General features: G+C 51.5%; 8 protein-coding genes and 1 non-coding gene across 10 annotated transcripts; 7 read left to right on the forward strand and 2 right to left on the reverse strand.

Moving 5' to 3' along the window:
* Positions 1 to 38,501: 38,501 nt before the first annotated feature.
* LOC131216549 (uncharacterized) lies at positions 38,502 to 83,404 on the forward strand. The gene is made up of 9 exons (XM_058211065.1): positions 38,502 to 38,647; positions 69,126 to 69,283; positions 76,894 to 76,966; positions 79,012 to 79,179; positions 79,248 to 79,446; positions 82,144 to 82,469; positions 82,534 to 82,618; positions 82,685 to 82,984; positions 83,295 to 83,404. Exons 1-9 carry the CDS (start codon positions 38,531 to 38,533, stop codon positions 83,402 to 83,404), a joined length of 1,536 nt encoding a protein of 511 aa, XP_058067048.1. The 5' UTR covers positions 38,502 to 38,530.
* Positions 83,405 to 86,126: 2,722 nt separating this feature from the next.
* On the forward strand, positions 86,127 to 90,172 carry LOC131215716 (E3 ubiquitin-protein ligase SHPRH). The gene is made up of 3 exons (XM_058210109.1): positions 86,127 to 88,872; positions 88,946 to 89,483; positions 89,564 to 90,172. The coding sequence occupies exons 1-3, from the start codon at positions 86,127 to 86,129 to the stop codon at positions 90,132 to 90,134; spliced, it is 3,855 nt and encodes a 1,284-aa protein (XP_058066092.1). The 3' UTR covers positions 90,135 to 90,172.
* A 1-nt stretch (position 90,173) lies between these two features.
* Positions 90,174 to 91,166, reverse strand: LOC131213435 (proteasome inhibitor PI31 subunit). The gene is made up of 3 exons (XM_058207477.1): positions 91,000 to 91,166; positions 90,420 to 90,937; positions 90,174 to 90,357 (listed from the first exon to the last, which is right to left on the reverse strand). The coding sequence occupies exons 1-3, from the start codon at positions 91,141 to 91,143 to the stop codon at positions 90,240 to 90,242; spliced, it is 780 nt and encodes a 259-aa protein (XP_058063460.1). The 5' UTR covers positions 91,144 to 91,166; the 3' UTR covers positions 90,174 to 90,239.
* Positions 91,167 to 91,316: 150 nt separating this feature from the next.
* LOC131216315 (protein mono-ADP-ribosyltransferase PARP16-like) lies at positions 91,317 to 93,121 on the forward strand. The gene is made up of 3 exons (XM_058210767.1): positions 91,317 to 91,820; positions 91,906 to 92,422; positions 92,484 to 93,121. The coding sequence occupies exons 1-3, from the start codon at positions 91,635 to 91,637 to the stop codon at positions 92,918 to 92,920; spliced, it is 1,140 nt and encodes a 379-aa protein (XP_058066750.1). The 5' UTR covers positions 91,317 to 91,634; the 3' UTR covers positions 92,921 to 93,121.
* Positions 93,122 to 93,409: 288 nt separating this feature from the next.
* LOC131206653 (peptidylglycine alpha-hydroxylating monooxygenase) lies at positions 93,410 to 106,858 on the forward strand. Of its 2 annotated transcripts, none has more exons than XM_058199310.1 (7): positions 93,410 to 93,491; positions 94,268 to 94,618; positions 101,225 to 101,282; positions 101,366 to 101,453; positions 101,550 to 101,752; positions 104,125 to 104,515; positions 104,589 to 106,858. In XM_058199310.1, exons 2-7 carry the CDS (start codon positions 94,352 to 94,354, stop codon positions 104,755 to 104,757), a joined length of 1,176 nt encoding a protein of 391 aa, XP_058055293.1. In that variant the 5' UTR covers positions 93,410 to 93,491; positions 94,268 to 94,351; the 3' UTR covers positions 104,758 to 106,858. The 2 variants fall into 2 exon arrangements, with proteins under 2 accessions (XP_058055293.1, XP_058055294.1); XM_058199311.1 differs by having other exon boundaries at positions 93,416 to 93,444.
* A 302-nt stretch (positions 106,859 to 107,160) lies between these two features.
* Positions 107,161 to 114,284, forward strand: LOC131206427 (mitochondrial enolase superfamily member 1-like). Its single transcript, XM_058198978.1, has 7 exons — positions 107,161 to 107,321; positions 107,424 to 107,645; positions 107,733 to 107,855; positions 113,151 to 113,301; positions 113,368 to 113,525; positions 113,593 to 113,735; positions 113,801 to 114,284. Exons 1-7 carry the CDS (start codon positions 107,229 to 107,231, stop codon positions 114,264 to 114,266), a joined length of 1,356 nt encoding a protein of 451 aa, XP_058054961.1. The 5' UTR covers positions 107,161 to 107,228; the 3' UTR covers positions 114,267 to 114,284.
* On the reverse strand, positions 108,981 to 112,152 carry LOC131206418 (uncharacterized). The gene is made up of 2 exons (XM_058198967.1): positions 111,480 to 112,152; positions 108,981 to 111,415 (listed from the first exon to the last, which is right to left on the reverse strand). Exons 1-2 carry the CDS (start codon positions 112,099 to 112,101, stop codon positions 108,999 to 109,001), a joined length of 3,039 nt encoding a protein of 1,012 aa, XP_058054950.1. The 5' UTR covers positions 112,102 to 112,152; the 3' UTR covers positions 108,981 to 108,998.
* Positions 114,285 to 115,090: 806 nt separating the features above from the next.
* On the forward strand, positions 115,091 to 119,068 carry LOC131215718 (WD repeat and HMG-box DNA-binding protein 1). Its single transcript, XM_058210110.1, has 9 exons — positions 115,091 to 115,167; positions 115,250 to 115,487; positions 115,554 to 115,794; positions 115,854 to 116,327; positions 116,389 to 117,311; positions 117,388 to 117,648; positions 117,724 to 117,882; positions 118,287 to 118,403; positions 118,538 to 119,068. Exons 1-9 carry the CDS (start codon positions 115,091 to 115,093, stop codon positions 119,066 to 119,068), a joined length of 3,021 nt encoding a protein of 1,006 aa, XP_058066093.1.
* Trnay-gua (transfer RNA tyrosine (anticodon GUA)) lies at positions 117,998 to 118,090 on the forward strand. Its single transcript has 2 exons — positions 117,998 to 118,034; positions 118,055 to 118,090. It is a non-coding gene; the product is annotated as a tRNA-Tyr (tRNA).
* Positions 119,069 to 121,896: the final 2,828 nt, after the last annotated feature.

The following is a 121,896-nucleotide window of genomic DNA, read 5'->3' on the forward strand; positions in this document are numbered from 1 at the left end:
TGGGTCAACCACTTTTTTCTCGCTGTCACTATTACGCGATCCCCACGAGGTGGTGGTGGCCAAAATGGTGTACGAAAGATATTTGGCCAAAGCAAGAAAGCAGTGCCGAATGCAGATGTAGGTAGCGTCACACGGGCGGCCACCGTCCACGGGCCGAAGGTCAAAAGTTAAAGCCTGTCTGCCATTTCGAACCTGTTTGAGGGTAGCTTGGTGGCCCGAAACCGGTGTGTGTCGGCCTCGTGTTTTTGGCGTGTCCAGATGAAATCATCACCTGAGGGTGGAGAGGCCGCCGAGGAGCGAGTGAGCTCGGATGTTATCAAATGTTTCGCCCAGACTGGTTCGTAAGACATCCGGTCCGGGCTGCCGATGAACCGCAAAACCAGATTTACATATGCACTTCGCGTTTCGGTCAAGGTGAACGTGACCCGTGAGATGGGAAGAGTGTCATTTTGGGAGCGCGTAAGATTATTCCATTTATTAGTTGTCACACATTTGGGGTGACTAATTTTGCCAAGAAGACCTCGGTTTTTATGTGGATAATCGCTTTAAAATGAATAGTTTTGAAAGTTCACAAAGCCCAACAGGAGGCTTTGGCGGCACTTGTGGACGTTGAAGATCGTAGTTGCCATGACTTTTCGCCCAAACGACCGTTCGGTGTGGGTTGTCTCTTTAGTCTGAAGTTGATAGAGATCTGCTTGCCTTGAACCGACTTCTTGGTGTTTGGAAAGTTTTTGCCACTCATTTTGGCATCATCACAAAACGCGGGGTCTTACGCAATCCGGGCGCTAAAGCTTATTGCATTTCTTCTGCATAAAAAGGTCAATTTATGATGCTTCGCGGGGTCGATAAGTAAAGTGAAAGCGTCGCTGCTGAGCCGCTGAGAAGATGACTAATAATGAGCGACTTGTAAAAGACGGGAAATCGCGTCACAATGCGTCAATATTAAACGCAAATTCAACCGACGGGGGTAGAGTAAGTTATCGGCTATCGTTTCGAGCGAGGTTTCGAATAAATCACACCATTATTTAGCTGCAACCACAAAAGTAACAGGTTAATGAAAAGAAGCAGTACAAGACGCATCGCCTGCGACAAGCGTCGAGGCGTAATTTATAATGTTGCTACGCCCTAGCCACTCTTGGGCTAGGGCTCGGACGGTGTGCGAGCAATTAAGTTTACAAATGTAAGCAACTTAGCGGCGGTGCCGCGGCGATCGATACGCAGCAGATCGGAAGAGATCGCGCGAGATCTGCGGATAAATAATTAGTGGAGCCAAGTAGGAATCGGAAAAGTCGGAGCTACCTCAGCCCGGGGTAATCCATCGATCCGCCGCCGCCGACTGCGCGAAATTCGATCCGCGATAAAATCGACGAGCTCCTCTAGGATCTATCGCACCGACCCGATCAGTTACCGCAGCACAGTGCACAGCGTCCGGCCCGGCAATAATGTAAATTGTTTAATTGTACTTAATTAAATTGTTCGCTCCCCGGTGTGAAGGACTCCTGTGACTACATCGGCCCGCTCGCTCCTTCGGTCGTGCAGGAATTCCGCGAGGACCGCCAGGACTATGTTACCGTCGGATTGAGCGGGGTTGATTTTTCAACCACCACCAATTTGTGCCCGGCCGCTGTGTAATCTCCGATCTCCGAGCTCGAAAGGCCGATGGCCGCCAGGGCGCCACATGTCCCGTCGAAGTATACGTGCCGATAAATTAGTGGCCCTTCCTTTTCGCGACATAATAAAAACATACCTCACGCGGGAGGGGCGCCAGTCGACACCGGGCCGACTGCCGGGTGTTATCGTTCGGTTACAAAAATATCCCTAATGGTGTCCGGGGCCCGGGAGTGTTGTTAATGATTTTTCAACATTTATCAGCGACTTTTCCACCCGCCAGCCTGGTGCGATCGGCGATGCGAGGCTAATCCACTGCACCAGTCCATTGTTTGCCGATTGTTTCACGGGCTTTCTGTTCGCGTGCGGGAGGGCTGGCAACCAATCGATTGGCAAGAACCCAAGAACCAGCGCAGGACCACCACATGCCGTGGGGGGGCTGGCTGACGGGACACAAAGATCACTTGATCGGTCTGCCCGGCAACACTCTCGCTCGGCTCGGCAGCCAGACCGACCTTGCCGGGTTGGGTTTTATCGATGGTCCATCGATCGATGGCCCGTGGAGGGCGGGGGCATCCACCGGGCCCTCTGATTGATCTGAATCCCGCGCGAATCCCAAGGGGATGTGTGCGCAGTTTCTGAAAGTGAGTGCAACCGGAATGCCGGAGACAGCAGCCGGCTCACCCGGCAGCCGGCTGAGAGGGTGGCGAATAATGGAAGTTCATTAAGAGGACTTTATTCTACCACCCCGCAGCCCCCGCCCGATACGGCTCCTACGGGTGATGGATGAAAGGACATTTGCAGTTCTTCTTGTTGTCGGTACGAAAGGGCGGACCTATCGATGAGTCTTCAGCGGATCAACTTGGGGCTGAAAGGTGCTACAAAAAAGGCATCCTCCAGACCGAACGGTCTGCACCACTGATCGGGACAAATTACCATCGAGAAAAAGATCTTCATCCCGCGTAATGGTGGGAGACTCGGTAAGGGTTTTTATGTGGCCCCGGGGTGTTGATTAATCATGCTCTGCACTGGACACAATTGATTCCTGGCCCTCCAACAGAGACCCCGAAGAAGCGATCGGGTTGTTGATGGTCTATCGGGAACGTTGGGTCCTGGCGATGCATCACGATGCCCACCGTTTGACGAACAGTTGTCAATGGATGGTAATTTCGTTCGCATTTACGAGGAGTCGCCCGCTCTTTTTACACCTGCAGGCGATGATTGCAGGCGATCGAAGGGTCTATTTTTATGCCCCGGCGATCGGTACGGAATTACTTTTGGCCCGGGCGAGCCTTGGGGGCCTCACATCACAATGTGGCGAAATTAAGTATTCCGACGACACTAGACGAGGATCGCGCCTCGCGAGTTGGGAATTTAATTTTCTTCAGTGTCGGAGTCGGAGCATTAATCGACTCTTAAGTGACCCTTTATGGGGCCCAGCTTTGTCCCCGGCTTTGCTGTTCTTAGCGTCCCGAGGCGGACCGACCTTCGTTTCTTGGAACGAGGAGGCCATCGTCGATTTGTAGCTACTATTTGTAGTCAGCGCAACTGCCATGCCATGTCCGGCACACGCAAGGACCCGGGGGGGTCGGGTCACTTCCGCGGTGGAAAGGGCAGCGTAGGTCCCCGTATCACGCCCCGTCATCACCTGAGTTATCCTTTTCGGCTCGGAATTCCTTTATGTGGGGCTGGGTGGGTCCACCATTGAGGTCCCTTTTTGGGCGGTTCGCTTTCACCAGCGCCAAGCGGGTGACGCAATAGAGCACGCTCCCGTTGTTTAACGTGTGTTGTCGATGCAGTTGGTCCGATACGGTGCACTTTATGCTTTTATGTTTCGTCCCCACGGGTGGTGTGGCTACCGGTGGCGTTTTGAATGCAAATACTGCTGTCCGGTTGGTTCCCGCTGTGCCAAAGGTTGGTTTGTTTCTATTTTGGCCGTCCCAGCGGGGGTTCGGGCTTGACTACTGGTCCCTGAACCCTTGGGTCACGAAAGAATAGCACCGGAGCTTAGTTCTCCTAATGCTCGCGGCAGAAAACCCCGTGTTCCGTTTCATTCCGGTTGCGATGAAAAAGACTTGGATGAGAAGGAACGTTGTAAAACAAATGAATGAAAGATAGAATTAAAAAGCGAATCGGGCGCGCCGTCAAAGTGGGAAGCACTTTCAATTAAAGGCGTTTTCGCAAGGGCCGCCGCCCGAGGCTACGGCGCTGGCGCTTTGCGCGCTTACGATAAGTGTCAGAAAGCCGCCATGGCGCGCTCGTTCGTCATTCGGGATTATATTTCGAGTGCGCCACGCGAAGCTTATGCTCCACCGTCGGTGACCCGGATCAACCCGGCGGGGGTTGTTAATCGTAACGAGTTGGCCGGCGAAAGTGATTAATCATGCAATCTGTGGCCAGGCCGGCAGCCCAGGCCAGATCACAAAGGAGTCGAACCGAACTCGACTCCCGGTCCCAGGCGGCCCCAGTGACAATGGTCCCGAAAGGCGGGAGAAAACGTTTATAAATAAACACATAAATTGCGCCAGTAAAAATAGCGCACCGTGGCATGGTGTTTAATTAATTCCTGGTTGCCCGGGGGTCCGTAAGGACAACAGAGGGCTCAGTGATTCCGAGTGCCAGAAGGAAAATGGGACGGTGAAAAAGTGCTTCATACAGGCGATTAATGTCTATCGTCTGAGCGGGCGCCGTCTGACACTAAAACAATCCGTCCCGTGATCTCCAAAGGCCAAAGGCGTCCTGTTTTTGTGGATTGGCTAGCGCCAGTTCGCGAGTGAGCATTAAACTAGACTTAACAAGGCCCGTTGGCACGCACTAAGCGAGGATGTTGCGTTTGCACCGATCATAAATTAAGTCACTCAAAGCCCCCTTTGACCCGGCCGGGACCTTGACTGCCCAGCGTTCGGTGCTCCGGAACGCACTTCTCCGAGACACATTCGGTTATCGGTGGAATCGATCGATTGGAATGTCCTCCTCTAGGGCTCTGCTCCTCTAGGCCCACACGAGAGCGATTGCGTTCGGTTGTTCTGCTGCCCGACCTCGTCGGGCCACACTTCGGTGAGGGGTCAGAAATAATGACCATTTCGCCGGGTGGCGTTGACAAAATCGGAGTCGGTAAGCGGAGAACACCGGCACCGGGCGTGCGAAGCCCGGGCCGTGTCGGACCGTCCGAATGAAACATAAATTATGAACCGCAGCATAACTCACCCTGGCGCGCTGAGGTGAGTGAATAATTCAATACGTGCACTCGCTCCCTGCCCGGATATCGATGAGAGCCGAGTCCGTGGGGACTTCCTAGCAGTCGGACCGGCGCATACACGACACGACCTTTGGTCGGTCTGGAGCTGGGTTGCATATCTATTCTTGCGCCCTCCGTGTCCCGGTCAATGGACTGGAGCGGACCAGTGTAACCAGTGAGGCGCCTGGCGGGTCCGATGAAGTTGCAATGGGCGAATTTAATAGTGTTCGGCTGCTAAACAAATCCTTCGATCACCACCGTGGCCCATGGACGTCGATCGTCGGAACCTGGGCCCTCAGGACACCCGTTTGGCTAAAAATAACAGGACGACCAGCACCAGTTTGTTGATGGTTTAATTGCTGATTGTCGAGATGCAGATGAGGCCCACAGGACGTTTGGGCTAGAACGAACCCGGCGCTTTCTTATCGGCTATTGTTTTCCTTACATTCTCCGGGGTGGGTCCATAACTTGAGGCATTCGGACCATTCGAAGTCCGGTGCGTATCTAGCCCTCCTTGGCCGTGACGCATGCACCCACCGATCGGTCGTGAGCTGTCAGGGGCCTGTCGATCTGCTTGTGTTAGAATAAATCGGCCCGTAAAAATCCATAACCCGTCAGCCACCCTGGACACCCTCGGGGCTGCTGCTGACGGAAATCTGATGAAAAGTGCGCCATTCCGTGCCTCGATGGCCGTCATGGTCTAATGCTAATCGTGCACGATCGCCCGTCGCTGGTTGTTTTCCATTTTTAGTCACGGACCCCGTCAGCGCGCAGGAGCATCAAGATATCCTGGCCACGGGCGGCTCACGCCCCCCACGCTCGTTGCTGAATCACGGGAAGCTAGCATACCGTTCTTGAGCCAGGACAACGGTGTCGGTGCTGCGTGTGACGCACATCTCACCCGGTCGCCCGAGGCTTGATCTGCGTCAGTCGACGGTATGTTTTCGGGTGGCCGACCGAGCAATTAGGCTCGGTTCGAGAAATACAGCACGACGGCCGGCCGGATCGGATTCATGATATTCGTGATGGGTGGTGGCCGTGCCTTTCGATGTCAACACCTTGGGCACCCAGCCAGGCGGATCACCATGGCACACGGCGTTGGATGGTTCTTATTTTAGGTTATAAAAATGGGGCCTCCTTCCTGTTGCGGAATGGCGACTGCAGTCCTTAGGTTTAATTTAAAACTATTTAAAGACCTACCTTTACAGACTCCGTGAAGCCCGGTTGTGGCTTTGCTCTGGACGCTATCGCTGTACTTTATAGTGGCGCAGCATCATAATTCCTGCTACTCCCGTATGCGCCCGCAATCTAATCGAACCTCACGGTTTCGCCAATTTATTGTCTCGGGCGTCGCCGGACACTCAGGCCCAAGAGATTTGTCCCAACTCTCCCGGGGGCTGGGCATCGAGTGCATGTTGGCGTACATTTAAATTCAATCAAACGGGGCTTCTGTACCATACCGTGGAATCAGAACACAGAGAGAGAGAGAGAAGGACCCTGAGAGTCACAGTGCCACGGGGCACTATTTATTTATATGTCTAATTCTTGCCCAAACGGAGTCCGAGGCCGAGCGGTAAGACACTCGATGGCGCGACATGGCCAGGGTTTAGTGCTGACGCATGAATCATAAATTGTGCCTTCAGCGGCCCGAAGGGTCAATGAGCGGCTCGGCCGTAATCTATCCCGGGGAGTCCCGGGCGGCATGTGACCAGCATGACCACAGTTGACGACTTTGTGTATAAGTCACGACGACGACGGCGGTGGGCCACACGGCCGCACTGTGAGTGACGTTGACCATTTTCACTTCCGCCATTCCGCCGGGTTCCGGGTTTTCGCGACAAACTGTTCTATTCTGCGAACTGGCCCGGTCAGAATAATGGCAGCACGATAAGCGATTGAACATTGTTTATGCAACTCGCCGGAGGTTCTAAAGGAGCAGAACATGATCCGCCGGATCCGCTGCCGAATGACGAGCAGAATTTCCGATCGGGAAAGAGGAGAGGCGGTGGGTTCCCGATTTCACGGCAGGCCGGCAGGAGAATGGTTCCTGAAATAATTGACCTCTCCGGCATCTTCCCCCAGCTCGATCGAGCATCGGCCGACGGTATAGGATCGTACTCAATAATGCCCAAGAGAATGCCCCATCGAGGCTGTGGATCGTTGCGCTGCATCATCCAGGGGTCCCTAGGTTCGCCCGATGCTCACCTATGCTCAGGGCAGACAGTAGTTTAGGTCCCTGAACGGGTGCTAATGGTAAAATGATAGTCATAAAAATTGGTTCTAATGACGGTAATTGCGGACACGCGGCTCCACTGGCCGGCTGGAGTGCACCGTGTACTGATCAACCGTTTAATGCGGGATCGATAGCAAATTGACCCTTGACGTCCTCGGGTACTTTCCTCGCACACGTGTGTACATTGTGGCACACTGTAGCCGCGATCGGAACGCGGTTTATTGATTTATGATTCACTCTTTAAGTACCCTCCCGTCGATGGTGTGTGAAAAGTGTTGAGGTTGAGACCACAAAGCGCCGATCTGGTACGGCACTCAGCGCAGCATTGCTGGACGCCGAGTCCTAAAATTTATTTAAAAAGGATGTGTTGTTTCTTCACGCAAGCCATCAGTGGTAAGGCCGCCACAAAATGCAGGTTCTTTTCGTAAAATAATTACTCCCGCTTGAGGGTTTCCAATTAGCAAATGGATGATTCGACAGTGGTCAGCATGCCGGCGGTATCGTCAGGTGATTTAGCAGCTCTCAATCTGGCCAATTAGAGCAAAGGCCGGTACCTGGAACCAGGCAGGAGGACGTCTGATAAACGAGGCAAGACTTTTGTGACGTTTAATCGCTTCCTGAACTCCAGGAGCCATGTGTCCCTTTTTTCGGATCGCTCCTTAGAACAGGGCCCCGGATTGCTCCTGTAGCCACACGAGCGTAAAGTAAGTTAAAATTCAATTTTTCAAACCCAGCACGTCTCACATCGGCGGATCGTGGGTCCTGGTGCAGCATAAATTAGCGGTGCCAATCGGTTGAACTTCTGTTGCGGTCTGTAGGTTCATGGCACGTCGCGTGTGCGAACCCTTAATCCTTTTTGGGGCCAATAAATTCTGGGCGCTACGCGCTTCGTGGTGATTAAAACTGGATCGGCAGGGGATCCGGATGCCCTGTCGCCGCTCGGTTTTTTGGGAGCAATTTAATCCGATTGGGGCCGGCAAAAACCGAAAGTCCGATTGATATCGTATTTTACGTCAAATTAAGATACCTTGCAAGGAACACCGGTCGGGGTGATAAATAAAATAAATTGCATATGCGGCGCGGGGTCCTTGCTTTTGTTGAGTGCTCAAACTGTTTTGGCAGCTCGGTTCACCCGGGAGCCGTAATCTCGGGGGCAACTTATTGACCTTCCGCACGAAAGTAAGCCACAAATTGTGGAATGAAAATTCCGAAACGGGAAAGAGGGTCTTCTTTCACGTTCTTTCGCAAATTCTTTGGCGTACTTTATGAGTTCGCACTGTAATGGAAGATTATTTACATTTGTGTTGTTATCTGAAATTTATGAAGAATTAGTTGCGCTCAGTTGGGACCGTAATTTGGCCGTAAATCGGGTGTGTCTACTTAGCGTCGCTTCGAGCGGTGGTGCTCGACGGGTAGCATAACTTCGGGCGTAAAGTGCAGTCGATCGTCGGCGCCTCACTCAGTTCACTAGTGAGTGAAGTCGTGAGCGAGCTTTTAGTAGCGAGCGAGCTGCCTTCACGGCGCAGAAACAATTGGCCTGCGGTGGCCATGTTTAAAAATAGCCCACCAGCAGCACAATAGACGTGTCCGGTGGTGTAGTGTCCCGCGGGCCCATCATGACTAAGTATATCGTATCATTATTTAACGAGCCCGGGCTACCTTTCGCGGTGTCGCGCGTTGTTCACTTGGTAGTGAGTTTAATCAGCATGATTTTCGCCACGGGACACATCGCCCGGCGGTGGCCTTGGGAAACAGGAGAGAGAGAGCCACCACGGTCGGTGTGCGCGCCCCATTGTCGTTCTTGCGCGGAATGTGCGAAATCATCGAGTCAACGATCCATCCATACGGCGGCTGGCATGGATTCCGTAGGCAGTCACCGGGAGTGACCACCGGGGGGGGGGGATGCGACCCTTGCGATATCGAGATGGTCGTAATTTATTAATTTCTAATTAAAATGTTGTTTTGATTACTGCTGTGCGGAAGCGTGTACGTGTCAGCCATCGGTGCGGACGCTCATAAAGAAGCGATCGGTCGCGATCGCGAACCCACGGGTGCCCGAGGCCACAAAAGCTCCAGTTTTCTGTTCTGCCCTGCTGGACAGAACATGAACCATGCTGGCTTCCGAATCTTTTTTTTCCATTAAATGACCAAATCGAACGAAGCGTAACGAAAACTGTGTGCCGATAGATGTGGTTTCAAATGTGTCTGCAAAAGTTGAAATATGATACGATCGAGGATCGAAGCAGGGGAAATGCCAACTGTTCGTTGGTTGGAATTCAGACCCTAAAGCGGACAAAACGGTGGTGGCATGCCGAATGCGTTGCGTTTACAATTTATCCACCGAAAAACCCGGTACGATGGTTTATTGAAATGCACGGCGGACATCACGTGGATGCGTCCTGTGGGTGTTGTGAGGTTCTTCGTTGCCACCTCGGGCTTTTTATTGAGTTATTTTGATCAGTTCACGACGGTGGTCTGCAGTAAAATTTCAATTGAACAGTTTATCATGCGCGTGGACGGAACCCTTCCCGTGGTCCGTCCGACAGTTGAATTTGTAGAACTTCCGAGCTCACGCACGCGCACGCAAGTTTGTGCTGTGCTGTCTATAAATATTACCATATCGATAATGGTAGCCTACCAATTAGCAGTACCATCAAAGTGGTTGACTTCCGAACGAGACGGAGAGACGGAGAAAAAGGGGCGTCCTGCAGGCCGCCGCAGCACGGAAAGGACGACACCGAGAACGCACCGCAACTGGAATAATCTATGAGTATGAATAAAGATTAGCTTTTCCTTTTCGTTGCACCGCACAAGGTCCTCGGTTACAACGGAGCCAACGGTTCGTCGTGGTGGCAACGAAGACCGCTCAGCTTGCAAACAAAAAATGTCGGGCGAAAAAAGGGCTCTGAACAAAATTTTCCTTCTCCGTCGAACTTCGGAAGCCCCGAGATTTCGAACGGCACAGATCGCGCTCTCGCTGCTTGAGCCTCTCGCAGCCACCGAGCGGCAGACGAGTGCAGGATTTACAGCTTCATTGTGAATGCACGGGAAATTGTAACAGCCGGGGCCGCGGGTGAAGATCGATTTTTTTGTGTTTGTTTTTGCTAACGGAGCAAGGCCAGAGAGGTCCCGGCCGATTGAAGAGTCGTGTTTTGCATTTTTCGCCCCGACCGCCCCGATCGGATCGGATCGTGCGAGAAAAGCGATCGTGCGCCCGCGTCTTAATCAATGCATTCAAATTGGTGCACTTTATGTGATTCTTCGCGCAAAAGAGTTATTAACATTCTTGCCGTGTTCTTGCCGTGTTTTCTGTCCCTTTTCCGATCGGGTCCGGGTCCGGGTCCAAGGTTCCGATGCGTAAGTCCGCATCTCGGCTGTTCCGATGTGTGTCTATGATGTTTTAGGTATTGTATTACAACATAAATAACATCCGATACGATTGAGAGGTTCTGCAACTGCGGCGACACTCGGTGCGGCTCGCGACTCGCACGCGGACCATCAATATTTATGAACACGCCGGCCAGCCGGGAGGATGCGCGTCGTATAATTGTCGTCGTAGTCCGCACGCCGAGGCGTAGGACAATGTCCGGTCTGGCGGCTGCCCTGCTGCCCAACATGCAGCCGGTGGGATGTGTGGCCATCGCCTTGCACTGGATGCTTGTAAGGCGTCGCCGTGGAGCGGGAAAACAGAGTCGAATGGAAAATATATTCTTTTCCCGCCACGCAAAGGCATTAGAAATACGCAAAAATCAATTAAAGATGTATATTTATTGAGTACTTTATTTATTTGGTGCACTATAAATTGAGATCGGGGAGCACTGGGAAGAAAGGAAGGCGTCTCGATTTCAACTCAGGTTTGCTAGCAACCAGAAGCGTGGGTTATCGATGCTTTCTTCGGTTCCGTGCCAGTATGCTGTTAGTAAGCCCGTAATGGTAAACTGTAAATTCAAAACAACTTTAAAGTATGTGACACATTATCTTATGCCTGAGCTAATTATAATTCCTATGTTGATTAAGTAAAAGCACTACAAGATGTCTACTGGTCAGAAGAGAGCCCTTTTGAAGGTCGATCTTCATTCTGGCTTTGATTTGGTGCTGACATCGAAACGGACCGCACCGTCCAATCCTGACCTCGGCAAACAAGTTCGTGGTACTCCCGAATACACTCGAAGCATCCACTCGGGATCTCCGTCTGGGAACTTTAATGCGTCTGGCCAAGCGAACCGTGACTGCAAGAAAAACGCAAGACTCACCCGAGCGAATAGACGACGAACCCTTCGACGTGCTGACGGCGCGCCGGTTTGGCCAATTTTCAACGGCAACGTGCGCACTTGCAATTTCCAAGTCCAAGCGCAAGACACGTGAAGGTAACTGCGCGAATCAAAGCAGAAAAGAAAGGGAAAAGCTAAAGAATGGCCCCACCAATGGCGCTGCAATCAACAGACGCAAATTTTAAGTAAAAACGAAACTGAAAAAGAGTGAACCGAGGGAAAGGGAAAAGAAGTGGCTTTGATATTACCGTCACCGTTGTTGCCATAGAAACTGACCTACAATAAAACATACTCGATTGCCATGGATGAGCCGATTCAGATGTGACTGCGAATAGTCACCACCGTCGAGCACCGAGTTTCTCCTTCAACAGTGACGTCACTGACACGGTGAGAGACTGTGAGAGGAGAGCTTGCGGTCACCCATTTGATCGCGGTGTGAGTGAGCAGATTTTGGGTGAGCTTTTTCGAAAGCTTTAAGCTGAAGGAAACGCAGTTTTGGGTTCTCTTTTTTTTATTGTACTTGATTCAAGAAATACCACTTTTACCTTCAAATAATTGCGTAAACTTTTTCGGGCATTAATAGCATTAAAAAATAAGCTCATCGTTTCATGAAAGTGAAATGGAAGCAAACCATCCACCATCCGTTTCTTACATCAAATACGAAAAAAATTGGTTCCATTTTAAAAGTTTTTTTTATTTATGATGTTTGGCTTCCTGAATGTTTTACTGCCATGTTACGATACTCGCCTCCAACGTCCACAATGCGGCAAACAATATAAAACAGCTCAAAAAAAAAAAAAAAACAAACAAACGTAACGAGTGAGCAAATTAACAGTGTCGGTCGGCAACACGGCGGCGGAGGGAATGAAGCGAAACCGACCACCTCGCCCGCAGTAGAAAAGCACAAAAATACCGAACGACCTTTAGGACCGAATTCCAGCTGCACAGCCATGCCTGAAACAATTCACTGTACCCCCGGCCCCGGGGGGTACGTTCTTTAAAGGGTGGCAAATGGTTGCAACAGAGTCGTCGCGTTATGGCGCACACGCGATGTGCTGCTGAGGTTGATTGAATTACTTGAGACATTACCGTCGCCGAACCCGCCGAAAGGATGTGTTTGTTTTTCCAGCCCACCCCAATTTCGATTCGATTGTTACCGTGCTCGGGGTGCGTTATGCTCGGCCTCACCGTCTTAACCATAAATCGACACGGTTTTGCGGGCCCTCACCTTTTACAAGCATATTTCACAGTCCAAAAAAAAAACTCCAGCTCTCCACTTCACCGACAAGTGTTTGTAATGGGTTATGTCCACACACAGAATGAGAGCTCGTCGTCGGCCAATCAAGCGTGTTAAGCGTACCGGTGGCGGTTCTTTTCCGAAACAAAAAATGGCAACCTGGCAGAGGCAGCTTCCTCGATAAGTATTATAATTAATCTTCAACCACCGGTTCAGCGCTCAGAATGTCACAGGGTCTTTGGACCGTACCGATTTCGGGTGCGGTGCTAATTGAGTTAACCACGCTCTTTGGTCCCTCTTGGCCCCTCTTTGGCAATGCACGACACGTAACGCCCCCCGTTGATCGTAAAAGAAGAGGATCAACACAGAAAAAACAAGCGCAAAGAGCGTGTAGAAAGGTAGCCGTTGTTGGTATGTTGCCATTTTCTAAATATTATTGTGTTTCGTTGGGCCCCTTCGAGTCGAGCATCACGCGACCTCCTGGTCGAGGAGATCTACGATCCCAGTTTTTCACGGCACAGAAACCGAAAAAAGGCCGGCGTAAGCCACACGCTACATGCCGTGTGCGCGCACGGGGACAAGCTAATTTTCTTCATGCTCATGCTGGCGTGCTTTCAATTAGCGTTCGGGGCACGTGCCTGCCGAGGGAGTGCTCAATGGCGAAGGACTCTAAATCAGGGCAACGGCGACGAACGGTTAGGAAACGTTAGGATCCGCCTGCAACAAAGGCAACTCGAGCTGGAGCACCTATGGGGCAGCACCAAGGTGAAAACTCGACACGCTCTCGACTGCGGAGTGGCATGTGGTACAAACACCTCTAGTGTTGAGGTTCGTCGCTTAAGAGTCCGATAAGGAGTTACGATAGGATTGAGCCTTGAGCCTTTCACACTCTTTTACCTTTGGTGACCTTTAAAAACCATTACTTTCATGGTAGTCCTTTATTGGCTCGGATCCGTGACTCGATGGCGAATTTTAGTTCACCTTCCGGGCCACTAAGTGTTTCGCCAAAATTCGCCAAAGAACTGCACCGGTGCCGAAGACGGGAGCGAAACGATCGAAAAAAGCGGAACAAAACGATCATAACTTTAGTGTCCCCACCGTAAACCTTGACTGGCGAATGGCGTCGACATCGCCGTCTTTTGCGGTCTCCGGAGAGCATTGATTTTGGAGGTTAATTTCAATCCGCGCACCAATCCGCGCGAGGCATCTATTTTTGAATTCCGCCGCCACCGGTGACGACCCTGAAGAATGGCCAACTTTGGTCAGCAGGCCGCATGGATCAGGTGCGCAGGCGCCATTGACGACGGTGCGGGTGATTTACATTCCTTTTTCCCGGCCTCCCACCCCGGGACAACGGGCTTCTTTTGGTTGCGTAATTGGCTATCAGTCTTTCTGGTGGCCAGGTGCATGGTGCTTCATTGTACATGATCGGCAGAGGCCAGAGTGAGCGTTCGTGCCAAGCATCACGATGCACCGTTCTTCGGTTGAGAAGAAATTGTGAGCCATGAAATTATTTCATCATACCCGGTGTCGCACCGTTTTTAGTCACTCGAATCGAAGGACGACACCTAGACGGGAGGGGATCGTCCCCATGTGGTCCCCAGCTAATGGTGGGTTTTGACGCGTGATGTGTAACGTTTTCCCCTCTATCCATTTCGTTTCAGGTACGTGTGGTACATCCTATTCGGGTCCTAGTGTTGGCGAGGCCACGTGACCGTCCTTGAAACCGGCACTCCATCAGATATCAGAGCATGATTCAGATCCGCGGCAAGTAGGGGATTTAGTCGCCCGCTGGCCGTTAGTAGTTGGGAAAATCCCAATGCGCTTCGCGCCAATGTCACAAGGTTGGGGTCAACGCATTTTGGTGGCCCACTTTAGCGCGGATCGAGTTGCTGAGTTATGGATGGATGAGTAACTATTCGCTGATGATGGCTCTGGCTCGCTTTGTGGGAATAGCACCGGCATTCTTGATGACGATTCTTCTGCTGCAACTCCGGAGGCATGATTCCGACCGGATGTTCCGCACTTTTTCCGAAGGTCCCTGGGCTTTGTTCGAGGGTTTTCACTTAATTAAGCGTTTCTTCAACTGAAATGTGTTATTCATGCACACAGGCTGACTGACCAGGATGTGACGTTAGCCCGGGTCCAGTGGAGGATATCGTTATCGGTGGTTTCATTTTGTCAAACAAGGGCATGGTGGTGTAGAATGTTGCATTAAAACAAAACAAATAACAATGGTTGAAGCAGAGCAGAACAATGAGATTAACACCACGAAACACTTGAATGGTTGAATTAAAAATTCTGCATTACTTCGGTGCATGTAGATGGCCAGCTTAAAGGCCGTTTCTTGGATAGCTGATGCTTACTCATCTCACGCTCCGCTTGTGAGCTCCATCATCTCATCGAAAGCTTTCCGGGATCTCACAGCGTGCGCTGTGTGAGCTCCAAGCTCATTTGACGTCATCGAAACGAAACGAGAAGCTGCGAATGGAAGAAAGGATGGAAAAGAGCGAGAGAGAGAGAGAGCGCGAACCTTTTGCAGTCTGCAAAAACGGGAAACGAAGAAACTTGGCGCTCCAAAAAGCTCGATGTGGAGCTCGATGTGGAGCTCGATTCGAGCTCTTAGCGGGTCCGCCGAGATGTTGTCCATCCCCTTTTGTTCGCCGCCTGCCGTTCTCGCTCGCTCTGTCTCGCTTGCACCGCCATCGTCTGCTCGATTGTCTTCGGGCGCACGTCTTGGTCGCCGGGTCTTGGTGGGTCTGTCGGTTGCGCAGCGCACCGATTGCGCCAGTAGTTGGCTCGCGAAAGCTATCGAAGGCGCACGCACGCTCAGCCGGTGCCCAGACGCAGCAGCAGCAGCAGCAGCAGCAGGTTCCGAAACCGCACAGATCCGCACGCACGCACGCAGGCCGTTGGTGAAGTGTGTACCCGGTGGGTGTGTATGTGTTTGTGTGCGCCGGTTGCGTCCGTGTGCTGTTGGCCCAACGACAGCGAATGCCCTTTCGTCGGGGGCTTGCCCTGCTTGCCACTGTTTCATCGCCGGAGTCGGAGCCGGAGTGTCCTTTCGTGCGCCGAATGTGTATCTGTGTGTGAACCGGGGTTCCCGCAGGACCCGCTGTGTCACGCACGCTCTGTGAAAGTGGATTTTGTGAAGAGTGAGCTTCTGCTGTCAGTGAGCCGTGCGATGAGAGTGAGCGAAGGTCGGTGAAAGAAATTGTGGCAAAAAATTGAGCAACTCCCGGAGACACCCGGAATTGAAAGCCGAAGTGATCGAAGTTTGTTGCTACTGTCCCAAAGGCGAGAAAACACGATCATAGAAAGCAAAGCCTGTGTGGCCGACGGTGGGCGTGTGAGGCGTCGCGAATCGATTGGTGTGGCGAGCGAACGAAATCCGAAAACTCGGCCATCTTTCGAGGGATCAGCAGCTCGGGCAACGGTACGGCGAGCGATCGATCAATTTAGAAGCGCACCGGGGGCGAATTAGTGTGTCCATTTTCAACAGCAACACTACAGGTGAGCAGCGCTCAGCGCCAGTTGGGCAGGAATTTCTGTGCCACCAAAAAGGACATCCTTTCAGAGTGGGTGTTGAGAATCGAAGGCAGCGTAAAAAGTAAACTGGCCCCACGCAGCCAGTTTCCGGTTCGCTACGGGTGAGGCCGGTGTCTGTTGGTGAAGAAAGCGACAAACGGCATTATCGGTGTGTGAAACTAGACAAACACGCACACACGCGTGCGTACGAAAGATGGAAAGAAAGTCTCAGCGTGAGCGGTGAAAAAGCGTGGTGGGGAAAATGACGGTCAGATGCCTGGCTGCGGCGGCTGGCCACTCCATCTGTCCGATCCGAGGTGGAAAAAGGAGAAATGCGAGGCCCGCGCGTCGACTGCGAAGGGTTCGCGTTGGGGGTCTCAATCGCAGGGTTTCGAGATTTCCGTTCCGCGGATTTTTTGCTGATGCGGCCGTTGTGGCAATCCATTTCCGTAGCGCTGGTTCCGTCGTTTCCGTCGAAATTACATTTACGACTCGGTTGATGGTTCTGATTTGCGTCATTATTTCGCAGGTTTTTGGAAGGCGAATTTATCCTCCAAAAATAAGGCACTTTTCGGCCACTTTTTACGTGAAATATAATTTTCCTTTTTTCCCCCGACATTTTGGGAAAATTCGGGACGATCGGTCACTGGGCGTCAGTGGGCGCCAGCTTTCTAAAATCGATCACCCTCGCGGGTGTGTGGTGATAAGAAAACCCCCCACAATTTCACCCACACCCTTGGCCCACCTTGCTGCGTGTGTGATTCGGGGTGGCTAAGCTTTTCGGAGCGTTGCTGATTGATTTCGCCGTATTTTCGCGCACACGCAACGCGCTTTTTCTTTTTCGGTGCCCAAACCCAGCGCCGATCGGTGCTGGTTATTTTCCCCCCCTCTCACGCCGTGGCGTGGTGACGACCTTCGCGAGGTGTTTGGCCATTTTCGCGCTGGGGCTTCGCCTCTCAGTCTGCAACTTCGGGCGCCTTCATGTGCGAAGGCGGTGGCCGCGGAAAGTTGGCAAACGAGAAAATCGGGCGCGTGTGCCCGTGCAACCCGTGCATCCGTGATCCGTGGGCCGGTGGTGAAAAGCGTGAGCGCCTTTTTACGTAAGCAGCAGTAGTAGTAGCAGTGAGTCCCTTTTCGTCCGGCTGGATCCGGCTTTCTCTGACGCGGCCCGTTTAAGGGGCGATTCGTTACGGGCGAACGAAATTCAATTAAATTAAGCCCCGTAATGGTGGCCCGGTGCCAAACTCGCGCGTGGCGTGCGTTCGTGATCACGAAACCAGTGAGAAGTGTCACCGGCACGTGCGCTGTGTTATCATTTTACCAGTTCGTTCGATGATTTAATCAAGCGTTGCAGAAACACTCCGGCAGTGGCAGCGGCACATTAAACACATAATTTAGCGACCTTAGCTTGGGAATGGGACCGCGGTGCGTCCAAAACAAATGACCATAGCCCAGATTGTCAACACAACTCGAACCATCCCGTCTGAGGGGGTTTGGTGAGGGCGATCGTCTTGGGAGCATCGCTGGGGGATTGGTTCGCGATGGTGAACGAAAGTGTTACGACAGGGACTGACGGGGGCCACCAAGGTCTGCGAATTCTCGAACGGCACGCCGTTTTATGGGGAGTCTTTACGAGCACAACAGAAAGCACAACGAGTCACATAATACCGTTCGGTGGAGCCAAAGTTCGCAAAGCTCGGTGTATGCAAAACGGGCACGAACGGGGGGCTCTTTATTAATGTTGCATCATTCCGTGCCACGGATGAGGCCGGCATCTTGAGGGAGGTCATGGTTCGCTAGGTGATGGTGGTGCTTTAGTACTTGAAATATAAAAAAAAGGTATGGTTCCTTTTTGGACTTTCTTTATCGCAATACTGAGAGTTTTATCACTCTCGACCCCAAAACAGTGCCCCAAATTGATACAGCGCGGATTGCTATCTCGACAGCGGACTTCCTGAAGTCAACCAAAAAAGTTATGCTGTTTCAAAAAAACAGCCGTCGGTGTCTCATTTGCTATGCGTAGAGCCGACCCCGGTAGTTTCATAATCTCATCTTCGTCCCGGCTCGTATGAAACCAGATTTTCTACCACGTTTCACACATAATGATACGCGGTCGAAGTCGATATCGCAATCCCGTCAAAGTCTCCACCGAACTGTTCAGGTACGCTCGCAACAGGTTTGGCAAGTTACGATTTTCGAAGTGCACCTTCGAAAGGTTTGGATAACGAAAACGGGCGTCACTTTACTCCGAGTCTGTGCCTGTGGAATGCTTACTTCCAAGAACCAGTGGCCAGCGGCCGGTCTTCGTTTGGTCGGTGAAACAAAGCGAAAATATTATTAGTAGTACCCGAAGCGGGCTCCGTTCCGAAAGGCGTCCACAACGGCCAAGGAGCGCACACAACCGGCGGTTCACACTGTTCAAGGATAGCAAGGTTTATGAATTTTTAGAGGCTATCGGCCCCGGGCAGGGTGTTGCTGGGGCAGGGTGGCATACATTAATCGGATGGACACAAACACACGGTGGACCGGGTGACGACTAGTAAGTCAGGTCCACAAAACCCACCGTCAAACCTCGACGAAACCTTTTCCCAAGTCTCGTTCGCCGGGCCCCCGGAGAGACAGGTATTAAAGCGGATCGGCGCGTATGAAATTAAAACCACACACAAAAAAGCGACCTTCTTTCGGTGGGCACAAAAATTCGCTCACACACCACTGGACCGGGACACTGGCATTGGTCGTGCCCGATACGGTAGGATCCACTTCCACGTCCATCCCCGCTGCTGATAAAAGATTTCATCCTTCAGCCCGCGAGGTGTTTTTGGGCCGCTTTTGGGCCGGTCTGTTGTCAAGCTAAATGTCAAACGAACGGGGGTCGATTAATCCGATCATCGTCGGCGCAGGTTCGGTCGTTGTTTTTCGTCGGTCCGCTGCACTTTGGAGGTTAGAATAACTAACGAGCTGGAATAAGGATGGCAAAAAGATGGCGGAAAGATGACCGGGTGGTCTGCACTGCGCTGCTGATTTGCATAATCAGATGGCAGGCAGGTAATTTATTGTGTTCAATATTTGCACCACTTTTACTTTAGTGCCATTCCGGACAATACGTTCTAGTAAAGCGATGACGCTAGTCGCTCCACGATAGGGCGGATCGAAACGATTAGAAAAGCTCGAATTGTTATGTGTGCCATTCGGTGTCGGTGCGAGGCCGAGGTTGGATGTCTCAATCCGGGCTGGGCATAATGGCCCCGGTCTGGAAATGGATTATCATCGTCGGGTGATCATAATTGTGCCCTGCCTTTTGTTTGTCACCTGAGCACCGGGAGAGGACACCAGGCTAGCGCAAGCACCATTGCGACAATTGTCACAGCACCCTGTCTCGCTTCGGCTTCTCGGCGGGACCGCGGGGGACTTTCGCAATTTTCCCGAGCAACTTGCGCCTGTCCTCGGTCTGTCAACTTTCGATTTCAATTGCATCGCGGCCAACGGCGGTTCCAGCCGTTCCATTTGGATGCCTTTCTGCCGGCAAACCGGTCGTTCCCTTTCGTATGGCGAGAAATAAAATCGAAAGACATCAACGAGCGTCTTCGCGATGGCAAGCGACGAACCCGCTTCCTGTCGTCGAGCTAAAATCCCCGGTTGAGAACGGAGACACGGGCAAAGGAAGACGGATGATGATACCTGTTCTGGACCCGGCCACAGACCAACACCTAGACCGCCTAGAGAGCGCCCCCGGGACCGTGTGGCCCGATTATCACACTTTTCTCCTTCACTGCAGTGTGAAATTTGCATCACCCAGCGGGAGTTTGACGTAGGAAAATACACAGTTATTGGCCAACCGTGGTCACCCTGAAATGTCGTTGGCATTGGACCGAATGCCATGGAACCGTTGTGCAATCGATTAAAGGTTTGTAAATTGATTTTTTGTGAAAAAAAAAACAAACACTCGGAAAGAGTCACAAATTAGCACACCGGACCACACGATCGGGTGAAGCGCTTCCGGGCAAGGTGATAATCAAGCGCTGTGGTATCGCTTCGACTACGTCACCGCCAGGAATGGGCGCCCCAAAACTGGTCAGCCTCTCGTTGGTGTTGGTGCACTCTGAAGGGTCCCGCGAAAGTCGACCTATCAATGGGAACCACGGAATGGTTCTGTCACGTTTCCACAACCCACTGCCAAACGACGGCGGTGGCCGCGCGTGTGGCAATTTACCTTAACACAAGGACGCAGCGCTAGTCTCATTAAAACTAGTCTTTGTGTCCTTCAACCGAGACCGAGTCACCCAAGCGTATCGTCGGTTCACTTTCACCTGCGCTCGCTGCGCGCTTGGCCGTTGGTTGCCTCGGTGGGTGCTTTCTTTTCACTACCGTTTTCTGTGGCGGAACAAACCATTTCTTCTTTCGCCTTCCCCTCCACCCTCCCCCGCGGGGCCGATATTCAAACTAACTGTCACTGTGATTGTGGCGGGCGTCACTGAAGAAGATGGTTCGTCGGTGCGAAGAGCAACGAAACGAAACGAGGAAATTGTTCCGATCGTTCGCGAAGGGAATTAGTTGCATTCCTCGCGTAACGCGATCGCGGTGCGATGCAGAGCTCCTCTTCCCGGCGCATCATCGTCATCATCATCATCATCAGCACACTCGGCCGGCGGCGGGATGTGTGAAATAAAACACAGTAATAAAGACGTTAATAATCCGTGGAATAGCCGACCGAGAAAAAAGAGAATACCTTGCCTAATGATTCAATGTGGCGTCGCTTAAAACGGACCCCTTGTCCGTAGCGAAAAGAATGTCGCGACGTGCCATCAAAAGACCCACCGCACAACAGCAGGAAAAGGACAATTTTCCCGCGTCTAACGCCCGGGCGGGATGGATTTTATCGTGTGACTCCCATCACGACTCCATTTCCTTCACGGCTCTATCGAATTCCGGTTTACGCGCCGTTTCGGGACGTCCTGAATGATGCAGCGCGCGACCCTGCAAATGAGTGATGTGGACGCTAAATTGGGTTCAGTTTGATTTATGAGCTCACCGTTCGGGGCACTCCGATGCTGGCTGATCCCTTGGCTGATCGCCCTCTGTCTCCGCGCTTAACACGCGCGTGTGTGCTTTAAGGATGCCCGGTGCATGTTGCTGGAACGAAAAAAAAAGGGTTGCGAATGATTTATTTCAAAGCTTTTTCGGAACACTCGAGGCGCGGGTTGTTTCGTGGTATCCACACAAAAATTACACCTACTTTGCGCATTTGCCAAAGTAAATCGTCTGCCCCGGGAACGAACATTCGTGATGCACCGCCATCTTCTGCCCGGCCACGAAATGACGTTTATTGCCCAAAATGTTACCCGGGACAAAGCTTGCTTGGTTGAAGCCAAGCAAGTACATGGGCGGTTTCAGTTGTTTTACCCAACGCTCGGCTCGGGCTAATGAGCCGCGTTCGTCGTCGTTGCTGTTGGTGCAACCCGCGCGCAACAGACCAATTTAACGCAATTTGTTTTCGGGTCGTTAAAATTAAGGCTTCAAACAGGGAGGGAGCACAGGAAATCTGGACCACACAAAAAAGGGGAGCATTTTGCATGTTTAAATTATCCCGAAAGTAGCATGCTTTTCAGCTCGTCGCGATCCAAGCAACACTGCTGCTGCTAATGAGTGCGGTGTCAACACTGCAAACGCCTCGGGCCTTCCGTTAACCTTTAGAAATCCTACCATACCACCAGCTCGATCGGACCTTCGAGCTCATATTTACAACCATTCTGACCCTGCTGCTTCGAAAATCGAATCACGTGAGTTGACGGTTCTATTTCACACCTCACACTAATCACCGGCGATCGGCTTTAGAGCGTGTGCCTTGCTGGATGCTGGATCGTAAACCCATCGAATGTAGCGCCTTAGATCAAGGGGCCAGAGCCGTACCATCGAAATGTAGTGTGGCAGCCGTGAAAGAGATTAATTTAAACGGTTCACGAGCCCTTCACATTTGGGCGACATTTTAAGCCGCTCAAAACCAGGCTTAGGCGGAGCATTAGAAGGCCACTGTCCCATCTCCGACAGGATGAGTTGCCAGCCCACTTCCAGGTTCCTGGCAGTCGCATCGAATCGTCGTCGGTTGGGCTGATCACTATCAAACGATCGCGTCTGTTCCAGGAGCCCCAGGACAAATTGCTCGGAGCACGCCTGGGCCCAAACTCAGCGTAGGTGTTTTCGGGCGAGTTTCGAGACCTTTGCGATTTAAGTCTAAATGGCAGAAAGGTGGCTTTCGTCTTCGGTTGCCGTAATGGACGGGCAACAAAGAAAACTCATTTAATGGCCGCGGGAACACGGGAATAACATTTAAATGTGACTACCGCGCTTGTGTGGTTGTTGATTTGTTGGCCACAACTTCGACTCCGATGGCCACTGGGTGTGGGTGCCTGGGGAGATGATTTATCATCCGGCCGAGATTTCGCTACGAATCTCGTTCTGCCATTTTGTTGGGATCAAGGTTCTTGGGGACCAACACCGACGACGGTTATTAATCGCCAAAGCTCCAAAAACTGTCCGCAACGCTACGGCTGTTAACTTTTACTGCATCCACGCTCCCCAGAACTGCGGTTGGGTGAAGATCTCCGGCTTTACCGGCGTGGGAGTGCGTGTAAATGACCTTGCCGAATGTGGTTTGGCCACTTGGGGCCACGCACATTGTTTTGCACGGAGCGGAGCGCGGATATCCTCGGACCAGATGTGGTACGCGCGGAGTTCGAGCCGGATCTAGGTTGGGCGGGAGAACCAGTTTGGTGTCCCCAAACATGGCCACCCTCCGGGTGGGATTGGGTTGTCGCAAGCCAGGACCCCGATCGTGGGTTGATCGATTCTTGTGCTAGGTACGATTTCCAAAGTTCGCGGGTTTGGGTTGGATGTACCTAACGGGACCTGGGAACAAACGTCACGTCGTTTTGGGCGGTCCCGGGTCCTGTGACACCCTATATGGTTTGATCGGCAATAATTAGCGTGCTGCGGGCGGATCACTTTGCGGACGTGAATCACCGCGGCGAAGGCTGTCTTTTGCAAACGATTTGTTTAGCGATGGGCGATGGGCTTAAAGAGCTCCGTGGGATGATGGCCATTCTTTCGTGCTTCTTTTCAACAGATTTAAGGAGCTACTTTAGAGGAAGGAAGAACCCGCGCGGACACCGTAACGATCGATCGACATCGGATCATAACGAGATCAGCGTTCATCGCGACCTCCGATTTCATGGCTGGGTTTAGCTCCCATATTTTTACCGTGCTCTTCTACTTCACGTTCCTATTTTCACGGGTCGCCCGTATGCAAATGTGTGGCCCGTGTGTTGTAGGCGTCCGTCCTGGGTCCTCTCTCTCTCTGTAGAGCGCGGAGGACGTCTCTAGCTGTGTGGGGGTCCCCAACGGCTGACCGTTGCGCCTGTTGCCTTCTTTCCTCGATTCGTCTCGATTATTACCGAATTTTATTTGCATACGGTGCGGAGATCTCTGCTGCGGGGCCGCGAAGGAAACTTGATCACGTTCAGCGCTCCGAGAACTGGCCTCGGAGCCTGGGAGTCGCGGATGCAGACACCAACCGACAGACAGAGAGAGAGAGAGAGAGAGAGCCAATTTGTATTCACATAACGCGACGACTTCGGGTGGGCATTCGGGTTTGGGGCGCCTGGTTTTTTGCCTATTCGCGAGTACGCGAGTGTGTTACATATACCCGAAGCGCGGGCTCTCGGACGAGCGCAGGTTCAGTTACAGCGCTGGCCCCTGCCCAGTTACGGCGCACGGAGACGGAGAAAGCATACGCAAGAAGGTGGCCCGCCGACACCGGCTTACGTCGACGTCCTCGTTGCCAATTTCGCACACAAACAGAGACACGAAAAAACGGCGGATTGAGGAAACCAATCCAAAACGGCTCAGCCGGCAGCTAACTGGGCAGATTTCGAAGGCTGCGGAGAGAACGCTAGCCGAATGCAGATTTCACGTAAGCCAATCTGCCGAGAGTTCACCGAAAAATAGGTTGGCGAATTCGCGCGCCCATTAACAGCTATCTTATGCTCGATCGATCTTGATCAAGAAGTGCAACACAAGCCCGTGCATTCGACGTCAAGATCCAGCTTGCGAAGCCGAAAACTGACCTCGGAACAGATGAAAGTGCGCGATGAAAGTGAAATGCACATTTCTGCGTCCGCGCAGCATAAACAATCATGGCCGCCAGCTTGCAGCCAGCTCTCTCACGAGCACCACGAGACTCGGGGCCGACCGATGGAGAGGGAAACCGGGCGGCCAACTATCAGTCTCCACGATCCCGCTCCCCGCGATCGGCCATCGGCCATCGTGGTGTCCCCGAAAGTGGTCCGGAGCGTGTTGGACCAGTTTTTCTTGGACTACCTTGTTTTTTTTTTTTTTTTCTTTTGGTGGGGCAACCGGTATCCCTAGCTGGGGCCGTGCCATGCCGTGTGGTAGCCCCCGCCCGGACAACAACAGGAAGAAACAACAACAACAGTAATGGTAGTAGTAGCAGTAGCAGCAGTAGTTGAAAACAAGTTTCGTCGTTTCTTGGCTGGCGAAACGGCGAAAAACGCATCAGCCTTCCATGCAGAAGGTTTAGCGTCTCCGAATGGGGCTTGTTGGGGCGGCCAGCTCGCGTAGACCACCTCGCGTTGGCCGCGTAAGGAATCCATTTCCGTGACCGTTTCGAGACTCAGGTACGCGCGTATGACAGCCGTCATAAGCGACGACGACGATGGCGTAACGGCCACCGAACATTCTTTTTCCGATTCGGGCAAGCCTCCCACTTGCTGTCGCAACTCGCCAATCCTTGCGATCAGTTCCGATCTAGTGATCTAGTTCAAAGACGTGCCACACCTGACCAAGACTGGCCACGTGGTCGCAGGTGCCTCGCCAATGCTGATAAGAAGGTGGTTAGCAAACGAGCTGCCATTCAAATTTCGTAAACCTGTCGGGGGTGCGTAATTATTATGCGGTGTCTAGGACACGCTCCATACCGCGTGCGAGACCTAATTATCGAAAATTGCCCATCTAGTTGGTTCTAGTTGGACCGGTTTTTTCTGCGCTCTCTGGCTCTAGATGGAAGACTTTCAAGAAATCTTTACCGAAGAATTGATCAATCGGTGATGGTGAGAAGATTTGTTTCATCAAAGTACACCGCCCAGCTAGAGATGTCCCTGTTGCTATGGAGATACCAACAATCGGAACCAATCCTCATTGACTTTGTTCCACCTCATTTTGTGGACCTTCTCAATACTATACTGTTCTTCCTTGACCATGGGTATTATTTTCTAGATGATCTAGATCATGCTTAAACCTCACTCATTGGGTCTCTCTACGGTCTGACGAACTGTTTCATTCTTGGCCTCAAGCCTTCGAAACCGTCACCTGCTAGTGCGAACGCCAGCAGTCCTCAACTGTCCCCGTCTGATTGACAGGTCGGTAGGCCCCCAAAACGGTGTCCTTAAGGCTGGGTCAGCGTCACTGTGAGTCAGTGTTATCGTCGGCGAACTTGTCAAACGCTCGTTCGCCTCCGGACAGCTAACATACACTCTCGAGTGTTCGCAACAGCGGCGCGACTAGTAAATCTAGAACGCCCAATTAAGTACTCTTGAGACACTCGAGAGAGGCCAACCCACCTCCGCCACCAGCCAGTGCCGCCACCGCCCGTGGGTAAACCAACAGACCAACTGGCTGATGGCTGATTGGTTATTGTTTTGCTTTAGTTCCTTCAGTGTACAGCATTTTTTGTTGTTGTTGCTGGTTTGTGTGTCCCGCTCGAGGGCCGAACCGTTCGACATTAGAGCGCGCACGTGAGTGGGGGGCGCACACGTTGGGCGTTCGAAAGGGTGGTTTAATTGTGCCCGGTTGGTACAAGGTACTCTCGAAGGAGTCACCAGCAAAAGGGCACCCTTTGCGCGTTGCCTAGCCAAACCCGTTCACTTACTTTCGAGACTTCGGAACCTCGGAGTCTCTCGGTGTTGGTGTGGCTACCACACGCTTCGCCAGCTTTGCACAGGGCCGTGTGCGCACATATCAGCACACATACACAGCAGCACGCCGGCCACTAGTTGGTTGTTGAAACAGCTGCGAAGAAGCAGAAAAAAAAACTTGGGCAACGCTCGAGCAACGAAAAGTGAAAGGGAATGCGCCGCCGAACGACGACGACGGACCTCTTCGTCAGTCGACGGCCTTCCTGGGCCTCCCCCCGCTTGGGGGTAGTGGGGGATTCAGGGTTCGCCATTCTCGCCTCGCCAGTTTCATCTAGATCTCGCGCGGTGTCGCTCTGGGTGTCTGGGTTTGACCTGAAACGTCGAAACGGCTTTTAATCGGTGCGCTTCGAGCGCGTCGCGGAAAGGGTCACCCGGGTGGGCAGGCAGGCGGGAGGCAAGGGCACGTGCCCCCGCCGGCTAATGGAACGGCTCAAAATAGAAAGAGCACCGACGGGGCGCCAGGAGCTCTCCATCGTGCACCTGTCGCGAGGATATTCTCGCGATTTGCATCGTTGTCGGAGCTCCCGTCAGAGGTCACGGAGTCGAATAGAGGTCACCGCCGATCAGTAATCGATGGCAGTCAAATTTCGTCCACGCTCGGAGCGGAAATATAGTAACCCTTCCGTGGCAGAAGTTGGCGTCCAGCGCATGATTATGCTGGGAGCTGGTTTTGGAACGCTGCAGCACCTGGAGAACTGGTTGTGGCCCAGGACTGTAGGCCACGAAAGCGAAAGCTCCCGAAACCCGAGTCCCGTGTCCCGAGTCCCGAGTGGATGAAGCAAACTTAATCGAATTCAGCCGCGCAGCCGCAAGAACCGTAGCATAATTCGGCTCGGTTGGTGACATAAAGCGAAACATTTTGCGGCTACGTAATTATTGCTATTTATAGTATTTTGGCCGCCGTTGGCCGCGTACTCCGGAGGCCTCCGAGTTCGGTGACGTCTTTTTGCTGCGCCTTATCGTTACGCCAGCGGCGTGGCGGCTCTACTGCTTCGGCTTGCCTCGTCGGAGGCTACCGTCGCGGTTGTTGCGATGGCATAATGCAGGTGGGAAAATTTATAATTTCCTCCCATTCAGCACCGCTCCGGTTGATTATGTAGCTATTGTTTTTTTTTTTTTTTGGTTTGGTTGTGTTGTGGCCACGCTCACTTGCATCGTGGCCTCGCATCTCGCGGATGATTGGGGCTTTTGGAATGGAGTGGACCCATTAAGGAGGAATTGCGATCGAATGCTACTTTATGGTGTAAAATGGTATTGGGGATGAAACTTGGAGAGCGACTTGGTGGCAATCTTAGTACGAAGGATCCGAGCGCTGAAAGTTCTTTTCCTTTGAAGGCCAGCTCTAGGTGTGAACCAAAGCAAACTCGGGAATTGATGGAGCAATCCATTTGATGGCTTACAACTTAACCATCGATTAATTCTATAATTTTGAAATTTTAAAGTATTTTAAGTTCAAAAACTTTGGAGGGGAGCTATTCGGTTTTGGGTCAATTCCAATTCCAGTTTTTAAATGTAGGTTCTTTTTAATTTACTTAAATGGGTCAGCAATGTATTGCACAATAAAATTTTGGTCATTCTTTCAATTACGTTCATGACAACCAGCGCCATTAAAACCCTCTTCCAGTTTGATCATGCTTAGCCCCACAGACTTGGCAGTTCGTGCAACGTTTTCACGCCATAAAGGGGGTTCGTACACCGACCTTGCCAGTGTTTACACGTGCCGAAGGGTCACTACTGTTACGAGAGAGGCCCCAATAAAAACCGAAGAAAAACAAACCGTTCGCGGGCAGCGAATTTCCTCATTTCCGTGAATCCCCGAAACGCCCCGCGGTCGGAACGCCCTTGCTCGGACATTAGCCGATGGCCGGCCTTCGGCCTTCCACGCTATGCTACGGGGGTTACAGCTCGTTTTGGCTGCAGTTCGCTGTCCGACTCTCACGACTGTGCCTGCCCTCTGCCAGCTGCGAAACATATCGCCGCCCTGCGATCGCAAGGAATCCACGCCCTTTAATTGTGTTGTGTAGCAGCTGCCAGGGTGGTTTGCTCGATTTTCTTGCCCCGATCGGGTCGGGTATGCATTTTTCACCGGGCTGCACCGCGGATTGCGGAAGCAGATTGCGTTGCGTTGCGCTGAAGGCCGACAGCCGAAAAACAATAGTCGTCGGCGGAACTGGTGCACACCGTGCAAGGCCCCGCCGCCACCACGGCCTAGCCGTTCACATCCGGCGCGGACCGGGTTTTGTGTCGCCCGCCCGTCCTCCCCGTGTTATGCGTGTGTTTACGATGCCTTTTGTTTCGGAACCACCCAGCAGCTCAGCGGTTTTGTTCCGTGCGCTTCCCGGGCCCGGGCTTTTGCCGGAAGGAAAATGGTTTCCCCGAAAGATTTTCCGGCACCGGCGCGACGGGTGGGAAAACCGAGCAATAGGGTGGCGTAATGTGGCCACCGTGCGGGTGTGGAAAGCGCGAAACAATAACGCCACCCTGGGGCCATTAGCGAAACCCGAAGAAAGCGGTTTCATTAGGTGTTAAACGTACGTGCTGATGGGGAAACTTTCCACGGCGATTTGCTAATTTTGCTGTATCGGCCGAGGTGGGGGCCGATTCAGGATTCAGGACTTGGGTTCGATTTTTGCACCCAGCGCTGTTGGGCTTTGGGGGGACCCTGACTCTGACGGATGGCCGACGGAGAAGTGTTTACATTTATTGTTTCAACAAATTTGCTACCAACGCAAACGGCGTGTGCATTAAGCAGATGCGTATGTAAACCTCCTCCACGGAGGTGCAACAAACTCATTTCCTGTTTGTTCCACTGTTGCTGGTTGCACACAGGATCGCAACACACGGCTCGTTAGCTTGGGCTCTAAAAGTTAAAGATAAACATAAATTAAACAAAAAACAAGCAACAACAACGAGTCGTTAATGAGTCGTGACCGATGAGGGTGTCTGCGAGAGGGTATTGTGTCTGCTGATGATTATGAAAGCAACGCGATGGACGCGGCCCGACGTTGGGCCTCGATCACATAATTCACAGCTTGGCCAAGCGATTTGAAATCGACACCCGCGCGCCATTCTAATAAAGTCGTCGCGCGTAGAACGTAATCGATCCCATCGATTTCGCTCGATCCCAGAACTTGATCGCCGGTCACGATCCGACAGACCCTGCTACACATTTGCCATCGGCCATCGGGTAATTACTAGTGCCGGGGCCACCGGACCTCGGCCCAGGAAGCTTAGCCCGTTGGCGCGGTCGGTTAACCTTTCGCCAGTCGCCAGTTGGGCCGGGGCTGGTCTATAAATCACTTGCCTTCCCGGGAGAGACCCATGGCATCTCAATTACTGGTGCGCGCTGACAAGTCTGGCCAGCCTGACGTGATCCGCTGGATTGACCCCTCCAGGGGGTGGGCTTGAATATATGAAATGCTACGGAACCGAGACCGATTTGTGGTCAGCAGCTGGCGCGCTTAGGAAGCGAGGAAAAGCTCGTGGATCAATCATAGATCACCCGGCCGGATCGGGCCCGGAAAAACCACCAAATTGGCCCCGAAAGTGCAGGCATGCCTCGCGAACTGATTGCGGCCGGCTCTGAGTGGTGCGAAGAAGTGAAAACTGATTTCACCTCCCGAGAGAGAAGATCACGATCACCTGTGGCCAACGCCTCACGCAGTTTGCGGTTCGTGCGCACGTAGGCGCCCTAATCGACCGTGTGGCGTGGCGGATGCCGGTGCGTGCTGCGAGCAACGCCCCCTGTGATGAGAAGCATAATTCCGAAAATTAGCACCACATTCAGGTACCGCTCTTGAGCATCATAAATTGGTAGCCTCATTGCCCAACGGAACCGAAGGAAACACGGCGGGCGCTTTAAAGCCGATCCGTGGCAGGCATTCTCGGTGCCAACAACACAATGCCCCCGCAGCCATACTAATTCATTAGCCCATTATGCAATTCGATAAACGCACAGCGAGGTCACTCCGGCCGATGGGACGGACCTCTTGGCTCGAGAACGCTTCCGTCCGACCGGCAAAGCAGCTCCGAAACAAAAGTGGCTTTCGTACAATGAAACACTTCCGAATGCGCACCGAACGCATGCCCCGGAAACGCGCTTAGTCGCCGAGGTCTTCCTTTTGCGACCAGGACGGTGACCGGTGGGGCACCGGTGTGGTCACTTCCGGTGTGATGCGGAAGCCGGCACATTAAATAAATAAATAATTCAAACCCCCCCCCGAAATCGACAACAAAGTTTGGCAGCCGGCTCTAGTGGCCCGCGTTTAGAGTGGCGCGGGTTGAGTTGAGTTGAAGTTTGTTTTGGTGCGGCTCGCGGTTTGTGCAGTGCGTGAAGATGGATTTCAATTTTGGTTTCAATTACCGCTAATCAATCAACGCCCGGGGGCCGGTTTCGGATGCGGACGGCAAGATGGCAGATCTAGGCAGACCATGGCCATTCGCGATGGGGCTGCTGCACCGTGAAGAGGGTGAGCGAATGAGAGAGAAGTACCTCGAATTTGAATACAATGCACACTGGGCACCACTTTAGGCTTCAAAACAAACCCGTCACACTGGACGGACTGGATGGACGGAGGACGGACGCGTTTCTGGTGGTGGCCCTGTTTACCGTTGACGGGCGCCGCGAACAATGGGCCAACTTCGATCGCCAAGCGACGAACCCTCCACGAGTGAGCGATCGAACTGCCACGGGACGATTGCCCCATCGCGATCGCGCTGAAGGCGTCAATTTGGAGGTCTCCGGTCTTCCGGTAACGGAAGATTACGAAGTCAGCCCCGCCGGGTTCGTGCCGCAGCCCTGCCAGGCGGCAGATGGCCACATTAATCTCGTCACTCGGGCCCCCCGGTGCAGTGTTTCTTCACTGACACCTCCACTCCACACAGGGGCAGCAAATGACAACCGATGATGATGATGATGACACCCATGACGCGCTTTGTTAGGCGCGCCTGATCATCTTCTTGGTCTGCGGACTCCGTTACGCAATTACGCGGCGATGGGGATTTCTCGTTGGCGCGCGATATGCTGATTCGGCCGATCCGATGGGGCAACGTCTTCACGCCGGCGCTTTGTTGTTCGAGAGAAAAGAACGTTTAAGGTACCGTTGGTTTAACAACTAATTTAAAAAAACTGGGAAATTATAAATATCTGACCCAATCACCTATCGGGCGATCCGGGTGACCGGACTCGATCTCGATAACCTTTTCATCCGTCACATCCACAGCCAGCTCGCCTCTCGGCTCGTCCTTCTCCGTAGAGGTAGAGGTCCACCACACATTTGCTAGCCCCCCCATCGGGTGCGCCATCGGTTTCGTAACAAAGTTGGACGCGAAGGAATGTTGGTCGTATAGACATGAAACCGATAACCTGTCGAATAGAGTGAGGCCCTGCGGTGTAACCTTCAACCTGTTTCGAGACAACCGGCACCGGGTCAGGCCTGGCCGGGTGCTAATTTGCTACGATCTGACACAGAGGACAGTGGCCAACAGAAACTCTTTCTCTCGCGCGCGCCATCGAGATGAGGGATGTCGCAACTTTTGCTGGAGGTCGTTAAATTAATCGTTGGCCCAAAATCACTGGCCATCGTTCTTGCGGTGGGCTCTCGGGCCACTGAACCACACACGCTGAGATAGGAACACTGCATTTTTTTCTCCCACCCGGCGGGCGACCTGGCCAAGTTTGAGTGGGGTGAAGTGCGTCCACCCATGCGCTAATTGCGGCCCACGAGATGCGCGAAGCGCCAACGCAAAGGTCGAAGAAAGTCACCAGCAAGATTGTTGACCAGCAGGACCGGTTTCTGACGTGTTGTCACGGTTCCGGCGGTCGTTGTTCTGGAAGGCGTCCGGGAGAAACAACATTCGCAAATGGAATCTCCCATCGGTCCGTTTTTTTTTTGGTTGGGGACGATCATTAACTTACACCTCGAACTGTCCTCCTCGCCGGTACCATTAGCATAAAACGTGACGGCGCCATTTGAGGAAGTGGCGTTATTTGGCAGTCTTTACAGTTTGGGACTTCGAATTTCGGTCGCATTATGCCATCCACTAGCGAGTGTGGCGTTCGTCATCATTCGTATTCCCGTTCATTACATCATCAGCTGCGTGTATCGAACGATCGGAAGCAGTCATCATCAGAACCCACGTCCCGATTCGTCATAGTCGAAAAATGTGTCTTGAATCTCGGATTGGGGTCACCAGGATCATTACTCAGCAAGAACGGCTTCCGGGCTTCTGGAATTGGTGGCCTCACGGATCATGCGATCCCTAGCGATCGTTTTTTGCATGTGTCAAGCAGTCGCTGACATCAGACAAAGTGTTAACTCATCGCACCGGTGCGCTAGAACAGTGTCTTCGACCCTTACAGTGCCCTGCCTCACATACACGGTGACTTCCCGCGATCTTGCTTTTATTTCTTTCACATCCAGGACACAGGCCGGTCACACTTACCTGAGACTCGGCATCGTAAACAAATTTGTCTCTAGAGTCTGCCTTGTTTACTGCTCCGTTGTCGCTCAACAACCGTTAGGTCGCGCGCACCCTTTATGCACTTGGCCGGGGCCGAGACACACAGGCCACGCATGCGTCCCGGCCCGGTAGAGATGATTAATGGATCCTGCAGGCCGCGTTTGCCGGTGCTGGAGATTCTTGAGAACGGAACCTGCAGCTTCGCCCACTTTCACGCCCGGGCGCTACCAGAATAATTGAGAAATAGGGCAACGGAGTGGCACTCGGGCAATCAGTGGATGCGTTTAGTGGTTGTGCCTTCAACGAAATGGCCCTTGACCTGCTTCGTTCGTGAGGTGTATCAAAACCTTAGGTTTCCTTGGCAACGTCGACAAGCCAGTATCGCTGCTGCTACAGTGTCAATCCGACACAAAGCTACTTCGATGAGACGAGAAAGACCGAGCGACCGAGACTGAGTTGGTCACAAAGTCAACAGAAGATTTCCAGGCAACATTCTCCACAATGGAGTTGACTTTTCCCCCCGGCGGCGTAGAGTAAATGGTGCGAGTCCTGATGCTCAGGATGCGAGAAATTCTAAGTACACAACGGTCGCAAGTCGGAACGGTATTTCCTGTGGAGAGTTTGCAGTTCCTATTTGCGATTCAATTTCTGGGCAAACATTCTGGGCCGAGGCAGAATACTTGAACTTTCCGAGACTGTTTGTCAATGTTCTGTTGAACTTGGTGCCCTGTCCGGAGCCGGGCCTTGCACCGGATCGGATCGGATTCGGAGCGTCGCAGCAGGTGACTCAGCTTGGCAGTGGTTCTCCCGGATTTTGACTGGAGTTCATCTGTCTCGCTAGTTTCTATTACGCCATGAGGGTGTCTTTATCAAACGCACGCCACCAGGTGTTGATGCGAATACTTAGGGGGCTCAGAGGGCGCATACTGTACGACTTGCAATTAATGTTACCTCGAGCAGGCGTGTAGTGGGCGATCGGCGCCGATGACACCATCTGTGCGGTCCGGGCCGTTTGGAATTAAGTGATCTTCCCGTCTTTTCGCCATACTCGCGCGCTGTGACAGCACAATGCGTGTGGGCACGCGAATAATCGCGCAACTTGTGTAATAGATGGGCAGCTTATTAATGGTACCACTTAGCGGGAGTTGAAATGAACATCTCTAACGAGTTGTCATATCGCTCGATTACTCGGAGCATCCCAGACCCATTTAATGTGAGACACGCGACCCAACCGATGGAAGTTTCACGTGGGATTGAACTAGTTGTTGGTCTGGACCCATATCTTGATGGAGTCTGAAGTGAAACACTTTGGGGAACACTCCTCGGAGAGTGCCATAAGCGGGCCCTCCGCAATCGCTGATGACGAAAATCGGTTCTAACTTCTTCTGATGCAAAACTTCACTCGCAACTGTTTGTTTTTAATGTCCGCCCGCGTAGGTGTGCCGTGCAAAGGTTACGATGTTTAATGTTTCGCGGGTGCCCGCACCCGCGAGAAAAAACCTTCACGCTTCACGTCTCATGGTGGGTCCGCGTTGCTGAGCGCTTCCCTCCTCAATAGAACGCGACCTTTAAGGCGCGCGAATTGAGGCTGTGTGGCTAAAGAAGGCAAAAAGAAACTCCGGCCGCCGCCGCTGGCGTCGTTGTTGTTGTCGAATGTCATTTGGTTGCAAACGATCGACGGAATTCTCATGGCATCAAACGCCCGGGCTCGGTTCTAGCGACGATCAAGATCAACCCGCTCGCTCGTGTACCAGGGACACCCGACCGACCGACCGACCGAAGCCACTATGCAGATGTTGAGCAGCGTCTCCGGCTGCCACGTTCTTGACATTCAGCTAGTCATCCGCATCGACAGCGCCGCACTCGTTGCAACGCCGATGCTTGGGTGTTTTGGGTGTGGGCCCAAAAGATGTGCGCCGTCCCGTCAAGTTGGAATAATGCCACGGTGCGCCCTCTCTCGAGCGAGCCAAGGTTGTCCCCGTTAGCGGACCTTAGGGGGCCACCTATTCTCACAATTCTTCTGGGCTGGGCCCATCGGCCAACCAAGAACTCGTCAAATCCGGCAGCTTTTGGGACGCCCGGCCAGCCGCGTGTGGCCGCACTAATTATGCATTCACGCGGTGACCTAGCGATCCACGCAAGCGCGGGACATCACGGAATGGTCGGCGCAGAACTTGTCGGAATGCTCGATTGCCCAGAACCGACCGACGTGCAGATAGAAATCTTTCACTAGCCGCCCGAGACGTGCCTTGGTTTGTTGAGTGTGGCCGGATTGGCCGCAGTGCACCTGCATACGAACAGAACGGGCCAGGTTGTATGCAAATCAGCGGTGGCCGTTGGCCCCGATCGGGTGTCTCGGTTCAACCTGGGTCCACGGGTAACTAGCGTGCGGGTTCCGGTCATCGGACCCCTCAAACGGGAGGCCTCATCGAATCGGAGTACAGACTTCCGGCCGTTCGGGTGATTCGGGTCGTGATTTATGACACGCCACTACGCACTTTCCATCGCCACGCTACGAGACAGAGAGAAAGAGAGAGAAAGAGAGAGAAAGAGAGAGGCGTGTCCCAAAATCAGCGGCCCAAGACGATGAGAGGAGGAGGCCTACCGATCGTCACCGATCGGTTGCTAATTTATGCCTCAATCTGAAACAAGTAGGGAAAAGCCCCTTAGCTTGTTTCAACAATAGCCGAACCGATGGGCCAATTGCGTAACGGCCGTCCGAAGGTCTGGCCATGCTTTCGGTGAGAGAACGGGACGAGCCGGACGAGCCCTACCGAAACTCCGAAAAAAAAACAGCGAAACACAATGGCTGATCGATCGATCAGGTCCAACGACGATCACCTTGGCTCACGCGGGGCACAATATTTGCAACGGGCGCCCACCAAGCCGATCCGAGAATCGTGCCGGATGTGTCTCTCGGCTTGGGTCCGACGATGACACCGGAACCAACCGATCACGCCGGCACTCGCCACTACGGCCGCCAGCCTTCGGCCATTCAATGGACAATCGATTTCGATAGACAGAGAGAGAGAGAGATGGAAGCGATCAAGTGGCCAGCGCGTGCGATGCGATTTTCCCGATGCTCTGCAGGTCTTCTGCCGGTTGGTAAGGAGTTGGTGAACTGTCCGTGGAAATCCCCTTTCCCAAGAGACCGGCCCTGAAAGTGCCCGCCCGTGGAGGTTGTGCCTCCGGCCCATTGTGTCACTCGTCGGTGGCCTCGGTGTAATTGTTGCTTGTTGTTGTAACGTGTTTGTCCGATTTTCCCATCTGGGCCCCAAGGTTGATAGAAGGTTTTCCCATTAAAATTGGGATGTTTGACCAAATTTTAAATATACTGTTGGGGACGGCTCCGGGATTGATGACAGGAATCCGGGCACGTTACTCGACACCCGGGTTTGTAAAGCTTTGCACAGTTCATTAATTAGAAGCATGTTAGTGCCCAAAAATTAGTCAAAATACATGCGGTGGCCCCCCCACAGTGGTTCGTATTGAGTTTCTGGCCCGGGAGGAACTCAACCATAACCGAAATTATGATTTATTTGCCGGCGGAAATCCTTCAGAAGCATGCACATGTACTTGCAGCGATCGTACGTTGCGCTCCAAACGTGCTCCGCCGGCCCCTTATCTCGTCCCGTATCAACCGAGGCAAGTAACCTTTTTTGGTGTGGGCAACTGTGAGCTCAACGACTTGGCCACGGCACACAATTTATGCCATCACGGAAAAGGCGATCCGTCGCACGATCCAAGCGCAAGATCTGTTCTGCGCGTCTTATGTTTTTGAAGGAATTATCACCAACCGGCGATAGCCGTCCGGGACAAAATTAATTAGTCTCAAATGTCTGGCACGTTGGCACCTCTCTCTCTCTCTGCTTCCTTCTAACGGTCCGGCCTTTCAAGGAATGTGCATCGCACCGGAACGCGCAAAGGTCCCGTTCGGTCCCGAGACGCTCGAAGCACGCCCAGAGAAATTTGTAGTTCCCAGAATGTAATCCTAGACGTCCAAAACGGGCAACACGGCGCACCGGAGCGCAGTAATGTTCGTTAACAACTCTTTTAAGAGTTTTGCATACGATGGCGGGCCCTGGCACGGGTCCTTAAACGGTCAAGCTTTAGGTGGCACTCGGTCTCTCTAACACACTGCCACACTAATTGTTTCGTTGTTGCGGGTGTTTACGGGTATTCGCCTGCGCGTTTGGACTTCGTTAGGGCGTCCTCCAGATGCCGGGAGTGGCGTGGTCCAATTAGGTGCAACTTTCTGCCGCCTATCCCAAGGTCGCGCTCGCGCGCCATGAAGTTATGTAATGGCCGTGGTGCGCCTTCGATAGCTCTATTCGCATTGTGATTAGCCTGGCCTGAGACCAGGTCGAGCCCTGCCCGGGCTGGATAAGCAAATTCGAACGCGCTGGATTCGATCGCCTACCAAATGTGGCGCGCGGAGGTCCTGGTCCATTGTGGTCCACACCCTGCGGTTCTCTACAACTCAATGCTGGGCGGTTCGAACCTGTTCGATCGGACCTGAGGATCGGCCCCTTCCATGGCGGGGGCGCAAGTGCGGTGTGGGCGTTGGACACCCGTTCCCGGGGGTGTCTAGGGTTGGCTGTGTGAATAGAATTGATCGGGTGTTGAAAAAGGCCATAACAATCTCACGCTGCCCACTCTGGGGTCTGCGTCGGGAGTGGCCACGCCAATGTCGCCAACTTGCGCTGCATTCCGTCCACGGTTCTAAGGAAACCTCAGCGTGGCTGCCGGACTTGTTTATGGGCCCAGCTTTCCTGGAGCTTCTAATAGCGAGTCCGTAGCGTATCATGAGCACGCCTTCGGTCCAATCGATCGGAGAGAACTTTCTTGAACGGGGGGTCCGTCGTAATTATCTCTTCCATATCGGCACCCAAGTCACCCAGTCACAAGATGTTGTTTATGCTCGGTGGTTCGGTGGCCACCAGCCACCAGATCCCCGCTCCAAACCATACGCCCCGGCGGAGGTGTTGGTTTTGCAAAAGATGGAGATTTCTCAACTCGCACGAAGCTTTCGCTCGGCCCGGCTCGGCGCATAGCGCACTCGGGCGGGCGCCGATGGGCGTCGTCCATCGGCGGGTTGAGAAATGAACCCCCGAGATGCCGCACGATGCGGTATTTGAAAACTTCATTTCCCACGTATTGCGCAGACCAGCGCCCCCACCCCGCCCGCCGCGACGTGTTGATCTGGCGCAAGATGGTGGCAGGTGCCGACAACCGGTGTTGACCAACATAGGCAAGCCGTGGCGTTTTCGCTTCCATAAGACACCCCAAGTTGATGAAGTTATTGATTCGTTCGGGACGTTTTGATGGAGAATCGGCCCGAGAGAATCTAAACCGGAGCTTGGCTTGGCAGCTAATCAATGCTTCAACTTCACCTCGCCGGCCGGGGTATGCTTAAAAATGGGGGTTGAAATACGTCCAATACAGAGGCAGATAATATTTGACCAAAACCCACTGTCACCTCGCACCGGAGCGGGTCGGTCGAACGCTTTTACGCAACATCGAGCTGTGAAATGGAGAGAAACAACGCAAACGCAACGCACGCGCCGCGCGCGGAGGTCGAACGGTAGTCGTGGGTGCCTCTCTGCGGTGGTCCGGGCCGTTGGACCCGTGGACTTGGATTTCTTCAACTGCACCAACCACCACCACCAGCACCTGACACCGCCGTCCGTGTGAAGGGGGAGCTTTCGATTGGGGTTCGTGCGATTACGACACGTTGCCGCCGTGTGGCGCGATGTTTACTCCTTCGAGGCGGTGTCTCGCTGATCGATGGCCTCGCGCAAGATTTGAATTTTTCAGCCGTAGAAAGCCGGCCATTTTAATTTAAAATTTGATTTATGTCGTGTCGTCAAAAGGCACACGCAGCACGCCCTGGCCCTCACGAGTAACCGATTCCGATTCCGATTCCGTTTCAGTTTGGGTTCCCTGGAGGCCACACTGCCGCGGGAAATGGTGTCACGGCGCAAAATACTGTCCCGCTCGCGGGACGACCTCAATCTGGATCAATCGTACATCACACAGGAGGAGGAGGAGGACGTCTGGTATCAGAAGGAGAAGCTCTACAAGGTAAGTGGACCCCCGCATCGTTTTGGGGTTTTTGTTCTTCATTTCTTCAACTCACAAACTGCGTGTCTTTCCTCGTAGAATGGAACTTAACAGTCGTCCTTCGATTCAACGGGTGGTGTCAAATGGACTTTCAAAAAGGATAATCACTTATGATGATCTGTTGATTTCAACAACGTTGATCAAGATCCCTCTGGGAGGCTCGCGTGACCTCAGGCCGTTCTCGATCCTCTTCGATCGTACCATTTTCTATTAGGACTTCGAATTAGTTCATGCGGTTTTTATTCAACAATTGTCACTACTTTAATGAAGGTGTCCGTCTTTAGTTACTATTTTCTCCCATCTTCCAGGTAATTCACGGATTCTGTGTCTATAGAAGTCCTGATCTTAAGAAGCGATGTGATCAGAGATCCATTTTTTAATATGTTCATAAGAAGTGAACCGCTTTGCTGCCAAATCGATACTTATGCAACGGAACAAGTTGTCGAGCGTAGTCATGTTGAAAATTATGTATTTTATCCCATTCTGGCCTTTTTATGGCCAAAGCTTGATTCAAACGCATTAGTTGTTGTCGATAGCGTTGTCCATTAATAATTTGATTAGGGATTTGATTAGGATTAGGAGGTTAGCTAATAGTACACCACCATTCGGTGCAAGAACTCCTTTCTTTTCAGCTGCGCAAGCAGAAATTCACAAACGGTTTTCCTTCATTCAATTCATGTGGAGGCCACTGAGACAATTAATTTAAAGTCCTAATATACTGCAGTTGTTGAATGAATATCAGGCATTTCGAGTGGGGGAGAAGGCTTCTTTTGTTTGTTGTTGTTGAAATGATGATTAATGCAACATCCCAGTGTTGTTTATGATCTTTGTAATTTTTTTCTTTGCGTAGAACCAGGCGTCTTGTAGTTTATGTATTCGTTTGATGTATTTATTCGCATACGTCGTCCACATTTGCATATGCCGAAGTTGAGGCGCCAATTGAAACGCAACTCATAATTAACCGCCAGTTGTGAAATGGCATTTCCTCTACACCGGCTGGCGGTGGCTGACGGCATAACGGGCAGAATGATTTGTGGACTTTGTTTTTCAATTAACGCAACCATTTGCTACTTTAAAAGCAGCTCATTAGCCTATCGGCCCGTCCGCTTGAGTACTCCGAACGTAACTGCACGATAAGATATGAAGGTCCAATGGGGGAAGGATTTTTTCCAATTCTTCACCTTGGGAAGTGGCCATAATTTATCGCAACGCAACATCGGTCCGGGTCTTTGGTGGAGCGCATTTCTTTTCTTTTCCAATCACATCGCTGAATTTCCATTAATGGCCGTCGGAGCGCGTCGTTAGATAATCGGTTCGGTTCCGCTGGACACCCGCACCCGTTGGCACGGCACGGAACACCACCACGGACCGTCGGAATCTATTTTGGGACTGGTCGCTCGATGTTGGTTCGATTGGGGCAGCCCATTTGAATGAGGCATTCCGTCCGTGCGTACGGCACACGAATTCAAATCACGCTACGGCTTTCTCCGCTTCAGCGGAACGGTGGCCTGGTTTCCAATCACGCTCCGTGTCACCGTGGCGCCGGGCCCCAAGAAACTGTCCCCTAAACGCGGTGGTGGTTGGTGAAGAAATGGAGTTTGAAACCAGATTTTCACCACCACTACGACTGGGCACTCTGCTGGGTCCATCAGTCAGTCGATCGTGCCGAGAGAGAGAGAGAGCCGACAGGTTGGTGATCGCATGTTACGCAAAGGCTCCGACTCCGAACGGTCGCTAGGACTCGTCTCGTTTCGCGTGTAATGTGCCTGTGTTCTGTTGTGGTTTGGTCGGTTGGTCGCTGTCGGCGCTTCTCGGCGGCGCTTGTAATCGATACCGGTGCGGTAAATGCAATCATTCGCATAAATCCGGACCCGAAGCGGAGTGCGTAAGCGCGCGAGGATTGTTTCATAAATATGGACGACCCCGGGAGTTTAATCTTCAGGCCGCCCGATTCGCTAATGGGTGTCTGCCATGTAGCCCAGCACCGGACAGCCCGGCATTCTAACGCAATAAATCAACGCAACGCGATAGAGAACCGGTCACCGGTTGGCACGCGGCAGGATTGTGCCACCTCAGGTCTATTATTATGCAATTAGATTGGCCAGCGAAGGGTTCTTGTCGGCGTACTGGCGTTGTCATCTCGACACGGAGCGAGAGTGATCTACAAGCAATCTCCGGGCGTAACGTGGGGGTCTTGAAAATTAAGAGCTAGACCAATTCCGTACTTCCACATTCCACACACTCAACCGGTGGACGAGAATGTTTCGCAAAGCCAGCGGGGCCACTCTATCGTTTTCGCTTTCGTTGAGTCAGCCGAGTCAGCAGGATGCTAGTAATTGCGGTGGCCACACCACAGCCACATCTCGGAACGGCCCCCCCACTGGGTGGAGATCTGATGGTTGAGATAGGGAGGGCCCCCACATCATTACGGGGTCCGCTGGCCAATCAATGCGGTCGATTGGACGGGCGTTTTATGCTGTTTGCGTTTTGGTCATTTACTGGTACTTCAACGCCTTTACGACCTCCCTGGCCTATATTCGATAGGTCATACCCCCGGACCGGTCGGCTCGATAGCTTCTGGTGCGTGTTGGTTGGTCTCGGGCTCGGACGGGGTCAGTGTGCCATGTGCCGGCGGGAAGGAAGTCGCAGCGGTTTGCCGTGATCATCAATGAGCTCGACTTCGGGGCCCTACTTCCTTCGGAGACGCAGCTTAGATGGAATGTGGTGCCAACATCGGCCAGCTTTATGATACGACGTCAGTCAGTCAGTCAGTCAGGATGGCCGATGTTTTGGGACGCAGGTGAGTTACTCCTCACATCGGCCGTCTCCCATCAGTTCAGGTCGGGCCGTGGTGCGACTTGATGAAGTTTCGTGCCATCGGACGATGGACGATCGGATTGGCATATTCGGGGAGAAATCGATCCCGTGAACGGTGTCGAACATTAGCATGCAAATGGGCATACGCACCGCCGTGTACGGCCACTATTGGGGTTGTGGGGTGCTTTGTTGGCTTTTGTTTAGCTATTTGCACAGCAATTCACACCTCTCTCTCTCTCTTTTACTCTGTAGTCGCCATTTTGTGTTCGATTCCGATATGGATAGGCTTAAACCGTTAATCGAAGTCGCCTCTGTGGTTGCTACTGCGTTTTCACAAAACAATTTGCTATTTTGCTTAAAACATTGGAAAGCTCGAAAAGTATCGACAGTTTTTAGATCAATTTAGATTTTTTACTATGGGCTTATAACACGTAAGCCTAAGCGACTTATGCGAAAAATAGTAATATTTATAATGTTATAGCTCATTATCAAATGATCCTAATCTAGTGAGCAGTTTATACTGTTATATTATACATTTAGATAAGTGTTACGTGAAAATTGCACCGAAATTATAACCTTATTTTTTAAGTTTTCCAAATTATTTAATTTTCTTTGCGAATATAATGTCGTTAAAATCGAAACAGTATTGAGTGTGATGTGATGTGATGGATGTAACTATCCAAATGTGTCCACGATCAGCGATTTTAAACTTTCCAGTAAGTTCCGATTTTTTCGATGCTCCAAAAGGTTTGCAGAAATAAAAACATCGATTTCTCCTGAATGATCGGCAGCATTTGCATGATGTTGGCCAGTTTTCTCACGCACCTCAATTCATCATCTTTCGCTGGACGGATCCCAACGCGTCCGTACGCGTCCAGCATATCGGCCCGCGTTGGTTGACAATGTCGCAATCGACCGCCAGCGTCCAATTCATTGCACGAGCTCATTCACGGCGCACGATCCACAGTATGCCTAATTGACCGATCAGGACCTGATCGGCTCCTGCGATCAACTTCGTTTCACTGCCGTTCGAGGCTCGAACGACTGCGAGGAATTGTTCCGTGCCGAAACATACTCACTTTCTCCTTCGATCGTGGGGCTCCGTGTGCAGCGGAATCTGCCCAATTCGACTTTCAATTTTTGTGGAACCGCACCCTTTCGGGGGACATCAGCTGGCGCATCATCGGCCGGGATTGCGTAATCTGTCGCCGGAGGCAGATTCCTGCTCTCTCACTCTCTCTCTCTCTTTTTCTCTCCCGTAAGCTGGATCGATCCGCTCGGGCTGGTTGCTTCCGGCTGGTTTGGCATATTTGCAGACGCGCCGCCGACGACGCGATCAGCGCCCGGAGTCATTCCAATAAAGTCATAAAACTACGATAAAAGCGGGGAAAACAGGAAAAAGGGAGGCTAGCAGCAGCAGCACGCGGGTGAAAGTATTGGTGTGGCCACGCTTGGTGTGTTTGTGTGCCGATTAGCCCCCGACACCGATCGGAATCTCCGATCCGATCGTAGGAAAAGCTTCAAAAAAATCAGTAACAAAAAGGGAAAGTGCCGAATGAGGTGCGCTCCCCCTCCACTCGTGGCGTCGCGGCTCGTCTTCCGAACCGACGGCAACAGGACCGCCGGACCGGAAGTCGTTCCAAGCGGTACCGTTTCGGAATGCCGGAAGACAAGGCCCCATTTATGGTGTGCGGGACCGCAGCATGACATACGGCACCCGGTAGGTCGAGCCAGCGCAGCACACGCTCATAAATCATCGCGTGGCTCACGCACGCCAGTGAATAGGCGAAAGTGGAGAGAAATCTGTGTGGCGTGGCCGGTGTCGGATTAGGAGTCGGGTCGCGGTCGCCCGATAAAACTCCGATTGGAAACATTTCAATTCGTGAATTCCGGACCGCTCCGGACTGGGCGGAGCATAAATCATCGCCCAGTGGCCCAGTTTTCTCTAGCACTACACGCCTTTTGACAGTTGAACGATCGTACACAAACTTCGCTTAATTGTGTTGTGTCCGCTCCCATTCGAAGCCCGATCACGATTTATTGGTGCTGGATAAATCATTTTCTTACATTTCAGACCCCTCGGAGGTTGTAATTTGAATTTACTTTCCCTAGCCGAGGCCGATGTCGCAATGTGCCAGACATCCAGAGAGTGTCGCAATCGGTAGATCTGTCTGGAGACAACACAATCTGCGGAGGCTCCGCAACTGACGTCTAGGATCATGTCAGGCAGCCCCCGCAGCTTTTCATATTTAATCCCTTATTGCTGTCTTCAACAACAGGGCGCCAAGAATCGGTTTCGATCGCGCGTGGCTCAAACGTAGAAAGGGAAAATCTAAACCAGGAACGGGAAACATTGATGGCGATGGTGCCGGCTACGCCAACCACCGTTAGCGATCATTCATCTCCCTCAACGGTTAACGACGACGACGACGACGCTTTCCTCGGCTCATCACCGTTTCCGCGCGCGCGCCTCGAGATGTTTCGCCCGATGTTTACGACGTTGCCCGTGGCAGCCACAGCTCTATGACTTGCCGCCCGAAGCCCGGTGCCGTTTTCAAATGAAAACGAAACTCGTCTAACGGGGATCGCCGCCGGGGATCGCTGTCGCGTGACGTGTGCGGGGTTTTACATGACGCTCGATAATGGGCCCGCAACCGCAATAGCCCCAGAGCCCGAGATGTGATACGTGGCCCGTTGTATTTGGTTTCGAGAGCGTTCTAGAACCCGCCAGGTGGGGCACTGGGACCGAAGGGGTATAATTGGAGGCTCTTAACATCGCACGACATCCGACCGATCCGACTCTTCCGAGGTGGCGCACCTTCGCCGCAGGAAGAATCGACATCTGAGGCCCGAAAGGTCGTGCCATTTTCGAATTCTAGGTACGCCTTGCCAAATTCTCACTCTGATCACTCGATCCCAGCTTTCGCAAGCTACGTTCTACTATTACCACCTCCACCACCAGCTGGGATGGGTAAATGTCAACGCCAGGCCGTGCTGGCGCACTTGGCGCACACTCCATGTAACATCTCTCATAAGCGCGCCCAGAACGAATGAAGATGATGATGAGACCCACTAACGACCCAGCCTCTCCAAACATCAGGCACGAACCGATCACCGCGAGCCTCAAGCGCGATTGCTACAAATGTCAGTGGGGCAGGCTTAGAAACAGGTTTTCCCGGTAGTGGGCACAGCCAAGCCAAGCCGGCCAGGCTCTTTCTCCCTAGGCGGCCCAATCGATAGCGAAAGGGAAACAAATCGCGCGCGGCTGAAGATTCTAGACAGTGGCTCTGGCTCCAAGCTTCACAGCCATGAATCACTTGTGGTGTGGGCGCGATCGGTGATCGGTACATTCCTTTCAACACTCAACGCGGCGACGGCAGTTGAAGATGTCACTTGGGCCGCCGTCTCAAGAGTGCTGCTGGGGCTACTACAACGCCGAGCGAGCAAGTGGCAAGTGTAGTTACCCTTGGTGCCCATCTCGTTGACCGGTTCTCTATCGTGTGCGCACTAGCGACTCTCCAGCGGCACGGCACCTTGAGCAACATTGTTGCGCTTCGATTCGACGTTCTCCGGTTTCTGTGGCCCTCCGATCTGCTCCTTTTCGTAAATGTCAGCATCAGGCGAGGCTATTACCAGTCGGTTGGTCGAGTCGAGTTTTTGCACAAATGGCATCCTGTTCGTGTTCCCCATCAGGGAATGTTCACATGTAGCTACGAGGTTGTTCAAAAAGTGTTTTGCATCGATAAGAAAAACACATTTGCATGGTTCGAAATTCATTATTCAGTATAGCCTCCCTGAACATTCTTGTACTTGATGCTACGAGACTCCAATTTAAGAATTCCATCTCTGAAGCGAAAAACTGGAACTCCTTCAAAATACTCCTCTTGTAACCTGGTGCATTGTTCCATTTTTAGTGAATGCGGCATCCACTTTGCAAACAGCTTTCTGGAGCCCAAAAGCCTTCAGTCAAAACATTGGTTACACTGCTTACAATGAGATGGCTAGGCCTTGTTCTAAACCTTTTTCAGTGATTCGATGATTTTTCAATACGATATGCCGTATTTTTTTTCTACGATTTCGTGTGTTGTGTCTGTTTTTTGACGTTTTCGATGTGGATCGCCTTGAAGGCTAGTACGACCACGTTTAAACTCAGAAACACCCCTTTTAACCTCCTAATTGAAGGCGAAGAGTTCTTATTCACTTTCAATAGTCGTTCATTAATTTGCTTTGCTTTTAAACCTGTCACAAATGCGCAGCGCTGTTTGTTATCGAGACTACGAACTTGTTGAACGGCCTTGTACGTGTCACTTTATCAGACTCGTCGGCGTTATCTCACCTCATTATTTATGTCACTCCATAAAATCTGGGTACTCAACCCGCAAGAATGCAACACCGATGCCCGTTGCTTTTTATTACAAACTCTGGCTCCGGTACCGGCTCATGAGGTGCATCACGTCACACCGAGTACGTGACCGAAACGGAACCGAACCACCGTTATGTTATTATTGAGGGCACGGGCACCTAACGGAAGCACCCCGAAAATAATGCAAATGCCGCCTGCCACTGCCAAGGAACCCATAGCCGTCATCAATTCGCATCGAAATAACGTGGCATTAGCATAAATTCTATCGACGTGCGAATGGAAAGCGGAGGCCCCCGCGTTTGGGTAAAGCAATAAAAGGATCGGCCGCGAAGGGCGTGCATCGGGGGCGTCATAAATCTGCGCATTTGGTGCGATGCGCCAGCATAAGGGTTGTTTTCTAGGTCACCATCGTCGAAGGTTGGTTGTGATTTAATATTGTCGACAGATTATTCTTTCAATGGCTGCCAGTGTGCAGTAAATTCTTGCTTCTTCCGCCTGAAGCTGATAAAGCTGATTTATTGAATCAACGGAATGCATTTGCACGGTGCGCAGCCAAGCTCCGTAGCTGTGTCAACAAAGCCCTAACCACTTCAAACATTTGGCAATCATCATCAGTTCGGATGGTAGCGAAAGTCGAGCCGGGGCTCCGTCGTCGACGTCGGTGCAATAAACCGATTACATAAATAATCACCTACAACAAATGGCTCTTTCATTTGCCTGCATCCCGGGCCGGCCAAACCGTGAACAGCAGCGTGGACAGCTTGGAGGTGCCCGGACAATCCGGCCGTCAGCTTGCAGACGAATGCTGGGGGTGTTCGGCTGGTGGAAAATGCATCCCAGCGAGCCGTTAATCGTGAGTATCGCCGGACCCCGGACCGGGGCCACGAATTGCAGCACCATCAGGCGATTCGCCGATCGACTTTTGTTCGCTTCGGAATGGAAATCTTTTAATCCACGCCGACCGGGCCACGGTGCGGCAATCGGAACGGAAAACCCCCGAAGTGCCGGGGCTCCAGGTTCGACGAGAGCCACACGAACCACCCGCTGAATTTCGAAAGAACTTATCACGGGCTCCACTTCGGTTGCTCCACTTTCTGGGCCCGCTCGGCCAGGGAACCCGAGTTTTCTAGTTTGAAATTCGACGAGCGTTTGGCCACTACACGGTCATCGACCTAAGCCCACCATCCCACGCTTGCGCCTGGCATTAGTAAGTACTTCGATAAAATGATACAGTACAGCCGTCGTCGGCTGGCCACAAGAATTCCCGGGAAGCCATGGTGTTTCTTGTTCTATTTCTGGTCTACAGTGTTTGATTCGCGGCGCGACGTGAAGATCATCGTCGAGGCGACGATCGTCGTCGTTAGATTGCCGGACAATGTGTCTGGGGTTGGGGGTTGGCGGGCCCAACGACCATAGCACACGCTACGTGTGAGGCGGATTGGCGTGTGTGCTCTGAATTTATAATTTGATCGAATGTTTGACGTCCGCCCGCGATGGGTGTACCGTTAGCCGTTCTGATCCTCGACTCCCGGGGCGGTTCCCGGGAATGCTGTTTTATGAGCGAAAAATCAACACGTCTACAAAAGGCCAGAGTCGTTGTTCTAAAAGAATATTTATCATTCTCTTATTATACGGAAAACATGTAAAGTTTTTGGAACATTCAGTGAAGTAAGATTCTGGTCGTCGTTTTTTAACCTAAAAAAGGTTTAATTTGCCCTCGAACACACCAAGAAATGCCTCGAATAGAGCGCTCACAGTGCAACAAAGAACAAAAGACTTCAACGCTTCGAACGGCGACGAACGTACGCTGAATCGTGTGCCGGTAATTTACGGTGCCCGCGACGCCGACACTCGGGGTTCTGGGCCTGGTTTCCTGGGCCCTGTGTTCTGCCACGCGCGCTGGCCTGCAATTTCCAGTACGCCCTTGCAGGCCAGCTTGGTGCATTTAATCTAATTTATGGGTTTTACTACCGAGCGCCCTGTTCCGTTCCGGTGGCATATGGTGGCACCGGTGCGGAGATCTGGACGCCTGGCGCCTGGCCAATCATCGGTCCGATACTGTGTTATTTTCTTTGACTTTGCTACGTGCGCCCCCGTAAATGTGGCCGGCGCTGAAGGACTGCGACTAGTCAGATCTAGGCCACACTGCTCGGACCCTTGGCGCTCGGGTCCTTCATTAGCCGTGCGATTGGTCCTTCTGCCCTATTAGCATCCGGCGGGGATTGCAGATCAGCCAGTTTACATGGCCAAAACGAGCTCAACCATCAACCCATTTCTTTTCGTGATACATAAATTTTGCCTTCTCCGGTCGCCGCAAAGGTAGGAAAAGTATTTCCGTGGCCAAGCACGGAACGGTTCTTTGTGTCGTACCGGGTTCTTGTGTGTCGGCAACCGCACCCTGTTCGAAAATACATACGCCCCGCGTTCCTAAACGAAATCGAAAGGTGCACCAGCGCCCAGTGCTCGGAGCGCAAAGTGGACCGAGCCCGGCCGAGCCGTTTCCCGGAGCAGCGCTTCGGTGAGGCCTTGCAAAACTCGCTCCACGAAACCTCGCGGACCTCTCGGCCTCAGATTGGACACCAAGTGAATGGCGTCCGGACGGCGGGCCGCCGCCATCGTCGTGTTGGATCAAGTTTCTCGTGCCGTGGTCCAATCCAGCGCGAGACGTAACGTAACAACGCGCGCCGGAATATTAAAAGTGCAAGAAATATCTGTAATTTAATATGCTCACAAGGACGTTTTGGACTGAAGCGATCGCGATCGCCGGGGGGTGGCTGCCGGACGGCGGCAGTAACATGAGAACCTGGGCCCGGGCGGGCGGGAGAGACGCGGCAAAATAGTCGACATTAACGGCGGAAGTTTTGGCGAACGAATTGAGGGTAAGCATGCTGGGCAGCTGTTGAGCAGTGTGCTAGGTCACCACAATGGTCACTTTTAGTGCTTCCTTTTGTGCGCTTTGCGCCCTGTCATCATCATCATTCAGATGTGGGCTATTGTGGCAAAAGTCTAGGTCTCTTATTCGTTTCACATACACACGACGATCGTTGATCGCCTTCGGCTTGAGACTTTGAGTTCGAAACTCGGGGTTTTAATCACTAGAATATTTATTGCATCACCAGCTCGACTCCTTATGCGATCGGGCCATTTGATGGCCCTCAACATTATCTAGCATCATTAAACCATTTCATCACAACTCTGAGATTTGCCGCCATTCGCAGCGATCTTCGTAGATATCAGATAATGTGAGATGGGAAGATAATGCTGGAGCTTCTGCTCGCAACGAGTCTGGCTAAGCATTCAGCATTTTCCGGCGTGGCGTTTGGGCCGTTCGACCGGGCGGTTGACAAATTTAGCACCAGAGAATGGTGACATTTGCGTGCGCAGTCGAAAGGTAAAGGTCGCGTCTGGGTCTGGAAAACACTTGCTGCCCGGCCGGTTGATGAATCAGCCGTGTGCGTAATCGATGGCACGATGGGCAAAGACAGTTTACGTTCGGCGCACACTTGCGCTTAGTTGCGGCGGCCACACGGAGGTCAACCGCTGGTTTGGAAAGGTGCGCTTCTTCTTCACGGGCCCGCGACGGGACATATGGTGCTTTGATTTATGATGACCGATGTGGCGGCGGCGGCGGCAGCACTGCTACGGCCGAGCATAGATTTCAGCTCCAAACGCTGGCAATTGACCACTAATATGCTAATGCCTGTGCGACCGGCTCGTTGATTGTTTCGGTTTTTTTTTTCTCTCACCCATTTTGTGGACCTTTTGCTGATGAGTTTGACCTATGAAGTTGTTGCGGTGCGCACTGAAAATAATGGGGCGAAGTTGAAGGACTCTCTCTCTCTCTCATTTTGTCTGCACGCCACGTAATGGTGCGTAACCTTTGTGCACCGAAAATACTAACCCTGATTGGTAGTAGTGTAGTGTACGAAAACTGGTTAATGAGAAATTTTCTTTCTGTAACTTCAAATGCAAAACTTTAAAGAATATTGTTCGTCGTAAAATCCTTAAACATTACGGATCGCTGTTCAATGAAACAATAAGCGGTCTTTGGCTGCAGTTATTCACACGCCAGTCGTGTATCGCTTTTGTAGTTTAGTAGACGGAGGACTCTGAAAGACCCTCCGAAGAGATTGGACTGTGTTTCGCCAGAACCGAACTCGGGGAAAAATTGTGCAGGATATGACCGACTTCGAAGCTCCGTTTTCGCTTTCGTTATCATCACTTCGTGGGCTGAAATTTTTAGGCTTTTGTATTTTGGAGCTGTCAGTGATACCGACTTTGTTTCTGTAGATAGGTTAAATACTGTCAGTAAGGGAGGGTTTTTTATTCCTGATCCTGGTAGAGTCGGCACACATGTTACTCTGATAGCTCGTAATAACCCTTCGGTCATTACGAGCCATTCGCTGCATCGTCGCTCACAGTCCACAGACTCTCATCAAGGAGCCTTTGAAAAAATGCGTCCACCAAAAGACGGGGTTTTGTTATGCTCCCCATAACACCCATAATTTGGGTGGGTCAAAGTAAACATAGCCAGCGAAGGCTGCGTCCGAACACCGCGACCAGACAGAAGACTGGAAGATAATAATATTCGATCTCCGTTGGGCGTCGTCGGCGACAGCTTTTTTTTTTGGGGCCAGTCGGGCCAATTTGTACGTTGCTCATTATTATTTGTCTCGGGCAGCCGAAGAACGCTTCGGGAGCAACATGTTGCGGTCCGCCCTGTTGCGCTGGTAATTTATGCTAACAAAAACCCGCCGGACTCATACACGGCCTTTTGGCCTTCTTTTCGTTTTAGGTAAGGAATGCACCGAACGGAAAGTTGTTTTCCACCCAAAACGCCCGGCGAAATCGTAAGTAAAGGAAGCTCGTGTTCTTTAGCGACTGCAGCATAACGGCTTGCAAACGGCTGGCTGCAATCTCATCAAAGCAACTCCGCTTGAACCATATTTAATGCAACTCGGTCGACAGCCGACCGTGCAAGTGCAATAGCCTTCCACAGCGGCCCGTTTCCGGCTTGTCGTCCGGCAGTCGTCGAGGAAGTGCCACGAAATCGACACGTCCAACCAGCCGTTGTCGTTGGCAAACAATGGCGCTATGCATGGGCCAGGGTTTTCCGATAGCAATTAGTGGAAAATTAATCGTTTTCTTCTGGCCGCCGTGCCGTGCTGTGGTGTTGTTGTTGCCGGAGCCAGGCCCACCTTTATAAGCGTAGCTTTCTTCACTTTCACTGGCCAACACCGTGGCAAATTGGCCGGTAACCTCCTCGTGGGGCGCGATTAGTAGTAGTAGTGGGGCTCGAAGATGGGCCGCGCATTGGCGGACGGAGCCCTGGAAATCACTTTTCTTTCTGGGCGGGCCAGCAGCGGAAGACGTCGCTGCCGCCACCGCCGTAAGTGGTCGAGTTGTTTCAATAAAGCATAAAACAAATCGCCGGATCAACATCCGGGGTGGTCAGGGCGCAGTTCCCGGGCCGAGAGCACTAGAACTGGCGCAGCATGCTGGCGTGGAGGGTGACGATTGATGGGCCCCACCGGTTACATAATGCTGCCGGCCAGCGGATTCGGATGAATGGTTTCGGGTTACCGCCCGAGAACGCCCTGGACTGTGCAGAAACGGCAGCAAAAGGGAACACAGCCCGCCCTAGCGCTGAAGACGAGCATCGCGCCGAGCCAATTACTAGTAATTTGAAAATCGATTTCTGTTTACTTTTTGCTCCGGAATCGCCTTCGTCGTCGTCGTCGTCGTGCTCGTCGCGCTTGCCATCGCGCAAGTCTTTCACCGCGTTCGTCGCGTCCTGTCCCGCGATGATTACCTTTGCAATGGTTCGCTGAGTCTCTCGCGTCGACTTCTCACAGCCACACGGCCAGGCCGCCCGTCCGTAACGCCGCATCCCGAATCCGTTAAAATCAATTCGTTGCGCGCCGTTTCGCGAGGTGATGAAAGATGCTCGCGCAGAGAAGACAAACGATAGAGCAACGGTACTTTTATGTTGCCTGGCTGCTGTGGGCGCCCGGCCGAGCATTATGTTTGTGCGCCAGCCGGATGCACCCGCAGCGTGCCTGGCCAGCTAGGCCACCGCGAATTTCACCGAGAATTTCGGTGGAATAATTTCAGTTTTTGGTACATTTTCGGGAACGCGGATTGAATAATGCGTTACGTAACGATGTTACAATTGCTGCCGGCTGCGCCATTTTATTGCCAACCAACCGTGCACTAGTTAAGGGAAAATTAATTTAAAGCAAATTACAGCACTACAGCACTGCTTCATGCGCCAGGCTTTCGTTTAATCAGTTTCCTCATTAAATTGGGACCAGGAGTTCTTGGCGCGTTGGGTTCGGTGCTTTCTGCGGCGTAAGATAAATGAACCGTAAATTATATCAATTCAGCGAACTCATTAGCGCGATTTATCATTTTTATTATTGCTCTCACCGGCTGGCCGACCGAGTCAATTTCGGCAGCGCAGCAGAAACACGCGTTCGTGAGTCGTTTTCGTGCCGCGCAAATTCGCGTTTTTCCTGGCGTTGGCCCTGCGGTTGGTGCGTTTCGTGGGTCTCAAAACTGCATTTAGTTAACTAATTGCACTGCAATCTTTGCGTCGGAGCCTCCAGGCGTTTGTTGGACTGGTCTCACCACGGTCGATGACTCACCGTTGGGGAGGTCCTCCGGAAAGGATCTTAAAATGACGCATGAATGAATATCGCTGCACTGTTTGTTTGTTAGAAATGGCATCATTCGTCATAATGAGCGCAGGGCCGACAGAACTTCAATTTAATTTTCCAAAAAAATGACCCAACACGAACCAGCCGTCTGAAGGACGAGGGTACCCATTCTTTCGGCTGATGCAAATACAATTTTCCAATACAGGAAATCGATACTCGTCCGACAATTGACAGCCTGTCGCGACCTCGTTGAGACCTACTGAACCATCGACGTGCGATGTTAATTAACAAGACTTGCAAATTGGTACTGTTTCCCTCGCGGCCAGGGCGCGAAAACGTGTGAACGAGTCAATGGCACGCAAAAGCTCGGTTCGAAGAAGCAACGAAAATTACAATTAATTGAACCATCTTCAGCTAATTTTTGGCACACATCCGCCGGTCGGTCCGGAAGAAATTCAATTTCACGCATTACACCACGAAGCGGGTTGCTACAGCACGAGGTCACACCTCGGATTATGAAATATCTCGCCGGTTGCGAATACGATTGATTTATTGCACCTCACCGGTGAGTTATGGAACGTTTATGGCCAACTACCATCAATTGCAGCTCGCCCAACGGAGAGAACCAACAGTTGCAGAAAATTTCGAGACATAAAAATGCCTGTCCGCGAATCGAAAAGTTCGACCCGTGCGTGATTGGGTTGCCGAAATCCTGTTCGACAGATTCAACTAACGTTCCGTTCCGTTTTTTTTTTTCGGCTGGCCACGAACACGAACGTCACACGCAATTCCGAAACACGTTTCGTTAAAGGTTGGTCAACCTGTGCGGGGGGTTCGGTCGATTTGTTTCACCTCCCGCAGACGCCTCCGTCGTGCCGGTGGCGTGCCGCTGCATCCTGTTTCACGGTGCAGACGAGGCCCGTTTGGCGAATTTATACACTGGTGCGCCGGTGCGACCCACCGAGAACCGAGGGAAAATATGATTTATTGTAGTCTTAATATTTACGGTTACATTTGATTTCCGAGTGATTCGACTTGTCCGTGGCGGCTCCGTGGAGTCCTTGTGCGATTAATTTACCTCCGTCGGTGGGTTAGTGGAGTGCGATGCGTTGCGTGCACGGTTCAATTTGGGACCCCCGAAAGCGGGCGGTTTATGAACCGTTAATTTAGGGCTCAAGGTGTTTAATAATTTTGCACCGTTCGGCGACGTTCCGGTACCCTCTTTTCGGGCCGGTTTCGTTGGCCCGGGGTTTATGTAATCGTTTGGGGATTTATTTCGCGCGGACGAGTACCGTTAGCGAAATTGCGTGGCGCGCGTGAGTTCTACTCGCGTGGTGGAGGTGAATTTTTTGTACCAATCAATGTCCACTTTAACCTACTTTTCTCTGGTCTGTGGGCGCTGTTAATCGATTTACTATCAGATCTCGAAAAAGGATAAAGCTAGACGTAAATCTAATGCATCAAGTATATAACGGAAGTACGGCACTGTTTGTTCCCCGCTATTAGATCTATTGCACTGCAACCGGTGCTGCAGACTAACCTGTCCAAAACGGCTCATTTGTGAGAAAAACTCCCATTACCAGGAAGCCATTGATTAGTCAAGGGCATTGTGCAATTTTCCGGCCCTTTTCCCTTCGACAGCGAACCGGAGCAACCCCTTATGCATCATTTGGGGTGCACACGGAGCTTATCATGTGTTGCAGTCTGTTCGTCCGCATTGCGCAAAGGCGCGTTGCACTCCACGAGCAATAGCTGGGGCAGAGATTGCATCGCAAGTGTAGCTCGCAAGCACCCTGTCCGTTCGCAGCGGCACAAAGAGAGATTAAGCGTAAACGCTGGTGCCACGATCACCGAAGGAAAATCGCTCGCATGGTGCTAGGCTCCTTGCTGGCACAAGCGTCTCGAAGCCCTACGATGGTGGGGCTAGTAAAATTTACATACATCTAATGAGCAATCAATTAAAACAAGAAAGGAAAACGAAAAAAATCGATCCCGTTTTGGGATCCCGCTCCGAAGACGACGACGACGGTGTCTCCGAACGGGGCAGGACTTTTCGTTTTCGGTCGGCCGTATTTAACGGACCGACTTATCCGCCTCCGGAGGGTAGGCACTCGTCGACTCGTCGTCGGCAATCGGGTGATTGATGGGTAGCCCTGTACTGTAAGCCGTTGCATAACCGGGGCTCCGACCGGCGCTTGATCAAGATACGGGCCCGGTGCAAGCGCTGGATTTGGCGCATGGAGAATGGTAAAGCGGATCTTCGCTTTTGGATTCGCCTTTCCAAACCCTAGTCCGCGTTGCAGAAATGCCATTCGCTATTCCTTTTACGAGCGCTGATTCTTTGGTTTTAATTGAAACATTTCGACAACCACCGACCGAAATGAGGGATCTGCATGATGCTGGCTACAGATATGTTGACGTTTGACGATCGAATCGGAAGCAATTGGTTCAGACTTCAGAGATTCTAGTATGCCTTGACTCTCTCTCGGGCGGGGAACATTTTCTCATGGCCTACCCCACTCGATGGCTTCGTCCCGTAAGCACGGGTTCTTCGTCGTCGTTGGCTCTGCCATAACCTCAATCATCATTAATAATGACATCAGCCACAATTTATGCAAATAAAAATTAACCCAACAATGGCCAACGGCGTAACAACATACATTCTTGTTAGGAATTTACATACTACAAGCAACAATTTTTTGCTGGGTTAAGAGTGCCATAAAAATGCACGTGAAGAACGTTCACGCCTTGCGATAATTTCTCTGTTCGGTGTCGTCGTCCATTATAAATGAATTTGTTCCGAAACCGGGGCCGGAGTGTCCATTCCATTGGGTCATCGGGGTGAAAAATAAAAGAAAAACCCGCGCAACATCTTCGCCGAAATTTATCGAACGCACTTAAGCAACGGGAGAGAGAGAGAGAGAGAGGGCGAGAGATAAAATGCATCCGATGCTGACCGTAACGGGCCAGCCCGTAATATTCCGCTGGCGAGGTGTAAGAATAATTTATGTCGATGGTAAATTGAACCACTGGCGCGAAGGATCGGACGTACAGGCGCGAGAGGCGCGAGATAAAATGTCGGTTGCCTTCGGCCAGGCGGGCCGGGTCCGGGACAGGTTCGCAATTATTTGTCGAATGGTAACCCAAATTGCGAACTGAGGGGCACTGTCATGTTTTGATTGTTGCAGCTGCGCTCGAGCATAAGAGCCGTTGTTGTTGCTGTTGGGGGGAGGGCCCACCAAAAAGGTCACGCTTTTTTTTTTGGTCGCTCGAACCGCGGTTTCTGTGCACAAAGATTCGGTTCGATCAGCATTTCCGGTCGATCGATCCTGGCGTGAAATGGCGAGCGCGCAAAAAAACGATCACGGTGTGTATGCTCATGTTTGCCGAAATCAATTCGGTGTCAGTTAATCAAACTTTATTTCCAATGCCGGCCCCTCGTGTGTCCTGGCCGACATTCTGAATATGAATTCCGGGGCGCTTTTTTTTCTCTGAGTCGCCCCAGGAAGATTTCGATGATAAATGATTCGCGGCCCGATTCGATTGGAACCGTGCGCCCGATGCGGTCAACTTTGCGCCGTTACGTTAAGAAGGATCAAGGCGTTAAAGGAACCTCCCGCTCCCTTTGTGCGGGGAGATCCGTGGAAGTGTCTGTAGGTGCAATTATGCAATCAGGTTATAAATGGCCGCCGAAGGATAAAATCGATTCGCGCATTGTCGGTGCTGGTAGAGGGCATTGTTTGGGTGTTTGGGGCCACCGTTAAGGCATGGACCGTTAAGCCAATTTTGCCAAAGTGTGAGGTCAACGTACTGCGGCGTACCACACAAACAATGTGTACTAACGATAATCAACGGGATTCCCGTAGCATGAATTGTGGGATCACATTTTTAACAAAATTACGTTTACGGCATTTGCCAAGCATTAGCAATCGGTATCTTTGGCAGCGCACGAGACCGACGCACGAATGCACATTCTTTGCATTCTTGAATTGATCAATTTTTTGTAGCGCGTCGCTGGGCATTTTATCGAGAAGAGTAGATAATTACCGGCAGCCTGATGTTCTCGAGAGCGAGAATTTCGCCCCGTCATCTCGAGTGAAGCCTTCCATTCATAAACGCCGGATCGGATTCCCCGTTTTTTTTTAATCGATTATGTTTTAATGCGTTCGAACATGTTAAGCATTAATCCGTTGGAGCCGCGGCAGACATAGTGGAGCCCTAGTTGGCGGGGAATGCCTTCAGAGTCGTGAATCGGGCGAGAGCATTTCAAGATCATCATAAAATGCGCACCGTTCTGCTTTTGTCGGAAGCTTTGCTTTTATTTCGGTTTTTTCATCAAACGCATTCCTGCTCGCCACAACACGTCGACTCTTTCTTGTCCCAGCAACAACACGCTAATGGATTACGTACGACAACTTTCTACGTGGTGGAGAAGGGGTTGATGCTCGTGATCGACTGGATCATCGATCATCGATCAAATCGATCATAAAGGCGTTGGGCATTCGAAACCGTTCGCATTCCTCCACTGTTGACAAATGTTATGAACACGATCGTCGCCGTTGCATAAAACGCGCGGCGCGAAAGTGAACGTTGGCCATGACGTAGCGAAACTGTTCGAAAATTCACAAAACTGAAAAACAAAGTAGACACTTGCTGCATAGCAACGTCGCCGGTTTCTGACCGGCTGTGGGCTGAAATGGACCAGCAAACAATTTGCACCGATTCGAAACACTTGTCAGGCGTCAGTCAGTCTATTGTTTTTTGGGGGCTTTATTTTCACCGTTCGTATCGGTGGGGGGGCGTGGTTGGAAGGTGTCTATCACCGGTTCCCACCGGCACACGTCGGATCAGGAGACCCGATTACCTAACCGGGGGCGATGGGAATCTAGCGTCTGTCGGAGGCACGCAGCTGTCGCCTTCCCGGACGGGCGTTACTCAAAACATTCTAATTTCTATTTTTAAACCCAATTTCAATTCTTGTTTTTTTAAAGCAATCACAATTGAAATGAAACGACTAACATCATACGCCCCGGTTTGGAGTGAAAGTAAGCGTTACGGCGGGCGCCATCCAAAACGGTCCCACCCCGGCACACTATCTGACCCTTCTTAGGGAAAAAGCCACTGGACCAACCATTGCAATGGGCAAAGTTGAGCAAAAGTGAGAAAAGTTCTCACAATTGTGCCACGAAGCACGATCTCGTTTTCGTCCACAAAACGGTGGCAAGGGCTGGCGTTACGCGCGCACCGTAAAGCGTTTCTTAAGGGACCCCCAACTCCCACCCCCAAGACACGGGGGAGGTTCACGACCGCGATCACGTGTTGTGGGTGTGCACGGGCGCCGATGGAGCAATGGGCTGGCTGCCACTTGGATGCAACCCACGGCCCCAGAATTGGGTTACTCTCCGGTAGCTCTAGCCCTCCCACTGAAGCTGGCCGGAGGGCGCGTAATCGAGTGTTTTCGTGTGACTGGAACACCGCTCCACTCCGCACCAACCACGCAGAGCTTCACATCGCACAAACAAACATCGCGCCGCGCCGTGTGTGCCTGTTTGTGGCCCGAAGGATCTGGCGGGCGGGTTGTTATATCATCGCCATTTATTTGGACATAAGTGACGGATAATTGTCACCGCCGGCCCTAAAAGGGGATCCAGGGCCCAGAAACCGTAGGGAATCAATCGTTGTTGGTGGCCGTTATTGATGGTGGTGATTCGGTGATTCAGCGAGGTGGAAACAACACAACGGTAATGCACGAATCGTGCGCCGTTTTTCGCCGAAATGTCAACAGCCTTCAGGCGCACCACACAACTCTATAATAAATTTGTTAACAAATTCGACAATCGACGGCGGCCCGGCCCGAGATGGTGAAATGGCTTCGGGCGCCATAATTTGTTTTTACAGCTTAATGATGGGAAAACGGGGCACGATGGTGGTGGATTGGTGGTTGTGTGGAAAATTCGCGCTCGCACCACTTGCGCAAGCGGCGTGCGTTTGTTGTTTCGATCGCTAGCCGCTGGCCGTCCCTCGTTTGACCGACTGACATTGCACGGGAAACCGCACACTAATCCGAGACACTTTGCGTAGTTAGAGGCATTGTTCCTATCCCGTTTGGGGCCACAAGCCCCCTCCCCCCCCTGGTCTCGATTTGTTTGCTTTTGGTGCAATGAAACTCGTCCGTCCGTCCGTTTTAATCACAGTCCGACGAAAGACTTCAACGCCCGAATACGCTGCGAAGAGCGACGAACCCCGAGGGGGCCTTCTATTGCTACGGAGGCGGCCCGGGGACGGGGTTGTTGCTGTGTTGCAATGTGTGTAATGAACCGCTACATGTGGGCCTGCCGTGCACGTCGCCACGTTGGCCACCAGTTTTCGTACACTGTTAAACAAGCAACACAGCGCGCAGAGAGTCCGTTGCCGCCGTCAGTCCGTCGAAAGATAATCGACATCGACATCGGTCAAACATAATCCGCCGTCCAACTCTCTTGCTCTCTCTCTCGGCCTGGTGGTTCTCCCATGCGCTTGCATAATGGATGTTGGTACACTTGTGATTGGTTTCGAGCCCCAAAACCATTATGTTTTCATTCGACGTGGTACGGCGTTTGTTTATTTACTCTGTTTATGGTAAACGTACTTTTTTACGGCCTAACCATTATCCTACCACTTGCCTGGGCTGTGTGCCGTGCACTTGCGCCCCGGCCACGGATGGCCACGACAGCATGGCCGAGAAAGCGAGATAAGGTACAGCGTACTATATGTGGCCACATCAATTGTGATCCGTGTGACGAGGGTTTATGCAACGCCCTGCTGCGTCCAGTCACACCGAAAAGGAACAGCGAGTTCTCTAACGAACCGATGGGGGGGGGAATGATTGTGATAAAGTGATCGCAACATATCATCAACACATCAAACGGTACTGCACGTTTCTGCCAGACTCGGCAACGGGATCCCAAACGGAAGGGAATCCAAACAATACACTTCCCACACTCGATATTGGAGGCCGGCAACCCCAAAAATTACCGGCACCCAAAAAGTAAACCATAATCATCCGTGCTCCGTGGGTGAAACCGACAACCCATGGGATTTATAATAGAACGAACAACGGACCTTTAGCGCAACCTCGCTCCATTTTTTGGGGTCTGCGAAGAGGCGGCGCCAGAACTGGCTGACTGATGAGAGGGATCCGCTACACAACTATCTGCTAGGGAGGATCGATTAACGTAACGATTAACCACTTTACACCTAACGACCAAGTGCAGTACCAAATCGTAGGTCTTCGTTCTAATCGGCGGCAGTTCATTCAAATGAGCTTTCCGCTGCCCAATGCGCTTCATTCGCTTGACTTTGTATGCTGCGGATGTAAATCGAAGTAACCGTGGAGCATGTCGAACATGATCCCCATACGTAAAAAAAAGTCTAAGATCACGTCTTTTAATTGAATTGAAGGCGTTGCCAAGGAAACCGAACCGGCAGATACCGTTCGAGTTTTGTTGGGAGAGAGAAGCAGACTTAAAAAAAAGGACCGTTAAATATCAATAATGCGCCGATGATGGCTGCCGCGTGATGCAAAAGCCATCGTGATTCGAACCGATTGCACTGGACATTCCACTGCGGATGCTGCACCTTGTTTCGAGCACTCGAACATGGGACGAGCTTCGCCTTCAAGGCGCGCATAAGGCACGCCGGCTTGTCGTCGATATTTTAGTCCAAGCATGTCGATGACTTGGCTGACAGCATCGATGCCAGCAGTGTGCAGCATAAACATTATGTGCACTGGATGTACTGCCACCTGCGCGCCATCCTGCGCTCCCACCTGTTGTACTACCGCGCGCAAAGGGGAGTGCTAATATCACTCAACAGCACCGACATGATCCGGACGCTCCTTAAAAAAATAATAAGGATAAAGTATGAATTATTATGACAACGAGTATCGCTCCATGTTCTCGTCCGCTCGGGAGCCGGTGCGGATTAAGAAGGAGCCCCCTTGGCACTTGCAGCGCTTCCTCCGTTGTGTGATGGCAGTCATTTCGTTAATCGGCCCCCACCGGCCGGACTGAGACAACATAAAAAATCCACCAACCTGCACCGTTCTGGATCTGCAAACATCACTCCACAACGACGAGGTGCATCCAACGGCTGCGCTGTGTCTTCAATCAAGCGGATCAAGCGGACTACCTAAAGACGAAAGCAAGTCGCAGCCTATCCTAGAGAGTGGATTGGAGTCGGCAAAAACACTGGCGGAACACGGGCACAACAGCACGGAATAAAATCGAACGGGGCAACAGAGAGTGCGCATGTCGCGGTCCCGGTGTCCCGTAATAACATTTAATGGAGCCCATAACTCACGCGTACCGAATGTGCCCGTGATACGCAGGTGGCGGCGGAGTGGGTTTTCTTCTACGTACGCCAACCGGACATGATTCCGACATCCGGGACTTTGAGTTGTGACGGGTGAACGTATCATAACCCGGATCACTCTCTAGAACAAGCGCTCAATTTTGGTCCCAAAAATCAGCAAACAATCGGAGAGGACAGTAGCAGAAACGCCCCGGCAGAGAGGTGAAGTTTCGATTCCAAGGCTGCTGGAGCAGCTTCTACGATATTCAGATCCGCTTTTCCGCACGGCACACGTACACGTCAAGCTGACGCGCGTATGGTTAAGAATGATGATTGAACGCGTGGCGTGGCGTTGTCGCAGTTCATTACTTGATCCCGATCGCACAATCGTACGTGCGCACAAGAAGCTTACTACACGCCGAGCGAAGGATTTGCGGCGATTTCATTTACTATCCATCAAAAGTAAGCCTTACCTGATTGCCGGTGGGTTGGCGGATTGTTTTACGCCCGTGACAGCAGCCCAGGACGCGATTTTACAACATCCTGGTGCCAATAAAGTTCCGTGGCCGCCGAACCGAAAACGATGTGCCGATCTGCCGTTTCTTAGAAACGGAGGCCTTCGTGGGTCGGTCCCTGCACCTTGTGCATGCAGGAGGACAAAGTGCATCAAAAACCGAATCACCCTTTTTAGCATCCTCGTTTTTGTTTGTGTCGCTTCTTTTTGCGACGCATAAAAAAGGCACGCACGGCACGGAGCACTTGGGCCGTGGCCAAAGATGACAGCCAAGTGATATCCATTAAAGTACATAAAGGTTGCCTGCTGGTGCTGGTGCTGCCTTCGGTTTCCTCGAACGCGACTCCCGCGCGCCTGGGCATGTCTTCCGTAATCATAACTCATCGCGAAGATAAGGGAGCCGCGCTGGTACGGAGCGTCTTCGTGGAACTGGCCGCGGTCGACATCCAGCTGACATACGTTGACAGTAACAAGGCCAAAAGGGAATCAAGAACCAGCTCTGAGAGCGAGCGAGAGAGAGAGAGGGCCGTACGAGACATTGATCATGTATTTATGATTGCCAGCGTGGCAAATTTGTGGCCATGTCCTTACGGCGTGGGCCACTCCCGCGAGGCGTTGGCATCGCGAAAGCGAACGCAGCAAACATCGCCAGACATCGTCGTCGGGATGACCTTGTCGCCGATTTGTCCGATTAGAGCATCGGTCAAAGGAGGGTGCATTAAAAAACGCGTGTACCTTTTTGTTAGCCACGGCGGTGCAGAGGGCTTCGTAAGTTAGTTGGTTAAGACCCCGAGCAAATGGTCCCGTTCCGTTTGTGAAAGTTTATGCACCAGTGTCTTGAGTGGCGATTTGTGTGCAGCAAATAATAATAAAACTTTCACCGCGCCCGGGGCCAATTATGCTGGGCAGGGTTCAGCACCCAGCCCAGCAGTACGAGGCGAGCGTTTTTGTACGATTGATTGGATTTGGACCTAGGCCTTCCTACAATGCAACCTGATGGCGCTGGACAACAATTCCCTATAAAGTGTTGCCTTCGGAGCAGGTGCAGCCACGGTTAACGAACGGAAACCGGCGACTCGGATCGCTACTAAATTAGCTAGCTGGACGGCTGGCTGATTAGCATCTAGCAGGATGCCGCGACATAAAGGACCCCGCTTGAGCCCAAAAAGTGGGGATTTGCCCGGCCGGATCAGATCTTTGATCGAGGCAAGTTTGCGCCATGTCAGTGGCCCATTGCAGAAGTTTCGCATACCGCTGGCAGATACGGATCGTAGCTCGTTTATTACCATTCCAGCCATTGTGCGGCCGCGCGTGTGCGGTTGAGTGATAGTAAATTGACGATCGGCTTCTCGGGGCTTCGGAGATCGTATCTCGTGTGCCGCAGGGTCGCCGGCCGCACCCGTTTTATGTGCCGATGTTGGCGTCCCTTTTTCTGTGTTTCGCGTAGCGTTGTTGCCGGCAGGTTAACCCCCTAAATTTAGGGACACTCTCGCGACGTGGCGTGCCTGGTGAATATAAACAGCATTTAAGCAGGCATAAAACAAAGGCACCGAATTAAGGGACGGAGGACCAGCGACCAGTGCGTGCAGCAATCCTCGCCGGAAGGACCCCGATGGCGCCGCCGCCTAGCGGGGACATGACGCGCATGAGCGTGCGCAATCACGTGCGTGCGTGAACGCGAATAACCGCGCCCTGCGAACGCAATTAAAATCATAACTTGTCCCGTCCGGGGATAGGAAACGTGAAACCCAGCGCAAGACCTACACGCGGCTGTCGCCATATTGTACACGATGATGCGCGAATGCGTTTTGCGCATGCGCACATACACTGCGCATGATCGGGATCGCACAGTACCGGGTGTGCGGACAATTAGGAACGTTTATGCCGAGATCGCACGCAACTCCTTCGGATCCTTTGGAGTTCACCGGTATGCTGCGGGACAGAATGACACGCATCGCCTCTCCATCGTCTGTCCTGTCCGGGGGCCGTTGGGATGGGAAATAATTGATACAGATGAACGTTGGATAAAATCGCAGCACCGATGCCCCGATAGCTTGCTCCGGGATAAGGGAGATACAGAAAGAAAGAAACACTTAATCACGCTTCTCGTTATGCAGCGAGGTCCGCGCCTGGGATTGACCGGCGCAATGGCCGAGCCGAGCATGATTGATTCGTAGTCAAGATACACAAACTAGTGTAAAAGCCTGAGACCAGGACGAGCAAAACGGTCCACCAGAAGATGCACACCAAATGGAGTTCTTGTTCAAGTCAATTAATTTACCAATCAATTACGGTGTGGCGTGTCCTTGAGAGGGAGAGAGATAGGCCGGCGTGTAAGCCGTGTTTCCGCCCCCGGGGGCTGTGGCTGGAAGGTGTTAAAAATCGAACATCATTACAGCGGAGATTCCTGCACCTTTGGACCCGGTTTGCCCGCAGGACTACGGTCCCCACGGGCGGTGCTGGTGTGCCGGAGATTAAACCGGTGACATGACACTCCACTTTATTAAACGCTTCCTGATTGACTGCGACTGGTCCGGTCAACCGACTGACGATAATCTTGGCCGTGCATCGTGCTTTTGCGATGCCCTTCCAGGAGTGCATTTATGCTGCCGATTGCTGGGTAGGGCTTTGTTGGGCTTAACTTTCTGCCGTCGAGTTGGTCTGCAATTCGACTGCACTTTGCGTAATCGAACTCAGGGAACGCAATTCTGTGCCAAAAACCGTGCCACGGATCTCTGTGGTGTGTTGGTGAACTTTAATTATGGTTTTTAGGTCTGATGGGCTGGGCTGGATCGCTGATAGTGGATCCAGAGAGAACTAGTGCACGCTACGCAAACGAAAGAAACAACGGATCATTGTTAACCGTACGGATTGCGGCACCAGCAGCTACTGCCTTAGTACCACTTTTTGGGGTGCGTCTATATTGTTGTTTGCTTTCCACACACTGACTGTGTGCCAGATTCACAGCATCCAATCAGCATAATTGCTTATCAGCTTCATTAGCATAATTTCGGCCTCACTGCAACCGGTTCGGGCTGATTCGGTTCGGCTGGCTGGCCACATAAGAAGCTGCTGGTTGAGTTCATGTTTTGGAGTTGGATCCCATCAAGCGTTGAACTGAAACGATGAAAAATTGATAAATTGCAGACGAGCACAATAGGAAAAGAAAGTACCTAGACTTTCCAAACTCCAAAAAAGGAGCTCAGATACTTCAGCAAAGTTTCATTGATCCTTTTCCTAAGTTTGACGTTTCTTTCTAACTGTCAAGAAACGTGTACATCGTGATGGAATTTTCATCTGAGAGACTGTATAGCACAAAGATCACAGGAGGCCAAGGCTTATGGATTTGAGGATTATTCAACTTGTGCAGTCGAGTTTATGGACTAAAACTCCATCGCGATGGAAGCTTTCCGGGAGCCTTTTTGCAGCGAATTCCATTCAAACAGCATGTTCAGTTTAAGAAAGCTTTCAATCCTGATCTCATTACGCCTTACGGAGTATTAAATTTGTTGGGAAATAATAATATCTGAATAATCTGAATCCTTCCTAAAATCTGAATCCTTCTTTAAAGAATGTTCATCGGTAATGCGAAATGGATTGCACAAATCACTTAGTCCGACAGCTCGCGCGCGGTGCACCATTCTTAGCTGGGGGCGCCCCATTCCGATTCAATTCAATTGGCCCCGTCAACTCGACCGAAGGACAGCCTAACCTCCCAGCGCCGAAAGAAAGAATTCCCTCACACACTTGGCACCGTGGCGTTGAGGTTGAGTCACTCGGCGGGCTCGAGACGATTTATAGGCTCCGATGGGGCCATAACGTTCGGAGTTGAAAAATATTAACTGTCCCAGCGGCTTGGCGGCTGGGACACTCAGGCGCCAGCTACGCGTCAATCCACTGCTACGCGGCTCACTTCTGGGCGGCCAGAAAACGGTCGACATTCACTGAGCACGCGCGCGCAGCAAAAATGGCCGCATTCCCGGCAGGCTTGAAGGACACTTCGGTCGGGGAGCTCCCCCGGGTCGGCCGGAGCAATCTAATCTGATTTATAGACCACACCGAATTGATTTGCTCGGTGCGCCGGAGCGTGTGCACACGCGGGTCATAAGAACCACGCGCGATCCTGGGGCCGCCCGTTAGTTTCCAGCTCACTTGACAGCCGTTTTGTTGACACACGGCAGACCCCACTCTTTCTCTCTGTCTCTCTCTACATCTAACCCAATAATTACGCATGCCAACTTATGGTCAAAGCAGTCGGAAGCTCCGGAACCGGAGCACCTCAGCCTAATAACCTAGAAAGAGGGGTTATTTGAGTGAGCGGGTCCCGTTTTCGCCTGGCCGGCGATGGTGGTCAATCCACTTTTAATGGACTGCTGCGCCACGGTGCCATACGGATCATAAATCCGGTGGTCGGTTACCAATGCCGTGCACGGAACGGGGTTGGGCAATTCGTTTCCGTTGTGCGGTCGCGTTGATCGATTCGCTTCACCCGGCACGAAACAACAGCTGGCACTCGGACGGACCGAAAGACCTTCAAAATATGTCACCCACCCACTCCGGGAACCGGGCACGCCAGTCCACACACCGGATCGGTTCGAAATGGGCGAGATTTGAGTTGGGGATCGGTTTCGATCCGATTCAACGAGCCTTCAATTCGGTTCGCCGCCGAATCACCGAACCGAACTGTCAAGGACGACGCGACGACGCCGACTTTGATTCCGATTTGGATGAGGGTGTGACCAAACTGGAGCACTGGACTGGCTGGGCTGGCCGCCCAAGAAGCGATTTGCGTCGACTTTGACACAACCTTTCTTGGTGAACGGAAAACTGGGGTTCCCGCTCGAAGGTCACTACGATTCGATAGCCCCGCGTGAGCCTTCTCTATCGCGCATAATCCATCGATTTGAAGTGCTCGATCGCACAGGGTGGGTCCGTTCCGTTCTCGAATGTTGTTAAATTATGGTTACGGGGCCGCGGAAGCAAAAAAAAAAAACACGCACGGACTCGAGCGAATTGGCACTTCGAAGTATCAAAAACAGAAAGCCTCAGCAGACCCTGACATTCCAGCGTTCAATTTCACACGCGCCGGGCGCGCTCCTTCCAAACCAACACCCAATCTCAGAAGGCTCCGCCGGCGAGATTGGGGATCGGTTATTGACATGAGGCCAAGCTAACATGCGCGGAGTAAGATGCACATCCTCCGTGGCGATATGTAACAAATTAATTTACCTCTTCTTCCCCGGGATCCTTTATCAGCTCGTTTGGTCCTTTATTATAATGATTGTCGCTTTTTTCGCCCGCGTTTTTGTGTGCCATTATGCTCGATAACACTCGTCGTAAAATGCTCTCCTTTTTCCTCTGAAAAAGAAAGACCCCGTAATGGACCCCACGGTTCCATAACAACGAGCCAAATAACGATGATGATGATGATGAAAGGGATCTTCCAATAACATGTACGTAGCCGGGTGAGCAGGATGTTTGACTTTCCGGCAACGGCCACTCGTATCCCCCTAGAAGCGGGTTGATCAGTTGACTTACTATAAAGTGTTCCGGAAACAATTTAACACGAATTTCGCCTAGTAGTTTTAGCTAAATTTCTTTTATTAAACTGTTTGTAGTTTTAAAAAATATGTTAACCATCCAGCGAACGCTTCTTCGCTTGTCAGTTGTCATTTTCTTCCCGCAGGATAATTGATCTGTAATGATTCACCTTCACTGGCGACCGTCAGTTTGCCCGCGGGCATATGCGCACCGGCTCACAGACAGGCTTCAGTCGTGTCCGGCAGAAGGTCATCCTTGCCGACGCGTACGTTGACTTCGAGTGAGAGGACCCAATGATAAGAAGTAATGTTTGGTGGCAAAAAGTACCCACCCAGCGAAGTTACCGAAACCGGCTCTCACTATCGGGGCGAGACCACACATACAGGACTGTGGACCCAAGAAACCGAAGCCGAAGCGAACCGAACCCGCTAATCACGATAATAATTTCAAAATTGAATATAATAACAAATAAAAGAGGCGGACCGAGGGTCCCGCGGGCCTTTTCGGTGGGATCGTCGCTCGGATCACAGCTCGGTGCAGAGCGAAGCGAAGTGTTTGAAGCGAAACGGCATCACTCTCCTTTTGAAGGCCCTTTCCGCTGTCACGCGGACAGTGCCTTTCATGTTGCGGATGTTTTGGGATGAAAAAAACGAATCTCGAGAGAGAGAGAACCACAAACGAAGCAACGCTGCGTAGGCTCCCGGCGAAGGGGTGAACAATTTGTAGCAATTGGATAATTTAAACGATGCCAATTATGGGGCGATATTTTCATTAGAAAACAGAGCCCGGAACACTAGGATGAAGATACCATGCCGTTCCCGATTCAATTCGATACACCCCAGGTGCTGGGAATGATGCGCCAGCGCGGCTATCCAGCTCGACTAATGGAGCCCCGTGGCAGTTTAACACCGATCCGAACGAATCCTTTTGATCACGGCGACGACGACGACGGCAGCGGCTTGTCACTTCAGCGAATGGGTGAACATGAATTAACGACTATCAAACGACGTGTTACATCCTCGGCATCCCATCCCCCCCGGGGGGGGGGCGGCAGGATACGAAACATTGCGGCCACTCTTATTATCACCTAGAAGTGCCTCGAGCTTCTTGCTCCGCTCGCTACGTGCTTCTGAACTCGTTCTGAGCTCGGACTTCCTGCTCGAGACTGGCTCTCGGTGAAACGAGCGCTCTCCGGCTTGGTTGTGAATCGCTTATCTTGTATCCTCCCGCAGGAGCCCACACACTCACATACAGAGATGTTTTATCGATCCGCTCGGGGCGCAGGCGTTTAATGGCGTTAATGTGATCGGACCGTCGTTGGCTCTCGGTAACCGACCCAGGGCCAATAAATTACGACGCTCGGGCGTGATCCGCGATTGGTCGGAGTCTACTAGAGGCCGTCGTGATAGTCCTGACTGACGGATCGCACGGTAAGCGCCAATGTGCCATATTGCACACCCGCGGTCCATTCTGTCCGTCCGTTCCACAGCTAGCTGTGAACTTTCGAAACAGTTCTAAGCACCAGCGAGCCAGAAGTGAACGGCAAGGGCGAACGGGTAGGGTCACCCCAGTTGATTCTGGCGCAGCAAACCCCGCCACCCAACATAAACGCTATGTTGCGCCAAGGGGACGCCAAAACGCAACACAGAACAGACCAACGCGCGATAGTGAAGGGAAGATAAAATTTAGATCGACCATACCTGGCGCGGATTGGGCCACCGAGTCGCCCGCGTTGCGAAATATGCTCCACTATGCTGGGCATGGGGTCGGTGTGCGCCGACGGGCGCACAATGGTGCGCACGGCGATTAGATACACCTAATCTGCTGCTGCTGCTGCTGGGATAAAGTAGAACGTACCTTCGCTTCGGTCGGTGTAAATGTGCGAACGAGTTGTTGAGCGCGCGAAAAACCCGGCCAACGGCTGGCCATTTGAAAGGGAGCCAGCCAGCCAGCCAGAAATGTTCGCTGGCGCTACATCGATATGTGCTATCCGGTTTACTACCGGTGAGACCGTGCCGGCGGCAGGGTGTTAGCCAACATTAACGTGGGATCTTTTATGGACCAACATCAACGAGGGGGGCCTCGCATGCAGCTCGCCATTATTTTTAGTGCAATTAAATTGATGATCAAGTGATCTCTCAATTGAAGGGAACCGAAAAATCGCATCGCCTATTTTTTTCTTAACCAGCGTTCTACATTTCTGCTTCGTTACAGGAACACATTCAAGAAGTGCTGGACAAATGGACACAGATCGACGACGAAATCTGGGCCAAAGTGATCGTCTTCGAGCGGAACCGCCGGGTGGCGAAAGCGTACGCCCGCGCACCAGTCCTCACGATCAACGGGTCCGACGATGGGTTCGATGGCATGAGGTAAGGCATAGATTGCACCGGACAATACACTTTACCTAACGAACCGAACCAGAGACATTCACCCTTCAGCGGCATACAGCATTTCGGGGTTCAAATAATGCACCGCAGCGCAATCGAAAGTGATAAAACTAAAGGCATAAAACTTTCAATTCCATCGCCCTCTCGATCTCCGGGCGAACGGGAAATTGATTTCTTTTGTATCAGAAAAGGGCCTGAACTGTAGCATATCGATTCCGTTTGTGACCTAACGACCACCACCCACGATAAAAGGGTGTTCAATTATGGAATGGTGGAAATTGAAAGTTTATACGCCACTTCGGCGGCTGCACATTTCATCAACCACCACGATCGCACCTCGAGTTCGCTCATGATTGGAAGCAAGTAACTTTCTAACGCTGGAGATCACAGCAACCACAGCATTCTGTTGTACAGGATGGGCTTTTTTAAAGTGGAAGCAACGTGCAACCCGAATGTTTCGGGAATAAATAAATTAGGCACCAAGGGCACAAAAAAGGGAAGTACAAAAAATAATTTTTAATATATTTTGGCGGAGAAACAAATACTTCCATTTTTAATGTCCCAGTAGTTCAATTTGAAAGTTGACGCAATCTAGAAGGCGATGTTCAGTCACTTACTAACGCCTGCCGGCTAACGTAGGCGATCCTCGGTGATCTTGAGAAGTGCTAAAGCCGCAATGCTACGTAATTCATAACGTTTCTGTCACCTTTCTATTACCTTTTGCCTATAATTTGCCATTTCCGAATGGTGGTGTTCGCCGCTTGCTCGGCTGTTGAACTCTTTCGTTTGAATCGTTCCGCGCTTCGTTGAAAATTCGCTCAAATTTGAAGCCGTTGCGGGGGGGAGTGGAGAGACGGACGGTTGTCCACAGAAAAAGTGCGCCATTACTCTCGGCGCCCACCCCGCTCTTCCGCGCCGTACCCTCTTCCGCCACAATTGAAAGAGAAAGTTACATTAGCTCTATTCGAACAGGAACACATGCACATGGAGCGGTAGGCCATGCATAGGAAAGTGTGGAGCGGCAAAAAAACAGGCTCGTGTACCGGGAGCTGTAACAATATCCTACGATCGAGCGCGCGCACACACACACACGCACCGGTGCGCACAGTAAATGGCTGTAAGCATTATTAAAAATAATGTACAGGACAGCCCTCTAATAGTTGGCACACCGGTACAGCACACGATCGCGCACCTTTACATGCACGGGGCGAGGATGTTGTGTTGCTCCATTGTTCAAGGTCCGATTTAAATGATCCATCGGTGGTTCGATCGAAACCACGGCGCGCGCGTATGGAACGCACAAAAAACGAGTTTGCCAGATTTTAATAATGAAATTTACCGTTTTTTGTGAAAAATGGCATGGAGTGTTGTCTGACCTTTCCCAGCTGACGCAGGAGATCGCAGTGTACTCGGGCGTGTGTAGTAGTAGTAAGGAGCGCAGAAAAAACAACCCCTCCCAGACCGGAGGATCCGTCCGTGTCGTCGCATAAAAATCCCATAAAACATCCAAATGTTGCCAGCGCTTTCGTTTTCACTTCGCACAACCGGGAACCGGATGCGGTGTAAGGTTTTAATTGAAATGAAAACAAAATTGGCCCACGCTGCAATATGAGGCCGGCGTCGGAGGACCGCGCGTGGATCGTCACATTTGATGGGCCGTAATTAAATTTTCCTAAACTCCATTCCGGCATCTCTGGCGCTCGCGCCTCGCGGTTTCGTAACCGACGTGTTTCGGCGGGCGATCTCGTAAGCGTTTTGTTCGGCTTTCGTGTTGTTGGGTACTCTAATGATAATTGCCCGCCGGTGGTTTGGTGTGGCTCGGCCGTCCGTGCACTGGTCGATACTGAGGACCGAAGGGAAACCACACATGCGTCTCTTGCATCACACAATGGGTGAACCATATAATGGCAGCGCTTAACCTTAGGGTGGGTGCAAAAAAAAAAATGGCGAGACATCAAACAAGAACCGCACCCTCGATGGCGATGGCGGATCTTGCGGGAAGGCTTCGACGAAGGAATGCAAATCGGAAAGGATCGCCAGCCAGGTTTGCGGTTCTTCTAACGCTCGCCAAAACCACCCACCCGTCTAATCGTCATTAGCCGGCGTTGATGCCGTTAATTCGCTGACGACCAAAAACCCGTAAATATTCGCGCGCGCCGAGATCCACCTTCGACCTTCTTTTCGGGACGGTTTCGGTCTACGGTTATTACGAATGTCTCTCTCATTATGAGTGACCTCAGCTCGCAGGAGGCCAGCTTGCGCCCCATTGTGTTTGCGTCCGCGTCTCTAATTGACAACCGTTCTGCGCGATGGTCTAATGATGTCGCGTGAAACATATCGCACGCCGACCATCGACATTCTCGCGCAACGGACGCGCGTAGCGTGCAGACGCCCTCACTGTGCACTGAGCCGTAGGCCCCTGGGTGCTCCGCCCTGCCCGCTTTCAGGCCAAGAATGCCGTTGCGGCGCAAGAACGCAACGCCCTGGCCAGCGTAGGCTTCCGAATGCAATCAATCTTTGCAGCACGGGGCTGAACGGGGCAGAATCTAGAGCTCAAGAAGCTGAGCCCCTAAGCCGGTGGAGCTGCATTCTTTGCCAAGGTGCGCTGCGCTACCCACACGGTTCCAGCGGGCTGGCCAAAGAGGTCGACCCTACGACAGCTGTTAATTTGCTATTGTTCTTCAATGGTCGTCGCCGTCGCCGAGGGCCGAGGGCCGAAGCGACCACACGGTGCTGTACCACACGACGCTGTTGTCTAGTGGGCACGCGTCACCCAAACGTCAAGATTCCTATCGTCCGCACCCTCGGATTGGCCCAAGGGGACCCCGTCGTCGTCGTGGAGAGATTATCGGCATCGGCGCGGGGAGGAAGGAATTAACGACTCCTAACGAACCCGCTTCAGCCATTGTCACGAACCTGCTCCAGGATGTTCGATTTTTTACCACTTTCTTCAAAGCACCGTTGGGGTTTCGCTCCTCGTGCAGCCCAGAAGATTTGAAACTTCGATGGCCAAAAACCTCAATTACCCATCGCGAGACGGTCTGATCGAAGGAAATCAATTACCCACTGTTCACTGTCCTGCGTGGCATCCCATTTTCCTGGCCCAAACGTCACATTATGCAGTGTTTTTGGGAGGAGCCGGAATGGCGAAGATTTATTGCATTCCCGCGATTCCCGCGGCGGAAGGGACCTTTTGGGAGGCACGCCACGCAGGATACCCAGACGGATCGATGGCCCCAGGATCCTCGGTGAGAGAGTGAAGGTGATTGTTAAAATTCAATTTCAGACGACGCCCAGAGGCGAAACCGGAGTTTGCGGGCGCGCAGCACAGTAGCACGCCTAATGCTAATGGTTTTCGACGACGACGATGTGGCGGACGGCAAGGAATATTAACACCAGGGCCCGCCCCCCACCCCGTCCCGTCAGTCACACCCGTCGATCGCTCTCGATCACTCACCGGGCTATGCAAAGTGTGTGTCTGTGCAAGTATTTCTTTCGGCCGCGCACCGGTTTTGCGTGTTATTATTACGCGGTGGGGCCACACCTTGGCCCGCAGATTTATGCGCCGTCGCCAGTCGAAGTGTAGTGGCTGCAAAGGCTTTGGAAAAAAAACCGCGCGACAGTAAAAACAAGAACCAGGAAGCTTGGGCTCGAGATTGGGTCTTTTGTTGGTGGGCTTGGGTTGTGGTCGGAGCGTTTTTACTCGCTGGCCTTTGTTTATGGGGTGCCTCTGACAGAGTTCCGTTAACTGTCCTTTGTATCCTGTGTGAGACAGCATACGGCCTTAAGTGAGACGGACTAGTATAAGCTACATGTAGTCGATTAAATATATCCGAGTTGCGGAAGGTCAAGCGTAACATAAATTGTGAAATTAATCGCTTCTGCTCCTGACCAGTTAATATGTCTGGCCACACCCTTCAATAAGGCATAGAGCCGTACTATGTTGATGGCAGAGAGTTCAATTTCGTTTTTAATTTCTAAAGGCACAAATTGTTACAAAAACAGAAGCACCACCGACAGAAGCATAATCAATTATGCTACGATCGCTCGGCCGACGAGCATCAAACTGACGATCAAATCTCTTCCAAATCTCCGCCGTTCCCACGCCAACGACGACACGCTGCTGCGTCCCGGAACTGGCGATGAGCGATGAGCGCACAAATGTCACCCTGTCCGCTGGCCGACGGGATGGGATGATGTCACACACATTTGCATGCGACGACAACGAATATTCGTCCATCAAAACAGTGTTGCCGCCGGGGGCGCCACCCTACACAGAGATCCGCCAGAATCAACCGTCCCGGTAGCGGCTGAAGGTCGCCGCGGGTAGATTGACATTTTTTTGTTGGCCGCAGCTCGTGGAGCCCCGCCGAATGTGAGCAGATGCTAATGCTTGAGACGATTCGCGCCGTGCCGGAAGTGTGCCGCTGCCTAAGGCGGGCCATTTCGGGACCTAATTGCAATTGTATCGAGGCGCTGCCTGTTGTTAATGCGAAAATAAAATTCACGTTTAACAATGACGATGGTGACGATGGTGACGATGGGTTGCGTCGTGGGAAGTAAAATCCGGCACCCAAAGGGTGACAAAGAATCTAACGCACCAGTAAGGCAGTGTGATCAAGGACCCGGGGTGGCCGGAAGTTCTATCCCTACGCCTTCCTCGATGCATCTGCTCTATGCTGACGCAAACGGTGAGCAGAGTGTGGCCAGTCTCTTGGCTTTGGCTCAACACGCAACAGAAACGCCGCGTGTGCGTTTGGTGTCTGCGCACGGACTGGCCGCCACCTTGTTTTCGCCACCGCACCGCAAGGTCGTCCAGTTTTTATGGGACTTTAATTTTCTTGAGTACGGCCAACCATCATTACTCCGTCGCGCCCTGGAGGCGCTACCGAGCCTAGGTAACCGAGCCCTCCGGCACGTTGTGCCGCGTTTTAATTGACGCTTTAAGCCCCTGACCAAACTGTTGCAAACTCCACGGGTGGGAGAGTGCGAAAGAGCGATCGATCACGACTCACGGTGGTCTCGGTCACTACGGCTACGGTCAGCTTCGGAGACAACGCCCAGAATGGTCGCGAACCTCTGCTCTTAAAAGCTGCGATTTCCTGCTGTGATCTGGTGCGATGCGATCACATTTTATGGATCGCCTTCAGAACGATCACTCTTCGTGCCAGGCGATCAATTTCAAGCGTTGCGGATCATCATAAACCACCTAAAAGGCCACAAAAATATGTCGGCTCTTTAATTGGCCGTTCTGATCGTTTTTTGGGCGATCGTTTCCAATCAAATGTCGCGTTCGCGGATCGCGGAAACGACCTAAGCACGGATCGTAAGGCGAAGATCGTATGCTAATTTGTCATCCGTTCGGATTATCGATCATCAGGTGGTCATCTAATAAGCCGTTCGATGGCCATGTGAACATGGGACAACTCTAGATGGGCTTAATTACTGCCGAAGGACACAGAAATTGGTGAACCTAATTTGAATATTCGATTACTCGATGACACTTATGAAACATGTTAATATTCAACGTCCGTCAAAGGTTAATTCTGCTCGGGTAAGTCGATCAACAGCCTCCGGCTTTCCGCAAGATGGCCGGCCGGAGTCTAAAAGGGCGACCCCCCGAGGCCCGATAAAGGATCCGTTCGGTCTAGCGTCTAATTATTCCTCTGCCGTTTCGTTCGGCCCAACCCAAAACCCAACAGCGATCGAGGTCGGCCAATCAAAAGATCCGCATTCATTAATGCACTGCGCAGGGCAGCAATCGCGCAACGTCGGGACCTCCGTCCGGGTGGAAATTAGAAATGTAAATATTCGCGCCCGATGGGAAAGCGCAACCCCATCGGTGGAGCTGTGTGTTCGGTTCCGTTGCAACGGTTCCGTGTGTTCTGTTCTGGGATCGGGTTCTAGGATTCTGCATAATTCTGATACACCAATGAACCGAACGGTACCGTGCTCACTCGAGTGACCACAGTTGTGGACTGGCCGGAGTGCCGGATTCCGATCCGATTTCCGATCTGTGCCTGGGTGACAAAGTGCAGGGACCTTTTCCGCCTCGTTAGGCTGAGCGGCGGGCGCTAACGGCCAACAACAAGGATGAAAACCTCAAATAATCATTTTCCGCCCGAGTTTGCCGTTAGATTGGCCGACCTTGTTAACATTCTGCGCGGTCTCCTGCTTTCGCTGGTCAACCGGGAGGGATCGAGAATTTGTTTACGGTTAGGGGACGGGATGGTCTTCTGACTCATTAGCACACTTGTTACCGATGATAAGCGACGGCGAGTTTCCCGCACGAACGATGGCGAAAAGAATGGCATTGCATAAATTAGACGTATCCGACCGGGCCGGATTCGATGTGGTGCTTCAAATGCGCCTTTTGGGTTTGCAAATGGACCTTCTAGAGCACTGCGATTGGCAGCCACTCGCTCAAATACATAGCCATCGAAAGGCTACTAAACCCTTACGCCTCTAGCACCAACGATCGAGCCTTTCGAAAAGCGTTTCGTTGCGCTTTTTGGCAAGTAGCCCGGGGGAACAATATCCGCCCGGGTCGTAAAAGGCCTTCTAAAGCGAGCGCTCTCTGTCATCGAGTTCAACAGGCCAACAGGGCAACAGCAGCAGCACCGCTTGTCCCGATTCTGTCGAAATGTCGACTATAAAGGCGACCAATGGCCTCCCTTATTGGGCCCTCCCCACCACCATTCCGACATGCCATAACGCCGTCGAGTACATGTCGGGGCTCACGCCGGTCAAATGCTGGCCCAACCCAAACGCTGAACCGTTTTTGCGCGCAAAACGACTCGAAAGACTTGGGCGGCAGCGACGAACCCGCCGACGAATGCTGCGAAAGTGCCACACTCGACCGAAGACCGACCGCCAGGCCGCCACTCCGCTGCGCTGCTTTGTCCACTCGAAATGATTCATGCTGCGCCATACGGCATTCTAGGGCCCCAATTCAACGAGCCCCGCGCGCGTTTAAACTAAAGTGAAACCGTGAAACGATTTCGCAATCCCTGATCCCGTTTTTGTCGGGACAAACCGTTGATATCTCTCTCCGGCCGCTCGGTGACGCAAGACGTGCCCGGCACGTGTTGCAAATGGACCGCCACTCCAGGGAGGTTCCAGGGGTTTGCATGTTAATAACTGCCAACTGCCGATCGGTTGCCCTGCAAACAATTGGCGGTCGACGGCCGATTGACATTAGCACCGCGCAGCGATTGCAGCGATGCTTCACCGATTCGTGCGAAATCAATTGGCACCACGTCATGTACAACATGGCCCCATCCTAAACACCCTCCCCCGGATCGTGAGTGAGGCCGAGAGCACGGCAAATAAATCACTTTTACTTTTACAAATCGGAACGCTACACCGAAGGACACACGAATTCGAACAGTTCGGAAAAGGTTAGGCTGGCGCGAGCGCGGGGCCATGTTCTTTGCTCATCCCCGCATCGGATTGCTAATAGCGATTTGTCAGGCTTGCCAAATTCCTTCCGAACCGATCCATCGGAAGCCTCGCCTCCGAAATCCTCGATCTACACTCGATCTACGAACGCTAATCTAATGTCTCGTCTGCATCTCTTCTTCTTTCCACAGAATTGGCCTTTGCGGGTTCGACAATCCGATGCGCGATCACAAAACGGATGAGGTTAAGCGACACGTTGGACAGGTAAGTCGGCTCCGGTCCTGGGATGACATTTGCCTCTAGGGCCGCACAGGAAATCGTTGGGTGGGGGCCGCATTTTGGGCCGCTTAATTAGTAGCACTAAACGAGACCCACTTCCGAGTGGTCGCAACACGCCGCTCAATCACGAGAACGGTCACGATCCGGCAGTGGCAGCCCCGGCAGCAGCACTAAATCAACACGCCCCGGGGCTGAAAGTGAAAAGATCATTCGATGATCTTTCAGCGAAATATCAAGGCTACCGTTCGTGCGCGTGCGACGTGGAGGTGATCCGTCCGCGAGCTCCATCATCCGGCTGGCTTTCTTTCCCGGTCATCCTGCGGGCGCCCAGTGCCCGGACAGAAGGTCAGTTCCGGATGCCCGGGGGACCCCTTTTTCCGTTTCCACTCGCGGATTCGATTCGCGCATGATTCGGAAAGATAAATTTCAATTAAAGAAACTCCCAACCCAACCCGGTAGCGGCAGGCAGGCCTCGAAAGGGCATCGCCTGGCGGAGCAGTTTATGACCGATCACTTTCCACGGCGAGGTCGACGAGTGAAACGCACTAAATCACGCCCCCTGCGTTCTCAGCGCCAGCGCAATGCTGCTTTCTTCCTGGTGCGTGATATTTATTCGTTTTATTTACTGACGAACCTCCTGGTGAAAAGGGCACCAATTTGCCCTCCGATTGGTTCGGTAACAGTGGCAGCATTACATAATTGAGCTCCACCATCATCGTGAGGCAGCCTTCTAGTGGCCCCACTTCCCGCAATCCCGACGCTTCCCGAGCAGCCTAATTTTGTGGTGCGAAATGCATGTTTCCACTTTTTATGGCCAAACAAACAAGCGCGCCAGGGCTTCACGCTGTCGGGGGTTTTATGATCTGTAGCTGCCATGCGGCTTATGATAAACACGCTTGTTCACGCTTGTTAAAGATGCGCGCGCAGTGCGACACGCAACAAACCCGTCAAAGGTCGCGCGCGACAGATGGGATCTTCCCTCGGTTGGGGTCAGCATACTCCCATCGTGAAGATGATCATAAAAATAACATCCACGAGTGGTCACACTCGCGAACCATCATCGATCGATCATTCGCCGGAAGCCGGAGGCACGTTTTGTTGGCACGCTTTGGCGACAGGACAAGGGTTCCTTAACTCTCGCTCCCGCACACCGAACAGCTCCGGACCCCCGCAAACGGAACCGCGATCGTTAAAACAAACCGAAGCGGATGATGAACTTGTTCTGGAGCTCCCCACCAGAAGGCTCACGGAACGGATCGCGTATGTGGCGAGCGGTCGCGAAGGAAGCTCAAGGTCGTCAATTGGTATTTAGCTTCAGACGACCACAAGATCGTTAAATTCGACTCCACGCATGGCGTGGCGTGGCTTGGAGGCAAGAAGGAGCGTCCACAAACACGATTCTTCGCTTCTTCGCTGCTTTTGTGGGGATCTCCGGTGTATAATTTTAGTACCTTCCGATGGGTCGCCACGACCCGAGGTGCAATAAATATGACGCTGACTTATGAGCGCGCTGATCCCCACTTCCCAGTGGTTTTAAATAATGGCCCCACAGCAATGATTCTGGTGCGCCAAGGGATGAAGTTGCAACAAGTTGCCCACGGTGAACCACAGCGCATCACAGCGTCACCATCGGGGCATTCGATTATCGGCCCTTGGTTTGCATAAAAACCCACAATCGGGTGCGCTATTAATTTAATTTTATTGCAGGAGTGGCCACATCCTTCCTATCAGCATCATCGTCTGGCCCGGAAATGCAGAAAAATGATTGCCCATTTCCGGGTTTTTGCGTAATTTGATGCCACCGCTCCAGTGTGGTGACCCTATAAGGGCCCTAATTGGAGTAATGTGCATTCTTGTGCCCTGAGGGGGACTGAGTGATGGCGCAGGGTGACATACGGCACTTCTCCGGTTGGCCCGGTGCGCTAATTAGTCGGCCAACACTCGACTCGAGTCGGTGTGACTGTGCGACTTTTTTTCCCTGGGAACTCCACAGGTCCGGGTTCTGATCGTGTTCCTTCTCTCTCGTGCAGGGCGTTAAGATCAAGATGGACGACGCTGGCAACATTCTCATCAGACGCTACTCCAAGAGCAACGTGTACGTCAAAAGCACCGCCAGCCAGCCGAACGAGGAGACGGCGATCGGTGCGGACATCCTGAAGCTGCCCTCGCAGGCGATAGAGAGTGAAAAGATTGTCAAGGTGAGTTCGAGCTGACCCTTTTCCGATCGACGTGGCTTTAACACGAAGCGTACTCCTCCCCGAAACAGCTGTTCGACATGAAAAAGTTTCAGTCGAACGTGAACCGCGAGCTGCGCCGTGCCTACCCGGACCGCCGGCGCCTCGAGACCCAGTGTCTGTCGGCGATTGCGTTCGTCAAGTCGGAGAACGACATCCTGGACTGCCCGATGTGGGTACTGATCATCAACGTGGTTGCGATGGACATGCTGAAGAGTAAACTACCTCCCGGTAAGTGTTCGGCATCGGCCGGCCCTAGGTTGTACACTTTTGAAGTGGTCCCGTAGTACCATAGTAACGTATGGTAACGCTGGTAACGCTGGCTTGCATCTTTCACAAGTTTTCCTAAATATCGATCAAGTACTCTCGCGCACAAAACCCGTCCAGACCGACTTGTTGGGACATTAACACCGTGAAGCGAAGGGTTCTTGCAAAAACGGCGGTGCATCGTCTCGTTTGCCTCGCCGGTGCTCGTTGCCAAACACTTTCGATCGCTGATAAGCCCGGGATTGCCACAATAACCTGACAAATGTCAGGTCCAATTGCGTAAAGTCGCAAATTCCGTCGAATTCCGTGCCTCGGCGCGGGGTTCTCGGCTCTCGGGCTCAAGGCTACAAGGCCCGTCCCTTCTCGCGCGCACTATCCCTAAATGTTACAGACATTTGAAAGGCACGGCCCAGCGTTCCGTAGTGTTTTGCTTGCCACGGGGTTGAACCATTTTGCATACAATCGGCGGTGACTCGATGACTCCACTAGGAAAGGGGCTTGCAATTGAATGCCCGATAAAGACTGGGCCTCTGCTGCTGCCTAATTTTTATGGAAATTAGCCCGTACGCAGCGAGTGGACCCTCGTTTGTGGACGACCCTGGGCGCAATATTCGGTGCAGTCAAAGGGCACCGGCGATGGCCGTGTTTTCGCTATAAATAATATTTGTGAATAAAAAGGCGCCTCCTTCGATTGGTGTGCGCAGCTCCGGAGTAACGAGAGTGCGACTCTCTCTCTCTCTCTCTCTCTGTGTCTCTGGACTCGATGCATTTGGTGCTAAAATCAGTTGCCGCAATTTGACAGAACAAGCACCGCGCGGTTCGGCTGCGTTAGGTTTATGAGCGTGGCCATGCTGCGTGGCGACCTTGCAGCAGCATAATCGTTTATGCGCTTCGCTTCGGTTGTTAACCTTTCAATTGATTTCATCACCATAAAACGCTTACAAACCACCGTAAGCGTCTTGATGCGAGAGCGATCCCCATAGTCCCAAGCCTTCCAGCGCCGGTGTAGCGTCTTCCCAATTGGGGTCTTCCCTCTAGCACGAGCACCAACGGTTCCCCAAACAAACCCCATTCTTAGGTCCTAGTTTTTCAGCAGTACCAGCTCTAAGCTCAGCTAACTGTAAATGTAGAACACTTTGTGTGGCCGTCCACAGCTAACGAACACGTTGCCGATCGGTTGGTTGCGGAACTCTGTGCTGTGTTTTGTGTTATCGCACACCGCCTGTTGATCGCGAACGTACGGAAACAACACCGGCCGACAACAATCGGTCGACCGGCAGGACGGGGACAATTAATTTTCGGAAAATGTTATATCGATCGATCGGCCGGGCCGGGCCGGGGATTGTGAGGCGAAGCAGTAGGTCATGTGAGCGCCCAGAAGATCTGCCGATCAGCCCCCCGGCCATTAAGGGCCCGACCGAGCCGATTTCCAGAATGGACGAGAAGATAATGTTGGGCTGGCGAGATTGGTTCGCTTCCCAGGTAGGAGTCCGTGATAAACTAACTGGCGTCTGGGCCCTGTGTCGTTAGAACCGGGCTCCTGTAATGGGGACACGAGTTCTGTCGCACTAGAACAATAGACACGCCCTCGGGATCGGCGCCCTGGAAATTGGGAACTCACGACGAAAACGGTAGGTTCCCGATCGAGACCCCGCGTGGATCGAGCACACCACACTTCCTGGGCACCAGACTGCATTATGAATTATTGTCACGTTCGCCGCTGCGCACTGGGAATAGAACGGTCGAAGAAGTTGGCCAAACGGTAAAAAGAAAAGTCCCGACCTCCCGCGTTGGGCTCTCGGGGCTCGGCGTCCAGAAAAGAAAATAAACCTCACCCCATTCCCCGGTGATGGCAAATCAATGTTTTCACAAATGGAATGTCAATTGGTGAAGAATTTGGAATTGGAGAAGGCCCCCCCTCGGGATGTGTCGATCTCCCGATGATGGGGGGTGCACGGAGTAGGGTAAATAAAGCACGATCCCGACCGACGTGCTCACCGGCGGGTCCACGTTTTAATGGTCCACCTTCAGGGATTGTGTTGATGTTTGTTCTCTTCCCAAACCCACCGTTTGATGGTGGCATTTTTGTGGAGTAACTGCCACTCTTTTGACACTCGACGAGACGAGCGCCACTCGGCTGCAGCGGAATCCACGAAGATTCCGAAGAGTTTCGACGGAGCAAAGAAGTTATTTTAAGTTGCGGTCACCTTTTTTTGGTGGGCCGCGACTATTTGAGCATTTAACACACCCATCACGTGCCCGGCTGGCAACGGATGCATTCGGAAGTTCCGAATTCTACCACGCCCAGTGTGTGTACGGAATGAAGATGGCCAGTTGATGGACATCGGTTGATGAACTGTCGTCCGTCCTCCATTAAATGACACTGGTTTGCGTTCTTGAGACCCGCATTCTGGACACACTGTATGGCGTTGGAATTCACCTTCATGTGTTGCGATCTGTAGCGATCTAATGTCCGCATGCAGCAAGGAACCGGTCGTGCCAGACTGGGCTGCTGAAATACTTCCACAACCGCGTGGAGTAGCGATCCCCATCCCCAAAAGGTCCAATGTTTAGGTCCGAAACATGAAATCGAAAATCAATCGAAAGCTTGCGGTTTTGGAAATGGATGTAAGTGTAAAGCCAATAATTAAAACCTGCCAGCCTTCTTCCTTCCCCCGGCCCGACTGCCCGTTTCGCCGACCTACCTTCCAGTGCAACGCCCGGTGGACATCAAGAACCGCCCGCGGATCCCGATCCCGGACGAGGACCCGTACAGTGTGGCCGGCAACGGCGGTGGCAGCTCTGGCAGTTCCGGGTTCGGGGCCAGCGGATCCGGCATGGTGGCGGCCAGCCGCGAACACCTGATGCAGCAGCAGCAACCGATGGTCGTCGGCGGCGGCGTCGGTGGCGGTGGCCAGCGGCGCAGCGAGAAGCCGCCCAAACTACCTCCACGGGACAATCTGTATGCCACGCACGAGATCGGCAAGGTAAGCTGCCCACCTATCCTCTGTGAGTCCCAATTTGACCCCTCCATTTTGGTTTTGGTCGCAGCCGGACTATGACGACATCGAGGACGAGAACCGTGTCAAGCTGCAGCGGGGCAAATCGGACAAGGGTAAAGATAACAAGAAATACGGTGAGTAACCGGCGATCGCCTGAAAGGTCGGCCATTGGAAACTAACCTCTCGCTCGCGTTTTACAGATGATCCTTACTACTGTGGACTGCGGGCCCGTGTGCCAAACTTCGGCAAGGCGTCCAAGTCGTCGAAGGAGAACAACAACAACGGACCGGGCGCGACGGCCAACGGGGGCGTCGTCGTCGGTGGCAGCAAGGAAACGGCCGTGGCCGCGAAGCGCCTCTCGATCGCTCACCTGCAGCACCCGGCCTCGCTGCAGTCACTGCACCAGCTGCACCAAATGCACCCGCATCACAACCTGATGGCCGCCCACCAGCACCACCAGCAGCTGATGTGGCACGCCCGCAGCTACGAGAGTGGTATAGGTAAGACGCCCCCGGTGCTGGTGTTCAGTTCGGTTTGCCTTTCGGTTTTCTACTCTTTCTTCTATTCTATTCCATTGCTTATTCAACTAATTGAGTAGTACTACTTCATTCACGTTCATCACAATCGTTTATCACGCATCTTAGCTTTATGATAAAATTCACAATTATTATCCTCACACGGACACGTTCGAATCAGCAAATGTTTGTTCATGCTAATGCTCACTCACTCACCCACCTTATCTAATCGCCCGGACCCCACCGCATCGGACCCACAAACTGACCGCGATGAATCCGACTTGCTCCCTTCCAGATACGGACGTGGTCGAGTCACCCTATAGTCACATGTACGGCCGCGTCCCACTCCCGACCCGGGGCTACATACCCGCTCCGAGGGCCATGTACATCGGCGAATGGGACTAGAGACGGGGGCCAAGGAGGTCGAATGGCGCCTCCCGCTCCCGGGCACCCCGAGAACGGCGGAGCAGTGAAAAGAAAACATATTAAACTCTACGCACTTTATAACATTAGGCACCTCGCCGGCCGCAGCATCGGCGGCAGCATCGGCCGCAGCAGCGGCACTAGTGGCGGCAGCAAAGTCAATGAAGAGAAAATCGAGAAGATGAAGCACAGGCGCCCCGGACGAGGCCACCGAGGACGCCGGTGCGCCAGGACCACGACGCACTACCCTGCCACCACCACCACCATAGTGCGCCCGGTTCCAATTCGCGCCTCATTCGCGCGTCCCCATTTTATGATTATGATCCCGCGAACGAAGCAGACACCACCGGACCGTGGATCGCTGTGCTGGGCTGCTGTTGGTTTTACTTCTTTTAACTAATATTATTATTAATATTATTAATATTAGGGCGGACGATCGTGGCGCGGGCTCCACGCTTGGTTGGCGCACGCACACGTCCCGAACCCGGATAGGATTAGGAAATTTGTAAATATAATCGCAATATCGCTCCGTCAGACCGGACTCGCCGGATTCGGTGCGGGAATTATTCAAATACTGTACCACGCTCACACACGACTATCGCGAAAGAGACAAGAACTCCCCGCTTTTGCTGACTGCAATCTGTCCGCAAGCAGCTAACCTATCTTCGACTGATCCCCTGCCAGCGCATAGAGAACCTGTGCTTCCTGTGCTACTCCGAATACTGCCATCGAAGACTTACCGATCGCACCACTGCCTGCAGCAACTCCACTTCGAACATTAGAACTAGGAGTTCCCTAGGCTCGGCCGTCGGCTCGAGTACTCGTTGTAAATATTTCTCACACTTTTAGTCACGGACAAATCGCGTGTGTGGCCTTTTTAATTGAGTTTCCATTGCTTTTCTTTTCACTAGAAGTTTGTAGACTCGCCCGTTTTTCGCCGTTACCCCTCCGTAATTTGTAGTCGGTACTCATTTTGGTATGGTTAAGTTTTAATGCTCACGCAACTCGGCTCGACTCCTGCTCTGGGAGATCATTTTCTTTTGCGACGTTTTGCGATCTTACTAACGTGTGGCAGGTAACCAGGACCGGCAGAGGGCCCAGGAGTGCAGGAGACTAACTATCAACGCACGCCAATCAATGATGATATAATACTCAATCGGAATATGCGCCCAGCCAGGAAGGGCCCCTACCCATTCTTCGCCCGGCCGTTTGGCTCGGGGAACCTGGGTTTCGGGCTCGCTGGGTGCAGTTCAATTCCTTTTTTTTTTGGTATAAGCGAATATTCGGCTACAGGACTCGGAACCCGTAAGATTCCTCCACCACAGTGACTTTCGTTCGGTGTCATGGTACATTTATTCGAACGCAGTGTACCTTTTACCGAGCGAGAGAACCCCCGTTACACGAGTGTGCGCGCGAGTAGCTTAGGTTAAGGGTCTTGAAACGACAAATTTACTCCTTCCCTGGGCACACCTGTGTCGTAGTCGTAGTTAAGGGCTATCATAGTACTACTTTCGGCCTACAATTTTCATCACCCACCAAAATGGCGGAACATAAAAATCGACTGTCTTCTCTGTGCGTTCTAATAGTAGATAAATAAAAATCGAGTGCCGCGACGTTCGGTTCACCGATGGTATTGTAATCGGTTACTAATCTAGTGATAAGCTATAAACATGCCCACAGTTCGCAACGTTGAGACGGTGAGCCTGATAGGAATGGCGGAATGGGCGAAGCGACCCGCGCTTCAGGTGGACCGATGACGGACTTAGAGAAACTTTAATCTTTCCTTTGTTAAGACGATACACATATTAAGAAAATGAAATACACTGGTGAATGGGCTTGTTAAGGAAAAGGAAATCAACCTGCAAAGCGTGACAAAGTCCTCTCGGCTTGTTCGCGCCCCCCGTTGCAGGACAGAGATGATACGGTCGTACGCGCCATCAGTGTACGAACGGCACAAACCCGCTACCTAGATGTGCAGCATAGTCAGAAAACAGAATTATTGGCAAAGCATACTGAGAGAGAGAGTCCCATTTCGAACCGGAATTCCGTTGTATTTAGAGCGTGGAAAAGAAAGAAGGCTCCACGTGAAAAGACGGATGGGAGCGCTGGAGCGTTAATTGTAGTTTGAAAACGGTATGCAAACCCACATTATATTATTTGCGGAGCCCGCCCTAGTACGTAACGAACGAACCGATTCCGCAACTACTACTTCCTTTCCCTCTCGACACACACTGTCTGTCAGTCAATGTTCTGAATTTTTTTGAAATAAAATACTATTCTTATAATCCCTACGATCGTGTCTAAGTGTTTATTGTCGTATTTATAAAGCAGGAAACAAATGGAAAAAACAGTGGGTTCCGGTACTTTCGGTCAGATAGCAAAAGGATGCCATGAAAGAAAATCCATTGCTATTTAGGGCTATTTTCAGATCTCTTCAGTTCAAAGCAGTTTTATAACTCGAAACGGTTTTGCTGTAACGGAAAACGGAGAACTCGAATAGTGACAGTTGCTACTCACTGCTTCTCACTTCTCACCTCAGCGTTTCCTGTTGACGTTTGCGACTCACGCTACAGTAGCTCACCAAAGCACCAAAGCCGCTTCCTTGTGTGTAAACAAATCGTTTTCCGTATCGTAAACGCAGAAACAATGCGTTTGTTCATTGTGCATTCTATTGCTTGATTAAAACCGAATAAGTACCTAAAATATGGAGTATTGCGTACTGGATCTTGGTGTGCGTCATGTGCAGATAAACCGGCCGGCCACAGGATCACCGCCACCGAGGCCGCCGGATGCATTCAAATGCGACCGTGAATACTATGCGCCTATCGATCGGATGGTGGACGTTAAATCGGTCCTTCGGAATGTACGCCGTGTGCCGGAGTATACACTGCGCGAACGGACAGATGCTTTCGATAGTTCAATCATCACTCTTGGCGTGTTTTTGCGAATGCGAAAACCGAACGAAGAAATCAGTTATCGATGCAATGGTGTCCGTCAGCAGCTGTGTGCCCTTTTGTTTAGAGAAATCGAACACAGCACTCCGGTCAAGCACGAGTTGGCCACACAATCCGCACCGAGCGGGCCGGCATCGCCCATCTCCGTCACACAATTCTACCACCAGCTGCGGTTGCGCCACCAAGCGGTTGCCACTGCTGAACCGGAACCGGCGAAACATCCTCTTTTGCGGCCCGAACTGCGGCCCTACCAGCTGCAGGCGCTCCGTTGGATGATGGGCCGTGAAACGGAAACCATCACACTGCCAGCACAGTACGTGCGCCTTCGAAGTGCCTCCATTCCGGAGGTCGATTTTTACCGCGATCTTTACAGTTACGAAGTGTTCGATGCCCAACCGCCACCGATACCCATTCCACCCGGGGGAATACTGGCGGACGAGATGGGTCTCGGCAAGACGGTCGAGATTTTGGCGTTGCTTCTTGCCAATCCCCGGAGGCGCCATGATACCGAATTCGCTTCATCGACCACCCCGAGATTTCCGTCAGTCAAAGGTAAAAAATCCGAACTGAAGTGTCTCTGTATGAACACACGGCGCAATAACACCATTGGCTGCCGAAAATGTGGCCGCCTACAGCATCGTTCTTGCGTGCTGCGTCATCGCAGTCAGCGGTCTGCCGATCGGGAATACTTATGTCCGGAGTGTTGGCGCACAGAACCGCTGGTAGAGTCCGGGGCGACGATCATCGTGTCCCCGGTATCGATCAAACACCAATGGGCTAGCGAAATTGCGAAACATATCAACAAACCAGACTTTAGTGTTTTCCTCTACGACGGCGTTTCGGGACCGACCGGGTGGATCAGTCCGGCCGATCTCGCCACATACGATGTGGTGCTGACGGATTACAATGTGCTGAAGCCGGAGATTTACTTCACCGAGGTTAACAAGCGGCAGTCGCGACACGAAAAACGATTTCTCACTCCCAGCACACCGCTCACGATGGTCCGCTGGTGGCGCGTCTGTCTTGACGAAGCGCAGATGGTCGAGGAGGTGCACAATAATGCGACCAAAATGGTGAAAGCCCTGCCAGCCGTTCACCGCTGGACCGTGACGGGTACGCCGATCGAGAAGACGATCAACAATCTGTACGGCCTGGTGCACTATCTCGACTACGCGCCATACAGCGATCACTCGATCTGGCGCCAGTACAGCAATCAGTTCGCGACAGGCAACCCCAGGCCACTGTTGACAATGATGGCTCGTATAATGTGGCGCACCTGTAAGGCTGCGGTCCTGGAGCAGCTAGGAATTCCGCCGCAAACTGAACGCGTGCACTACATTACGATGTCCTCGCTGCAGGCGTTCTTCTATCGGACCGAGCATACCCTCTGTGCGTGCGCCTTTCGCCAGAAGGCCCACGGGCTCGGCGCTTCCGATCAATCGATGGCGAAGCTAAACATCCACACGCTAAACCTTCTGATGGAACCGTTGCGGAAGCTGCGCCAGGATTGTACCATTCCCTCGGTGCTGCACGTTGGTGGTGGGGCGTTGCAGGCGAAGAAACTCCTGACGCCGACGGAACTGCACGAACATCTGGTCACGTGCAACGTCAACGATTGCAAATCACAGCTGCGTACGATCGTTTCCATGATCAACGGGTTGGCAGCGTTGCACGTGCTCCAGCACGAACCGGAACAAGCGATCCGTCTTTACCTGAGTACCCTCCGGTGGGCCGACGACTACACGGGAGCGATCAGTGTCGACTCGTTGCTGCAGATACACGCCCTCCATAATTTAATCGAGTTGACGAAGAGCAACCCGCCACCTGGGGCTCCCTCTGCTGACCAGCTCCGTGAGTATGGCGAACGCTGTGCACGACTCGAGTGGCGCTACATCGAGCAGTACGCCAGCAAGATACGCACAGTGGAAACAGATCTTCGGCCGGCGGTCGAGAAAGTGGACGAAATGGAAGGACATGACGGGTCGCCCCCGTCCCAGTACTGCAGCTGGTGGCTCGACCTGTTCCACTACTTCGAAGCGAATCCGCAACGGGGCATACCGGCCTTCCAGCGGATCGCCATCCAACCGGAAGCCGTAGACCTGCAGCTGCGTTCATGGCGGGGAGTGGCCCTTGTCCTGACGAACTGGTGGGATCGAATAATCGAACGGCGCTCTGCGCTCAAGGCAGCTTTCGCCAAGCTCGAGTTTTTCGTCGAGAACCTGAAACCGAACCATGAATGGGCATCCGGCGTACGGGTCCGCATTGAGCGGCTCGTTTCGACTGCTTTCGCGTGTCACCTCGATCCCGCCCTTCACGCTGATAGCGATGAGGCTGAGGTGGACAGGACCGACAGAGGCCCACCAGCACCACGGTGCTTGCTCTGCATGGTAAAGGACACGGTGCAGGAGCTCGAGGCGATCCTGTTCGCGAAAGTGAATTTGCAAACCGCCACCGGCGGTCTCTACCAGATGACGAAAGAGGAAACGTTGCTGAAACGTAAGTAACCGCCAACGCCAACGCGGAGTTGGGGCCACTCTTGGCTAACGACTACACTCCTTTCTGTCCGCAGATCTGCAAACGCTTGTCAAACGGGAGCACGGTGAGGAATCGATCGTAGCCGCAAGTGACACAGGAATGGCGTACCTTGAGCGGATTAAAACCGAAATGAAAGAGTACTCCAGGTACTGGGTCGAGATCAACTACACGGTTGCCGCGTACGACGAGTTAAAAATGTGCAAGTCGCGCCTCCAGCTCATCAGCGATGCAGAGTACCGCGAACTGGAACAGGCCAAAAAGAAGCCAAGTGTCATGCAACTGTTGGCGTACGAAATACCGGAGCAGATGCGCGACCTGAAGACCACCAAGGCCGAAGCGGAACGATCGTTTATGCGCCTCCAGGGCACCAGGAAGTATCTGGAGCATCTGAGCGCCAGGCGAGAGATTGATCCTTGCCCGATCTGCCAAACGGTTCCAGACACTCGGTACGCCGTGCTGCAGTGTGGGCACCACGTTTGCAGCGTCTGCACGGTGAAAGTGCTGGATATGGCCCGGGCTACTGGCGGCATGACGTCATGCGGTATCTGTCGACATCGGCAAAGCATTAAACAGTGAGTTGTGGCATATCTTCCGTTTAGGGGAACCCATGGTGGATGATGATCTTTTTTTTGTCAATTGCCTTTCCCTTCAGCATCCACTACGTGACGCTGACGACGGAGACCCAGCAGTATGCGCGGGGAAACTATTCCAATAAAATACTGAAGATCATCGAAACCGTGCTCGAGCTGCGGGCCGCCGAACCGGACGTTAAGATTGTGATCTTCTCGTACTGGCAACCGATCCTGGTACACTTGGGGGGTGCGCTGAATGAAAACGAAATCACCTACCGGCAGAAGTCGACCAAGTTCTATACCATCGTCGACGAGTTCAAGGACTACACGAAGGGCGTGACGTGTCTGCTGCTGCCACTGCAGTACGGCTCGAAGGGGCTCAATTTGACCGAAGCGACACACGTGTTTCTCGTCGAACCGATTCTCAATCCGGGCGAGGAGCTGCAGGCGATCGGGCGCGTCCATCGTATCGGTCAGACGCGGCCAACGGTCGTTCATCGGTTCATCGTGCGCGACACGATCGAGGAAACGATCCACGACACCATCCAGGCGGATCGAACCGGTCGGTGGTTGGCGAAAGATGTGACGATCCGGCAACTGGAACAGCTGTTCTCCCTTGACGACGACCAGAACGCAATGATCGTACTGTAACGAGGTCATCGAAGACATGTTAGGCCAGCACAACACAAATCGTGGCGTTAATCTCATGTATTTGAAGAAATTAAGAAACCAAAACTATGATTTCGCGTCACAAATTTACATAAACATATCATCATCATAGCGCCCCGGTGGTGCCATGTGATCCGGATCGGGTCCAAAGTTTCTCATCGGATTCGGCCCGAACGGATCAAAACGAGGTCCGCGTCCACGAAACCTGTAAGTAGCACAACTATTAGTGTGGCACTGGTCAATAGGAACGAAAACCGGGTACTTTACCTATCGTTGAGAGGATTACGCGGCGGTTCCATCAGCATGCCACTGCCTGGCATTGCCAGCGGATTGAGATCCGATGAGCCTATTTGGATTCCCATAGCCCTGGATGGCATAGACGCCGGATATTCATCCGTAAGTGCTCTACCTCTATATTTTTCGAACTCCTGTAGTCGCTTTTCCGTTAGATCCGTTTGTGTTTGACCATCTTTTCCCACACCGGTTACCACCGTCTGAATCATGTCGTCTTTCAAGCGGACCAGCTGTTTGCCGACATTTGCAACCAACGCCGACAGTCTGTCGCCACGAAATGAGAGGATCGTGCTGTTCAGTTCGAACGCCACGACCGATACTTGTTGGTCCTTGGCCGACAGCAGATTGACTACCATCGTCTCGTCCGAGACATTGCCGAACAGAATGTACAGATTTCCTTCGAAAACGTAGCGCAACGCGTACGCCTTGCGATCGCAGTTCCAGCGTTCCGGCAGAAGCTCACTTTTTTCGTCGTCATCATTCAACGTTTTCTGCAATGTTGGAAAACGGGAGACGCTATTGCGAACGAGGACAAAAAAATCGTAGAACTTACGTCGTCTCCTACTCCAACGCAGAGAAATCCATGCCTCGTCAGGAACCAGTGCAGAAAAACGATTAGCACTTCAGATTTCGACTCTACGGAGCTTCCCACCAGCTTCCACAGAGTTTCGAACCCGTACAAGTTCGTTTCAGACATTTTTCGCTGTTCGATTCACCATTTTCTGCGTCACTTTTATTTTAAAGACGCCTTGTCATTCGATGACAGTTTGTGCCCCGCTGAAAAAGATGTACATCCAAACAAACCCTGACCCCGTTGAAAAATATATAAAACGCAGCAAAACATTGTTATTTTGACATCGTCGCGTTCGAAGCCCATTCGTTTGAAAGGCTTTTTGTGGATAATCAATGTAAGGAGACAGAAACGAAATTGTTTTCGCGGATTCAGATTTTTTAAGTCGTTCTCCGATATGTAATTCGGAATTACTCTTCAACGCCCAGTGGCACCCGTTCCCCGTGACAGTTCACAGCTGGCTTGCGATTCCTATGTTTGCTTTGGTTTCTTTGCTTTCGTTCCGAAATTTAATGTTTGTCCAACGTCGTCGTTTAGCTGGAAACTCTCCGCGCGTTTAGGTTCTGTTCGCTCTGTGAAAGGCCTGCTTAGGTGCAAATAGTGTGCTCCCATCAAGTATGGACGAGGTGCCGATCGAAAGGCAACGTTCGCTTCTGAGGCAAACCGTTGCACAGGATCCGCTCGCAGCCGACCTGCGCCTGTCGCTGTTTGCTTCGGCGGCTCGATCCTTTCGTTATGATTCCTGCCTGCAACCGTTTCCGCCGGATTTCATCGTGAACGGTGAGAAAAACATTGATCACCTGGTGAGTTGGTGCTGAGGTGGCGGCGACTTACACACCGTTACATCGCGTAATCTTTCGCATATTCTCTTATCTTCTACCACGTCAGTATAGCGTGCTCGAGACGATTCCACCGGTAGCGGAACTTACTGCTAGCGCTCTCGAAACGCTCGACGACAAGGCGGTCAGATTGCTCCATTGGATCCTGTGTCGTCAACCGCATCCGTTGCTGCGGATCGTACCAAAATCGCAGCACGAAGAGATTCTTGCCAAGTGCCCTTGCCATGCCAAACACCAACCGCCCAGCCAGATATTCGAAGTGACACATCGTGCCCACCAGTCGGCGGAGCGATCGTTTCGCGAGAATGCGGTCCACTTCCGCACGCGCCACGCTTACCACGGCAGCCGGCTGTTCAACTTCCACTCCATTCTGCAATACGGTCTTCAGCAACACCTGAACAAGGTGTCTATGTTTGGGGAGGGCATCTACTTGTCGGCCGAGTTGCACGTGAGCCAAATGTTTGCCACCAACGGATCCGGCTGGAACCGGTCTACACTCGGGACGCACCTAGCCTGTGTGGCGCTCTGCGAGTACGTGGACAATCCTAACTACGTGGTTAGCCAGGGTAAGAGCACTGTGAGCAGTGCCCTCGTGCAATGACTAATGCCTTAACTGCACGCTTCCAGAGGAGACTCCGGCCATCGATGAGAGCACCATACCGTCGCCGGCGTCGGCGGGCGTTTCGGCTACCCTGACCGGTAACGGTAGCTTACCAGAGCGATACATCCTCATCAAAAACAATGAAATGGTACAGGTTCGCTATCTGTTCCTGTACGGGACCAGCAAAGAAGCAAAGACTGACCCCAACAGAGAGCAACGCGCCGCAACCCACGGTCCAGTGCTTTTTCCCCTCCAACCGGCATTCTTGCAGCGCCCACCAAGCCGTTTTGTGCAGTGGGTCGCCGACAACAAGGGAATCGTGCTGATCGGTGGGTACGTGGGTCTGCTGTTGATTGTCGGGTTCATCAACAGCCGAAACGCGCACTACGTCAAGGAGATGTTCCTGCAGAAACTCAACCACGTCTACAATGCTGTGCTGAGCTTTCGTCCTGACGGCGAGTAGTAGCGGCAACCGGCTAGGTTAGGCTTTTGTTGGGCACCACCTTTGTCTGTGTTAGAGTTTTTGTTTAGATTTCTACTAAGTGTACGGGGAATTGAAAAATGTAATTATCTTATATGCGAGGGGGCAAGTGATAAACGTTATCGGCAAACGGGAAAGCTCATGTATCTGGAATTGTCCGCAGTGAAATAAACCAAACCATTAACCAGCAGGACTATCGGGTGGCGTCATTACCCTTCGATTCGGCGTTCACGATGTGCCGGCAACATTCGTGACGTCACTGGTGATGCCGTCATTATCTGGAGAAGCTTTGATTTTCTTCGCATCCAGTGGTTAACTCATTTTTTCCAAGAGAGGAGCGGTCGAAGTGTTAAACTGGAATTTTGTAGCGTCCATCTGAGTGAGAGAGCAAAAAGAGAGGAAGAGAGAGAGAAACAGTGTTTCGATTACGGAAACTCACTCAGTGACCAGTTCAGTTCAGTCGTTCCAAGTTGTTTGTCCAGAAAGCACAGAAAGCTCAGAAAGGAGTAAGTGCGGCAGATCTTGCGTTGTTGACGGCGGTTGTTGGTTTTAGGTTTGCCCATTGTTTCCACTAGTAGTAGTAGTGACGAGTCATGAACGAAACATTCCAATAAAATCGCAGAGGCGAGGGCGCAAAGAGGTTTCTTTGGGCGAAGGCGCAAATAGGTTTCGTGCTTATGTACTCTTGTGCAGCATATAAGGGTAGGCTTGTGTGATGTGATTGTGTGCCCTACTCGTGGGTTGAGATGAGAGCGAAGAAATCGTAGTAAACATCGTCCAAGCGTCTCTGAAAACGTGTTATTAAGGATCAGTACGAATCGTGTAAATTTGAGCATTGTCTGAGTATGAAAAACTTACAGTGCACAGATTTAGATGATCGAACACATCGAACCAAGGTACCGTTCTAAACATAACTTCGGGCACAGGAAGAACGCGAACCAAACAAAAAGACCAAATGCTTCACGTCATAAAATTCCCGTTGTTTTGGGCTTTGCAAAGGGGGTGAAAAAGTGTGTATCTCATCATCAGTCGTCATCTTTCTCACTCCGCTCGGGGGACAAACACGATTGGGAGAGCGAGCCAGAGAGCGGGCAGCCGAGAACGGAGTGAGAGATCCGTAGTGAGTGGAAACAAGATAGAAAGCTTTTTTGGGGCGCCCAAACACACGCAACGTTCTGCGTTCGACAAACACGTGTAGTTTTCGTACTAAAGCTCGCACGGACGGACGGTACACGGAAAGCCTCGTGTCCATTTTCCTCACGAGCGTCACTGTAGTGTGATTTCCTCTTATTTCTACCATTTTGGCTTTGCACTGTGTAACGTGTTTAGGTCAAGTGCTGCCGGCAAGTGTTGCGCATCGTGCCGCAAGAGTGTTTGTGTGTGTATGTGTGTGCAGGGAGCGAAGGAAACAATATGCAACAGCGGCCACATTCGTCCCCTGCGTCACGGTTGAACCGCTGCTACCATATGGCCGCTAATCGCAGCAGCAACAGTCACAGCATCTCCAACAGCAACCAAAGCCGACAGCGGATGACGATGGGTAGCGGCTGGTGGTTGGCGGCGATGGTGGCTTTGAGCGGGTGCCTAGCCCTGGCCCATGGACTTCCGAGCGGTGGCACCGGCGGAGACTATCCGGTTGGACGATTCCCCTTTCTGATGCCAAAAGTGGTACCGTACAAGGTGAGAACATCCACCATCTGGAAGCAATTTCGCCCAACATAGATGGCCTTGAAACTGTCATTGTATTGCACATTGTATTCGCCACTTTGGAAACACTTGAACCGTCAGCTTGTTGGGATTATTTAGTATTATTTAGTTTGTAAAACAGAGTGCTTTTTCTTTTCGTAATAGAAGTACAGGCTTTGTGCGGCGAAGCTGGGGTGCACTTGAGGAATCGTTTTTTGAGTTTCTATGAGAATGAAGCAAAGTTTCGCGGAATCGCTAAGAGCATATGCTTGCGAGAATTTTACAATCATGCTGCCATTACGATAAGGCGCCACTTGCCAACGTGGGCGCACAATGGATTCGTTGCAGTTTAATGGGAATAGTTAATTACTAGCTGATAACATGACTTCTCTCGATGCTGGGACTGCTTTGAAAGAAACACCAATATCGAGCATCGAAAATATTATTAACTTGAAAAGTAGTCAATTACACTTCGAAAACATTTAATATTTCTGCCTATAGTTCTAAAAAGCAAGCGAAAACAATTTTTGCTGCAATGTTTCGCTCTCAGGGCGCTTTTACTCCCGCCTTATCGCTTTGACTCGAGTTGTCTGGGTTCAAGTGGTAGATGAAATTTCAGTGTACACATTTCAAACAGTGTGCAGAGCCTCCGTATCACCCCACACGGTTCGTTGGTAATCACGGGCCGGTCAACCGGTCTCGAGCCGGATGTAGACCGGTCACAAATCTGGCGCATTGATCGATGGGTTGTGTTCCATGTCTAACGTCACTCTCGATCACTGTCTAGCATCTAGCCTTCCGACGAGAAAGGTTCCACAGCGGCCCGTTCTAGGTTTTTACTACCGATAGAACCGTTTCAATGTTTATTCAACTGGTTCGTACTGGTATCGCTCGCTCGCTAATTTGTGCTGCCCGTTTTCACCTTAAACCCTGTCCACAACGTCTCTAATGCAGGGATGAAATGGCTTTCACCAGCTTGGCCAATCCGGTTCTATTTGTCCGGTTGATTATCGTGTCCATGTCCGAAACGGTGACTACAGACGAAGGCTATTACTTCCGCACCGATTGCCTGGTGAAGAAGGTCTCGAGGTGGTGCTCCTAGTCTTGGTCGGTAATGGAGCAATGGAATTAGATCACAGCGGACACGTAATGCTTCTTACATGACCCGGTCGGTTATGTTATTGTCTTTCCAATTAGCACACAAACATAAACAAGGTGCTAAGTATTCGTACGAAACAGCTCAGTTATGCGGTTTAAGAAAACCAGCAATAGCTTATCGCAGACGATTCACTTGCCGAATGGCTGCTGCAACACTCGCCACGCGAGAAAATGGCACTTCTTCCATGCACAAGACGTCTCCTTTCTTTCCTTCTCCTGTTTGAAACGATGTACCCATCTTATTCAATGTCAATCATGGTGCGCGGTTAATTAATAATCTAATAAACACAATTGAGTCTCCGCCGACACCCTTCGTCAATGGCCACCCGTAATGGTTGAAAGTGTATGATATGCCACTTCACTTTCGATCAATAAATTTATCATTAAATTTATTGGCCAAAGAAGATGGTCTTTTGCCGTCATCGGCTAGTGGCGTGGAATGGAACGGTCTTACGACATGCCGTGGTTCGCGAGAGTTTGGTTAAAAAAAGTCCCGGGCCTGTTTCGAACGTAAAGATCGCTTGGTTCGCACCGAACGGTAGATTGGTTTTATTTAACAAATAATTTGTACAGGTGCGTGAGACCGAAACAAGTCTTTCTTCTTCTTCTTCTTCTTTGGCACTACAACCGCTGTGCGGTCTTGGCCTGCACCAGAGACAATGTTAATGTCAATTATCCCTGGTGCTATCCGTAACAGTTCGTTTTTACGGGCGGGGTTGTTGGTCCCGCGCCAACCCCCCTTCTGTCGGCGCCGGTATCGGGAATCGAAACCATGGCCGGTTGAGCGACAACCGATCCCGGGATTCGAACCCTGGCCAGCTGCGCTGACAGCGAAGAGCGTTACCGACTACTCTATCAGCGGGGGCACAAGTCTTATCTTCCGGGGGCCGAAACAAGTCTTATTTGTCCGTAAATCTTGAAAAATATGCACCTAAAGGGTTGCTTGAAATTTGCTCGGGAGTTGACATTAACATGAATGGGGCCGGGTAATTCTCTGAATTCTTTTCGATAACAATCTAATAAGTGCCTCTAAAACCAAAAGAGTAACAGGACACGTAAAGACATCAGTACCAAAACGAGTGGGATTATTAGCTATGAAGCTCAAACCACGTCCAGAAGAAGCTGCGTAATAGGACACTAACAATGATTGCCCAACCAATTACTACGCCCTGCTGCGTGATCTGCAGATTGAACTTTCCCCCGTATGCTCTGGCGCCCTAGAGGAAACGATGGAGGATAAAATATAAATTAATCGTACTATTTTTAGTATCCTCTCCAGTGCTCCAGTCTCCCGCCCCGGGGGACATCTTCGGCAATCTGTTGGGAGTTACGGGGAATCAGAGGAGTGGACTTTTAAATCGTTTTCTCGCTTTTGATGACTGGGTACCAAAATACGCACGATTTTGCAAATATTCGTAATTTCCGTCACAAAACCGGTCAGTTCGATTGCGCAAACTTTCCATCCTTTCCAAGGCTAACTTTGGGATTGCTCACATTTGTGAATGAAAATCCTTCGACCGCTTCGCTTCTGGGCAACTGCCAACTTCGATTGCTGTTAGAGTTTAGGTTGTAAAAAATCGGAAACAATACCGTCTGCTTCGTTCGGTTGGCCTCGACACCAATTCGTGTTCCCACTCGGTTTATCATTGTTCCAGTTTTTGTTCCGGACTCGAATGGACTGAAATTTTGGCAAGAGTCTGGTTTTTCTGTACGTCATCTTCCGACCACTAGCGTCCGAGCGTCGAGAGTATGACGTCAGAAAGGCACACAATACACGTGTGCAGTTTCCCGCGGCAACAGTGGTGGAGCTTGATATGTGAGCATGGCACGAACGCAGTAACATAAGGGCGCATAAGGCGAGCGAAACGAAGAAGGCGTCGAAGCTGAAATTAGACACCATTTGGCGGAGACAACAAAGCCGTCCCACGAAAAGGCAAGCAGACCAACACCCGACGCCCCATGGAGATCACGGGTTGTTATTAGGTTGATTCATGTTGTTGATGCCGAGTAACAATGGCGAAGGCAACGAGGGCCTATCAGATGTTGACAGGGCGAAAATAAGTCAAAATTAACACAAAAGGATACGAGCGTTGCTGGCCGCTCGTCCGTCGGTCCATGGGTTGTAAGACGCACCGGCATCCTTTTTCGTTTGTGGAATTATTAACTCCAGCCCCAGTTTGCCATTTCGAAGAACGGGAAGGGTGAAACGCTCTCGATTTGTTGCACAAGGATCTTTAACCTTTTCAGCAAACCGCCCGGATTGTGTTTGATGATGAAACTGTGGCTCGTGCCATATTTGTCTGCATAACTCTCTCTCTCTCTCCTCGGGCACGAGGATGGACCTAAAGGAAAGATTCGTTAGAAAATGGATGGCGTATTTTCCTTTTTTCTGTTTTCGGAACTTTTGGCACGTCTCATTTATGGGGCTGTAAACGGAACACAGGACAAGCTCGTTTCCGTATTTGAAGTATGTGTTTGGCAGCAACTGCTAGGGAGCGTGATAATTGAGTGAATCTAGGCCAGCAGCCTGCAGCTTACCGCCTTAGGAACGCTACTTTGTTTTACAACTGACACACTTCTTGAAATGTGTATCTATCAAACAGTAAATGGAAGCTAAAACCCCCTGAAACAATAACGCTGATGGATGGATGTGAAATTGGTCGGCAGACGGTAAACTGTCACTTACAAGCCGATTTATCTCACTAACACGTCACGTACTTGCACCCGTTGTAAATGGGCCCCATTTACTCGCCTGTACGGAACTGGAAGGCAAACAATTTTCTGGTAAAATAACAATCCGCCCCAAAATAACGATGAGTGATGGGTGAGAGCACCGAAATGGTGGGCTGTATCCATCATTTTCGGCGATAAGATAATACGCCTTCCGGGTTTGGATCAATTTTGGAAACTCATACGCGTTCGTCCATCATCAGTTATCCTTGGGCCGGAACCCCACGTCATCGGTGGGTATGTATTGTTTCCATTCGGACCTCTGTGCTCGTCGATTGCGATTGCCACCGACCATTACTTACCGAGGAGAGAGCGCTTCGGAACGCCAACCCACGCGAAAATGTTTCGACCCCGCTTCATCTTTAGCTTTTCTTTGCCGAAAGCCTCGGTGGAAATGTGCTATAAACAGAGCTATTTTCGGTTTACTTTGTGTCAAAGTAAAAACCTTTTCCCTCACGCAATGAAACCCGGCGAGCCGGTCGAAGGATTTCTTTCCCGTCCTCGTGGAACCACCTTCTGCAAACAAAACCCCTGCATCCTGGTTTTCTTTATAACTCGCGTTGCCCCGCAGCCCTTCAAGTGGGGGTTGCTAATTTTAGGTGCCAACTAGCACCCAGCCAGCTCGTCAAATCATATTCGACCACGACCGGCTGAGGACTCGGTCCGACGGAACTCGTGCAGAACAAAAAAAATCCTCGCCGGCAATTCGGTTATTTTGATACAGGCCAAGCGTGCCGGAATGCCATCAAACGCTCTGCTCCGTTGCGACGTCTCGGGACTGATTGATTCCTTCTGGAGGATGGCAGGAGGTCGTAAACCTCCTCGAAACGTGTGTCCTTGTTGCGTCGAGTGTTTGTCATGATACTGTACGGCTGTCTGGAGGACTGCCGGGACACACACTTTCCACTTATGGGGCATGTTTTCTTGGGCGTGATGGATCAGATTTCTGCGCCCTGAATATTAATATGTTTCTAAATATCCCGGAAAAATAATAATAGAAAATGACGTACCGTATGGTTCTCGAAGGATTCACATTTTTAGTTTGAACACATTGCCAGGTAAATTCATTTAGAAGTTGCCAATCTTTGCTCCGCTCCGTAACTTACAACAGCATATTTTGTTTTTTTTTTGCGGCCACCGCTTTACATTACGCCAACGGCTAATTAAGGAAATGAACGCGAAACTTTGGCCCAGAATTTCCTCACGGAACGTAAAAAAGGACGAACGCAGTTCCTAATGAAGGGAAGGCTCCAGAAGCGGCGGATCCGGAAATCGGAAAAGAAAACCGAAAAGCAAATTGCTAATTTGATACGAAAAGGAATGACGGCGGGTCCCAAATAGGCAAACAAAAACTTAAACAAGGGAAGCTAACAGAAGAGCCACTTCCGCAGCGCAAGACGTGGACCCTTTCACTCGTCTATTTCTCGCCCTCAATCGGCAGTAAAGGTGTTGTAATGAATATATTAATTACGAGTCGTTAACGTGGTTCCTGCTTCGTGCTTCCTGCAAATAGCTTCTCATTATCGTCATTCATTTCATTAGAGTCCTAAACCTAGGTCGGCCGACCTAGGCTTCCATAAGACCGTAGCTTAAAAGGTTGAAGGCTTCGGTCGTAAACTGGTAAACATTGGAAACTTTTTTCCAACGGCGAGCTAAATCATTAAAAATCAGAATTTTGTGTACTTTAATGACATCATTATTCTGGTCCGTTTGACTCGACTGGTTCCCTTAAGCGGATCCTTTCAAATTGCAATACGCTGTATGAATTGGAAATAACCACAAACACAGGTCCCATTATGATGTGCACTGACCGTGTCAGTTTAACGATATATGCAAACAGCTCCGCCTCGGCACACAGGATTAGCACAGTAAACGGGTGATACGCAGCCATTAGCGATGTAGGATACAACAGCAGCTTCCCTTTTGCGCTGCAAACACACAGCGGCTATCGACAAGGACTTTCTCACAGGAGCAATCTCCATTTTCTTATCCAATCGTTACTTTCGGAAGAGTGTGGGTTGTGTAAGCGATGGCGCAATTTATAGGACAATGTCTGCAAAGGAAAATCTCGGCGTGGGCCGCAGGCATCCTGGTACGTTCGGTCCTGGTACTCGCTACGTGGGCTGTGCTGACTTCTTGTTAAATATTTTCCATCTTCACCGACGGAACGGTGCGTCATGCGCATCGGCGTGGTGCACTGCATCCGGTGGGGGTGTAGAAGAATTCAATTTGGATTTACCCGGTCTCTCACTCTCTCCCCTCTATCGGTCGGTTAGGTCGGGCAAACTTTCAACAGGTTGCTGCTATGGGCCTGTGGTCTGGTGGGTTTGATAAGCTCGTTTGATTAAAAGCATCCTTCGCGAAATGACTTTCCGACGTAGGCACTAAGTGAAGTAGCCGAAGAACCCAGCTTTATGACTTTTTAATCATGCCCCCTTCAATGGTGAAATGGCGGAAGAAAAACTGGAAAAGGCGATGGTCTAGATTTATGCGAGGTTAAGATCTGACTTTAACCAGAACATAATTTGCTGAATTAGTTTCTTTTTTATCGATAAGAATGTTGACGTTTGACAAATTTATCAAAGTAACCCTTACTGTGGGCATTAATGTTAAAACGTCAAAGTTACCCGGTTCTCTATCACATCTTCGGCTTTGTGATTCGTCCACGGGTTTTCTAACCATTTTTTACCGATCCACTTTCAACCCGAACAGCCCGAACTCTACCTCTGTACACCGGTGAAGGTGGACTACACGAAAAGCTACTATATCGGTAAGTGGACGCCGTTTTTTGGCTTGAAGTCAACCAAGTAATCATTAACTGTTTTGTGCTCGATTTTTCTTTTCTCGAATCAGTGGGCTTTGAACCGAACGCGACGATGGCCACCGCTCATCATATGCTGCTCTACGGTTGCGGGGCGCCCGGTTCGGAATCCGCGGTATGGTAAGCACAGTTCATCGTCGTCATCCAGAACGCCGGCACTCCCGGCGGGATCACTTTTTCCTTTAACTTTCATTCTCGCCCCCTCACCCGCCGCAGGAACTGTGGAGAGATGTCCGGCGGCAGCGAGGACAGTGGCAGCCCGTGCGGAAGCGGAGCACCGTCGCAGATAATCTACGCGTGGGCCCGCGATGCTCCGAAGCTCGAGCTCCCGGACGGAGTCGGATTTAAGGTCGGCAAGGACTCGCCGATTCAGTACATCGTGCTGCAGGTTCACTATGCGCACATTGACAAATTTAAAGGTAATGTGGCCCAGGCATTTCCCGGGACTTGTTCGTGTTGGGATGAGTTCGATTTTTATTGTTTTGCTCCAGTCGAAGGCGTTGGCAATGTCACTCGATGTATTGTCTGTTTCTCATCCGACCGATGGATGGTATCCAGCCTTGTGCAGGTATCCAACTAATCCAAACGGAAAGCACCGTACCATTGCCAGGGGGGGCGAGGATGCTTACAAGGACCGACGCAGACGCCATTTGTACAACTCCCACGACAAGTGCCCCGAGGTTTCACGGGTAGTCGGTGTTACGGTTGCGGGTGAATCAAAATTTTATAACCCCCCGATGCATTAGTCGACTTCCTCGCCTTCCGAACTTTTGCGGATGCTCCAACCGGATATAGAGAGGGTAGCTTTCAGCACGTCAGGAAATGTGGCTTCAAGCTGGCAAATGAATCAGCTCTGCTGTCGCACGAAGACTTTTGGTCGCCTGTTTGCCCGGATGAGGCCACACTGCGTGGCTGCGTGGGTTGGTAGTAATTCTGCAGACAAATGCCGTCTCGTCGTCCCACGCAAGCTTCATATCTCCTGAATCCGTAATCTCCGGTGAACGTGGCCGAATCTGGCGCCACGATGGTGCCTAAAATGTGTTACAAAAATAGTGTTTAGAGAAGCGCTTTATGCGCTCAACTCCACAACGTTTCGACGTGGTTTCGGGTCACTAACAAGTCAACAACTGGTCGTCCTGCGTCACTGCAATTTTGGACTGACCAGTTGGGAGGTGGTGTAGTGCAATTTCCGTAAATTTCTGTGAGTCCTTTGGGAGGGCCATCAACTGTGGATTGTGCCCGGGAACAACGTTGCGGCGTTCTTGTTGTGCAAACAGCTGCACAGGACAGGGCCGCTGGGTGGCAGTAGTTAGTTGTAGTAAGTGGAACGGAAATTAATTGTTTGGTCGTTGTTTCACGATACACAACGTCGGTTTGTGAGTTCGGTTGAAAGTTGACGAACTTCATGGTTCGGTAACGTTTGCGTAGGGTCAGTGGGCCGGTTGTCCCCAGACCGTGTGTATCTGGTCCTTAATATTTTATTGCGCCTCCGATGTGCCGCCCTACGCAGGTTGCCACGCAGCGTTGCCGGGGTCCAACCTCCGTAAATCTATGGCCTGTGCACCGCAATGGAGCCGCCCGTTTCCATTTATCGTCCCACGCCGAAGAACACCTGTTGAAAAGGCCAACAGAAGGGGATGGGCAAATCGTTTTCGACAATCGCCAACTTTCATTCTCTTGGAAAACGTGCTCCCATGGTCCCAGGTCCAATTTTAAGGACGAGCACCGAGGAAAGCTCATCGACCACTTATTTCGTCGGACGGATTTTGGGACAACGTTAACCTTGAATGCGGACGGACTCCGTGAAAGGACTATGTTGTTGATCAAAATCTCATTGCTATTCACGGACCGAGTTGGTCAAAGAATTTGATAGTGAACGTGTTGTTTATTTGCTTGGAATGCTGCGTTAAGAAGAATTACCTACCTAAGGATCACACCGATTCGGCCACGTCACGGCTGCGCAGCATCTTCCTGGAAACCTATTCCGCCGAAAACGTCCCATTTTGGCAGACAGAATAGAGTTGACTTTGCCGCACCGGACTGTTATTGGAAATGGGTTTCAAACACAGATACACGAAAGGCAACAACTTTTGTCGTCATTATATCATTCCACGAAAGGAAGCCAGCAGGTGACTCCGGGAACCACCTGTTGTTGGGCACAATCCCCATTATGCGCCACTTCACTGAATTTCTGTGCATCACGGGCGTTAAGCGTGGAAATTCGACGGACAGGAGATATTTTATGTCCCTAGCCCATCGGTCTGGGTCTGGCGACCTTCGGTTCGGTTGGAAATTGTACTGAAAAGTAGCTCGATAAATCATTCATGAGCTTCGGTTTCTTGCCTTGGGTGAGGGTTCTTTGTGTCCTCGCGGTCACGAAGGATAGCGCGTCCGAACAATGCTGGAAGGATGGATGTAATTTCGTGAAAAGTGGAGCCCAAGTTCAATACAACCGAAGCTTGGAAGCTCCGTTCCGATAATTGGACAGAATTGTTGAAGTATGTATTGAAATGCGGATCGTATTCGGATCGTAGTCTGTAGCATCAAGGTTAACGGGAAGCGGCTTTGCAATGAGTGCTCCTTCACCCGAGGGAGAGCTTTTCAAAACGCTATTTATGGCTCCCTTGTCCAATTAGTCCCGGCTCGATCCCACCGCACGGCTACGCCAGGTTTAATCTGACTCGTAACATGCAGCGGTTTCCGGGGACTAAAACCCACTAAAGAGCTGCCGCGGCAACGGTTGACAAACTTAATTACGATTAATCAACTTCGCACTCGTGTGTGTCGGCAGATGGTACCACGTCGGACGATTCGGGAATATTTATCCACTACACGACCCAGCCGCTGTCGAAACAGGCGGGAGTGCTGCTACTCGGCACGGCCGGCTACATCCGACCGATGGCCACCGAACACATGGAAACGCTCTGCGATGTCCAGGAGGACAAGGTGATCCACCCGTTTGCCTACCGAACGCACACGCACAGCCTGGGCCGGGTCGTTTCGGGCTACCGGATCCGCAAGGACGATGCGGGCGAGGACCGCTGGGCTCTGCTCGGTAAGCGCGATCCCCTGACACCGCAGATGTTCTACCCGGTGGAGAATCACGAACCGATCCGGAAGAATGACCGTCTGGCCGCACGCTGCACCATGGAGAGCAATCGAACGAGGATTACGAAAATCGGGTAAGCACCTCGAGCCATCGCTAGGGCTAATTGAACTAACATTGTCGAACACTACCGGTTTCGTTCCACTCAGGGCCACGAACGAGGACGAGATGTGCAACTTCTACCTGATGTACTTTGTGGAAAACGACGAGCCGCTGCAAATGAAGTATTGCTTCAGCAATGGACCGCCAACGTTCCACTGGGATAACCGTGAGGCACAGTTGAACCACATCCCCGACTACGACGCGAGCCACCTGTAAGAGGGTGCCACCACGTGTGTCGTCCTGTGTGTCTTCTGTGGGACGCCCGCTCGCTAGTGGTGGTTGGTGAGCTGTAGAAAACTCCATACAATTGACGGGAGACAGAGAGGTTGGATATCGTGTCCCTGCCAGCAACCTTCGAAGTACGAATTTCCATATCACAATTTTAAAAAAGAACCAGACCGCGCATTTGAGAGCATCACCGGGTCATTCATCGATCGGTTAAAAGTAGCTTACTGTCTTAATTTCCTCACCAAACTCGATCCACAGAACGCCATCGTTGGCAAGACCACCCTTTCGGCAAAGTAATAGGGCTATCGAAAGATTTCATTCTAGTCATATATATATATTGGGTCGTACATTGGGAAGAAGGCGTTTCAGCGCCCCCGAACTGACTCTTTTTCCCTTAAGTTAATATCTCAAACTGTGGAGCGTAGGGAAAAGGTATGTGCGAACCGCGAGAACCGATGGTACAAGTATGTTGCAATGAAAAAGTTTCTTATGAACGAATGAAAAGCGAATGATGGACGGCGGATAGATGGTGTATTTTACGTGGCACAATAGAATATTGTTAAATTTGTTGGAGCGGCTGTTGGGAGAGTTTAAGCGGGAGAGCTGTGAGGGACGGCTGTGCGAGAGCAGAGCATTTAACGTTGATTTTTCTAAAAAGGTGCATTTAATCAATCATCAGAGTGGCAGCTAAGACTATTGTACGCTATCAAACAGTGTTTATGTTGATGGTATCACTTTTTATCCACTAAACGAATATCAACTCCTGGTGAATCTTGTATGTTTGTAGATAACGTAGTCCCGACCGAAGCAAGAAGTGATCCGATTTGTGTTTGTTTTTCAACGGGGTTCAAACGCCGTGCAATATCTCCTCAACTGTGCTGTAGGCCGGATGGAATAGCGAGAAAAAAATCACTAAACAACCAAATAGAGAAGAATAAGCTATCATCTTTTACGGAACGCGGGTGGTAAACGCGACAAACATGAAACTTAAAGACTTTCCTAGCAGATCTGCTGATCCGGACGATCGACCGATCGTTAAAGGAGCAAAGTGTGGTGGCTCGACTTGGTTCGACAACAGTAAAAACTAAAGCAAGACCATTTGAAAACACACACATTCACCTATATACATACATATTTATATATACATATATAAACAAAGCAAATTATGTATAAAGCAGCGCATCGGTGGATGGCAGTGAATTAGTGGGATTAGAACATGTTAGTGAGATATGCGTGAGCATAAATGCACCCCACCACCCATGCACAGACACACACGTACACGCATTATATATACACACGTACAGACGGACACACAGCAAACAGAAACTCGCATATACATATTATTATATACATATATACATACGTACCGCCGGGTGTAATATGAATTTTAAAAGAAGTGGTTCGCCTGCTGAGAGCCTCCTGGAGGCGAGAGAAAGGATCACAGTTATGAGCAAAAGCAGAAGGAAAGGATACAACTCTGCTACAGTGTCATCGGCACCGAATTCGACAGTGTAAGGAAGTGCTTATAGAACTTATCAATCAAAGCAAACTGTAAGTTTCATGTGTTCACTGTTGAAGTCCATCTCCTTCAAAATGGCGAAACGCCATTGAAGTGTCCTCTGTTCTGTTTTCACCACGCAACGGTTGATTTCAAAATGAGTGTTCTCTTTTCTCCGCCACGTTAAATAGTAGCAAACGAGTAGCAAGATGTAAAATATAATCAGTAACACATACTCCTGGCTAAACATTCGCGACAGGGCTGAGCAAAAGGTGCGTTTTATAATTTTAAGCGGCAAAAACAGGCAAATTGATGCGAAGAAACTCCTTCACTCTCGGTGCTTCGGGCACTTCTTAGGTCTCCAATGCTATCAATATAAAATACCTAAATGCCTTCTAAACGAACGTTATTTGAGTGACTTTCGGTTGCCGTCTTTTTGCAATCTTTTAATTAGCTAGCATTTAATTTAAAATAGTCACAATTTATAGACCGCACTTTCTATCAGCCTTCGCACGAATGTGACCCCAGGCAGAAAAGGATTCTTACATTTGTGAAGCCCCCAACACGGTATGGCACAATAAAACCAGAAACGGACACATAGTATTCATATTCATAGAAAACCCGTCGACGTCTTGGCTCGTTTTTTGTTTAAATAAAGAACCCGGAGTTTCAGGTAAAAATAAGTTCTCCATCGGGTCCTAGTCGTGGTTGTCTTCTTTGCTCCGTTTCAACGGTGATAAGAGATTTGAATCCCGTTTTGGTGGTAGTAGTGTGGCTCTCGTTCCACGACCACACTGCCAAACGCGTCTTGATCTTCGTCGAATTGACACAAATAAAACCGGACACCGGAGATAAAGAGCAGCGCGTCAAAGAGTTTTCAGTGCCGGAAGGCAAGAGCTTCAAGTTGTGTGTCACAGCGTCGGTACTGTTCCGCTTTACATCCACTAGGAAGTGCGGAGAAATGGTGAAAGATCGTTGCCTCCATATTAGCACCGTCAGTGCGCAGGATATCCGGTGGCCAACGTCACTGGGAGCGCACGGTTCCGATGCGATGGTACGTATGGGCCACCACCTACTGCCCTTGGTGGCAGTCCGAATGATTACGACTTTTGTTTTACCGATCTGTTCCGGATCTGCTGGCGGTCGGCGGAAGTAGCACACGGATCCGGATTACTCATGTGTTTACGTGACGATCGCGACCCGCGAAGGGCACACCGGGTACGGGATGACGTTCACCCTTGGTCGCGGTACGGACATTGTGTTGAAAGCGGTTCGTTGCATGCTGAAGCGATCCGTTGAGGGCCGCACAACGGCCAGCATCTACGAACGATTTGGCCACTTTTGGCGTGAGCTAACGAGCGATTCGCAGTTGCGCTGGGTAGGTGATGTTCCTACGATCTGCCTCTCCGTCGCTGTCGACGTTGTCCATTCTCGGGTTTCTTTTTCTCTGTCTGTCTTTTTGCAGATTGGCCCAGAGAAAGGGGTGACCCACCTGGCGGTGGCTGCCATCATCAATGCACTGTGGGATCTCTGGGGTAAGATACGCCAGGTGCCGGTATGGTTGCTGTTGGCCGAGATGGAACCGGAGGTAAGTGCCACGAGAGTTTGTTATCTTTCAGCCGGAATGTGTGTGTTGCGGACAAATTTATGGTGGGAAAGAACCCATGACGCTGGCCATTTCGGATACGATAGCCAACGATCAAAGATTTGTTGTCATTTGAGAAAAGAGAAAAAGACGACAAACACCGGGCGTACTTCAAATATACGATGAACCACTTTTATTTTTGGGGACATTCATAAAGGGCCACATGGTGCCCTTACGGTTCCGCGGGTCGACTGATTCTTGTCCGCTGCACCGGAGGCACCATCTCATTTTTAGTTCAAAATATGTTTTATTCCACCCTTTCGAAGAGCACGGTATGCTCTGTTCACAGGGCCAGCTGAGTTTTAGGTCGATCGCTGCTTGGTTTAGTCTCATTAGTGTTTTAAGTTGCATCATTTCAACTGTTTGCGCTCTCGTTCTACTACTACACCGTAAAAGTTATTTTTAAAAACAACACACCTAGTGGGTTATCGCTACCGAACAAACAGAAAAATGTTCACAATCATATATATCTATACCTCTTTATGTATATATATATATATGTATATATGTATACATTAATCAACAAAATTTTATTAGACTCTTTCTCTCTCGCCCGCGCTCGCTCGGCGCCTTTTAAATGCTGTCACAATATGCAAACACAACCGCCGCCGCGGCAAAGCTCTTGAGCACGCGACGCACTGTAATCCCGCACTGTGGAGTGTTTGTGCTTACGGCAGAGCGACGGACCCGCTTCCCGCGCGTCGGGTGAGCGGCCACCTCATCGTGTGTGCATTCTATAGGTTCCACAAGTTGCTGCAATTTGTTAGAATTCTCTTTCTGTACAGTCTACAATATCCAATTGACCCCTGGGGCATTCTAAGTGATTGTGGGTGTCCATGGCCACACACTGTGGTGCTCGGCAAAGGCAATGTGGGTCGTGCGGGGGGTGGTCAAATGGATGGCAAAGGATGGCGCTCACTACGCTTAGTGTACTAACTTTCTCTTTGCGGCCACCACCTCTACACTACGCTCGCCCTGGTTAGTGATGATTAGTGTCGGTTCTTCAAAACGAAAAAAAAAACAAACAAACCCCTATAAAATGATCGTAAGTCGATTGAACGTCGAAGGCCCGATCCGGAACCCGTTCTACTCTTCGTCATCCTCTTCCGGTTCGTCCTCTTCGTCTTCCTCTCGCCCTCTTCGACTGGTGCTCCTGCGGCCGTGAATGCCAATGCTAGGCCCATCCATGGCGTCGGCGGCCGCCACCAGTTCCTCGTCATCGTCGTCGTCGTCCTCGTCATCCTCCGGCTCGGGCTCGGTATCGTAGTCCTCGTTCACCGACCGTACACCTCCCCGTCCGTTAGCGCCGCCGCCACCACCGCCCCCGGCTGCCAGCTGATGGCTCATTGAGAAGTTGTTCTTGTTCGAGGGCTTCAGGCATACCGAGTCGGACAGTGACCCGGGGAAGCGCTGCAGGTAGCGCTCGAGCCGCAGAAACTTGATCGACACGAGCCGATTGTCGAACCACCAACCGTTGATCTCGTCGTGCACGATGCCGGCGTCCTTGGCCGAGGCGCACCGCACGTACACGCAGCAGCTGCTACGATCAAGCTGGATGTCGTAGATCTTGCACCGGCCGCCCACCTTCTCCAGGATGGCGTCCTGCACGATCGTCTTCAGGTTCGGATCGTTCACCTCGTACCGGTCAAACATTTGCCGTATCTTGAGGCACGGTGTCGGTGGATCGAGGATTTTGTTGCTATTGTCAAAGGCGGGACTTTGCCACTTTTTAGCACAGCTTGCCGCACCGGCCGGCCCGGCACTGATACGGGCCGTGGCAGCGGCGGTACTGCCAACGTTGACGGTACTGGCCAGTGGTGCCGTGTCGATCCAGCGCATCATCTTGAAATCTTCTCCGCCAATTGAGCCGACCTCGAAAGCGATCCGGCTTTCGTTCTGCTCCAGAAACTGTATTGCTTCGTTCCACGCCCAGCCGAGCTTGCGCCGGTTGGCCGGTGCCAGGAGTCGGTCGCGCAGATGCATGAGGACAACACGCGCATCGGGCACAGTCGTACCGGGTGCTGTCGCACCATTGGCCACCATTGCCGCTTCCGAAGCCGTTGCTGCCGCCTGACTGACGGCGTGCAGAATTTCGCTGATCAGCCCACTGACCTGCTCGCGCCGTTTCTGCTTCACGTACACGACAAACTTGTAGAAGTAGTTCGCCACGAAGGCGAGCAGCGCGGCCAGCGCTAGACCACCGACGATGACGAAAAACTTTTGAAACTTGTTGTACAGCATGCACCCGAACGGAAGCTTCGGTTTCAGGATGGTGTAGTGGTTCGCTTTTACCGGGCGCCGTTCGACCACCTCCGCGAAAGTGATCGGCTGCCCATCGGCATCGCAGTGATCGATGTGCCACTGTGGGTTCCGATCGATCAAGTACTCCATCGCGTGCAAGTGCCGCGTCAGCTGGGGGATCAGCACGGACGGTGAGTGTTCCTTGGCCTTCTTCAGTACCTCACCGGGTGACATAATACTCGAGGCGATGCTGGACGTTTCAATGCCCCCGGCAGATGCCGCCACTGCCGCCGGATCCCTTCGGCAATGATACGCCTCGACCCGATGCTTCAGTTCACTGCCCACCAATTTCAGTAGCTCCAGGGCCGGTTCCACGTCCGCCGCCAGGACACAGTCGGTTCCACTCAACACTCCTGCGCTACGGCTATCATCGCACAGATCGTACCGGGTGTCGATCGAGCTGAGGGTGCTCGCCAGATCCGTACTGATCGTCATGTACATGAGGGCCACCGACACGAGGAATGCCACCAGCAAGCAGAGCAGGGCGCAAGGCACGAACGTTTGCTTGAAACCGTAGTGCTCGTCCAGCTTCGTGATCAGATTGCCGATCGCCACACGGAACGGTATGGCCGGTGGTTCCGGTGAGGGTTGAGCGTGCGTTACGATATCGTTTTCATCGAGCTCGTGCTGCTGACCTCCGACGGCACCTCCGAGGACGCGACTGTACCTCTGACGAATGTGATTACCGGCCACGAGCGGAGACGGTGGGCTGGGTGAAGATGGACCACCCGTTGAACCCAACTTGAAGTGACCGGCAATGCTTCGGTAATGCAGTGGATGGATGGGCGCACGCGAGTTGTGCACCATCGGATTGGCTACCGGTGATGGAGTGGTGCTGTACCGTGACGGTGGAATGATGCCACCACCCGGATTGCTACGACGACCAATGATTCCACCGATGGCACTGTTGTAGTTCTCTTGCGATACGGTTTCTCCCCGGAGTTGCATCAAGCGCCTCGTGTACTCGCTTACGTAGGGAGGTGAATCTCCACCGGCACTACCGGCACCGGAAGACCCGTTCGAGACATTCGAATCATTCAGCAGCGTACTATTGTTGTTGTTGTTGTTGGTGCTACTGCTGCCACTGTTGTTGTTGCTGTACATGCTGCTGCTGGCCGACGGTGGTGTAATGTTTTGTGCGGCCAGGGCCGTTTTCCGAAACAGAGAACTGTGGTACGATGGTGCCGGTGATGGGTTGCTTCCTGCGACGGGGCGATAAGAAAGGAAACTCATTGACGATGGGATGGGGGGGGGGTTGCTTTCAACTCCATCGTAACTGACCATAGGTTCGCTGAGAGCCCCACAGAGCGGACGGTGAATAGTCTTCCTCGTCGTGGTCGTGCCTCAGGACCGGCGAAATGTAGATCTGTGACGGGGAATGGGAAGACTTTTTGCCACCGCCGCCACTGGCACCGTTCGCACCGAGGAACGGAGAGTTGCCATGGTTACTAAAACTATGCTGAGATGATGATCCTGGTGATGATATGCTGCTATTGAGAAGCGTTCGCTTCAAAGGTCCAACTGACGGCGGCGGCATTGATGACACCGCAGGAGGCGGGACCGCTAGGCCGTCACCGGCCACCGTAGCGCGCTGACTCCTTCCCAAGCGTTTGGCAGTTCCGGGTGTACCGCTCTTGGGTGCGGCGTACGACTTCCGTTGTGCCGCTGTCACCTTGCGGCCCTCGCCACTGTCCGACTCTTCGCTGGAACTGTAACGCAACACGGCGGACGACTCGCGGCGCAGTTTCTGCTTCTGCTCGTCCAGATGGCGGCGAAGTTTTTTGATCAAAATTTTGCGTGTCGTGAACGTGACAGGCATGTTCGGGAAGCCATACTTCACGAGCTCCAACCTCAGCTCTTCGTCGGACAGGCTGTTTAGGTTATCCATGCCGCACCGGTGTCTGCTGAATGTGTTGCCCCTAAACTATTTCCGGCAACCTCGCCGTATTGCCGTACCCCGCCAAAAATCACTCCGATAGTACGGGTTCTTACGTGCAACTCACTTGCCCAAGACTCCTGTTGCACACTCTCCTCACTCTTCGCGTAGCCCGCTCTCTCTCTCCCTCTCTCTCGCTCTTTTGTCGGACTAGTTTTCACTGGATTCGTTGTCTCTCTCTTTCGGCGCATCACATTGCACACAAAACTCGTGAAATGGCAACGGCGGCGCCCAACAGAGATGGGAGATGGTCAGGTGGCGTCACTTCCTTTTGCCATGCACAAAATGCACAAACGATGCACAAAATTCGCCTCTCACTTGGCTCCTTTCGGTGCTGGGGTTATTTTCTTAGCAGAAACGGACCGACGAACGACCACAGCAAACATACACACATTCACTCCAAGAATGTTTGTCTAAAACCATTTCGGACGGGAGAGAGAGACAAATTGAACAGCGAACGAAGAACGAACGAACGAAATTGAACGAAGAAGTGACAGTCGCACCCGACAGTTTAGTGTTGCTCGTCGTACGCTTCCAAGTTTGACAATTTTCAAAATGCAACTGCTCATCGGAGCATAATTTCTTTACAAAAAACCTAGTGTTACTGCTAGTGTTTGCGAAATCTAATGTTTCGTTAAACTAATTAAAAAAGTAATACAATCATAAAAACTGATTAATGTTTTTACTGCGTATGTTAGCTTTATTCAAAATGAAACATTTTCGTCAATTTGCTGAAACACGTTTTGCTAAGAATAGGATCCGTTTTAGCTTCCAAGGCCACTAGTCGATTGAGCAGGTCATTCATTTTCTCGTTTATCACTGCGAGCTCGTGAAATATCCTTTCCGCGACATCTCGAGACAGCGTCATCGTCGTATTTGATTCTGATACTGGGGGGCTACGTAACGTAACTGTGAAGCTTAATAGTGCCAGAAAACGCGATAAAAAGCAAAATCATTTATTATTGTTTTAATTACGATTTAACCCTATCGTTCGTCTGAAGGAGCTGGTTTCTACGATTGATTTCCGGTACATCGAGGACGTTATTACACCGGAAGAGGCCATTGGCATCCTGCGAGAAAGCAAATCCACGCGGAACGAGCGCATAGAGCACGTTCGCAAAACCGGCTATAAGGCCTACACGACACAGATAGGTAATTGATTTTGTTTCTTATTCGAAACGCCCGTTCACGACGATTGCTTCACGACTTTGCTTGCAGGATGGCTCGGCTACGATGATGACACTATTCGTGGGTTGTGCAAAAAATATCTGGCAGCCGGTTTTACGGCGTTCAAAATAAAGGTCGGCCAAGATTTGGAGGATGACATGAAACGTTGCCGGTTGGTGCGGGAGGAAATTGGTTGGGAAAATCTGCTGGTGAGGCACACTTTTCGGCAAATCTTCCGGCGGGTTGAAGCTAGTAATTGCTATCGTTCGATTCCAGATGGTGGACGCAAACCAAACATGGAACGTTTCGACGGCCATTGAGTGGATGAAACAGTTGAAACAATTCAAACCCTTCTGGATTGAGGAGCCCACATCTCCAGACGATATTCTTGGCCACGCCAAAATTGCCGAGGCACTAAGGTATGAGCTGCACTAAGGTGGGGAGGTCTTTTGGCATTATCTAACACTTTCTTTCCACGCCACAGGGAACATGCGATCGGTGTGGCCACTGGAGAGATGTGCTGTAATCGTGTCATGTTCAAACAGTTTATGCAGGCCAACGCACTCGAGTTTTGTCAAGTTGATTCGGCCCGTATCGGAGGTGTGAATGAGCTGCTGGCCGTCTATTTGATGGCGAAGAAACTGAACGTGAAAGTATGCCCCCATGCTGGCGGAGTAGGCCTTTGCGAGATGGTTCAGCACTTGCAAATGTGGGACTTTTGTTCCGTCTCCTGCACGATGGAGGGTCGTATGATTGAGTTTGTCGATCAACAGCACGACCAGTTCGTTTATCCGGCCCTGATCGACAAGAAAGCGTACTACGTGGCTCCGAAGGCACCTGGCTACTCTACCGAGCTGAAGGAAGAAGCTATCGCTCAGTTCGCCTATCCGGATGGCACCGAATGGAAACGAATGTTTGACGAAGGAATTTTTAAACTTGAAAATTATTAATTTAAACCCTGTGCGCAACGGTCGGTTTAAAGGGCGGTCTACACGCTGCGATCTGGCAATGCAATATCGCTTGAAGTGACATCTCCGGAGATGTCATAAATGTCACGGCCGCGGGTGGAAATCTGAAGACTCGACATGCAATTTGTGAACAAATTTCAAAACAGGGTCAGTTTGTCGGTTGGACATGTTGGAATCAGCCATGGAAGCAACACTGTGTTGGTTTGCCTTACCATTGTGCTTTTCGGTTAAAAAGCGAAAAAAGAACGTGCGAAGAGGTTACAGTGTCGAGGAAATTGCTTTTAAATGGCATCGTATGCCTCCGCCTTTTTATTCCGATCACTATATTTTTTATTTTTTAGTTGCCAAAGACATGGCAGACTTTCGTAAATTTTTATAAATTCAGTTACACACTTTCGCGAACGTTGACGAAGCGTCCAAAATATAAATGAGAGGCCAAAACAAAACATCAACAAGTCAACCGACAAACTGACCCTGTTTTGAAATTTGTTCACAAATTGCATGTCGAGTCTTCAGATTTCCACCCGCGGCAGTGACATTTATGACGTCTCCGGAGATGTCACTTCAAGCGATATTGCATTGCCAGATCGCAGCGTGTAGACCGCCCTTAAGGACGATTGAAACATTTCAATGCAACGTATCTATTGGGCTGCGTGCTGGTGGGGGCCGGTTGCAAGCATGCAGCCATCGGGAATAAAATGTCAAACGCATATTTTGGCGGGTTATTGAATGGTCGAAGTTGTTTTTGCCCGTAGAGAAATTTTGTGAACGTTTACGTGTTTTTAAGTCTTCAATAAGTTTCTAAAATGCCACTGAAACAGTCGCCAATGCGCTTTGCGCATATCATGGGCTACACCACCTTTGTGTACGAGAAAGATGGAGCGTAAGTCGCAAACAACGACCGAAACATTGGTTGGCACAGGGCGAGAAGTTTTCATTTCACTATTCCATCTTATATTTGGCAGCGCCGTTATAAGTGTAGGCTATGATGGAGATCTTCGAGTATGGCCCGGATTTGGCGACACAGATCCACCGACAATGTGTCTTGGGGAGCATTTGTGGGCGGTGTTACAGCATGATGATCGATTGCTTCTTGCTGGCCATCTCAACACCGTTCAGGCTTACAAGTATCCCTCAATGGAAAAGGATGGAATCGTGTTTCGCTTCACTGCCTACGTCACGAGCATAGTAAAAAACGAACATGTAAGATGAACATGCCGAGGAAAGTGCAGGAACGTACATAACACCTATTTCCGTTGTCGCCCACAGTATCTGGTTGCCGGGTCCGAAGATGCAACCATTAAAATATTAACCCTCAAGAGCGGCAAACAGTATGTACTGGACAACCTGGGAGGACCCGTGATTAGTATGGACGTGAGCCGGAAGAATATGCTTGCGGCCAGCATGGGCAACGGAGAGATGTGCGTTTGGAACATGGATACGAAAGAGTTGTTAAACACCTTTGAGGGTCTTCCAAAGGTGAAGAGCTTTGAGGTTGCTCTGTATTTCGGTAAGTGCTTAAACTGATTTACAAGCGTCGCGCATTCCTCACATTTTCTCGTACTGCAGTATCGCCCAGCTTTGAACCGAAAAAAGGGGCATATTTGGCTTACCCCGAAGGAAATAAAGTTATCATCGTGAGCACCAAAAGCTGGAAGGTGGTGCGGACGCTTTCCAACAGCAAAGCTCTGTCGGACCTAACGGTTTGCTGTTACTCGCCCAATGGCGCACTGATTGCTGCTGGTAATGAATCGGGGGAAATCACGATATGGAAAAGCAAAAGCGGAAAACTGATCGAAGGGCTGAAATCGTTCGACGACAATCCGATCACGAAGATCGCGTGGAATCCGCAGAACCAAGAGGAGCTGGCAATTTCGGACGGGAACGGACAGATCGGCACGGTGACCGGAATAGTTGTCGAGTACGATGAGGACGACATGGAAGACGAGGAATGCGATATTGTCGCGATGGCGGAGAAGGAAGAGGAACAAGAGAAAGAAGAGCAACAAAAGAAACAAGACGGAGCAAAAGCTACCAATGAAGGTAAGTGTCGTAACGGTTATGTGGCCGATTTGTACTAATCCACCGTACATTTGTCTCGTAGATAAAAGGGATGGAAAAGTGGCGGCTGTGGTTACACCGGCAATCGTGAATCCCTGTGACGATCCCGACGATGATAATAACGAAAACTGCATCCAGCTGGAAAAGTTGAAATCGCAAGTCATGGGTGGAACACAAAGGGAAACCATGGCGTTTGCCGACTTTGGCGATGATGACGACGATAGAGCCACGGTCCGAAGTGACCGCCAGCCAAAATCATTTCCTCAGCAGGCTTCCTTCCAACCCGGGGCCACCTCGCTGTTTTCCGAACACTGCTATCTGGCATACAACCATGTCGGAATCGTGCGACGCCACGAGACCGATCAGGAAAGCTCCATCGACGTAGAGTACCACAGTACGGAGCATGGTTCCGGTTTCAATTTACTCGGCTCTACTCACACGATGGCCAGCCTAAGCGAAACCGTACTGGCCATTGCATCGCCGAGCGAAGACGGGAAGCCCAGCAAAGTGGTTTGCATCAATCACTTTGCTTTCGGGACACGCGAGTGGAGCTTCACGATGCCAAATTGCGAGGATATCATCGCTGTGGCCGCTTCTGAAAAAAGTGTCATCGTGGCTACCGATAGCCGCTTCTTGCGTATCTACACTGCCTATGGAACGCAGCGGGAGATATTTAGCGTAGCGGGCCCGATCGTTGCCCTGGGAGCGTACGGAGATCACTTTCTCGTTACCTATCACAGCGGGCCAGCGAATGAGGATCAACACATCACGATGATGATGGTAACGTGCGTGGGCTCGAAACTTCGCTGCCGCGAAGTACGTGTCCCGTTGTCGGCTCGTTCTGAGCTACGTTGGATCGGCTATACAGACCGTGGATCGCCGGTGGTGTACGATAGCGCCGGTGTGCTCAATCTTTACCATGCTCCGTCCAACCTGTGGATGCCGATCTTTAGTGCAGAAAACATGGTAACACCGAAACGCGATGACTCGACGATGCATAATCGAAATACTCAATCGATTTGCTTTTTTCTTGTTCATTTAGAACGGTAAAAATGCATCGGACACTCTGTTTATTATCAAGGTATCCGAGTCGACGCAGCACGTGCAATTTTTGCAATGCCGAGGGGCCAAGTATCCGCTGACGTACCCCAAACCCATTCCGATGGAGCAAACGTTGGCGCTGCCGGTTTGCGATAACATTGCCGCCAAAGATCAGCTCGAGGACGAACTAGTCCGATTGCTGTACCTCAAGGTGGACGATCCAGACGCAGATTTCAAGGAAAAGTCTATCAAATTGTTTGTGGTAAGTGTATGCACAATGTGTCTCAAAAGATGTTTCTAATGCGATGCGATGTGGTTGTCCCTTTTCCCAAATCAGATGGCGTGCCACAATGAAAGTGAATTACGGGCAAAGGAGTTGGCGGAGAGACTTGGTTCAACCGAGTTAGTTCCGCTGTTGATTAAATATGCATCCAAAGTACGCCGTTTTCGTCTGGCAGAAGCGATGGCCACGATGCTGCCCGGGCTTCAAAAACAGGTAAAGTTTAGCGATAAATGCTTAAAACTCCGTTTGAGCGAACGCGGAGTGGAGAGAGTGTGTGCGTTAGTTGCCTTCACTGTTAAGTAGGCCGTTAGTGTCCGATGTGTTCAAGCCTTCGATAGCTCAGTTGGTAGAGCGGTGGACTGTAGAGGCACGCCAAGCAATAGTAATCCATAGGTCACTGGTTCAAATCCGGTTCGAAGGAGCGCAAAGAAACTTTTTTCCAGTATGGAGAGTCATTTTCTCCTGTGTAGCACTTTTTATAGTAAAAAGTGAAATAATTTTCTTATTACTCTCAGTGATAAAAATTAAAAACACTAAAAAGAGTTCCTATGTGGTGAACGTGGCTGTGAAAGACGATGTGACCTTTTTTTTTTATTATTCTGTCGCCACGCATACAGGAAGAGCAAGAAGAAAAGGTGGAGCAGGAAAAGGAGCAAGAGAATGTGGCCTTTGCGAGCGAACTGCAGCACATCAATCTTCAGGCGATTACGAAGAAGGACACGACACCGAAAATAGTAAGTGCCACCCGATTGCCAGCTGCTGTTTCCGATCCCTCTAGCTGTGTCGGCATAGATTCTTCCCAGTGGCCCAGTTTTCTTTCCTTTTGCCAACCATCCAATATCATCCGTTTTCTTTCATTCGCCGATAGAAACCGCTTCCAGTTGGCACCAAGCGGGCAAACAATCCATTCCGCAAGGCGACACCCGCTGGCGGCGATGCTACATTATCGTCGTCGCCCGCATCGTCGCCGGGCGGTACCAACCCGTTGGAACACTTGACCGGCAAAGCGATCGGGTTTGCAGCCAGTCCCGGAAGCTCAAGGACAGCATCTTCCGAGGCGGCCACCGGGACAGGGCAGGACGAAAATCGTCCGCAAAATGGTGCGGGCAAACGGCAGGACTCGGCTGGAGGCAATAAGTTTCTGCCCTGGTTCGAGGAAAATCGAACCGAGCTGCAGGGGCGCCATCCGGAGGCTGGCGAGTCCGAGTTGATCAAAATCGGAATGCGAGAGTTTCGCACCCAGCAACAGCAGCAGAAATCAACTGCCGGAGAGGATGGTGGTGTCGAAAGTGGCACCACCACCCCGAAGGCGGCAGAAAAGCGCAAGCTTGACGAAACGGATCAACCCGAAAGCGGTGTCTCCAAGTTGGCCAAGTTTGGGTTCGTGAAGAATGCTTAGATGTTAAGGTCAGTGTTAACTTTATTCATTAAACTTTACTCTTTCCGGGAGGGAAATCAAACTGCTCGTCAAAGATGCATTCCATACCGAAACTGTGCAGATATCACGCTAACCGGAAGCAACTATCCATCACCAATCACTGTGTGTGCCCCCAAGAGAGATCCGTGCACTAATTGGCGATCGGCAGGGAAACCGAGATCCAACCGAAGGTTTTCTGTTTATGTGTGCCATTAGGAGGTGCATTGTTGTCCGTCCTCTTGTGTCACTCAATCATCGGTCGTTACCACGGAGAGTGTGCCGAAAGTGCCAACCATACGGTCGGGGCGGCCGCGGAAAGAAGCGGTTAAAATAGAACTCTCTTTCCCACGTGCGCATCGATCCTTATTGATTGCGATACACGGCGAAGGCGAAACACGTCCCGGATCGAGCCACCAAATCGATCAAATCAATTACAAACCGTCGACTCATCGGCGTGCATCCTCGATGATTCGATGATGATGGGTGACCCTTCAACAGATTCGATCGGTGGTTCGATTGGGGGTAGTAATCCGCTTGAAGAATTGACAATCGTCAACTCGTTCATCATCCATCAACCAGGATGCCGACTGACTTCCGGGATTCGGAGGCCCAATTTTGTTTTTCTCTTCTCGGCTTCGGCACACGCCGCCTCGTTCCCCCCTCCCGGGGTCAGCTGAAGCCGGTCACAAAGCGGGCTCTCTCATAGGGGAAGCGGATACACCGATGCGGTTAATTATAGGATTGGGATCGGGTTGACTTTTCCATTTGCGTTTGTCACCCATTCGCCTTCCCCCGGGGCGTGCGGTGGTCCATTTCGGAATGGAAATCAGAAGAGGCTCCGAGCTCCGCGTGTCGGCGAATTATCGTCCGACGGGCATGAAATGCGGCATGTTCCGGTTGACACTTAAGCCATGAGGCGCACCAAAGGGACACTTCAATTAATCGACCTGCGCCCGAAATGTGACAATAGTTGTGACATTTTTTCAGTTTTCCATTCAAAATGCGTGCCCCACTTTTAATGGTGCGTGCAGATGCGAGTGTTCTCAACGCACCTCGAACGCGCTGCGTTAAGATTTGGAAATTAATGATTAGCTTTAGGGCGCTGCCCAAAACGTTAATCTCGTGGCACTTGATTAATTATCCGTGGGTCCAAGTATCGAGAAGATAGTAAATCCCGCCAAGCCCGCCACAACCGTGTTCAGAGGCATCGGCGTTCGATCCGTTCGCTCCCACAAACCACCGGCGGCGCGTGCATGAGACCGCTCGGTGTGCCATATTCCCGTGCGACTCGCAAGAAGTGGATCAATCGCAGCGGAAAATTCTCCCTTACGGGAAAAAGTAGGGAGACAAACGCGTGCGCCCCGGCACCGCGGAGTGTGCGTGACCTGACGGGGGGCTACTGGCCACCTTTTTTTCTGTTGTTGCTCTGTGTCTTCTTCTTGGCTTCAGCGGTGTCGTTGCTCGCGCTGCCATTTTTCCCACCCAAAAGCTGGGAACCGAAGAACATTCCTATGGGAACCGGACCGGAGTGAGTGTGGTTCTCGTGCGAACTTTCCATTTCATCGCTTCGTCCGGTGAGAACCGATGTTGTCGCGTGTGTCGGGTCGGGCCGGGCTCTGGGAATGGCCCAGAATTCGTGTGGCAGCACTTGACGGAAGTGACGAAGCTCCCCGAAAGGGTGAGAAGACAGTTGGTGAGATATGCGCGATCGCAGATAGAGAGAGAGACAGAGAAGGGACGATCAGAATGCGCGTTGATCGCGCAGGCTAATAAGATAAGATCGCAATGAAGTGAGAACAGCAGCACTCAGTTGACACTTGTTCGGCCAGAAAGTGGTCAGCCTGTTTCCAATCTGTGCCACGTGGACAAATAGAAGTGTAAATCGTTACACTTTGGACAATTGGTACAATTGTGATTCGAATCGGGCGCGTAAAAAAGTGAAATCAACCGAAAGGGTAAGTGCTCTTCCATCGACATTGGTCGCCAGCGTCGAATGTTAATATCAATTCCGATCGCGTTAACAACAACAACCACGACGACGAGGACGAGAAGATTTGTTTACTCGAATTCGCCCTCCAATCCAAGCGGAGTGTCGTTTATCGCGCCACTTGCGATAGCGGAGTGTAGCGCACTTAGCCAACCGACTCATAAAAAAAGATATCTACCGAAAAAGGAATGATGGACCGGAACAAGTGCCCGTCGCGCCGTTACGGAATGCGCCGGAAAGGGGTTGCAGTGTAGTGGAGAAGAGCAAAAATGGAACCGTGGTGGTGGCAAACGTAGCAGCAGCAAAGTTCACGTGGGACTCATCGGGACCCAAGAAGGAGGGGGGGTTATAGCGTTACCGTGGGACCGTTCGGATCGATGGGAAAGTTCCTCCGGAGCGGCCACCGCCGTTCCCCCGCGGGTCCGTTCTTTCGGTTTTCTGTTTCTATATCACTCTCGTTCGTTTGTGTGTTTTCATTTCGGTTCGGTTTCCACTGTGGGAAATATTGGCCACTGTGGGAACCACAAACACGGGCGGTGCGGAATGAGAAGGCACGCGCCCGCGTCGTTGCCGCATCGTTATCATCGGCTATCGCGAAAGGGAGAACCATCGGGTTAGAACTCGTGGTTCCGTGGGCAGTGTTTATGAGAATTTCTTCTTCTGAATGAAAAAAAAAACTTACTAATACTCCCCAAGACGGATCGGAAACCGGGCCGGGGTCGCGGACCAATACCGGTACGCATAATTGAACCTAATTTTGGCTATCATGTTTCCGTTCCCATGTACGCCGTGTGCACCCCAAAGCGCGGCCACAAATGATGCG

The sequence above is a fragment of the Anopheles bellator genome, chromosome 1, assembly GCF_943735745.2.
Source record: "Anopheles bellator chromosome 1, idAnoBellAS_SP24_06.2, whole genome shotgun sequence".
Lineage (NCBI taxonomy): Eukaryota > Metazoa > Arthropoda > Insecta > Diptera > Culicidae > Anopheles > Anopheles bellator.

Excerpts from the sequence above, each read along its gene's own strand:
- LOC131206427 (XM_058198978.1), top strand. The coding sequence starts at position 107,229 with ATGGTGAAAGATCGTTGCCTCCATATTAGCACCGTCAGTGCGCAGGAT. Across the intron at positions 107,646-107,732 it reads GCGATTCGCAGTTGCGCTGG|ATTGGCCCAGAGAAAGGGGT; the intron begins GTAGGTGATGTT and ends GTCTTTTTGCAG. Across the intron at positions 113,736-113,800 it reads AAAATTGCCGAGGCACTAAG|GGAACATGCGATCGGTGTGG; the intron begins GTATGAGCTGCA and ends TCCACGCCACAG.
- LOC131216549 (XM_058211065.1), top strand. The coding sequence starts at position 38,531 with ATGGTGTCACGGCGCAAAATACTGTCCCGCTCGCGGGACGACCTCAAT. Across the intron at positions 79,447-82,143 it reads GAAGAGTAAACTACCTCCCG|CCTTCTTCCTTCCCCCGGCC; the intron begins GTAAGTGTTCGG and ends AAAACCTGCCAG. Across the intron at positions 82,985-83,294 it reads CAGCTACGAGAGTGGTATAG|ATACGGACGTGGTCGAGTCA; the intron begins GTAAGACGCCCC and ends GCTCCCTTCCAG.
- LOC131206653 (XM_058199310.1), top strand. The coding sequence starts at position 94,352 with ATGCAACAGCGGCCACATTCGTCCCCTGCGTCACGGTTGAACCGCTGC. Across the intron at positions 94,619-101,224 it reads CAAAAGTGGTACCGTACAAG|CCCGAACTCTACCTCTGTAC; the intron begins GTGAGAACATCC and ends CAACCCGAACAG. Across the intron at positions 101,283-101,365 it reads CACGAAAAGCTACTATATCG|TGGGCTTTGAACCGAACGCG; the intron begins GTAAGTGGACGC and ends TTCTCGAATCAG.
- LOC131215716 (XM_058210109.1), top strand. The coding sequence starts at position 86,127 with ATGGAGTATTGCGTACTGGATCTTGGTGTGCGTCATGTGCAGATAAAC. Across the intron at positions 88,873-88,945 it reads AGAGGAAACGTTGCTGAAAC|ATCTGCAAACGCTTGTCAAA; the intron begins GTAAGTAACCGC and ends TTCTGTCCGCAG. Across the intron at positions 89,484-89,563 it reads CATCGGCAAAGCATTAAACA|CATCCACTACGTGACGCTGA; the intron begins GTGAGTTGTGGC and ends CTTTCCCTTCAG.
- LOC131206418 (XM_058198967.1), bottom strand. The coding sequence starts at position 112,101 with ATGGATAACCTAAACAGCCTGTCCGACGAAGAGCTGAGGTTGGAGCTC. Across the intron at positions 111,416-111,479 it reads CTATGGTCAGTTACGATGGA|GAAGCAACCCATCACCGGCA; the intron begins GTTGAAAGCAAC and ends GCCCCGTCGCAG.
- LOC131216315 (XM_058210767.1), top strand. The coding sequence starts at position 91,635 with ATGGACGAGGTGCCGATCGAAAGGCAACGTTCGCTTCTGAGGCAAACC. Across the intron at positions 91,821-91,905 it reads AGAAAAACATTGATCACCTG|TATAGCGTGCTCGAGACGAT; the intron begins GTGAGTTGGTGC and ends CTACCACGTCAG. Across the intron at positions 92,423-92,483 it reads TAACTACGTGGTTAGCCAGG|AGGAGACTCCGGCCATCGAT; the intron begins GTAAGAGCACTG and ends GCACGCTTCCAG.
- LOC131213435 (XM_058207477.1), bottom strand. The coding sequence starts at position 91,143 with ATGTCTGAAACGAACTTGTACGGGTTCGAAACTCTGTGGAAGCTGGTG. Across the intron at positions 90,938-90,999 it reads GCGTTGGAGTAGGAGACGAC|AAAACGTTGAATGATGACGA; the intron begins GTAAGTTCTACG and ends CCAACATTGCAG. Across the intron at positions 90,358-90,419 it reads CGTAATCCTCTCAACGATAG|GTTTCGTGGACGCGGACCTC; the intron begins GTAAAGTACCCG and ends TGCTACTTACAG.
- LOC131215718 (XM_058210110.1), top strand. The coding sequence starts at position 115,091 with ATGCCACTGAAACAGTCGCCAATGCGCTTTGCGCATATCATGGGCTAC. Across the intron at positions 117,312-117,387 it reads TCTTTAGTGCAGAAAACATG|AACGGTAAAAATGCATCGGA; the intron begins GTAACACCGAAA and ends TTGTTCATTTAG. Across the intron at positions 118,404-118,537 it reads AGGACACGACACCGAAAATA|AAACCGCTTCCAGTTGGCAC; the intron begins GTAAGTGCCACC and ends ATTCGCCGATAG.